This window comes from Nuphar pumila, chromosome 5 (assembly GCF_984573655.1).
Source record: "Nuphar pumila chromosome 5, dmNupPumi1.hap1.1, whole genome shotgun sequence".
In the NCBI taxonomy this organism is placed as follows: domain Eukaryota; kingdom Viridiplantae; phylum Streptophyta; class Magnoliopsida; order Nymphaeales; family Nymphaeaceae; genus Nuphar; species Nuphar pumila.
The window spans coordinates 121,084,796-121,228,974 of NC_143253.1; the positions used below are offsets into that span (position 1 = coordinate 121,084,796).

The following is a 144,179-nucleotide window of genomic DNA, read 5'->3' on the forward strand; positions in this document are numbered from 1 at the left end:
ATATAGAAACTTGAGAATATCTTTGAAAACTTGTTGTTGGCGCTCCTTTACTATGTATACTCACCACAATCAGAGAAAGGGTACAAAATACTTTATCATAATTTTAATTTTTATTATTTATTTACTTTTGGGTTTAGGGATTTTATTTTAATGATGGAAAATGACAGCAAAGGCAGGGTGTAAATGTAATGAGGTATGGTCTGGAGTGACATGTGAGGGGTTTGGATCCTCATGAGGGAGGTGGGTCCCACTGCATTTAATCATTTAACGCTGTTTCCCCCTGCACATGACTCATCATTTTGCCCCCCAAACAAATCCCATAAACAAATATCCCTTTCTTTTACTTTGGAATCTTTGCCCCTATCCTCATATGCCTTCAAATGGGCAGCTGCAACATCTAAAAGGCATCTCTTTTATGAGCATCTCTCTCTCTCTCTCCTTGGATGAATGCTTTCATTAATTTTTGTCAGTCTCAAATCTAGACCGTTGAATGTGTGAAAATGTGGCGAATCTCAGACCACAACTTGTTTTGACAGGCGATGCCCTTAAGCTACATCAGGTACATGGCTATTTTGGTAGGGCACCCATTGAAATGGAAACATGTAGGGACTTTGGTTTGACAAACAAGGATCACTTTACATAAAAATCTCAATTATGGATATGGAATTATTCTGCAGGCAAGAAACTTCACAACCCACATTATATGTTCTTCCATGGATTGTAATAATTATATATTCTTGAAGTATTTACAATGTTCAGGTATGTAAAGCCACAAACCACATTTTGGATTAAGCTAGAACTTGCAGGAATGTTAAATTAATGTTTATTTACTAAAAATCATATTTTTGATAGAATGAATTTAACCAAAATTTGATTTTTTTACATCATCAAGTTTTAAGGCAATATTGGCCATTGAATTTTTATCAATATAAAAGGTGCCTCATCTGAATCATGCACTTTACTAAATAAATTATACAGAATACATCTGTAAACTAAGAATATGCTCTGTTAAGCCTTTTAGGATGATATAAATGATAAGACGGTTCAACTACCACACATAATGGCAACAGAGGTATATGCCAAATGTCTTCCTACAGTTATTGTAAATAAAGCAAACTATAGTAGAATTTTAGATGGTTCAATGAGCATGCTTGCAACAAATATACCTAGACTTTATTATTCAATTTTCAGGATGATGTATGCCTAGTTTTATTATTTTAATTCTGAGGTCAGGAGCATCACATTGAACTAGCACAGACATGACCATGTGCAGATTCAATCTACATTATGGAATTGAAGGAACATTCCAGCAACGGTTTGTAAACCATGAATATATATTGAATGAAAGAATGAAATTCAGTGCTATGCATTCTGGCTATTTTGCAGATCAGGCCAGCCAGCCAACCCTCACACACCGTTCATCTTCAAGATGGACGACATCCGAAGTCCACTGAAAACTTCAATGCATGAAATAAATCCTGGCTGTCCACGTTGCAGCCACCGATGATGACGCTCATCTACAAGCTAATCTTTTTTTTTTTTTTTGAGAAGTAAAGAATATTATTAACCAGGAAATCAGAATAGACGATGATAAATCTGTCATATTTTCTGGTAGCTTACAAAAAATTTACAGTGAAGCGGCATCGGTGGGGATTCAAATTTTATGTCAGCCTAGAAACAAGGGGCTCTGAGATTGAAATATCTCTAGTCTGATCCCTCACCATCCGACTAGAGATCTGCGGATTTGGAGCCCAAAAAAGCCTAAAATGAGATCCATCGTTTGAGAGAGAGGCAGATTAAGGCATGGGGCCCATGCCTTGATCCCTTTTTTTTTTTATGACGATGAACCCTCGTCTAGAACTGTGTCACTTAATGGGCCTGCTCCCCTGCCAGGAGGTGGGGTCACTGACACCCAAGCCCTAATTAAAGACGTCACACCCCCCTGGTGGGAGTCGAACCTGGGACGAAGGAGTCAGTACCTTCTCCTCACTGCCGCTCAGGTGATCCGGGTGGGCAAGCCCTGAATGAGATCCAGAGCATTCAAAGACATCCACTGCAGAGCTCTTATCTCTCTCTCTCTCTCGAGTTCACATCCTATTAAAAATCATAAGATCTGGGATCTTAGGCTCATAATGACTTTGCTCGTTTGTTAGGGGTGGCTTGTACACATCACCAAGCTCAAGAGATGTCATGAATTTGAAACCGACAGAGGTGGGTTCTAAGCCGTAAAGAAGGAAATGAAAGTGAGATGTGAGACCACTCCGACGCATCGTTCTTGGGGTTCACCGTTGACTTTTTCAATTGTGCCACCCTATGCACCAGGTCGACATACACTGGGTCCCGAGGTCAAACCCAAATTACCGTGCTCAACAACTGGCTCAATGGTCGGCCAAAGAGATACTGTAAAAATGAGTGGCAGACATCCTGCAGGCGTTTCATGTACCAATTTGTAAGTTCAACGCGTATCCTTTAACCCTACTAGGTCAAACCACAACATACGCCATCTATATATATATATATATATATATATATATATATATATATATATATATATATATATATATATATAGAGAGAGAGAGAGAGAGAGAGAGAGAGAGAGAGTCAAACAAGGGGAGGAGGAGGAGGCTTCCGGGTTCGGGCCCAGCAAGGAGAAGGTGGGGTGGTCTCGTTTGGGTTTGAGGGCAGATGGAGATGCGTGTTGGGTGAGTTGTAATCTAAAACTAAAAGCCAACCCCTTCGAATTTAATAATCAAACCTACCAACCAAACGATTCCTATCCCCAGGGATCAATCAACAATCCACACACAAACTCGGTTCAGAAGAGAGGGTTGAAGAAGATACCCAAATTACCGTGCTCTCATGCTCTCTCGGGCTAAGGGAAAAAGAGAGAGAAAGAATGATTAAAGAAAGCGAACGAAAGCCAGCCTTCACTTGACATCTCGACGATGGTTTCTTTCAGTGGATGTTAACGGTAGTTTTTCTCTCTCTCTCTAAAACTAAAAGGACGGGAAGGATAGACAAACGGTCCCTATCTCGCTCGCTCGTTCTTCTTCTTCCTCGTTTAACTCCTCTCACTCTTCTTTTTTCTCTGAGCTCATGTACAAAAAGGAGGATGAAGAAGGGGTGAGAAACACCAACCAGCCATAGCCTTTGCATCTCGGCTCCTTCCCGATTCATGGAAGTCCAAGGGTGGCAGAGCCCGAGGATCTCCCTCTCCTACTCCCTCAACCCCACCACCACCAACAACAATGCCTCTTCTCCGTCCAAGACAAACCACCCTTGTGCATCGCCGGAGTTCGAGTTCTGGATGGTCAGAAACCCAGCTTTTCCCATGCCCAACCTCCTCTCCGCAGACCAATTGTTCGTGGACGGCGTCCTCCTCCCTCTCCACAACCTCCAAAACCAAGAAGAAGAAGAAGAAGCTGGTGATGATTATGAACCTGAGCCTGAACAAGAAACTGAACCAGAAGCTGGACCTTCTCCCGCAGCCGTAGCCGAACCGGCGACCGAGCCCGAACCGGAGAAGCCCACCCCATCCCCTGCTCCCGCTTCCTCATCCTCCTCTGGATCCAAGAGGTGGAAGGACATCTTCAGGATGGGTGAGAAGAAGGGGAAGCCCAAGCCCGAAGAGAGGGAGAAGGAGAAGGAGAAGGAGAAGAAGAAGGACCGGAAGAAGAGCAGCGCGGAGCTGAACATCAACATATGGCCTTTCTCCAGGAGCCGATCGGCGGGGACGAGCAGCAGCGGCGGAGGGCGGGCGAGAGCGGCTGCGGCCGGCCGAAAGGCGAGCAGCGCTCCGTGCTCGAGGAGCAATTCGACGGGGGAGTCGAAGTCGAAGCTGCAGATGGGGGTGGAGCACCAGCCATTGGGATCGCAGGAGGAAGGTGGGAGAGGTGGTGGTGCGGGCAGAGGAAGGAGGTGGGCTAGCAGCCCAGGGAGGCCCACCGGCGTCTACTTGGGCAGGAGCAGCCCCGTTAGGCCCGTCCGCCGGGCCGGATCCGTCGTGAAGAAACTGGATAAGTGCGCGCTTGGATCGGAGAAGGTGCCGCGTGCCGCCGGTGGCAGCGGCAGCAGCGGTGGTGGTGTTGAGAGATTGAGGGTTTTGAATGTGAATGTGCCACTGTGTATGGGGTATGGACAGCATTTGGGATGCAGTTCTCTGGAGCAGAGCAGTGATGGGATTGGGATTGACAACAGCAACTGCAGCAACACCACCACCACCACCAGCAACAACAACAACAACAACAATCCCCTGTTCAACCTCAAAGCCCTTTTCTCTAGGAAAGTGTATTAGCATCTGATTAACGTGTCTTACTCCCCAACGGTTTTATGTTCCTTCTTTGATTGTTGACTGTTTGTATATGCTCTCTCTCTCTCTCTCTCTCTCTAGTTAGGCAAATCACCTGAGATAGTCAGAATCAATCTCTGAATGCTGATTGTTGAAAGTGATTCTCTTCATGAAATTCTTATGTGGGTGTCTACTGGATTGCGAGTTGCTCTAGTAGCATGAATTTTTTTGCTTTAAAAAATATGGTTCATCTGCAATTGTTGGAAGGTCTGGCATTACCCGTTTCTAAGATTCTGATGCAAAATAAGGAGGTTTGGTGTTACAGAGGAAGGCATACAAGAGCATGTGAGTATGTTGCAAAACAATTACTGCAAAACTTTTTACTGAGAATTGCATTTCCTAGTGTTGAGCCTCATGAACTCTGAACCCGACTCCTCTCCAAAGTCGTCCTTTAAATATAGCTAGTTCTTTTGTCATTATGGGTTCAAGTCCACAAAACCCATTAGCCGAATAAGCGAGTTACAATTGAAAATTATCTTTCTGTTTATATTGCTATCAAACTTTTACACAACAAAAACCGCTAACCAAAAGTGACTTGACTGAAAACTGTCTTCCTGTCTACCTCGCTATTGACGCCATTAGCTACTTTTAAGAAGGGGACATTGTTCAAGTTCAAAATTTGCATCCTGAATTTCCTGACAAAGGACAGATCTTGTTGATCCTATGAAACCTGATGAGAACCCGGTTTGATTGATTACTGCTTAGGCTCAGACCCATTTTCTGATGCTTTATAAGGCTCCTTTCACACATAAGAACATGGGTTTTTACTATGCTAGTTTTAGAGCCAGTTGCACAAGGTAGTTAGGGAGGAAACCACCACCACAGTAGTTTCACCAAGGATACTTACTGTCTTTGCTTTCTTTCTCATTTTCATAAACTACATTCTGAATGTCATTCTCCCAAACAACTAACACAAATCCTCAACTTCCATTTCAGCTGCTATCTCCCCAATAAGCCTAATGCTACTACTTTGTGCCTATCAGCCAAAGTGTAAGCCTTTACGGGTATAGTTTTCATTTCTACACAATCATAGCTCTTTGGAGAGAGAGAGGATGTGACACACCCACAACCTACCCTACCTTTGGGGGTTATCCCTTCCGGTCCTCCCTCTGCTGGAGTGGGCCTCCCCTAAAGGACATCGATGGAAAGGGGAAAGACTTAAAAAAAAAGGCAGGAAGGAAACGAAGAGCGAGAGAGAAAGTCATCTTGTTTTCTTTTTGGTTTGAGCCTTCACTCTCACGTGCCCATGGTCCAATTTCTTTCAGTTTCTGTCTTCATATCACGTGCCTATGCCCCCATTAGTCAATTCCCTACACTTTTTTTTAGCTTTACGCCCTAGGGCCATCATCAGTGTTAGGTATGGTCAGTTAGTACACTTTGGGGTAATAGCCCTCCAAGGAGTGTAAAGCCAATATAGATGACACAAAGGCACAAAAATAGTTGCTACAAGGAGGATGCTGCCTTCTCGAGTTAATGATCCCTAGCAAAGTAAACATTAGAATAAGATTTTTGAGGATTGGTATGATATGATTTCAAGTGGGTCATCATGCAGCTTTGCCGTCTCTATAGTAACTATTTTAGCCTCGAGATAGTATGGTATCTTACCCACAGGGGCTATGCACACCAAGATAGGTAGGCCGGCTTAAGGTTTTCAGGTTGAAGGAAGTCGAAAGTTCAATATCATCTGCATCCTTTGGTACAAGGCCACACAACTACTGGGGGTGGGGTTTGTTGGGACTGGGGCTAAGGGATAATGAAGAGAGGAGCCAGGATCAGGTGCCATCACATGACACACTTTGAAGTGTACCGCTGCACCTGATGCCTTCCATCTTTGGCTAACAGTCCTTCAGTTGTGAGGCCTAAAAGCAAATAGAGGGCAGCCAGGTGCAGAAGCACACAAGACACAGAAAATCGCTATATGCACAGTGATTTTCTGTGTTTTGTGTGGCCCGAGTATTTTGTAAATTATTCGGGCCTGATCGCTAGATCTGCTTCGCTTGCATAGGGCTATTGGGGATGGATTCATGGGCATACCCCAACCCCTTTTGGGACCTCAACTGTCGCTTCTTTGCCAACTACTTCTCGTAGATGTAAATCATGACCCTGCCCATTAATGGCTATCAATGAACAAAAAAAACTCTATTGGCTCATTGAAAACCAATTAATGGTTCATACTGACATGAAAAACATGGAAATGTTCAGAACTACTGCTTTCCGCTTTATCCAAATTCAAGAGATGTTTCTAGTTCTACCAGTAGCAGGAAGGCCCGATACATTGTTCATGAACTTTCACTGCTCATTTGCTAGTGTAAAGTTTTGCCTAGAAGTGCATTTACAGTAAGAAACTGAAGGTGTGTCGAGGGCTGAGAAACATGACAAGCTGCTGGTGGCTTGGCTTGTATTCGGCTTGTAAAGAAACTGAAGGTGTGTCCAGGGCTGGGAACTTTCAGTAGTCATTTGAACTCATAAAATAGGCTTGACAATCCGTACACCAACAACAGGTGTTCAGCTCAGCTCAATTTGTATTAGTTAACTAGAAATAAATATATTTTACATGCACAGTGTCTCAAGCCAATCTTTTGGAACGAGGCATGTGCAGTGTGGAGCTCTAATGAGTGAAAAATACATCGAGTGTAGGAATGCACACTATGTGTTCACTTAATCAGTGATGTGCGATGATAGTATGGCATGCGATAGGCATTGGTATCGTCGTTAGTGCATCGTTGTGTGGCGGCACAGTCGTGGAGCGTTGTTCGGTTAAGTAGTGCCAGCAGATCAGAGGATGTTGCCTTTGAAGATTTGGTTAAGGACCTCTCGGTTTGCAAGATGGTCTCATGCGTAGCAATTGGATGCACGAAAGTGCGTGTGAGTTAGGGCTAATTCCTCTAAGAATCACCTTAGGTAGTTCTAACCGAGTATGGTGATTCGGGGCTAGGCGAGTGAATGCCTAGGCACCGGCGAATGAGTCTGAGTGGTGCTCTTCGCTATGGTGTCCAATCATCAACTGATCTTCGGACTGGGGGCCACAAGGTCTTGTTCCTTCGGTGGCGAGGTTTTGCTATGTCGTGCACATGAAGCTGCAATACGCTTCATGACATGCAAGACTAAGGCAAAGTTTGTGCATCTTTCGGAAGTGATAGTTGGTATGGGACGGCTATGCAATAAGCAACATGGACCGCATGAAATGCGCATTTGAAAATGTGCTTGATCAGCTTCCGCTAAGCAGCTGCCCACGGGGTGGTGCGTAGGGCCAATGAAAATGATTCAGCACATGAAAACATGTTGGTACGCGACCTTTGGTCGTTAGGCTAGCCAGCTTGGGCAGTTTGGTGCGTTGTGGGTTTACGAAGCATTCTATGCCCGTGACAGAGTGATAGAAATGCTTGTGACGATAAGGAAGGTTCGTCGTGCCATACTAACTTATGAAAAAAAGTAAGGACGTGACAAATTGGCATCAGATCTGAAAGATTCACGGAGACCTTGTTCTTCATTGTGTGCGACACTGAATAGGATAACGATGATTTATCTTAGTTACGTAATTTTGTACAGCTGAAGTGTGGTTGGCCGAGTACAGAAGTAAGATGTTGGCAGGATGGTATGTGACATCTTGTCGATGATAACTAGAAGTGTAAGGTTGTTGTTCAGTTGGCTAAGGAAACATAGATAAGCCAAATATTTCCACTAGTTGTGCGTTAGGCTCAGAGGTAGAGTGTGACGTTTGCCTTGTGCATGCAGAGAATGCACATTTGATTCGACTGGATGGATTTGCACCTTCAAGTATGGGAGACTCATTTAAACTTCTAGATACTCTTCCAAAATTGTGGGTTAGTGGAGTGCCCACATTGAGCATAATGCTCATTGTTTTGGTTCCTTGAGTTGGCAGATCTTTAATGAATTGTGTGTGTAGAAAAAGTTATTTGTAACTCATTGGTTCTTGCGAGAATGTTTTGCTGACTCTGAGAGAGAGTACAATGTACTGACTTCGATAGGGGAGTTCCAGCGTTGGGCCAAAAGTGTCCTTGTGAGGACGAGTGCCCAAGAAGACGCTTTGAAGGACCACTTTGGAGTGATACGCAAGAAGACATCCCCCACTTGAGGACTAGTTTGGACTATTGGGAAACCGCAAGTTGATGCTTAAGGGAGTTGATATCCCTGCGGCATGCATTGGTGGTCGTCTTTCTCTATAAAGACCACGAAGGGCTTGGACTTGTCGTTGCTGGAGTTGGAATGCACCTTAGCCATGAGCATGAAGATGACAAGTTTATCGTGTGGACGAGGATGACCCGTTTGTGTTTGAGACTGCACTGGAGTCTTGCGAGCAGAGAATGCTTGATGTTGATGAAGTAGAAGACCGGTGTCTAAGTAATTGAAGATGCGTTAAAGGTATGAGACTTGATGTGTTAAAGGTTGCGACGATGGTGGATATAAACGAGAACAAGTTGAGTAGGTTGAAGAAAAAGAGTAAACCAAAGATAAATACAAAGAAAAATTGGCATATCAGTGAAGACTATGTTCTTATTTGTACCAGCATTATCGAAGACGACAATGGTTTTGGGTGGGGGAGAATGTCCCAGGCCGATCTTTCGAAATGGGGCATGTGTAGTGTAAAGCTCTATTGAGTGAAAAATGCATCGAGTGTAGGAACGCATGGTATGCGTTCGCTTGATGAGTGACGTGCGGTGGTAGCATGGGTATCGTCGTTAGTGCATCGTTGTGTGGCGACACAGACATAGAGCGTTGTTCAGTTAAGCAGTGCCAGTGAATCAGAGGATGTTGCCTTTGGAGATTTGGTTAAGGACCTCTTGGCTTGCAAGATGGTCCCACGCATAGCGGTTGGATGCATAGGGGTGCGTGTAGGTTAGGGTTAATTCCTCAGGAATCACCTTAGGTGGTTTCAACCGAGTATGGTGACTCGAGGCTAGGCGAGTGAATGCCTAAGCACCAGCGAATGAGTCTGAGTGGTGCTCTTTGCTATGGTGTTCAATCATCAACTGGTCTTCGGACTGGGGGCTACAAGGTCTTGTTCCTTCGGTGATGAGGTTTTGTTATGTCGTGTGCATGGAGCTGTAATACGCTTTATGACACACAAGACTAAGGCAAAGTTTATGCCTCTTTCGGAATTGATAGCTGATATGAGACGACTATGCACTAAGAGGCATGGACTATATGGAATGTGCATTTGAAAATGCGCTTGTTCAGCTTTCGCTAGGCAGCTGTGCACGGGGTGGTGTGCAGGGGCATTGAAAATGATTTAACACATGAAAACATGTTGGTACACAGCTTTTGGCCATTAGGTTATTCAGCTTGGGCTGCTTGGCGCATTGCAGGTTTGCGAAGCATTCTATGCCTGTGACAGAGCGATAGAAAGGCTTGCGGTGGTAAGGACCGTCGCGCCGCACTGGCTTATGGAAAAAAGTAAGCCTGTGACACACAGAGTGTATATGGTTAAAGTGTTTGGCTTACAAACAATAAGTTTAGAGTTCAAATCCTATTGCTTACGGCCTTGAAACAATATATTTATCTCAAGAAATGACCGTACTATATGACACATTTTTTTTTAAATGCCCTAAAATTTTTGAAATCCACCCGCTGCCCAAAATCATAAATAAATTTTTTTGGGACATTTTTACCTTTCACACAAGCGAACTTAATAAAGCTTATGCGATATATCGTTCTGCTTGTCGGCTAAGGCAAAACCTCACTTAAATTTTATATCCGCACATATTTTTTGTTGTCCTCAAGAAGTGCACACAAATTATGTTATTTATGTAGTTTTCCTTGTTAATCATAAAATCATAAATATCTTAGTAAATTCACATTTTATACCAAAGTTGCTAAAAAACCATGTTAACCTTCTTTTTCTTTTTTTTAACCATCACTTAAATGTATGTTTACACATATTTTTTATGGTCTTTACAAAATGTGCAAAAAGAAGTTTTGCATGATGGTAACTTTACAAATACTTTAGTAAAATTACATATTTTATACCAAAGTTATTGGATACCATGCGAAACGAATCTCCCTTCTCTTTTCTTTAACCCCCACTTAAGTGTATGTTCACACTTGTTTTTTTGCGGTCTTCACGAAGCACAAAAAAAAGTTTCATGAACCTCCTTATAATCGTAACTTCACAAATATCTTAGTAAAATTGCATATTTTATACCAAAGTCGTTGGAGACCATGAGAACATTCGGTGACTTTGATATAAAATATGCGATTTTGCTAAGGTATTTGCGAAGTCACGATCATAAGAAAGTTTACAAAACTTGTTTTTGTGCACTTTATGAAAACCACAAAAAATATATGCGAACATATATTTAAGTGATGGTTAAAGAAATGAGGTTCGTAACGTTTTTCACAACTTTGATATAAAATATGTGATTTTACTATTAATAGAAAAAATGATATAAATAACATAATTTTTTAGTGCTTCTTAAGAATTGCAGAAAATATGTGTGAATATGAAATTTAAGTGAGGTTTTGCCTTAACCGATAGGCAAAAACGGTATATCACGCGAACTTTATGAAGTTCACTTGTGCAAAGGGTAGAAAGGTCCTAAAAAAAATTCTATTTGTGGTTTTAGGCAGCAAACAAATTTTAGAAAATTTAGATCATTTAAGAAAACACATCATGTTTGTCGTACAATACAATCATTTTTCATATTTATTTTGTATATGAGCCAATTTGATTTCAGTTCAATAGGTCTAGAGTCCAAATTCTATTATTTTTCCAAAAATGCGGAAATGAGTCAGCTCTAGCTCGGCTCATTTAACTCATGATTGCAATGAGCTCGAGCTCAGCTCTGCTTGCCACATTGACATTGGTATGGGCCAATTTCCCATGTAGACATAGCACTTGACATTCAAACTTACAGTCTAGACTATCAAGTGTCTCTTACATTTGTGGGGTACATATATGTCTGCCATGGTCATACAGGCGATTCAAAGCTCGAACCAATTCTGCTGGACCAGTGCAAAAGTAAAGCCAACCCGATCATGCAAGCAACCTGCCAATACATTGGTAAGCCCAAATCTGCAAGCTTGGCCCATGCAGATCCGGAATGCTTGGCCTTGCATTCAAGTTTCTGGGTTTGTACGCCATCCAAAGCAACATGTTGAACTACTTGATCATGGAAGGAATGATTGCACGCTTTTGACCATCTGCTGTCCAATTACTTTTGGCTTCTAGAGATAAAGCTTTTGACACGGTTAAATAATGTTTGGCATGAAGGTCATATACGTGCCAAGACTCATGTCCTATGTCACAATGATTCGTGGACTCAGGACGTGGGATTCGGATTTGACTGGAAAGTTCAATTTTTTTTTTCAACAATGAGACACGAGGATGAATAAAAAAACTATTTTTAATATTTTAACATTAAAATAATTTTTTTTAAAATTAAAATATAATAAAATATTATTGAACAAACCACTACCATGGTTTGGACGTTCCATTATGAGCCGAGCAATGTCACTTTGACTATGGACCGGAGTTGTGTGCCATGTAAAACTCTGCCAATACTCCCCTCTTGCTCACCAAGAATAGTTTCTCATTTGGCTTAGGCCTTCCCGAAAGGGTAGTGCACCCTAGGTATTGAACTCTCGACCCCCTGCAACTTGAAAGCCTTAAGCTCACCCACCTAGCCAGGTGTGCTGAGCCTTGTAGACTAGTTTCAACTGCCTGAATGACTAACGCTGCTTATAAAAAAAAAACACTAGAATTTGCATTTAATAAGAATTAAGGATAGGAAATGAGACAAGCCACTTGTGGTTCAGCCTAGGGATGGCAGTGGACTTGGGGAAAACGGGCCCCCGCCCCACCTCGCCCCATTTTAACCGGGGATGGAGGACATGAAACGGGGATGGAGGCGGGGATAGAGGTTAAAATAAAAATGGAGATAGAATTTTGAGACGGAGTGGGGGTGGAGACCTTATACCTGCCCCGGTCCGCTGCCATCCCTAGTTCAACACATGTGCGCGCGCCAAACTCATAAAATAGGTTCGGCAAGCTGAACATGAATAACAAATGTTCAGCTTGGGTCGGCTTGCACAAGCTTGTTAAGGGTAATAAATATATTCTAGATATATAAAGTAGTGTAAAATAAATAGTCAAGGCATTTTTCTTGCAAGCAATATGCTTAGAGTTCAATCCTATTGCTTACAGCTTTAGAACATGGCATGTGTTTTTCTGTAAATGTGTCAGCTTGAGCTTGGCTCAAAGGGCTACAGTTCAAATACGATTAATTTCAAGTTTGCAACAATTTTTTTCTCTAAGCGAGCTAGCTCAAGCTTGACTCTTTCACCAGTTCTAATAAGAATGACATTACACTAAGCAGGCTTGAGTTATTCGGGTCGGGTCGGGATCTAGTATAAAATTTTACAAACTATACCCGGGTCCATGTATTAATCAGGCCTTCGGGTTCGGACTCGGGTCTTCTTATTTGTCACCATACCTGAAGCCTATAGGGTTTGGTCCGGGTAAACCCGATAGGTTGACACCCCTAATTTTAACCCACATTTTCATGTGGTTGTTGCAAGGAAACTCCCCTTTCGTGGGAAAAAAGGAAAATTTCCTACTTCTTCCAAGCAGGAACTGTTTTATTCATGGAAATTGGATCAAGATTTACTCACCTTCATTTTTCTCCTTGTCAAAATGAGCGCCAACTAGTCCCCTTCTGCTAGATTTCCGGCATCCAAACGTGACCATGAGGTGTTTTCTAGTATTGGATCAAAGACCTCAAGGCTCCAGCTTGACCCTAGTTCAATCATCATCATCATCAAGAAGCCTTATCCCAACTACATGGAGTTGGCTTAACTCAAGTTCAAATATCAATTCAAAATTGGGTTGCTCACACTGAATTCATAAAAAAAGGATCAGGTGCAATCACATAGCACATTTCAAGTGTGCTGCTGCACTTAAACATTCATCATCAGCTGTTGGGTATCACAGCTGACAGGCTGCATGGAAAAGATGGAGGGTGGTCAGGTGCAGCGACACATAAAAAATGTTTAATATAATGACATTAAACTCTCAGTGGTTTGCCAGCTTGACCAGAGCAAAGTATTTTGTTAATGACTTACCCGGGGTTAAACAAGATATATATATATATATATATATATATATATATATATATATATATATTGGGTTAAACAAGATAGTTGAAAGTTGTTTATTGAAGTGTTGTATTTATTTTATACTTGTACGAGTTACGTCGCAATACTAACTATTGCAACATCCAGTTAGATGTGCTTCAAAAATAGATATAACACATTCGCATAGAGATGTACTTAACTAAATAGATATAACATACTTGGTTGAGAACATCTATGGTGATTCTTGAAAGAATTAGCCATAATCCACATATACTTATTAGCGATCAAACGCTACACGTGAGATATAACACATTCTCATAGAGATGTACTTAACTAAATCTTCAAAAGCAATATCCTTTGATCCACTGCTTAATCGAACAATGTTTCAAGTTTGTGCCACCAAACACGGTTGCATCAACAATAATACCATTGTCTATCGCATGTCATGCTACCATCACATGTGACCGATAACCCAACACATATCATGATTTACGACATCCGATGTATTTTCTACTCAATAAAGCTCAACACCACGCATGTCACGTTCTAACGAGCTTGGTTTAGGATAAACAAACCCTTGCCGGTTATTATTCAACCTACCACTAGAGTTTTGAACTTGCAACGTCTCACCATAAGATGTGCACTGACAACTCCTACCAACCTCGTGTTGCCCGGTTGGTATTTTTTTAAGTCACTTCGCTCATATGTTCTTTGGTTTAAATTGGCTTAAAAATGTTCCCATCAAGTTACCTAAGGACCTATTTGGATGGTCGTTCGTGGAGTTTAAGCATTTCCAGAAGTGGCAGGCAGCTCTATCAAATCCATGATTTAGTGTAAATACAAAAGAGAAAGGACCTCACCTCCCATCACAAATGCATAAAGGCCCAGCTAGGGGTGGCAATCGGGCAGGTAGGGTTGGTGGGTCAGCATACCTCAACCCGAACCCGACCCGTTTATTAAACGGGTCAACTGTGACAAACACGAACCCAACTCGTTTATTAAATGGGTAACCCGACACGACCCACCAGCCCGTTTAATAAACGAGTTGGGTCGGGTACCCAGGTTGGCGGGTTAGCTGTCGGGTTGGCAGGTTGACCCACCCACCTAACCCGTTTATTAAACGGGTCAGCCGGGTTGGCGGGTTGGCATACCCCTAACATGAACCCGGCCTGTTTAATAAACGGGTTAGGTGGATCGACCCGTTTATTAACTTAAAGTCGTTTATTTTTACAAAGAAAGGGTAAAATCATCTTTTTGATGGCGGAAACTAGGGGTGGCAATCGGGTCGGGTTGGCGGGTCGGGTTGGTGTGTCAGCATACCTCAACCCGAACCCGACCCGTTTATTAAACGGGTCGGCTGTGGCAAACATGAACCCCACCCGTTTAATAAACGGGTAACCCGACACGACCCGCCAACCCATTTAATAAATGGGTTGGGTCGGGTAACCGGGTTTTTAGGTTCGCGGGTCAGGTTGGCGGGTTGACGGATCGGGTTGGCATGTAGGCAGGTTGGCGGGTCGGGTTGACGGGTTGACCCACCCGCCTAACCCGTTTATTAAACGGGTCAGCCGGGTTGGCATACCCCCAACCCGAACCCGACCTGTTTAATAAACGGGTTACACGGGTCGACCCGTTTATTAAACGGGTTGGCTTAAGCCCAACCCGAACCCGCCTAAGAGGCGGGTTGACGGGTCGTGTCAGAAATTGCCACCCCTGGGGGAAACACGAAGTTCATCTATTAAACTAGGGCACGAGTCCTTGTCAATGAAGACGACGTTACACAGGTAGAAAAAATTGAAAGCATCAAACCGAGGAGGGCGAAATTAGGGCTCTCACCTAGCAGGGCTACGGTACGGTTCTCTTTTTCGCATTAAGATGGTTTATGCTCGTATATATTTAGAGTTAAAAACAAATCATGTTTGAGAAGAAATATTTTGGGGGCTATAGTGACTTAAATATTATTCTTTTTTTTTAAAGGGAAGTTGGGGTTAGTAAGACCCTCCACCTGTTATTATTCAATCGTACCACTGGGGTTTTTAACCTGCAACGTCCCACCACAGGGAGATGTGGACTGACAGCTCCTACCAACCACGCAGAGCTCCCACTGGTGACTTAAATAACAACTAGTTTACTAAAATTATGTAACCGGCTACCACTGTTTGTTTAATGCTAAGAGTGAAAATTTCTTGTTTAAGGTGTGTTAACAATGGCCATAAAAACCAACGGCCTGGTTGGTTGGTAGGAGCTGTCAGTGTAAGTCTTTGCGGATAGATTATTTGTCTCACAGCCTCTTGCCTTTCAGATTTTCAGTCTGCTGAGATTTTTTTTAGAATTTCTGTGCATGGCCCTGCTTGTAATCCTAAAAAGAGTCTGGATTGGGACGTTCAATGGAGAAGTGTCCCTTTTAAGTGTCATAACCCTTGATTAACTTGTATTTTGATCTTATATTATTATCTTAATTTAGGTTGTGTTAATGTATTACATAACTCATTCATGCCCCTTATGCAACCCTTAAGAGCGGCCCCTCCTCAAGGGTTGCCTTATGACCACTTACAATCCCTACAATATTTTCACAGCTTAAAGAAATGTAGGGTCCATTGTGCCCTTGTGGGTTGAACACACTTAGGGGTGGCAAAACCTGACACGACCCGCCAACCCGACCCGCCAACCTGCCTAAGAGGCGGGTTCGGATTGGGCTTAAGCCAACCCGTTTAATAAACGGGTCGACCCGCGTAACCCGTTTATTAAACAGGTCGGGTTCGGGTTGGGGGTATGCGAACCCGCCAACCCGGCTGACCCGTTTAATAAACGGGTTAGGCGGGCAGGTCAACCCGCCAACCCGACCTGTCAACCTGAGAACCCGTTTACCCGACCCAACCCATTTATTAAATGGGTTGGCCAGTCGTGTCGGGTTACCCGTTTATTAAACGGGCCGGGTTCGTGTTTGCCATAGCCTACCCGTTTAATAAACGGGTCGGTTCGGGTTGAGGTATGCTGACCCGCCAACCCGACACGATTGCCACCCCTAAGCACACTTGTCTAGTAGTGGATTAAAGATGAACCCTATGGTGAATGATATGATATTCCCATGTCATTAACAAAATGTTCCTTGCTTCATCTCTAATCTATTGTCTTGTGCAGACCATGCAAATGTCCTATCAAAAGTGTAAAGTGGAAGGTTGCTTTGCCTACAAGCAAAGATTTTTAAAATCCTGCGATATTATCGGATGACATTTACATTAAAGATTGTCAAGATTTAGTTCATATTATAAAATTTTCGAAGGCTCTTTATTTTCAAACATAACGTAATATTATTGTGATAATATCATTATTTTGTATAAATAAATTTTTTTTTTAAAAGCAATTTATTTTAGTCATGATACACCTATTTTTACCAAAACCAATGTGGTGACAAAATGCGAGAGGTGGTTTCCTAAATACAAAAGGGAAGGATCTTTTCTGTCCTACGATAGGAGACCATTCTCTTGCACAGTCTGTTAATATCCAAACATTTTGCTAAGTAATTGCTTCTAATGTTTCATATTCTTTATATGCTGATATTTTGAAATTTTTGATAAAAATAAAATTTTAGAAAAATCTCTTGTAATATTCTCTTGACAAGAAATTCTCAAGAACAACATTTGTGAATTTGCCTAATCTCTCCCTCTCTCGTTTTTCTCTTGAATAAAAAACACGAAGTATGGAGATGCCACACGATCCTTTTTTTTATCAAGTTGACACCGTGATAAAATCGTGAAGTTTTAAAAACCGGTTACGTTTTGCAAATATCTCATTTTGTTAAATTTATCGACGATTGAAAATATCGCGATATTTTGTGAGGTGGGTTCGAATTTTGAAGAGCCAAGAGGCCTTGGACTTGCACATGAGGCTTGCTTAAAGCTGTGGCCTAGAGAGAGAGAGGGAGAGAGAGAGAGAGATGGAGGGCGCAGGAGAGGCGATCGTCGAGACGTTTCGTGGGATCGCATCGTGCACGAGAGAGGAGGCCCTCTTCTTCCTGGAGAGCCACAATTGGCAGCTCGACTCTGCCCTCTCCTCATTCTACGAAGACCAGCAGCAGCACCACTCCCCTCCTCCTTCCCCACCGTCACCCTCTTCTTCCCCTCTTCCTCCTCGCGTTCCTGCAGCCCCCATGGCTTCCAAGGACGACTACGGCAAGAAGAAGGGCAAGCCCTCCGCGTCGTCGTCTTCGGGACGGATTCGCACCCTCTCCGATCTCGGCCGGGGTTCCGGCTCCACCTCCGACGACGAGAACGACGGCGACGCGCCGCAGGAGTACTATGCTGGTGGCGAGAAGAGGTATTAACCCCTCCGATTTCTTTCCCCCCTTTTGTTTGTCCGAAGAGAATTCTTCATTTCGATCGGCGTTCGTTTTCACAATGATGACTTCGTGTTTTTGTTGGAGAATTTGAGTGCGCGGATGAACGGATTTATGTCTAGGGTTTGTTTTAGTTTTGATATGGATCTGAATAACGAAGATTTGCTTAATATCGTTCGCTAAGGGCTGGAGTTTTTTCGGTTCCTTTCTTCCCTTTTGTAGCATGAAAAATGCAAACATTGTCCGAAACGCGTTCTCCATATTAATTTGTTGCACAGTTGAACATGTTCGCGCGTGTTGCTTTCTTTGTTTTTCTGATTTCAGCCTGTTAAGGTCAGGTGTTTCTATCTTCCTGAAGTCGGTGTAGAAGAAATTGATCTTGATTGAACCCATTTCTCCAACCTGATTGTCAATTCGACATCACTTGATGCTCAAGACAAGCATGTGCTTGATGGAAGTATCAAGACACGCCGATTTTCACATTGTGTTTACCTGTTCTTTGTTCTTGGAACCAAATCCTGCATGGAAATTGCTGGGCTCTTCGAGCAATCCAATAGCAAGTTCTGTATAGAATCATTGTGTTTAGCTGTTACTGATAATTTGTCTTCAAGTTGTTTTCACAAATTTAAAAAAGTTTGCTTCACCTAAAAAAATAACAAATGCAATAAACTACAAACCTAAATCTTCCGCAAGTGTCCAAATTACTAAAGCTAAGGTGGGAGAGGATAAGAGGTTTGAACATGGAGGGGAAAAGGGGAAGAAAAACCCTTATTCAATGATATATATATATATATATATATATATATATATATATATATATATATATTTCTTATTTAACTTGTATCTATCTTTGGAAATTCAGATTCTCAAGAATTGGGAATCCCATTTCCTGAAGATGGGAATCTTGGTTACCTAAAGCAGGAATTTCAGTTTCCAATTTTGGGAAGTGCAATTCCTGGTTCAAGGGATCATGGTTCTTGTAAAATACCTTGCTTCCTCTTTCGTTTTGGAAGTTCAGCACTTCTTTCCTTCAAAGCATACTTTCCACCTTATTGCAGCACCTGTAGTAGCTTTTGTCCCACCATCACTATAGTCCTCTCCTTTTTTTTGGTATACATTGCAAATTCGATCGCATATAGGTACCAGATATGGGGAGTATAGCCTTGATTGAAGTTGAAAACCTATGGCCTTGGCCCAAAGTATAACACTAGGGCTACGTGGGAACTGAACTAGTAGACACTTCTTTTCGTAGATGCATGCACATTCCTTTTTGTCTTGTAGGACAGAATTCATCACTGAAGGAATGATGATGCCCTTTACAGCCACTTCAATCTATTCTTCTCATATTAGAATTTTTTGACAATTTAAAGAAAAAAGTTAGATTTTTCCGTGTCAAAAGATTAAATAGAACATGTCATGCACAGTCACGTCATGATCTTGTGCTAAGTTAATATATTTGTCAAGAGATCTACAGGGCTGTTGGTTTGCAAAGTGAAACTAGCAAATTAGGCTTTTCCTTTTTCTCTTTTAAGTTAAGATTTGAGACATTCGCAATCCCTTGTTTAATGAGTATGTTATAAGCAGATAATTATCCTAGCATTTTTGTTGAGCAGTCCATGTTTAGCCACTTGCAGTACTGATCTGATTTGGTTCTGCTGATTTCGACCCATTTCTCATAACTTCAAGTCATAGTGCTCTAGTGAGAAGTTTAGATTTTTATGGACATTAATCACGTTTTTGGGTACAAATTTTGTTTCGTACAAGGGAGATCAGTAATAGGAATTATTTTCTTGTTAAGCATTGTCACACAGACGCTTTGCTTACCATGCATATGTTAACACAACACCCAGACACACCATGACACTTCATAGACACAGTCAACGTTGTGTCCTTAAGTTTATCTATTTTCTTTTACGGTCTTGAATGCTTATTTTGTATTCACTTGTGTTCTATTTTTTTTTCAAATTTGTCATCATTTAATTACATTGTATTTCAAATTTCAACTTAGTTTTATTATTCAATGTTGTTAATCATAATGATTTAGATTTTCTGTTCAAGAGTTTGCGCTTGGGATGATATTCATGTTTTGCTCCTTTAGATTTATTATTTTAAATGTATATAATCATACACATATATAATGTATGGTTGTGTCCCTATGTCCTAGTTTTAACAAACTCTAATGTGGTAGCTATTGTATCCCGAACCTGTGTCCTGTCTATGTGATATAGGTTAAAGAAACTCATGAACAAGTTTAGAAAGAGATCGAGATTCACACATTGTCTTAACTTGGAGAAAGTTTGTGATCAAATACCAAAGCAACTAATTTGGTCAGTGTTGAAAAAGGAAAGGATACCATATGAAATTGTTCAGGATGTGTATGCTGATGTTGTGACAAACTGTGAGAACTACATGTGTGGATTCATCTCTTTTCTTTTCTTTTTGGAATAATGAGTTATGAAGATTTGCTTGAAGCCTGTATCTATTTGCATCAGCTATAGATTAAAATGCATTTCCAAGATGATGCCATTTGTTATATGTTGTTTGTGTATAATACAGTACTTGGTCAAGATATATAAGATGCACGAAAAGCTAAAACTTTGAGGGAGTGCATTAGATGAAAATGATCTAATGCTTAGTAAAATAAAAACAGAATATACAGATGCAAGTTCAGTGAAGAAGTTAGAGAGAAAACTGTTATAATCAAGATACATGATCTTGCTAAAAATTTTGATGCTTAGGCTCTATAATACACAATATGGTGTGCTCAAGGTATGCATTGGTAAGATTTGTGTTGGTCAGATGAAGTGGTAACAAGCTGGTTTTGACATGTGATAAACGAGTGCCTTATGTTATTTATTATATAAATGAATGGAGGAGCTTTCAACTGCCGGCTTGATTCTCATGTTTTGTGTCTTATCATCATCTGAGCTTCTGGCATTATCATGTGTACCCAATAGGATTGAATTGTCTAGCATCTTTGTTCTATTGATGAGCAGTTAATCATCTGTTTTGCATTTGTGGAATTTCTTAAAAGTGACGTGAACTGTGTGTATATGCAGTGGAATGCTTATCCAAGGTCCAACAAAAGGAAATAATGACGTGGATGCAATATTTGATCAGGCTAGACAATTAGGTGCATTGGAAGGACCAGCTGATCAACTCCACCCATCTTCTAGTTCAAAAAGTTTTACTGGCACTGGAAGGCTTTTATCAGGGGAGGCAGTGCAAGCTCCTCAGACTTCTCGGGAGCCTGAATCTGTTGTCCACAATATTGTATTTTGGAGTAATGGATTCACAGTAAATGATGGTCCTTTGAGAAGGTTGGATGATCCTGAAAATGCGCCCTTTTTAGAGGTATTGTACATTTTGGATTATGCTATTTTTTTTCTTCAATCATTATGGTAAACAGCACTACTTTTTAAATATTAATTATGTTTTTTGGCATTTCCTGTTTGATGGTTGACCATGTTTTTACCAACTCTTTGTCATCAGGCCTAAATGGAACTTATGACATCTGATGATCTAAAAGGTTTCCTGTCTTCAAAATCCAAAATCAATTAAAATTTTTAGAGCAAAATTGCTCTTTCTGATGTGATATGCGTCATTTCTATTGTGTTTGTGCATCTCTCTCTCTCTCTCTCTCTCCCAAATATAATACATATCTATATATGTATAGATTGCAATAATTCCATTAGATTCAAAAACTGCTTCCAAAGATAATTTCTCATGACTTTTTGTAAATTACTAGATATTGAAAGTAGATTTTGATGTTTCTAGTGATATTTTCCTCTTTTATCTATTTTGCTGGTTAAACAGACTATTGTTTATCCTTGTTAATCTGTTGAGATTTATCAACCAACTCTTTTTTGTATGTTAGTGTAAATTGATATTTTTTTAACAAAAATGTGTTTGATTTTTTCCAAAATTTCTAAATTATTTCAAGAAAGATTATGTGCACACACACATACCCGTGCATATATGTGCACATGTATGTATGCTCCTATGTAGTAGAATCTCATGGTTGTGATGTTATGTACAAAGGATGTAGGTGATATAAGCCAAGCTTAGCATGTGCACTACTCTAAAGCAATAAGATCACAAAGATCAATTTGACTGGAATTAAATAAACAAATGACCACAAAATATTTGTTTAAAAATAAGAATGCTTTCATTGTTGCCCAAACTGTCAACAACATCTATTGGTTTAAAGTTTATATAGCAAATATCACAAACAATACTAACAAATCATCACACAATGAGGATAAATACTTAGCACAAGTCAATTTTGAACTTTGAGAACACTGCCGATATCATGTCTCTACATATTAATCATATCATGCCTAACCACTAATTTCAAAAGGGAAAGAAAGCAAAGGTGATAAAACCTTGGGGATATAAGATTTGATATACAAGAATAAATAGGAATAGGAATGGAGTAGGGATTGTTATGACTCGTGAGTTTATAGATAATGTAGTTGAGGTCCGTAGGAATGGTGATAGGATTTTACTTATTAAATTAGTATTAGGTACGGATATTATTAATATTATTAGTGTTTATGCACCTCAAGTAGGTTTAGATGATTCCACTAAGCGTCAATTTTAGAAAGATTTAGATGGAGTAGTACAAGGGATATCTTATGGAGAAAGGCTTTTCATCGGCGGTGACCTTAATGGGCATGTAGGCATTAGTAGGGATGGATTTGAGAGTATCCATGGAGGCTATGGTATAGGAGAAAGAAACGATAGTGGAGAAAGGATTTTAGATTTTGGTTTGTCCTATGATATGATCTTAGCAAACACTTGGTTTAGGAAGAGGGAGTCTCACCTAGTAACATTTAAAAGTGGGGTTAATACGAGTCAGATAGATTTTTTCCTACTTAGAAAGAGAGATAGGGGTTGTTGCATCGATTGTAAGGTTATACCGGGAGAAAGTGTAGCTACACAACATAGAGTCTTAATTTTAGATCTTAGAATTAGACAATGCCGCAAAAGGGATAGACATAGGATAGATCCTAGAATTAAGTGGTGGGCACTGAAAGGAGCTAAACAAGGAATGTTTGTAGAGCGGGTAGTTAAGGAAGTTGATTGGTGTCTCGAAGAGGATTTAGAATCTATGTGGAATAAGATAGCGGGTGGCATGAGAAAGGTGGCTAAGGAGGTATTAGGTGAGTCTAAAGGCGGTGCACCGCTAGGTAAGGATACATCGTGGTAGAACGAGGATGTCAAATTAGCTATTAAGGTTAAAAGAGAGTGTTATAGAAATCTAAGTAAAAGTCGTGATAATGAGAATTTGGAGAAGTATATGATAGCAAAGAAGGAAGCTAAAAAAGTAGTTCGGAACGCGAGGGATAAGGTATATAAGGAGGTTTATGACAAGTTGGATACCAAAGAGGGTGAGAAGGATATTTATAGGATTGCAAAAATGAGAGATAGGAAATCGAGGGATCTGGCTATGGTTAGATGTATCAAAGACGAAACGCAAAGGGTTTTAGTCAAAGATGAGGAGATTAAGGAGAGATGGAAAGATTATTTTGATAAGCTATTTAATGAAAGTCATGCTCAGGATCTTGGAGACTTTTCCATTCCTTTTCATGAGATGAATCGTGACTTCATGCGCAAGATTCAAAAGAAAGAAATTGCAGAGGCTTTGAAGAAAATGAAATCAAGAAGGGCAGTTGGCCCAGATGGTATACCTATCGAGGCTTGGAAATGCTTGGGAGAAAAAAGTTTAGAATGGTTGACAAATCTTTTTAACAAGATTTGGCGAACAAATAAGATGCCTAATGAGTGGAGGAAGAGTACTTTGGTGCCTCTATATAAGAATAAGGGTGATATACAAGATTGCACAAACTATTGTGGTATAAAACTCATGAGTCATACTATGAAACTTTGGGAGAGGGTGATTGAGTCTAGGTTGAGGAAGGTTGTCATGATATCGGAGAATCAATTTGGTTTTATGCCTGGAAGATCAACTATGGAAGCTATACATCTTCTTAGATAACTTATTGAGAGAAATAGAGAGAGGAACAAAGATTTGCATATGGTTTTTATTGATTTGGAAAAGGCATACGATAGAGTACCTAGGGACGTTCTCTGGTGGACAATGATGAAGAAAGATGTTTCTCTTAAGTACATTAGTATAATTAAAGATATGTATGAAGGAGTAGTAACCAATGTCCGCACTTGTGGAGGGGTGAGAACCAATTTTCCTATAATGGTTGGGTTACATCAAGGATCTGCTTTAAGCCCTTTCCTATTTGCTATAGTGATGGATGAGCTTACGAGATCAATTCAAGAAAATGTGTCGTGGTGTATGTTGTTTGTTGATGATATTGTTTTGATTGATGAGTTTAGAGCTGGGGTTAATGCTAAGTTAGAATTATGGAGACAGACATTGGAAGCAAGAGGTTTTAAGTTGAGTAAGAGTAAGACAAAATACATGGAATGTCGGTTTAGTAAGCAACGAAGTAGTGATGTGAGTGTAGTGAAGCTTGGTGAGCAAGAAATACTGGTGGATGATTGTTTCAAATATTTGGGATCTATCATTCAAAAGTACAGAGAAATTGATGGAGATATAAATCATAGGATAAAGGTTGGGTGGATGAAATGGAAGAGTGCAACTGGAGTGTTGTGCGATCGTAGAATGCCATTGCGGTTGAAGGGAAAGTTTTATAGGACGATGATTAGGCCCGCTTTACTATATGGTACGGAATGTTGGGCTGCCAAGAGACATCATATTCAAAAAATGAGTGTAGCTGAGATGCGTATGCTGAGATGGATGTGTGGAAATACAATAAAAGATAAGATTTGGAACGAGGAGATACGTAAGAAGGTAGGCATTGCACCCATTGAAAATAAGATGAGAGAGAATCGTTTACGGTGGTTTGGACATATTCGGCGAATGCCTAATGATGCTCCAGTTAGAAGGATGGAGAAATGGGAAAATATATTCAAAAGAAAGAAATTACAGAGGCTTTAAAGAAAATGCAATCCAGAAAGGCAGTTGGCCCGGATGATATACCTATCGAGGCTTGGAAATGCTTGGGTAAGAAAGGTTTAGTCTGGTTGGCAAATCTTTTTAACAAGATTTGGCGGACAAATAAGATGCCTAATGAGTGGAGGAAGAGTACTTTGGTGCCTCTCTATAAGAATAAGGGTGATATACAAGATTGCACAAACTATCGTGGTATAAAACTCATGAGTCATACTATGAAACTTTGGGAGAGGGTGATTGAGTATAGGTTGATGAAGGCTGCCATAATATCAGAGAATCAATTTGGTTTTATGCATGGAAGATCAACTATGGAAGCTATACATCTTCTTAGACAACTTATTGAGAGATATAGAGAGGGGAACACAGATTTGCATATGGTTTTTATTGATTTGGAGTAGGCATACGATAGAGTACCTAGGGATGTTCTCTGGTGGACAATGATGAAGAAAGGTATCTCTCTAAGTACATTAATATAATTAAAGATATGTACGAAGGAGTAGTAACCAATGTCCGCACTTGTGGAGGGGTGGCAAACAATTTTCCTATAATGGTTGGGTTACATCAAGGATCTGCATTAAGCCCTTTCCTTTTTGCTATAGTGTTAGATGAACTTACGAGATCAATTCAAAAAAATGTGCCGTGGTGTATGTTGTTTGCTGATGATATTGTTTTGATTGATGAGTCTAGAGCTGGGGTTAATGCTAAGTTAGAATTATGGAGACTGACTTTGGAAGCAAGAGGTTTTACGTTGAGTAAGAGTAAGACATAATATATGGAATGTCGGTTTAATAAGCAACGAAGTAGTGAAGCTTGGTGAGCAAGAAATAGCGGTGGATGATTGTTTTCAAATATTTGGGATCTATCATTTAAAAGAATGGAGAAATTGATGGAGATGTAAATCATAGGATTAAGGTTGGGTGGATGAAATGGAAAAGTGCAACTGGAGTGTTGTGTGATCATAGAATGCCATTGCGGTTGAAGGGGAAGTTTTATAGGACGACAATTAGACCCGCTTTACTATATGGTACGAAATGTTGGGCTGCCAAGAGACATCATTTTCAAAAAATGAGTGTAACTGAGATGCGTATGCTTCGATGGATGTGTGGAAAGACACTAAAAGATAAGATTCAGAACGAGGAAATACGTAAGAAGGTAGGCGTTGCACCCATTGAAGATAAGATGAGAGAGAATCGTTTACGGTGGTTTGGACATATTCGGCGAAGGCCTAATGATGCTACAGTTAGAAGGATGGAGAAATGGAAAAATATATTAGTTAAAAGATGTCAGGGTAGGCCTAGGAAGACATGGATGGAGGTGATAGGAAAGGATATGAATGCTTTGAACCTCACCGAGGACATGGCATTGGATAGAAATGATTGGAGGAGAAGGATTCATGTGGAAGACCCAAAATGATTTTCTTTTTTGGTTCATATCGCCGACCCCAATTGTTTTGGGATGAAGGCGTAGTTGTTGTTGTTGTTGTTTGTTGTTGGAAAGAAAGCAAAAGTATCTGTAGATTCTACACTAATAAGTGCATAAACATGTATTGAACATGCTGAAATTTTCATTAGCAATCTAAACTAGCAAGCATCTGTTAAAGAATATGAGGTACAACATACCACAAATAGAAATTTAAAAATATTGATCCATAAATGAAAGATGCAATAAAATACACATGGTTTAGAAAACATGAAAGAAAAAAAGAGACTAAAGTCACTAAACTCTAAGTCACAAACCACCGCAAAAGAATGGTTCCATGAAAACACTTCTCCAAAAGGAACTGCAACATACATGGGAAATTGTGAACTGTATTAAGAACAAAAAAGACCAGTTCATATTTACATTAAAAAAAACCTAAACCAACTTCCACGTCTACATCCTAGGGCTCAAATCAAATTGCGCATGGATGTGGTTATACTCAGTCCTATTAGCACCGGAACCTATTAACCTATATTGTCCCAGCAATTCCAAATAATTTTTAGATCCGACTCTAAAACAAGTACAAGTAAAACCTGACTCATTTATACCAACTCAATTAGTACCCAAAAACTAACGGATCCATCATATTGAGGCTTGTTGCAAGCACAAAAGATGAAGTGGATAGCGATGCATAGGCAAAGTTAATTACATGAACAAAATCACAAAATTGAAAAATGAACACAGTATATAGACAAAAAATAGAAACCACAAGATGAGTTATCAAAAAACCAAGATGATAAAATAAGAAAACGTCCAAATAATTTCAGACAAAACAGTCCACAATATGTAGATGCAGTGGCGTAATAGAAGAGAGAAAAAGGGAAAAAAATTATAAATTATTAATGCATTCAATAACAAAAAAAACATACAGAGATCTTGGCTGAACTAAACTACCTTTTGGATCTCAAAAAATCTGAGTAAAGCAATTGAGTACACAAACAATAGAAATACACAAGAGCCCTGCTCTCATAGTTAAAGAACACGTCAAACATTAACCATGGAACAGAAGGCTATCAAACAGGCATTTGACAAGCCCATACAGAGGAAAAAAAGATTTAAAACAATAAGTGAATTCATCGTCAACCGAAATAAAGAAATGACCTAAAATAACATCTAATTAAACACAAAATCAATCAAATAAAGAAAAACTGATCAACCAGATAGATGGAACACAACATGTTATTAATACAAAGCATACAAAAGATAAGAAACCCACTGTCCACATAGAAAGAGTCATTGACATGGAGAACAAACCCAAGCAGAAACCAAACCTTAAGATAGAGAGACTGAGAGATACATAGAAAGATAAAGAGAGAGAGGCAGAGGGATAGACATGTGGTTGTATTCCACAAGATGAGAAGCAAAAGCATCATGTATAAATCCAAGTGGAGAACCACCTGTCATTTTGTTGCCTGTGACCTCGAGAAGAAGCTCAAGTGAAAGACCACAAAAGCCTTTTGTTCCTCCTAGTTTCACCTTCAACCAAAGTGATACCTTACTAAATACTACTTGAATAACACCCGTGTAAGAGAAAAAAGTGGGGAAATTAGAGAGACAAACGAATAGGTCAGAGAGAGAGAGAGAGAGAGAGAGAGAGAGAGAGAGAGAGAGAGAGAGAGAGAGAGAGAGAGAGAGAGAGCTCCTTACTGAGTGAAAACATGAAAATTAGGAAAAAATCGAAAGAATCAGATCTTTTTGTGGGATTCAAGGGAGGGAAGAATAATAAATCAGCTTGAAACTTCCTAAAGAGACTTGTCAAGCTGAAATCAGAACACATGGAAAAAAATTTGATGCAGAGATGAATGGAAGGATCATGGGATAAGTAGATTAATGCTCGATAGATATAGCAAGCAGTAGAAATCCAGCAGAAAAATGAAGAAAATTCCACAAAATGAAAGAAATACCAAGCCTACATAACTAAAGGGGAAAACCTAAAGATAACCCAAAAGAAAATTCAACGCACACAAAGCGAGAAAAGGCAAGAGAGAGAGAGAGAGAGACGTGAACGCAAATGGCAGTATACGGCTATTCACAATCCAAAAAGCCTCGAAAACCCAATTTTGTCAGACTGATAGCGAGAGTAATTAAAGTATGGAAGCCTCTAGAAGGCTCCTTCTTTCATAAAACACCAAGTTCAATAAATTAATTTTAAAAAGTGTCCTTCATTAAAGCCGAATACGCAGCTAATAATTACAAGGCTACATGGTTGCATTACACCCCTATAATATGATAAAGCACACGTTTTGACAACAAATATAGGAATGACTGATTCATCCAATCTAACTGGGCTGTAATTTTTCGGAAGTTTCTGAAGTGCCAAACATTTTTTCGGTGTTGCCCTTCTTCGGTCATTAAGTAGTATAGATATAGAGGGTTGATATTTGGTCATGGAAACATGAGGTACAAACGCCTCTAGATCACCATGGTGCAGGTTTTGTTAACCCAATTGGGCCTTATAAATGGATTCAGCATGGTCCAAATGCTACGAATCAGTGTTCAGATCATTTTTTCGACCTAAAAGCACAATTTTAAGTGTCGGAAAAATTTCACACATTGTAGGCCATTGATTTTTCAAGCCTTATAAGGTCCTGCCTATCTGGACAATCCAAGAGCCAATCCCACTAAGCAATACATGTAGATCATATCTGTAAGATTAATTTCATGAAAAACAACCAAAAATTGGAAAAAAATGAGGCGCTTGTACCTTATGGCGACAGTAGCAAATATTAACCCAAATATAGATATGTGTTGTATATAGTACACGTGTACATATGAAGGCAACACCTTCCTAGTGGATGAGGCGGCTAGTGCCTAGGTTTTTGCTGCGGAACAGGGGCCCAGTCCAGAGTGGGTGCAAACCAACCCGGAGTGGTTGGACACCTTAGCAGATGTCCATCATCAAAGAAAAAAAGGGCACATGAGTGTGTATGAAATAGCCACTATTGTTATGTGTTCATGCTTGAATCTGCATATGCAAAGAGAGTGTGTGCATGTGCCTCTGCATGTATTTGTGTGCAAATGCACGTGTGTGTGATTATCTGAATTTGATGAATTTAGAACACAGATATTTCCACTAATTTGACTTTATCATTTCAAAAGCAACATCAATTTGAGACATTGTATGATTACATTCGATGTCTACCCATGAGGGCTCTGCTCATCTGGTAGGGGCAACTCCTGAATGTCACGAAGCTGATGGGGCATTGCGAATTTGAAACTGACAGGTGCACATCTTCTGCCAGAAGGCCGAAGCTGGGTGTACTCCCTGGTGGGCAGGGGGGGGGGGGCTGGGGTTTCTACACCAATGAGGTCGCAAGTGAGGTGGTTTTCCTGTATTAAAAAAAAAGATTTGACGTTTTGCTTCTTATGTAAAACAGAAAATATGAACCTGAAGAAAGCAATGATTGAGGTGTAGGTTATGAGCCAAGCACTATTGAGAAGTTAAAGCAGAAAATCTTTTTTTGTTCTGCTGTGGCCGCATGCATTATAGGAAGCAAAAATAAATGGCACACTGACGAAGCGATATGTGCTTAATGTTGTATGTATGGTAATAAATTATTTGCTTCTATGTCGAATTCTGGCAGTTGAATTATGAGCTGTGATTGGCCATGGAACTACCATAGCATTTGATTGATAGTAGAAATTCAGGATATTCCCTGGTAGATTTCTATCATGTTCTCCTTTGGGTAGCTTTTTGCCAGAAGTAGGGAATGCTAATTTTAGACAAATCGAGGGCTCATGATCATGCATAAAAAAATGTTCTAGACAGCCCAACCCTTTCTCCTTGCTTAGCCGCTACTACTTTGTAGTGTTTCTTGTGTTCCAGATTGCACATTAATGAGCGGTGTGCTGCTTAATTTCTTGTTGCCAGAGTTTCTGTCTAGGACAAATTGAAACACATCATGGATGTGGGGAAGTGGTGCCTACCTCAGTTTTGTGCACTGGTTTTATGGGGAATATTGGATGACAGCCTCTGCTATTTGTATTTTGAATTCCTTCATATGTTAATGAAGCATGCATATACTTTTTTCTTTCATTAAATTATCAAAAAAATTTAGCTTCAGCAAAGTTTAATGTAGTTTTTTTTTCTAAAACTGGTTTTGCAGAGTATACGCAAATCAGAATGTCCTAAAGAGTTGGAACCCGCTGATAGGAGAACCGCTGTCCATGTTAATCTCATCAGAAGGGATGAAGATTTCCGCGTGTGTGTTCTTTCTTGAATTCATACTTGTTTATTATGCTTTCCTCCATGCCACCTGCTCTGATGCTTTGTTGAGTACCTCCAATTTTCAGGTTCCAGAGAAGCACCATGTACCATTCCGGGGTGTGGGGAGGACACTGGGCAGTGCGTCAAGCTCTTCTGCAGTTTCTGAGCCTAGTGTGCTGTCAATTGCTGGTAGTGGCATTTCATCCTCATCTGAAGGTCTTTCTGTGGATCCGTCCCTGCCATCAATCTCAATTCAGCTGCGTCTTTCTGATGGAACTCGCATGGTTGCACGCTTCAATTATCATCATACAGTTGGGGATATCCGTGCCTTCATTGATGCAGAGAGGCCAGGCAGCTCATGTTCATATCAGCTGCAGGTGATGGGTTTCCCACCCAAGCTTTTGACTGATCCTGCACAAACGATAGAGCAGGCTGGCCTTGCCAACTCTGTTGTCGTTCAGAAGCCTTAGCTTTCCGTATAGAAAATGCCTCATCACACTACTGCTAAAATTGTTCGTCTTGCATAATGGACTTGGGATACAATGTTCGTGGTGATTTACAGCTTCCATCACCACAGTTTTTTTTTCTTATAATACCGTTTAGCAAAGGTTAAGGTTGTGCTTCTGACAAAGTTATGACCAGTGTAACTGGAAATCGAAACTGATTCAGATGTAACCTATTATGCTTGGAAGAACATTTGGTAGGATGTTAGGCAGTGGGATTGTCTTCGTAAAACTTTGTGGTGCAACTGGGATCGAAATGGCCGTGGTGGCAAATATCGGTGATATTTTGAGAATATTGAAAAAAAAATCGCTTAAACGGCCAAAGTACTGCACTGTTATCAAAATATCATAATATTTTGTTAATCTTATGATTTTATCTCAATATGTGTGTTTTTGTTGCCTTTTTGATGAAATCACATCATTTTAATTTTTTGTTTTTCTTACAAATATATTCTCTAGTTTTTATTTATTTAATGTTGGTGTTTTGCTGGGAAACATGAAAATTTTCTATTTCTCACAAGAATGTTTTTCTGCTGTTTTAAACGTTTGTCACTATGATTACAAATGTATGTCAGTTATTAGGAGATGCTGATGAAGCATATACACGTTTAACTAAGGAGAGATTTCAGGCCTATGATACAAATACTCTATTTTGCCCTCGGTACGCCTGTCCCCATGTTGACACCTGGGTACACCATTTTACCTTTGGTACTTACAAGTTTGTATTCAATTTATAATTTATGATTATATTTTAAATTTATAATTATATTTTAAATTTATAATTTTATATTTTCAGTATATAATAAATATTTTTGATATAGCATATATATTTAGATTATATTCAGTTTATTTTGTATTTATGTGATATTTAATATATATAGCCATGTTTTCGTATCTACATTTTTTGGAATTGTCATGTCGTACTCTCGATACCTATATCTGCACTCGCACCCATCCATGTGACAGTTTCCAGCATATACAATGGAAGAGTTCTGCTTCAAATATTTTGTTGAGACTTAACAAGAATATGGAAGCAGGTGTAACTTGGCTTGGTTCATTTTGGCAATGGGCTTGATGGGGGTTATGAAATAGTCTCATGTTATGTTCAACTTATTTTATGTGTTCATTGTGTTTAATTAGCCAAGTCTGAGCAGCATCTGTTCAGATTGGGTCCTCTCGTGTAGGCTTGATAAGTATCTATCCTTTTAGTATATGATATATATCACGTAAGAATATGTGGAGGCGTTGGTTGGTTGAAATTCAGTTTTTTCGTTGCCCTTTTATGGAAAACATCTTTTGAATTAATCTAGCTAAATTATGCTTGGCTTGAAGTCATGATAAGCTCATGGTTAAAACGAGCTGAGCTTGAACAAGGCAAGTTCTTCAAACTCAGATTGTCTGGCTCATTTGCATGCTTTACTATAAAGGGAAGCGTGGTCTGTTGGTTATTTTCATAGCAGAAAATATTCGTCAACTTGTGATTCTTTGTTTTCACCTGGACGTCCATGATCAATTCCTGCTGGTACTATATAGTGACTTGCCTGGTGTTTATGCCTTTGTGGGCTAGGCTGCCACCTAGGGTTTACTATCCATGGGGGGCACAGTGGCCCCTGTTCCTAGGCATGTTCCTTGCGTGCGGAAAAAAGGAAAATTGTCTACATAATGGCTGGCTATCAAGAGAAATCACACAGGGTCTTAATGACAGTGAATTATTCTTCTTCCATGGACCAACCCTCATCTCTATGAGGTTAGGATTGTGTAAGCCAAGTTGCCAAACAAAGAAACTGGATTGCTGGTACCCTAGCTTGACATGGCTCAAACCTGGGCTTGCTTATCCCAATCCTAGGCAACATTCTTGGATATAAGACACTTGTAGCAAGTTATTACCCTCCTCATGGATCCACATGTTCAGGAGAACTGCACCGAACAGACCCAGAAGAAATCTCCATGAACCATGCGGAACAGACAGCCCATGGATCCACAAGATGCACCGAGTGAACCATGCAGAGCAAGTACTCTTTTGTCTGTGCCCAAAGATCTGATTTCGGATTTGTAGACCTACTTCAGTGGGCAAGATGAGTCTTCAAGTGACAAGTAAATAAGGTTGTAAAATCGAGTGTCTGATCCATGGGTAGGTTACTATTTGCCTTGGTCAGTAGAATGGAAAACTATGGGTAAAAGTTTAGTGGTTGATAGTGAACCTCAGGCAGAGTGGCAAACAGGACTTGGGACCTGTCTACTTTTGGTGAACGATGGTCCAGCCATCACGTTCAACCATATGTGCAAGCAATTGGTTTAGAGAGAAAAATCAATGTGTATTCTCAGTTGTTGAATTGCCTACAGTTGATAAGGATAATGTGGACTGTTAAGAGCAGAAGCTATGGCCAAACATCATGATAGAGGGCTAAACGTAGTGGACAAAATGTTCTAATGCGTTTCTTGACAGAATCATTCCACGCGAGGGGTGAAGCATTCCCACTTCATGTGTAGGTGGATAGCCTAACCAATGAAAAAAAATCAGTCTAAGAGAAATAGGTAAAATAAAATTGGAGGTTTTTAGACGACTACCATGTCTAGAGGAAGGCGAGGAGAAGGAAGAAGAAGGACGTCAACAAATAAAAATTTAGGACACCAATAAAATTTTCAAATGTAAAACCAAAGGTTTTCAAATAAATAAATAACACACACACACACACACACACACACACACACACACACACACACACATATATATATATCAAACAAGCCTTATTGAGTCATTGCTTGAGCTTTGGCTTGATTTCTTATCGAACTCAAAATTAGTGAGTTGACATTGTTAGCTATCTGATGTCAACTATTTACAAGTGTTTTTAAGGAACCTCTATTAGAAACAACTCCAACAGCTTCACACACACACACACAGTTCCTTTAACAACTGTAGCCATTGTAGCCTTTTCTTCTATGCAAGCAGCACTCAATCATATTCTAACTTTGATTCATGATGTGATTCTAGTCAAATAATCATAGATGTGAAATTTTGGGCCTGAACTATTTATAATGCACAAGATAGTTGCCCAACCTATTCTAGCAACTTTAGTTCAACTTCATAATAACTGCTCTATTGACATCTTTACATGCAAATAGACAAATACCGGTATCTGTTTCCACGTAAATAGCTTCCTTAGCTTGTACATGCATTTTATTTTGTAAAGAAGAAGAAAAGATATTAGCCCATGTTGGTTTACATACAATTAAAGAAGAGAGCTGAACTTTGGGAACTACCAATGCATATGGTGCAATCCTGAACCTCAATTTCTGACTTTTGCAAATGGATTAGGCTTAGATAGAAACAAACCAGTTCTTGGAAATGCAACCTTTTAAAGTGTTAGAAGATCATACAGTTGTTAGTAGACCCCACCTGTGGAATGAGTGGCAGGTCTTTCCTCAGACATTCATCAAACCACTCCAGTAGTGAAACAATATAAGTGAAATCTGGTCGTTTTGCTGGGTCTGATGACCAGCAACGCCTTATAAGGTCAGAAATTGCAGGAGAACAGGTGTCTGGTATATGTGGTCGTTCATTCTGCACATAACAACAATTGGATTAGAGGATTAGATGTCTAAAAAATGAATTAGAAGATTACATATTTTAAAGTTTTGAAATCTGAGAGAAATAGGAAAACATTCTTTAGACTCCAAGACCAAGTCGATTGATCATTCAAACCTGTAATCTTTGCATTTTTTAAAATATTATGATCACCAACAGAAGTATATTCTCTAAAGAACAAGAACCACAAATAGGAAAATGAATATAAATGTTGAGTAGATGGAGGGTGGTCTAATGCCGATGCATTAAGAAAAATTAGGGTAATTCACATGTAGGAACCTAACATATGGCAAATCTACGTTTAGCAACCTTAATTTTCAAATATTTATGATAAGAACCCACCTTTTTAAGAAATTGTTTAGATGACTGCTTGAGTTACTTTTTATATCACTTAGCTGGCTAGCTCTAGTTAACTCTTAAAATGACACATATAATATTTTACTTTCTTTAAATTAATGAATGACACCTTTGCAGCTTCCAATTTTTGTAGCTACAATCAAGGGCCAATAAATAATTTCAGAAGGTAAAAGTAAACACAGGTGGCCAACTGAGCAATTTGTGGAAATGGTAGGCATTTATTTTAAATATATGAAAACTGAGGTGGCTAGACATAAATTTGCTATATGTTAGGTGCCTGTATGTAAATTACCCAAGATTATTTCACGAATGACTACTTGACAAAGACAATAGTTTCTAAATTTTCTAGCATCACTATTATATCCTAATGTGACCACTACTAGCTCATAGCATCACCCCACGTAACATTTAAAGCTCAAAGCATGCTTAGTAGAAGATTAATTTAGAGACCGTAAGTTCTCCAAGCAAGATTCCTGATCAGGATATATTAAACATATATTTGGTTTAACTTTGCATATCCAAAGGCCAATTATGTTACAAAACACTAGTATGCTAAATATTTATTTGGGAAAAAGATCAAGCACAATCGTTTCATTAGGTTTATCTTTTAAACTTTGACCACTTTCTATGGATTAAAGCATCAACCATGGCCATGGTTCAAGAGTTCATGCAGATTTACAGGTGAAATCCTCATTCATCAAGAAAATATGACCAATATCACCATTCTTTTCCTCCTCACTGTAACATACTTATTGCAGTTATTTATGGAGGAGATTTAACGTTTTTAATGATTCTCCTGGTTAACTCCGCCTGTGTATAACTGTTTAGTTATACACTGCCGGTCCCAAGCCCGGATAAAGGAGGAGGGTTGCGGTAGGCCTGTGACAGCCAGCATAAAAACTTAATCATACCCTATGAATATGAACCAATATGAGAATTTCATTGGGGCGTTCCCTACTGAGCGACGCGCTGTACTCTATAGGCCCGGAGGCAGTGATAAATGGGCAAGGGTTGCTAGGTCGTCGCCCGGAAGTGACGCGTCACACCGGCGCCCGGGTGTGGTGTCAAATAGGCAAGGGTTCCCTCACTTTGTTGGACGGGTGGGGGTAAAGAAGTTAGTCCAAGACCATAAAATTAGGTTAGCCACTTGGAACATAGGGTCTTTAACTGGTAAGTTGGTAGAGTTAGTAGATGTTATGTGTAGGAGAAAGATTGATATTTTATGTCTACAAGAGACCAAATGGGTAGGTGAGAAAGCAAAAGTGATAGAACCTTGGGGATATAAGATTTGGTATACAAGAATAAATAGGAATAGGAATGGAGTAGGGATTGTTATGAGTCATGAGTTTATAGAGAATGTAGTTGAGGTCCGTAGGAAGGGTGATAGGATTTTACTTATTAAATTAGTATTAGGTACGGATATTATTAATATTATTAGTGTTTATGCACCTCAAGTAGGTTTAGATGATTCCACTAAGCGTCAATTTTGGAAAGATTTAGATGGAGTAGTACAAGGGATATCTTATGGAGAAAGGCTTTTCATCGGCGGTGACCTTAATGGGCATGTAGGCATTAGTAGGGATGGATTTGAGAGTATCCATAGAGGCTATGGTATAGGAGAAAGAAACGATAGTGGAGAAAGGATTTTAGATTTTGGTTTGTCCTATGATATGATCTTAGCAAACACTTGGTTTAGGAAGAGGGAGTCTCACCTAGTAACATTTAAAAGTGGGGTTAATACGAGTCAGATAGATTTTTTCCTACTTAAAAAGAGAGATAGGGGTTGTTGCATCGATTGTAAGGTTATACCGGGAGTAAGTGTAGCTACACAACATAGAGTCTTAATTTTAGATCTTAGAATTAGACAATGCCGCAAAAGGGATAGACATAGGATAGATCTTAGAATTAAGTGGTGGGCACTGAAAGGAGCTAAACAAGGAATGTTTGTAGAGCGGGTAGTTAAGGAAGTTGATTGGTGTCTCGAAGAGGATTCAGAATCTATGTGGAATAAGATAGCGGGTGGCATGAGAAAGGTGGCTAAGGAGGTATTAGGTGAGTCTAAAGGCGGTGCACCGCTAGGTAAGGATACATCGTGGTGGAACGAGGATGTCAAATTAGCTATTAAGGTTAAAAGAGAGTGTTATAGAAATCTAAGTAAAAGTCGTGATAATGAGAATTTGGAGAAGTATATGATAGCAAAGAAGGAAGCTAAAAAAGTAGTTCGGAACGCGAGGGATAAGGTATATAAGGAGGTTTATGACAAGTTGGATACCAAAGAGGGTGAGAAGGATATTTATAGGATTGCAAAAATGAGAGATAGGAAATCGAGAGATCTGGCTATGGTTAGATGTATCAAAGACGAAACGCAAAGGGTTTTAGTCAAAGATGAGGAGATTAAGGAGAGATGGAAAGATTATTTTGATAAGCTATTTAATGAAAGTCATGCTCAGGATCTTGGAGACTTTTCCATTCCTTTTCATGAGATGAATCGTGACTTCATGCGCAAGATTCAAAAGAAAGAAATTGCAGAGGCTTTGAAGAAAATGAAATCAAGAAGGGCAGTTGGCCCAGATGGTATACCTATCGAGGCTTGGAAATGCTTGGGAGAGAAAGATTTAGAATGATTGACAAATCTTTTTAACAAGATTTGGCGGACAAATAAGATGCCTAATGAGTGGAGGAAGAGTACTTTGGTGCCTCTATATAAGAATAAGGGTGATATACAAGATTGCACAAACTATCGTGGTATAAAACTCATGAGTCATACTATGAAACTTTGGGAGAGAGTGATTGAGTCTAGGTTGAGGAAGGTTGTCATGATATCGGAGAATCAATTTGGTTTTATGCCTGGAAGATCTACTTGTTAAAAAATGATGTATATTTATATATATATCTATATACATAGATTACGACACATACACATATATATGATATATATATGTCTATGTGTCTATCTATATATATAAATATATATATATTTATTTTGTAAAACCCGATAGGGGTATTTCTGTCATTTCACCCTGTACACGCATATCATTGATATGCTTTTCTCTTTTTCTTTTTCCTTTATTCTTTTTCCTTTTTTGCTTTTTTAGTTTTTTGTTTTTATTCACTTGAGAGGGGTCCACATAGAGTCGTTGGACCCCTCCAACGGTCATAAATATGACCGTTGGAGGGGCTCCAACGACTCTATGGGAGCCCCTCCTTGGGTCCCTTGCTGTGTATAAATAAGGGGCACAACCCCATGTATTTGTTAAGCTTCTTATGAAGCATTCTATGAAGAGAAATATATTTTTTATCTTCTTTTTGTGCTTGACCACTTTTGTGGTTTATTTTGCCCTTTAGTGGCCTCTTGTGTATGTGCGTGCTTCCGTGCTTTCGCTTGGAGACGTTGCTTTTTTCATTTGGCACTTCATTACATGGTATCAGAGCCTTGGTTAAGAAGGCTTCATTGGATCCTCCCTTGACAAGTAATACCTCTCCTCTCTCTTGTCTTATAAAATTTTCTTCTAATGGCCAACAAAGATGCAAAAATCGATCTCTCATTCAAATTGGATGGGACCAATTATCGCATGTGGGCGGCCGCTATGGAGAATAATCTCAAAGGTAAAAGGCTTTGGGGTTATGTATGTGGAACCATTCCGGAACCACAACTAAAGTTAACTAAACTTGAAGGAGGTGAAGAAAAAGCTTTGAATGAAGAAGAAAAAGAAAAGGCTATTCTTGATTATTCTTCTAAAATGGAAGATTGGGAAAGTGAACATGCTAAAATCTTAGCATGGTTCATGAATAACGTCGAATTAAAGATTTGTGCAAATCTTGCAAAATTCAAGAAGGCTAATGAAGCATGGTTTTTTATGAAAGGTATGTACACTCAAAGAGACCTTGCTAGGCATTTTTTTCTACAAGAAAAGGTAAGAGCTACCAAGCAAGGTGATATGAGCATTAGGGACTACTATAGTGCCCTATCTTCTTTATGGGATGAACTTGTCCTTCTCGAACCGCAATGGGAAGGAAGTGCTATTGCTATGCGACAAGAGCAAATGGAAAAAGAGAGGTTCTTTCAATTTATTCATGGGCTTCGTCCCGAATTTGAACAACTTAGAGGATCTCTACTTCATAGAGCCTCTACTCCTCTAAGCGATATTTTGGCCGATTTATGTCAAGAAGAAACCCGTTTGGCCTTAAAAAGGGATGTTGATGAAGTACATGCCGTGTCTAGACCCGGCAACAATGTAAGATCATATAAACCACCACATTTTTGGAAGAATAATGGTGGTGGAGGAAGAAAAATCATTTGTCATAATTGTAATGAACCGGGCCATATTCGTCCCGATTGCCCTAAATTCAAGAAGAAGGTAGCTTCCGTGGGAGAGACTCCTCCAATCATCAATGAAGATACAAAAAAGGATGGTGACATAAAGGATTCCATCGCTCATCTAACCGAAACTCTCCAACAATTTATGAAGATGAACGCCTCTACATCATCATCCTCACCGTCCACTTCCGGTGCCGCCATCTCTTCATTTCCAGGTATGTCCTCTTGGATTCTTGATTCGGGTGCCTCTTTCCATATGACTCCAAATGCATCACTTTTGTCAAAACCAAGTCTCAATAAATTTAAATCATATGTATCCACCGCCGATGGAACTTCTTTAAATGTTGAGGGTATTGGAAACCTTGAGAAAATTTATGACCAAAACAAAGAATTTTTTGTTCCCAAAATCCGAATCATCCCAAAACTTAATCTAAATCTTTTTTCCGTCTCTCAAATTACCGATTTTGAATGTAATGTCTCTTTTTCACCTACCCATTGCTATGTGCAGGATCTCCGGTCCGGGAAGCGGATTGGGCAAGGCCATAGAAGAGGGGACCTTTACTATATGGATTTTTTGTCTTTGCCATCCAAATCATTTTGTAATCATGTTCAATCCAAAGATATTGAGACTTGGCATAAGAGACTTGGACACCCTAGTATTTCTAAATTGTACCTTTTTCCATTTTTGGAAAAAATTTGTAATACAAATACATTTACATGCAATGATTGTATTCTTGGGAAAATTCACTCTATTCCATATTCTCATAGCAATTTTGTGTCAAAAAGGCCTTTTTAACTTGTGCATTCCGATGTATGGGGACCGGCACCCGTTATGTCCAAAGGAGGCTTCTCTTACTATGTTTCTTTTATTGATGATTTTACTAGATACACATGGGTTTATATTATCAAGAATAAATCCGATGTCTTCACTAATTTTAAAGAGTTTCACGCTCTTGTTCAAAACCAATTCCAACACAATATAACTATTTTTAGATCCGACTCAGGAGGAGAATACATGTCTAAAGACTTCCAAAATTATTTTAAAACAAATGAAATTTTGCACCAACGATCTTGTCCTAAAACTCCGCAACAAAATGGTCTTGCGGAAAGGAAACATAGGCATTTAATTGAAACCACAAGAACTCTTCTTGTGTCTAAATGTGTTCCTAAAAATTTTTGGGCCGAAGCTCTTCTTACCGCAACATATCTTGTGAATCGTATGCCCTCTTCCTCTTTGAAAAATGTTTCGCCCTTTGAAAAATTATTTAAAATTACTCCCGATTTTAATAGACTAAGAATCTTTGGATGCAAATGTTTTGTACTTAGTCTAGGACAAGATAAGTTGTCACCTAAAGCTATTGAATGTGTGTTCATTGGCTATGGTGAGAATAAAAAAGGCTATAGATGCTATGATATTCGAAACAATAAATTATATATGTCGAGAAATGTAAACTTTATTGAAGAACAAAATGGTTTCAATATCCACACATCTAAGGAAGACATCGATTATTCTTTTCTATTTGACTTAGCTCCTAGAATTGAGTCTCCTGAGGCTATTACTTGTGATACTAGTTGTGATGGAATTTCACATTATAATATACAACAACATGATAATACCTCCCAAAATGAAAACCTTAATGATATAAATGTCTATACCCGGCGGATAGGAAATGAACATCAACCTGCTATTGACAGATACTCTCAAGACTTCTCTTTAGAAGAATCTACTGACAACAATCTACCTAGGAGATCTTCTCGTACTAGTAGGCCACCACAAAAGTTTGTGTCCTATGAATCTTTTTCTCTGAATTATAGGGCCGGTCTTATGTTAATACATTTGTATCACGAACCTACCTCTTTCAAGGAAGCTAAAGATCACCCACATTGGATTGAAGCCATGAAAATCGAATTAGAGGCTCTTAACAAAGCCCAAACCTGGAGCATTATTCCTCAACCTTTAGGGAAGAAGGCAATTGGGTGTAGATGGGTATATAAAGTCAAAACTAAATGTGATGGGTCTCTTGAAAGATACAAAGCTCGTTTGGTTGCAAAAGGCTATGCCCAAGAATATGGGATTGATTATGAAGAAACTTTTGCTCCCGTAGCCAGAATGACTAGTGTACGAACCTTAATTGCTTTAGCATCCATCAAACAATGGCCTATATACCAACTTGATGTTAAAAATGCTTTCTTAAATGGAACTTTATGTGAAGTTCTTATGGACCCTCCGCCGGGTCTTGAAATTGGGAAAGGTAATATTCTAAAATTAAACAAAGCTCTTTATGGGTTAAAACAAGCGCCAAAAGCTTGGTATGATCTTTTTAGCAAAGTAGTTCTTGATAATGGTTTCTCCTCATGTTACACTGATACTGCTTTGTTTGTTAAATCCTCTAATGAACACATAACAATTTTGTTATTATATGTTGATGATATGATTATCACAGGTAATGATAAGAAAGGTATTGATCTTATTAAAAATATTCTTAAGAAAAATTTTGATATGTCTGATCTAGGTTTTTTGAGGTATTTCTTAGGAATTGAAGTTGCATACTCCCCCAAGGGGTATGTCCTATCTCAGATGAAGCTTGCCTCTGATATTATTGCTAGGTCTGGGCTGACAGATGACAAAAGGGTGGAGACTCCAGAAGTGATCAATGCCAAGATGAGAGCCAATGATGGCACTCCTTTAGCAGATCCCACGCCTTATCGTCAATTGATTGGATCCTTAACATATTTATCTATCACCAGGCCTGACATTTCTCATGCAGTTCATAGTGCAAGCCAATTTCAGACTGCTCCTACCACCACTCACATGGCAGCAGTAATGAAGATTATCAGATACTTAAAAGATTCCATAACTAAGGGAGTATTCTTTTCCTCTTCTTCACCTCTTACTTTACTTGCGTATACTGACTCTGATTGGGGGGGTAACCCCGATGATCGTATTTCTACCACAGGTTATTGTGTGTTTCTTGGGGAGTCACTTATCTCCTGGAGGTGTAAGAAGCAGCGTAAAGTTTCTCTCTCATCTACTGAAGCAGAATATCGTGCGATGACCACTACCACAACTGAGATTATATGGTTAAGAAGCTTACTTAAAGATATGGGTGTCTTATTCTCCACTCCCTCAAAGTTGTGCTGTGACAACAAGAGCTCCATTTATATTGCTAGCAATCACACTTTTCACGAACGAACGAAGCATATTGAGATGGACTGTCATTATGTTCGAGATGAGTTTTTACGAGGCACCATTCAACTTCCATATGTTCCTACCGAATATCAGTTAGCGGACTTCTTTGTTAAAATGTAAAATGCAATATATATATATATATTTAATATTATTATATTTTCTTTTATTATTTTCTTTTTCTATTTTTTTATTTTCTTTTTTAGCATCTAGTTCAATAGAAACTAAATATTTTGATTCAGTCAAGTTCTTGTTGGAACTTGACTGTGCAAGTAGCTGTTGGACTATAGTCCAACAGCTATAATAAATGCTGTTGGACTATAGTCCAACAGCTATAATAATAAATGCTGTTGGACTGTAGTCCAACAGCTATATTAAGAGACGTTGGAATCCAACGTCTCTTTTTGGAGAGCTCAAAATGAGCTCTCCTCTCTCTCCCATTTTTTTGTATATACAGGGGTGAACCCCTTCAATGTAAATAACCATGCTTCTTAAGCATTTTGTTCATGAATAAAGTATTATTTATTTTTCAAGTGTTCTTCCCTTTATACCCTTTCAAGGGTCATGCTTGTAGTGTCTCCAATAGACACTTGTTTGTGAGTTATTTGTGCATTTGTTGAAGACCACCATTTCATTACATGGTATCAAAGCTACGAAATCCTTAGATCTTGAAGTGCTTCTGCCTCGATTTCCGTGCCACATTTACAAAAGGTGTTTCATCACCTTGTTCTTGGCTCAAGAAGATTTGTTTGAAGAAAGGCGAACTTGTGCTACAAAAAAAATTTGGTTTTGTATCCTCTCTTATTCCTTTGTCTACTCTTTTTCTTTTCTTTTTATTTTTCTCTCTCTCTCTCCTCCTATTTATTCCTCTCTTACCCTTGTAAAAGATGGATGACAATGATAAGATCACCATCATTCCTATGAAGCTAAATGATACTAACTATGTAATGTGGGCTTCGATTATGAAGCACCACATTTGGGGAAAAGGTTTATGGGGTATAGTGGATGGTTCCGATTTGGAACCTAAACTATCTCTTACCAAGAAAGAGGGTGATAAAGAGGTTCCTCTAACGGAAGAAGAGAAGAGTAAGGCGTTAGCCACTTATGAAAAGAAATGGAAAGAATGGAGGATAGGACATGCAAAAATTATGTCATGGCTCATCAATAGCATAGACATTAAAAAATGCTCTAGTCTAGCTAAGTTTGAGCATGCCGATAAGGCTTGGGAATACCTCAAAAACATGTATTCCCTTAAAGATATTGCACATGTATGCAATTTACAAGATAAAGTTCGGACAATGACTCAAAAAGATAAAACTATTCGAGAATATTATAATGAGTTGTCCGAACTTTGGGAAGAGTTGGCTCTTCTTGAGCCCAAATGGCATTGTGCCGAAGACATCGAGCTTCGCCAAAAGCAACTCGATATGGAACATTTCTATCAATTTGTGAATGGTCTAAGGCCGGAGTTTGAATCCACCAAATCGGCCCTTTTACATCGTGGAAAAATTCCTTCTATTGTTGATACTATAGAAGAGCTCACTATGGAGGAAAATAGACTTAGAAAAAGTACTCCAAAAGTTGATGATGACTCCGTTTTAGCTGTATCTAGACCGGGGAATCATACTCGTACTTACAAGCCGCCTCATTTTGGAAGACAAAACAGCGACTTTGATAAAAGAAAAGTTATTTGTCATCATTGTCATGAACCGGGGCACTATAGGCCTCAATGTCCAAAGTTAAAAAGAAGAGAAGAAAAAAGAGTTGCATCTGTTGAATCTGAGTCAAAAGATCAAGATGCACCTGTGTCTATGGCTCAACTGATGGAAATCCTTCAACCTCTTCTCAAAGGGGTATCCTCCTCAACCGAAGCCTCAACTGGAGCGGCAGTTGCATCTTTCTCCGGTCCAGGTAACTTTCCTTGGCTTTTAGATTCTGGTGCTTCTTTTCATATGACCCCAAATGTTAATAGTCTATCCGAATGTCTTAAAAATGACTCAAGTGTGTCAAAGGTTTTTACAGCCGATGGCACATCTCTCAAAGTAAAAGGAATAGGATGTTTTGAAAATCTTCAAAAATCCAAAAGATTTTTTATCCCAGAAGTTAGATATATCCCTAAACTTAATTTGAATCTTTTATCTGTCTCGCAAATATCTGATTATGGATGTAATATCTCCTTCTCTTCTCATGGTTGTTGGGTACAGGATCGCCAGTCAGGGAAGCTGATTGGGGAAGGCCACAGAGAAGGACTTTATTACATGGACTTTTTGGAATTACCCAAGAATGCATTTTGTTATAATATTCAGAAATTAGAATTGGATTTATGGCACAAAAGGCTTGGTCATCCTCATATGTCTAAAATTCAATATTTTCCAAGTTTGGAAAATTTTTGTAATTCTGAAAATTTTTCTTGTAAAGACTGCATTCTTGGCAAAATGAAAAGGTTACCATTTCTTAGTAGAACTTTTGTTTCCTCACGACCACTTGAGTTAATACATTCGGATGTTTGGGGCCCCGCACCAGTTATTTTCAAAGGTGGTTATACATATTATGTCATTTTTGTTGATGACTTTTCTAGACATACTTGGATTTATTTTCTTAAACATAAATCTGATGTCTTTGCTAACTTTCAAATATTTCATAAAATGGTTAAAAATAAGTTTCAAAATGATATTTCTGTTTTTCGCACTGATTCAGGGGGAGAATTTATGTCCAACGAATTCAAAGACTATCTCAATTTACATGGTATTACACATCAAAGATCATGTCCACACACTCCACAACAGAATGGCCTAGCCGAACACAAACATCGGCACATTATGGAAACTACTAGGACATTGCTAATTGCAAATCAAGTTCCAAAAAGTTTTTGGGCTGAAGCGGTCCTAACTGCCACCTACCTCATTAATAGGATGCCATCTTCCTCATTAAAGAATACAACTCCAATAGAAAAGCTTGTTAATTTAACTCCAGATTATTCTAGATTAAGAGTCTTTGGATGCAAATGTTTTGTTTTCACCAACAGAAATGATAAACTCTCTCCTCGTGCAATCCCATGTGCCTTTTTAGGATATGCTGATAATCAAAAAGGCTACAAGTGTTTCGATTTTCAAAATGACAAATTATATGTGTCAAGAAATGTATCATTTTTGGAAAAAGAAAGCTTCTTTGAATTTGAAAAATCCAAGGATGTCACTGAATACTCGTTTTTAATTGATCCAACTTCAAAATCCAATGAATGTGATGTTGGATGTGACCTTGACAATGATCAAAGTCCTATTGTTGTTGAAAATGATGATAATGAAGAGCAAATCCATAGGGATGTTAGTCTACAATATTCAAGACGTAGAGAGCAAAATCTTCCATGTGCATTACAAAAATACTCTGAAGTCTCACCTAAAAGAACGTCTAGAATCTCTAAACCTCCAGAAAAATTTGTGTCTTATGAATCTTTTTCACCCACGTATAGGGCCGCCATTACATTAATACAATCATATGTTGAACCATCATCCTATTCTCAAGCAAAAAATCATATAGAATGGATAGAAGCCATGAAAATAGAATTGGATGCACTAGAAAAGGCCAATACTTGGACGATACAAGATATTCCTCCGGGTAAGAAACCTATAGGTTGTAGGTGGGTATACAAAGTCAAAACCAAAAGTGATGGGACCCTGGAAAGATATAAGGCCCGTTTAGTAGCAAAAGGATATGCCCAAGAGTATGGCATCGATTATGAAGAAACATTTGCTCCTGTGGCCCGTATGACCACTGTTAGAACTTTAATAGCCTTGGCCTCTATTAGAACATGGCCTATCTTTCAATTAGATGTCAAAAATGCTTTCCTGAATGGGAATCTCGTTGAAGAAGTATACATGGAAGCCCCACCTGGTATTAGTATCCCTAAGGGTAAAGCTCTTCGTCTAGAAAAAGCTCTTTATGGTCTTAAACAGGCTCCAAAAGCCTGGTATGACCGATTTAGTCATGTTATGCTTGATATTGGTTTTCAACCTTGTTTAACTGACACTGCTTTGTTTGTTAAGAAATCTGATGCAGGCATCATTATTCTTCTTCTCTATGTGGACGATATGATCATCACCGGAGGCGACAAACAGGGAGTTGCGAATATCAAATCTCTTCTTAAAACTCACTTTGAAATGACTGACTTAGGTTTATTAAGATATTTTTTAGGCATTGAAGTTGCTTATTCCCCTCGGGGGTATTTGATATCTCAATCTAAATTTGCTCTTGATATCGTTTCCAGGTCTGGAATTACAGATGATAAGAAAGTAGACACTCCAGAAGTTGTCAATGTTAAAATGAAAATTGATGATGGAGAACTTCTTGATGATCCTACTCCTTATAGACAACTTGTTGGAGCTCTTTCTTATCTTTCCATTACTAGGCCAGATATAACTCATGCGGTTCATACAGTCAGTCAGTTTCAGCATGCTCCCACCTCCGTGCACATGGGAGCGATTTTGCGTATTATTAGATACTTAAAATCCTCTCTTTCACGAGGACTTTTCTTGTCTGCTTCATCTTCATTAAATTTAATTGCATATACTGATGCTGACTGGGGAGGTGATCCCAATAATAGACACTCAACTACTGGTTTTTGTGTGTTCCTAGGTGAAACCTTAATTTCGTGGAGATGCAAGAAGCAGCAGAAAGTCTCTCTTTCCTCCACCGAAGCTGAATACAGAGCCATGGCAACCACCACTATGGAGGTTGTTTGGCTCAGACGATTGCTAGCGGATATGGGAGCTAAAGCAACGCAAGCTTCAAAGATGTGCTGTGACAACAAAAGTGCGATCTACATTGCAAGCAACCGGACATTCCATGAGCGCACTAAACACATTGAGATGGACTGTCACTATGTCAGAGAGGAATACTTACATGGAACCATTGATCTGCCATATGTTACATCAGAATATCAATTAGCAGACTTCTTCACCAAGCCTCTCGCTGCTCCCAGATTTCACTTCCTCTTAGACAAACTTTCGCTCATTGTACCGTAAGTTTGAAGGGGAGTGTTAAAATGTAAACTGCAATATATATATATATATTATTTAATATTATTATATTTTCTTTTATTATTTTCTTTTTCTATTTTTTTATTTTCTTTTTTAGCATCTAGTTCAATAGAAAATAGATATTTTGATTCAGTCAAGTTCCTGTTGGAACTTGACTGTGCAAGTAGCTGTTGGACTGTAGTCCAACAGCTATAATAAATGCTGTTGGACTATAGTCCAACAGCTATAATAATAAATGCTGTTGGACTGTAGTCCAACAGCTATATTAAGAGACGTTGGAATCCAACGTCTCTTTTTGGAGAGCTCAAAATGAGCTCTCCTCTCTCTCCCATTTTTTTGTATATATAGGGGTGAACCCCTTCAATGTAAATAACCATGCTTCTTAAGCATTTTGTTCATGAATAAAGTATTATTTATTTTTCAAGTGTTCTTCCCTTTATACCCTTTCAAGGGTCATGCTTGTAGTGTCTCCAATAGACACTTGTTTGTGAGTTATTTGTGCATTTGTTGAAGACCACCATTTCATTACATTCTTCACCAAAGCTTTGCCTTCGCCTCGCTTCTACTTCCTCCTTAGCAAACTCTCGGTGATCTCACCATGTGTTTGAGGGGGGGTGTTAAAAAATGATGTATATTTATATATATATATATATATATATCTATATACATAGATTACGACACATACACATATATATGATATATATATGTCTATGTGTCTATCTATATATATAAATATATATATATATTTATTTTGTAAAACCCGATAGGGGTATTTCTGTCATTTCACCCTGTACACGCATATCATTGATATGCTTTTCTCTTTTTCTTTTTCCTTTATTCTTTTTCCTTTTTTGCTTTTTTAGTTTTTTGTTTTTATTCACTTGAGAGGGGTCCACATAGAGTCGTTGGACCCCTCCAACGGTCATAAATATGACCGTTGGAGGGGATCCAACGACTCTATGGGAGCCCCTCCTTGGGTCCCTTGCTGTGTATAAATAAGGGGCACAACCCCATGTATTTGTTAAGCTTCTTATGAAGCATTCTATGAAGAGAAATATATTTTTTATCTTCTTTTTGTGCTTGACCACTTTTGTGGTTTATTTTGCACTTTAGTGGCCTCTTGTGTATGTGCGTGCTTCCGTGCTTTCGCTTGGAGACGTTGCTCTTTTCATTTGGCACTTCATTACACTATTATGGAAGCTATACATCTTCTTAGACAACTTATTGAGAGAAATAGAGAGAGGAACAAAGATTTGCATATGGTTTTTATTGATTTGGAGAAGGCTTACGATAGAGTACCTAGGGACGTTCTCTGGTGGACAATGATGAAGAAAGGTGTTTCTCTCAAGTACATTAGTATAATTAAAGATATGTATGAAAGAGTAGTAACCAATGTCCGCACTTGTGGAGGGGTGACAACCAATTTTCCTATAACGGTTGGGTTACATCAAGGATCTGCTTTAAGCCCTTTCCTATTTGCTATAGTGATGGATGAGCTTACGAGATCAATTCAAGAAAATGTGCCGTGGTGTATGTTGTTTGCTGATGATATTGTTTTGATTGATGAGTCTAGAGCTGGGGTTAATGCTAAGTTAGAATTATGGAGACAGACATTGGAAGCAAGAGGTTTTAAGTTGAGTAAGAGTAAGACAGAATACATGGAATGTCGATTTAGTAAGCAACGAAATAGAGATGGGAGTGTAGTGAAGCTTGGTGAGCAAGAAATACCGGTGGATGATTCTTTCAAATATTTGGGATCTATCATTCAAAAGTATGGAGAAATTGATGGAGATGTAAATCATAGGATAAAGGTTGGGTGGATGAAATAGAAGAGTGCAACTGGAGTGTTGTGCAATCGTAGAATGCCATTGCGGTTGAAGGGAAAGTTTTATAGGACGACTATTAGGCCCGCTTTACTATATGGTACGGAATGTTGGGCTGCCAAGAGACATCATATTCAAAAAATGAGTGTAGCTGAGATGCGTATGCTGAGATGGATGTGTGGAAATACAATAAAAGATAAGATTCGGAACGAGGAGATACGTAAGAAGGTAGGCGTTGCACCCATTGAAAATAAGATGAGAGAGAATCGTTTACGGTGGTTTGGACATATTCGACGAAGGCCTAATGATGCTCCAGTTAGAAGGATGGAGAAATGGGAAAATATATTAGTTAAAAGAGGTCGGGGTAGGCCTAGGAAGACATGGATGGAGGTGATAGGAAAGGATATGGATGCTTTGAACCTCACCGAGGACATGACATTGGATAGAAATGAATGGAGGAGAAGGATTCATGTGGAAGACCCAGAATGATTTTCTTTGTTGGTTCATATCGCCGACCCCAATTGTTTTGGGATGAAGGCGTAGTTGTTGTTGTTTGTTGTTGTAATGATTCTCCTGGTTCTTGTTTTCTGAATATAGAAGATTTATGGGGGCAAGGTATCAGAAGAATTCATATCATGAACAAAGCATTTCTTAAAAAATGGTGGTGGTTGATCTGAAAAGAAGATATATGGCAGTTAAGGCTGTGCCCTACAATAGTAAGGGAAGGGGTCAGAATTGGTAATGGAAGAATGAATAGATTCTTAACTGATCCCCAGTTGGATCATATTTCTTGGCAGTCAAATTCCCAACCATATTCTCTTTGGCAAGGGAACTAGAGTTTTGGAGGCACATTGTTGGCTGGGGAATAGAATATGAGATTAAACCCCAACGAAAGCATCTTAATCAAGGGAACAGTAGTGAGTGGGAAGGACTAATGTTGATTTTGGTAAGGTAGAGTTTATCAGAGGATGATGATAATATCTATTGCAAACGTGATGGGAAAGGGGAAATTTTATGAGGATAGTATCCATTGAAAATCATTTCACCAGTCTCTTCTTCAACCAAGGTCCCTCCTTTTCCCAAAATTTTTTTTATGGGTGGGGGGGTCCTGGTAGGAGGGCAGTTATTTTCTCTTGGTTAACATTGCCTGCATAAAATAATCCAAGACATAGTGGCTTCCTAAAAAACTGCTGTCCTCTTTGCTTAGTGGAAAGCTTACCCTTTCTTTATGGAGCCATGTGATTTCTCTTGGGCAATGGGGTGAGGTGAAAACTATTGAAGCTAAGGTCCCAAGCTCTAAGAGAATAGAAGGACCTAAACACCGAGAAGATAATCCCATGCCATGTTTAAAATCTTTGACAGAAGAAAAATAAGAATAACCGGTTCCTAATAGTTGATACCTACCATTTAGCAATTATATTTGATATTTGAATCATTCATTTACCAATGGAAAATAGCTGTGTAAGCATTGATACCAGGAAAACCATGAAAAGGTTAAGACAGAAAAGAGAGAAACCTGATAGTTCAATAGTCAATACAGGTCATTGGAGGATGTGCAAGTTGCTAAACAGATAGCAAGCATAGTCCAATACTCAGTACAGGTCATTGGAGGATCTGAAAATTGCTATCTAGCCGATGATAAATATCAAATACACCAATAACAAAGGAGATACTAATTCATCATGAAAATACTTTAATAGGCACTCAAAATTCAAAAAATGGTCTCCTTAAAACCCAGATTTTTTGAAACATACAGGCAGATCGTGCCTAGGTTTGGTTATTCTTTTTTCTTGGTTACAAAAGAAATCAGGAAACTAAAATTCACCATTTTATGGTCATGGATGAATCAGGATTCTTTCATGCTTAAACCTACCTTTTGAGTTAGTACCAAAAGAATAGTTAGGCTTCACTCAGCCAATTCATAATGCTTTTTCAAACTATTTGATGGACAAATAACCAGTTTAGTAACTACCTTCTCTGATATAGCAAAAGCAGCTTGCACAGGAGTCATCCCTTGAAATGGAACAAGAGCTGTTAAGAGTTCCCAAAGGACAATGCCAAAGCTGTAAACGTCAACCTTCTTAGTGTATGGTTTCCCCTTGATCATTTCAGGAGCCATCCACCGGTATGTCCCCATGAATTCTTTTGTTGCATGGCACTGTGTATCTAGGCATGAGATACCAAAATCAACAACCTTAACCATCAATTCATCATTCAACAGTAAGTTATTGGACTTGAGATCCCTGTGTATAACCCCCTGGGAATGAAGATATTCCATTCCTCTAGAAATGTCAAGAGCGAACTTTAAAATCATTTTGGTTGACAAAGAATAAGGCTCTCTCTTGTGAAGATACATCCTTAGTGTTCCTTGAGACATATATTCAGTGATTATACAATACACGGGAGGCTTTTTGTATGCAGCAATGAACTGTACAAGTAAATCACAAATAAGAAACCATCAGAAGTGAGTTGGTGCTTGAAAGCTCACACACACAGAAATATTTCACAATTATTATATGAACATAGGAAATTATAACAAGAAATGAAGGTAGGTGCAAAGAATGCATTTTTCTAAGGTAAGATTGAATGTCACGTTTTAGAAAGATGGGAAAAGGATTAAAATTTGTTTTGTATTTGCATGAGAGCATGCAAAATGAATGGTAATACAGAAACAACTAATCAAAAATAAGAAAACATAATCAATATTCTAATAAACAGTTATTACATATCCAAACAGACTTTCTTGTCATATGGACAAATGAAAGAAGTACAAGACAGGAAACAACAAATAAATGGACATTAAAACCAACAAGGTTAATAATTAACAAACAACTAATCTACATACAAGCAGCACAAATCCTCATGTCATGCAAAATTAGCACTTAGATAATTTCCAAATTCAAATATATCATTTCTTAAAGATCAAATTTTAGAACTATCAGTTATGTCATAAAATCTATCCACACCCCTGTTTTTTATTTCCTTTTTCTTGTTTTAGCTAGCCAGGGGAGTTTTATAGGACGACTATTAGACCCGCTTTACTATATGGTACGGAATGTTGGGCTGCCAAGAGACATCATATTCAAAAAATGAGTGTAGCTGAGATGCGGATGCTTAGATGGATGTGTGGAAATACAATAAAAGATAAGATTCGGAACGAAGAGATACGTAAGAAGGTAGGTGTTGCACCCATTGAAAATAAGATGCGAGAGAATCGTTTACGGTGGTTTGGACATATTCGGCGAAGGCCTAATGATGCTCCAGTTAGAAGGTTGGAGAAATGGGAAAATATATTAGTTAAAAGAGGTCGGGGTAGGCCTAGGAAGACTTGGATGGAGATGATAGGAAAGGATATGAATGCTTTGAACCTCACCGAGGACATGGCGTTGGATAGAAATGATTGGAGGAAAAGGATTCATGTGGAAGACCCAAAATGAATTTCTTTTTTGGTTCATATCGCTGACCCCAATTGTTTTGGGATGAAGGCGTAGTTGTTGTTGTTGTTGTTGTTGTAGCTAGCCAGGGGAGGACTTGTACTGAGATATTTTAAGCCCAATCCCTGGGCTAAGACTTCTATTTTCCCCTTTACTTTCATTCTTTTTTTTGTTTTTCACTCTGCGCAAACTGGGGACAACAACTTTTATTCTGACATAGGCCTTTAGTTGAGATTGTGCACCTTTACTGATCTATCATCATGCCTGACTAAAATCAGTTGACAGTTTGTATTATATAACAAACCAAAACAACTAAAAGATAAAACTACAGTAGCTACTACCCGAAGGTAACTGCAAAATCCAAACACCTATGGAAATGATAAACTTGCGACATTATACTATGCCACATAAGTACAGACGTTGGTACATGGTACGAACATGTAAGGCTGAAATATCACAGGTGCTTTCCAAAAGAAATCTTCAAAGGTGCAGCTGGGTTGTGAGTGTTGCACATGCGTGTGCGCGCGCACACACACACACACACACACACACACACACACACACACACTAAATGAAGAGTTCTACTAAAATATAAACACTAGAAAATATAAAGTATATATAGAAAAAGGTTTACATTTGGTCCTAATAAAGGTAAGGAACTATTGAGCTAGGAATCATAGGTGAAAGCTGCATTGGCAAAATTTAACCACATAGATGTGTCTAATATGGTTTGTTTACTAAGGATTGAACATTGGATCATGTTTTTTTTTTTAATGCAAAAATATGATTTTTTAAGTTGTAAAGCCTTGGAACGTTAGCTTTGATATATTGTGGGCCATTGATTTTTTAAGCCTTTGAAAAACCTATTTACATGTCACAATCACATGATTCAAACCCATTTCCTACCAAACAAACGATTGCAGAGGCTGATGGTAATCTGTCAGAGTTGCCTCTGGTACCATTCATCTTGTGGATGAACGGCAAACCAAACACAAGGTTTTGGGTTTCTTTTTAGCCATCCATTTTGTATGCTCTAGATGTCATTCATCTAGAGCATCAATGGCTTTGAAAAATTTTGTGGGGCCCATCTATGATACAAAGAACGTAGTCATGATGCTTGGGAGGTTGTTAATCTACAAGATGAACGGTACCAGAGGGAGCCCCGACGGATTACCGTCAGAGCTGCCTCTGACCTGATCCCCTCTCTAAACAAACAAACACGGTAGATCACATCCATGAGGTAGGATCTACAAAAAACCCAAAAAAAATTAATTTAAAAAGTGATTTTTACTCAATAGTTTTGTACCTTCATCCCTACCAAATATTTACCTTATAAAAAAATGTGTTCACATTATATGCAGTGCTGCTGCACAGCTGACAGCCACCCATCTTGGCATTTCTCCAGATGGGCATGATCTCCATCTCGAGAAATGTTGAGATGGGTAGCTGTCAGTGGTGGCAGCATGCCTTCTAAAAAAATATACAATGTACCAACATTTATACAGTAAGTTCACATGTGGCAGCACCCAAAAGCACCCGATACCGAGAAGATGCAGCACTGACATGGTGCACATTTGAGCGTTTTGAAGTACCCATGTTACATAGCCTCCATACTAGGTTTTGTCTATCTGACACCTTACCGTGCCCACTGCCTATGCTCTGGGATCCAATCATGGACTGCTAAATCCAGCCTCTGGCTTGCGATCAAGTAGGTATAGTTATCATTTTTAGTGTGCTTAACTAAAGCCAGTTCCAAGTGTTAGGGTTTGGTTCAAAACTGTCCTAAGTTTCCTACACAATTTTCCTCATTTCCCTACGTTTGTGGGTTCCTAGTCTTTCCTACAAGTTTAGTCTCATATTGAAAGATGTAGGAACTTCTCTTGTCCTTATGTTGTGAAGAAGAAGAGCTCCTTTCTATTCCCTTTATAAAGACTATTATGTTGATACATTCATTGGCTTTATTTGTACATCAGCCACAAAAGCCATAAAAGATAAAAACAGATTCCTACGAAATAGGAAAGTTACAACAGAATATACAAGATAAAGATAAATCAGCCTTTGTTGCAAAAGATAGCACAAATGGTGCAACCCATGATCTTTGTTGAAGATAAGGGAAAATAGCACAAATGGTGCAACCCACGATCTTTGTTGAAGATAAGGAAAGTTAACGCAAATGGTGGGCAAAAACTATCACCCGTGAGAGGGCTGGTAACCAATATTTGTCCTGAGTTATCCGAATGATGTAAAAAAAATGGATTATCGTTCGACTCACCGATAGTTGAGTCTGATCCATGGCTGTCAGATCCACTACTTTGAATTGATCTAGCACCTTCATCTGCCATGTTGGAAAAGCCATCCTTTCTCCAGACATTACGTTAGACCATGTTCTTTATGTGTCGTCATTTAAATTCAATTTAATATCTGTTAGTAAATTCACAAAATCTTTGAATTATAACGTTCAATTCTTCCCTACTCATTGTAAAATCTAGGACCATCAATCAAAGAGGATGATTGGTATGTGTAAAGTGCGTGCAAGACTATACTATCTAGAGACAGAGCCAAGCCACACTACTGTCATCTCCATCGACCAAATATCTCCTTGCGACTTATGGCATTGGTGATTACTACATCCATCTTCTCAACGCCTAAGGCATTTATCCCAAAACAATGAGTTGATTCTCTTTAATAATTGTCGATGTGATATCTGCCCATTAGCAAAACAAACTCTTTTACCTTTCTCTGATATTGCCTCATGCTCTTCTTGTGTTTTTTATTTAATTCATGTTAATATTTGGGGAGGATATCCTATTCCATCCATTACTGACGCACATTATTTTCTTACTATTGTGGATAATTTCTCACGTGGCACTTGGTTGTTTTTTATGTATTTCAAATCTCAAACTAAGGAATCACTTCAGACCTTCATCAATATGATTAAAATGCAATTTAACTTACAAATTAAATGCATTAGGTCTGATAATGGTTCTTAATTTTTTTCTCATGATATGCGGAATTTTCTCTCCACTAATGAAATTTTGCAATAACATTCTGGTGTTTCAATACCCCAATAAAATAGAGTAGTTGAACGCAAGCACAAACACATACTAAAAATTACTAGAGCCCTAAGATTTCAAGCAAATTTACCCATCAAATTTTAGGGTGAATGTGTTCTCACGGCAGCCTATTTAATAAAAAGATTACCCACCTCAGAATTAGATAATTTTTTTGATAAAACCCCATAGTGCTGCACAAAACTAAACCATCATTTAAGAGTTTTTGGTTGCTTATATTTTGCCCACAATATCAATTACAAACACAAATTTGATGCACGTGCGCACAAGTGTGTTTTTGTTGGATATCCTCATAGACAAAAGGAATATAAAGTATTCGATCTTGAAAAACAAATTGCCTTTGTAAGACTTGATGTCATATTTCATGAGAAGGCATTTTCCTTTCATTCACATGTTGAGAAAACCCTTAGTGACTATGTCTTACCCATTCCTATTTCAAATGACCAAAACCAAGATCTAAAACCCATCTTATCCAATTCAACAAATCGGGCACACATCGAACCCAATGAAAGCTCACCTGAAACCGAATGCATTCCACTCCCTATGAAAACACCGGCTCTATGCAGGAGATCTACCAGGACCAAAACCAGACCTATGTACCTAAATGACTACCAATGTTCGTATACCGCACTCTACACACACATCAGACTCTAAGGTAAAAAAGTTCTCTTTTCCACTTTCACATTACTTGTCATTTTCCCAATTTTCTAAGGAACATGTAGCTTTCTTGATTTCCATTTCTTCTCATGATGAACCAACGGATTACCGCACTGCTATGAAAGATGAAAAATGGTGTGAGGCCATGAGAGCTGAGATCAAGGCGTTGGAAGAAAACAATACTTGGATTGTTACCGACTTGCCCCTAGGAAAGAAAAAAATTAGAAATGAATGGATTTTCAAAATCAAATATAACTCTGATGGATCCATTGAAAGGTACAAGGCACGCTTGGTGGCAAAGAAGTACACACAACAAGAAGGACTGACTATCATGATACTTTCGCCTCAGTTGCTAAACTTGTCACAATGAGGTGCTTATTATCGGTAGCAGTCATTTCTAATTGGCCCATATATCAATTAGACGCTAATAATGCATTTTTACACGAGGATCTGGAGGAAAAAATATACATGAAAATGCCACCCGAATATATCACAAAGGGAGAGAAACTGATTTGTCGCCTAAACAAATCTCCTTATGGGCTTAAACAGGCGTCCTGGCAATAGTTCGCCAAGTTTTCACAAGCTCTAAAGAAAATAGGTTTTAAGCAATCTTTGGCTGATTATTCATTATTTTTCTTGATAATGGGAACCAAGAGGGTATTCGTCCTTGTCTATGTGAATGATTTCATTATTACTGGGAATGATGATCTCCTCATATCCAAACGAAAGGCTCTACTTCATAAGCAATTTCATATTAAATACCTAGGAAAATTAAAATATTTCTTAGGCATTGAGGTTGCCCAATCCAGGCAAGGGATATTCTTGAATCAAAGAAAGTATATTTTGGATCTATTGAAAGATGTGAGATATCTTGGATCCAAACCCAGTGACATGCCGATGGAGCAACACTTAAAATTGGCTCATGCTGGAGAAACTCTTAAAGATTCAACTTCATACCGGCGACTTTATATACTTAACCATTACAAGACCCGACATCACGTATTCAGTTCACATTCTCAGCCAATTTATGCAGGAACCTCGCCGGCCTCACTGGGATGCAGCCATGAAACTGCTTAAATATTTGAAAGGAACTCCTGGAAAAAGAATTTTATTAAGTGCAAGTAGCACCATGCAACTTTCATGCTATACCAATTCAAATCGGGCTGGTTGTCCTATCACGCGTTCTACCACAGAATATTGCATTTTTTTTAGAGATAGTCATCTATCTTGGAAAACCAAGAAACAGAACACTGTGTCACAATCATCTGCAGAAGCCGAATAAGGATGTATGGCCATGGCCACCAGTGAGATCATCTGGTTAAGGTATTTACTACAAGATCTTGGTTTTCCTCATGATGCACCCGTAATTTTATATTGTGACAATCAATCAACTTTGCATATTGCGGCAAATCCGGTATTTGACGAACGTACCAAACACATCAAGCTAGATTGTCATTTTATCTGAGAAAAACTCCAGAACGCATCATTTCTACAAAATTTATCTCAAGAAAACATCAGCGTGCTGACATTTTCACCAAGGCACTCAGCCAAGATCAATTTCAATATTTACTTGGCAAGTTGGGCTCGATCCATCCTCAAGCGCCAACTTGAGGGGGAGTGTTAAACTTATCCTCAATCACAAATATCGTGGATTTGCCCACCATTTGCGTTATCTTCCCTTATCTTCAACAAAGATCGTGGGTTGCACCATTTGTGCTATTTTTCCTTATCTTCAATAAAGATCGTGGGTTGCACCATTTGTGCTATCTTTAGCAACAAAGGCTGATTTATCTTTATCTTGTATATTCAGTTGTAACCTTCCTATTTCGTAGTAATCTGTTTGTATCTTTTATGGCTTTTGTGACTGATGTACAAATAAAGCCAACAAGTTAATGTATCAACGTGATAGTCTTTACAATAAAATGGGTTTTGTTGATGGTTCAGTTATGAAATCGGACACATGTTCACCCACTTTTGATATTTGGACCAGATGTAACAATATGGTCCTTTCATGGGTCTTGAACTCATTATCAAAGGACAAAGAGAGTGACCAAAATGTGATTATTGTGGAAAGATTGCTCGAAACTAAAATTATCCCACTTGCTCTGATACCATGTGAAAAAGAACGAGCTCCTTTTTATTCCCTTTGTAAAGACTATTACGTTGATACATTAACTCGTTGGCTTTATTTATACATCAGCCACAAAAGATAAAAACAGATTCCTACGAAATAGCCACAAAAGATAAAAACAGATTCCTACGAAATAGGAAAGTTACAACCAAATATACAAGATAAAGATAAATCAGCCTTTGTTGCTAAAGATAGCACAAATGGTACAACCCACGATCTTTGTTGAAGATAAGGGAAAATAGCACAAATGGTGCAACCCACGATCTTTGTTGAAGATAAGGGAAGATAACGCAAATGGTGGGCAAAACCACGATCTTTGTGATTGAGGATAAGTTTAACATATATAGATGGGTGTTGCCTTAGAGGAAAAGGCCCTCAAGGGGCATAAGATCTTGGGCTTGTACATCATATTTATTCTTTAACTTAAGATTTGGATTTGCATTTGGATTTAGATTTAGGCTCGGTTTGGTCTTTGACCTATCTTTTTAGTACTTGGAATGGTTTTAATCCACAAGTCTAATTTTGAACTTTGACCAACCATTAAATTGACTTTGCATTAAACCTCTTTGGACCTTAGATTTGGATTTGGATTTAGATTTTGGTCCGGTCCGGTTTGGCTCGGTTTGGTCTTTGAGCTATCTTGTTAGTACTTAGGATGGTTTTAATCCTCAAGTCTAATTTTGACCTTTGACCAACCATTAAATTGACTTTGCATTAAACATTTTTGGATGCTTCCTGGACCTTGACCCGGATCCGTTTGGACCATGCCCAACGTCTTCGCATGGGAATTAGTGGTCATAACCAAGGTTGTTCGTATCGTATGATACGGTACGATAAGTATCGTTACTTTTGAGGTTTATGATACACACTCGCATCGCAATACGAGTGTGTATCATACTCGTATATGGTGTATTGTACGATATACCCTTGTATCTTGTTGTATCGTACAATACACCTTCGGTGCACTTAAAAAAGGTCAAAAATTATTATTTTTTATTTTGGGTTTTAAATACCTTTTATGGGCCAACTCCATTTGTCTAGAGGTCATTAGAAGTGCATTTCCACTGCTTTTTCACCTAAAGAAGTGGGTTAAGGTAAAAAAAAATGCATTTTCATCAATTTTTCACTCAAGAAAATGGATTAAGGCAAAAAATTGTTATTATGAGTAAAATTACAAAGTTACTCTAAAAAAAAAATTAAAGATTTATATCAAGGTAGAAATCAGGCTCCACATTTCTTCAACAAATATGACATCAGATGATCCGACATGACAATGGGGTATTCAAGTAATGAGTGAAAACTGATTGAAAATCAAGGAAAATTATTTTCATAATATTTTTGTTTATGTAGTATGAAAGTATGAGTTTTGTGGCATGTTCTTAATTGAAAGATATTTAATATTTTGCATTCTTCTTATGAGATAGTTGATGTTTAATGATGTTTTATACAGTTCATAGAGACATAAATGCTTCATATATGATTTTATGGTTGTATTTTGTGCATTTCATCACTATTTCATGTGATATTTTTTTTTTAGAATTTTTACTAATTTTTTAAAATTTTCTTGATTTTTTGGATTTTTTAAAGTTTTTATTAAAAATTTATGATACATTTACAATATGATATGATACAGTGCTATTATTGGCCCGACCAATACCGGTAATGATACACTACTTACAACCTTGGTCATAAAAGTCCATATTTAAACTTTAACCTTAGATTTGGATTTGGATTTAGATTTTGGTTCGGTCCGGTCTGGCTCGGTTTGGTCTTTGACCTATCTTTTTACTTTTTGGTACTTGAGACAGTTTTAATTCCCAAGTCTGATTTCAACCTTTGACCAACCATTAAATTGACTTTGCATTAAACCTCTTTGGATTCTTTCTGGACCTTGGGATCCGTTTGGACCATGCCCAACATCTTTGCATGGGCATTAATGGTCATAACGGTCCAATGGTTGCCCATCCATTTGACCTGCACCAAGACAATCTTGACCCTATCAAGGTCATTTTGAATCCGTTTTTTGCCCTTTCTATCTTATTTTGGTGCTCTCCTTGGACTAGCCGTTTGGGTTTTATGACTAGCTGTTTGGCCAGCTAAGGCTAGTCGTTTGGGCCTCTTAAAAGCCCTGGGCTGGGGCCTATATAAACCCCAACCCTCTCCCATTCTTCATATTACAAGCTCTCCTCTCTTGCTCTCTCTCTCACGAGTTCTCTCTCTCTCTCCCACAATCTCTCTCTCTAAGAGTTTGCTAGATCTTTCTCTCTTCAGGAATCATATCCGCTTGCATCTAGGATCCATATCTGCTTGCATCTAAGATTCATATTCATTTGCATCTAAGATCCATACCCATATCTAAACCTAGGATATATACCTAATTTGAACCTAATTGAGTCTAACCTAGTTAAGAGGTTGTTAAAGGTGGTCTATGTCGAGGTTATCGGTCTCACCCTGTGCAGGGCGTGCTTTGATCTTCAAGAGAAGGCAAAAACTCGGTTGTATCCTGGGAGCATAATTGCACAAGCATCCATTGCATCGAGAACTTGATCCTAAGTGGGACAACTATAGCTTGAAAGACAGCCTGTATAACGTGTGCTGCCAAGCGCAACTAGTTCAAACTCAGTTGCCTGACCCACTGAGTAAGGTAAATTTTTCAACACCAGCCTTGGGCAGTGAATCGCTAATGCAATCCTGTCGTGTTTTTCTTTTTGTTTGTTTCTCATGTACCAATCAACGTAATTAAAGCTAATCCCAAAGAAAAATTCAATATAACTAAAATTTAAAAGCCAAAATAAAGCCTGTACTTGTAAAAAAAAGCAAAGAATTCCATCCAAACTCAAAACAGCCTGAATCCTTATTCTATCGAGATTATTGCTTGAGACTGTTAAGAATAAATTAGAGGAAAAAAAGTAGTAGTAAGAAATTCGTCTATGGAGGAGATGGGTATTACCTCAACCACATTAGGATGGCGGAGGCTTGAAAGCAGAGCAACTTCAGAATTGAATTGGCTGTCAATGAGCGGTCCAGACCCATCGTCATTATCAGGCACCCTGACCATCTTCACTGCAACAGCCCTCTGCTTGTATATGCCTCTGTAGATTCTACTGTTGGAGCCAGAAGCAAACCTGTTGCCAATGAACAAGTCTGACATATCAGCCATCCATTCAGGTGGGACACCAATGCCTTCTTCCTCTCCACCACCACCACCACCACCACCACCAAGAAGTTGGGAATCCAATAATACGGACAAGGACTTCAGGCTGTCCAACCTCCTCGCCTGTGCAACACCACTCTTGCTTCTCTCCAAGGGCAGAGGAAGAGGAAGAGGAAGAGGAAGAGGAGACCTCTCAGTTCTTTCCTTTTTGTGTTCCAATCCCCAGAAACAAGAACCCATCTCTCTCTCTCTCTCTCTCTCTCTCTCTCTCTCTCTCTCTCTCTCTCTCTCTCTCTCTCTAGGGCTCTGCTCAAAGAGCCCAAAAACAAGGGTGCTTACATTTGGGATGAATTGTTGTTGTTGTTGCTAACAATTGAAATTCTGGAAAGATGGGTTTCTCTCCTGAGGAAGAATATGGGCTTCTTCTTCTTCTTCTTCTTCTTCTTCTCTCTCTCGTTAACTATATGCTGGGGAAGAACAATGGTGGGAAGGGATTTCACGAACTTGGTGGTGCTTTTCTTTTGAGTTTTTCTTTTTTCCTAAATCTGAAGCATCTCCCGTGACATCTTGTGATGGAAAGCAGTCCATCACAAGATGAGAAGATCCATTGCATCTCCCGCTTTTTGCCCCACTTTTCTTACTTTACGTGACTACTATAAATTCTGATGAATTATTCTGAGTTTTTTTTTTCTAAGTTTTTCCAGTAACCATTTTTGTATGAAGGGTGTTGGGAGACAAATGTCATCTGATGATAACAATTCATTCCCCACTTGCTATTTCTGCCGGCAGACCGAGAATGGTTGCTGGAGTTTTTGAGCGATTAAAGTAACGCCCGTCATCATGGTGTCTGGTATCTTCTATCTTGTTAGTTCTTCCCTTTTAATTTTTTATGTCTTATTCTCGATATATTTCTCTTAATGTTTTTTATTGTGGCAGTAACTTTGTCAAATAAGTATGCTTACAATTACGATGATTACAGGTCGCTCTTCTCTCGCTACGAGTAGAGAAAAACCTTTCCACATATTATGGCTCCGGTTGTTCTAGCCAATGGCAAAGACAAAAAGGCTCAGAGTGGTTGGTAGGAGCTGTCAGTGCACTCCTTCTTGTGGTGAGACGTTGCAGGTTCAAACCCCAGTGGTGCGTTGAATAATACCGGGCGGGGTCTGTCTAACCCCAGCTTGCCCTTTAAAAAAAAATTTGGCAAGCAACTCGTTAGGATTCTAGTGATATTTAGGGTTGTCAACTGGTCGGACTTGATTTGGATTGGAATGAATTTAAGTCTATTTAGAGGATGCATTTAACTATATTTATTGTTCCTTTTTGGGATAATCGCCTATTCATTGTTCTTTTGTAAATCATGTCATTAATACCATCCCAATTTAGCATGTCGTATGGTTTATTCTTTAGACATAGGCAGCTTTTGCAACATGTCCAAGTATATATGCCCATGAGAGCACATGGCCAGCCAGATCTGTAGATTAAGGAATATGAGATCATGATGCACAAACACACAAACATGAGGAAGCATAAGTGCAACTCAGACCAGGTCCTTGAGCAACACAAGCATTTTTCTAATGGGTTGGCTGCACACGACTGTATCGTACTCTTAAATAGAAACTAGTTGGTTTTTCATATGTTGTTGATTTTTTTTGCAAAGTAAGCCCTAAGGATATGATCTAAATGGTTTGTTTAGTTAAAGAAATGTTCAAGAATGTCCAATTGCATTCTGTAAATGGGCTTTTCAAGAGGTATAAACTGCTCAACCCAAAGAACCATGCTCACACCTATGACTTTTTAGCTAGATAGTGTGGCACGATGAAAGTAGCCAACTTGTTTCTTTTCTAATAGTAAAGCTAACGTTTCTTTCACTGACAATTACTGATTTAGGAATGGATGGACGAGTAGACGATGAATGAGACTGGACCAATCTACTACCCCACCTACTTCTCGGACCGGTGGATGGACCAGATTGGTCCAGGACAGTCTCCTACTTCTTGGAGGTTGGCAGGAACAGATTGGGTGGTTAGTAATAAGATCAATTCAGAATCAACAACGGTTTTGGATCTTCAAGGAAGGAATCACAATCCAACTCAATATATTCAAAGAAAGGAAAATCCTCCTCACACGTCTTTGGGTTTGAATCAGCATCTTCAAGGAAAGAATCACAATTCATTCCAGCAAATTGAAAGAAAGGAAGTTATTCACAGGCCTTTGGATTTGAATCAGCATCCTCAAGGAAAGAATCACAATTCAATCCAGCAACTTGGAAGAACAGAAATTATCCACACGCCTACTCTCAGTCAAGGCAAGGTTGAATCTGGAAAGAAGTTAACTCAAGGCAAGGCTGGTAAGAACGACCTCACTATGGCAAGAAATCTGACTCAAGGTAAGGGAAGCTCTTACCATGACAGTAAAGGTAAGAAGGGATTCACTATGGCAAGGTCCTACAATGACAGTCTACACAACGAAGGCAATCAGAATGGATCAGTCTCTCAGAGGAAGCATCATTCGTTCAAGGAAACAAATAAGGCTGTTATAGTGTCTAAAATAAACCACTATGAACTACACTGACACAAGCATAAACGATTTTAATGTGGTTCGGTAAACACCTACTGTAACGACCCCAACTCCCACCTTTGAAAAATGCGGAATAAATTTTTTTTTTTCTAAGAGTTGCGGAAAACTTCCCAGAGACCTGGGGTCCTTACAGTTCCAATTTCAGTTGGATAACCACACACCACAAAGCAACTTACATTTATCAATCATAACCAATCCACTGAACTCTTTTATTAATGAATCAATAAGAGTAACATGTTCAATGTCAAAAGTGAAATAACAACTTGCAGGAAATAAGAATACTGAAAGTAAATAACAGTAGAGCCACTCTGTCCGTAAGTGAAGTCGTCTGAAACAAATGTGACCCTCGTATCCCTCAGAAGCGAGTCGACTTCACTGATCACCTGTGCCTGGGAAAAACCAATAAAATAAGAGGGTCAGAAATCCGAAGAATTCTGCGTACAGGTTTCCCTAATGAATCAAATAAGAAAAAGAGCATAAATAAGATCCATGTAATATTTTGAGGAATACGATTATACTCAATTCCTAAGTCAATTAACCATTCATGTATAATTAAACATTTAACAAGAGGGAACACGAAATATGCAACATTGATCACAACTTAATCAATAAGGCAATTAAATGTAAAATAGATCAACATCATACAATGATCAACATAAACAACTAAGTGAACAGGTAAACATGCATGAACTAATGCAGAGCAAGAATATGCATGATTTATGTACAATGCATGAACCATTTATTATCTTCCATTTAAGTTTTCCTCTTTCCATATGCATGTCCTATTAAATGCACACAATCCTTAAGTTCCTCTTTTTAATTTATCATTGCCCGCGGATACACCAAACGGGTACAATCCCCGAGGTCAAGTAGGTTTCCCGGGGTAGCTTCACACACAATTTGTATTTTCTTACCGGGTTCCAAACTTAGCCCTCGACCGATATCAGGAAACAACACCATCTATCGGAACCTTGAAAAACAACATCCAAAGTCGGGGACACCAGGGAAAACAGCATCCACTGGCGCCACTTTCTTGGTATACCAAAACAAACTCGCAGCTGTGACTAACACACCACTCCCGGGTAAAGTGGCGGACTCTCCCTAAAACCGTGGCCAGGAGAAGAACCTCAATATCGGGTTCAGGGGCAACAAAATGCACACGGAGTTTTTGTATCCTCACGGTTTCCCCTAAACCGCAATATCCAAGATTCCCACGCTAAAGCAGGGACATCAAGGAGAAAGTGAATTACACTGTTCTTTACTTTCTTTTATCTGGTTATTAATTCATTTCTTTTACATTTGCAAATTTACATGCAAAAATTAATAACGTAAGCTTGCACATCAGCATGCTAAGCTTTTTCACGGGACCACAACCCGTGATCACATAGAACAGTGTGGTAAAACAATAATATCACCATTGATTTGTTGCATTGCATCAAAATAACTAAAATAGAGAACAACTGGTTTTCGAGGCTCACCCCGCCTCTGATGATCCAGTTGACCATCAATGCATTCATAAGCAAAAATCATTAATCACATGCCTCCCTGCATAATTTTCCACATGTTTTTTGATGCATATGTATGATAAAATTTAAAGATATGCATGAAACAATAATATATTTATGCATGTGCATGAGTTCACTATTCATGTGCATGTACTTTTATGAAATCATTTCATACACATGCATTCATTTATGATTTATAAGCACATGTGGACATTCAAGCACTATTGTATATGTTACACCCACATCGATTTCATGTATGTATATGCACTTAAACAAATTTTTCGATAGCACCATACTTAGGCATGTCAGATCAAATCAAAGCACATGAACAATCTCAATCATAACATGTATTAAAATTACCATACATGCATATAACTAAATCTGGAAATTTAACTTGCAAATTTAAAGATCTAGCTCTAGAATCAAAATAACACTAAGTGTTAAAGTATACACGTAATATATATATATATATATATATATATATATATATATATATATTTTCGTGTAACATTTTATTTATGCACCCAAACCAATTCCCTAATGACAGGTCATGCAAAGAATCTCAAATATCTGTAGAAGAGTTGGTGCTTGGCTGGTAGTGGATAATACCTATAAGTGAGGTTTTTCCTTTGTAAATATGATGTATGGGCCTAGCAAGTATTTGGTAAATATACATGAACACCTTTATATTTCTAGTAATATTTCCCTGAAATTTCCAGAAATAAATGAAGCACGGAAACTCTTCATGAGAACCACTTCAATCGAAGCATCATTAGGTATTTGGAAAGTTGAATGTGTCAGAGGCAGCTGCTGTTAGCCATTAGAGACAGACTTCAACAGTTTGTGAAAAGAAAATTTGTTAATAGGATAAACAAACCCACGAAAAACAAAAATTTCCAAGACACTTCTTTTAAGGTCTTCCGGTCTGGTCTTACTAGAAGGGGTGTTACATGATGTATCTGTTGTGCACCTCAAAGGAATAGTTAAATGGAGTTTCCATTGACTCATGAAGAAAAAAATGCCAAAGTCTGCTTTGTTATCCAGTATTTAGTGAATATTACAGATCATGCTGCATCATCTTTTGTCTGGGAATATTACAGACTAATTTAATCATGTTGATATGTGGCCAGAAGGTGGCAAGCAACATGCACCAAAATAGACTGGTTATTGGGTTAATGCACATTATCATCTTGAGTGTTGTCTTTTTTTTTTTTTGTTTCAATCCCAAATACATATTGGTGTCATGAAATTTTAGTTGCTATTTAACTGAGGTATATTTTCTCTGTACTGATCAAGGTATTTTGTGTACGATGGACTAAAGCACTCATGCATAGAGGACCAACATTACTTATACTGAGTTAGTGACTTGGTTTGTTTGTTCCTTAAAAAAAACAGGCCAGCAGAACATACATTTACCCCTCTTCTTCCCCTTGAATATATGCAAAAGCCAATGCCTGACATGGGTGCCACACGATCTTGCTAGGTCTGTGCACCCCCTTGCCATGCTGCCAAAGTATGGCAGTCAGCAGAGACTCACTCGGTTGGCTGCCAGCCATACCCATCACTCATATTTTAAAAGTTTCATTTTAAACTTTGTTTTAAAAAAATTGTTTATTGAGAGTAAAGGTTGTTGCCCAATAGTCTGGCAGTAACCATAGCCCTAGGGCTCAGTCTGCCCCACGTTGGCCAGACTGTTGCCTAACCCATACCTGTTTTTCTTTTCTTTATGAATTAAAATTTCTAGTTTACTATACAAATACCTTCCACAAGCATGTTATTCCATAATAACTTCCAAGAAGATGAAAAAAATACATGGATTTCATCCATGGATCTTAGAGTAAACATCTAGATTTACTCATCCCTATGCTTTTACACCAAAATACCTACATGGAAGTCGAACCCATGTTCGTTTTCCTTACTTAACCCACAGGAAAAACCCGTACCTTGTTCGCTGGTTTTCCGGCGATCTTTCCGGCGGTCGGAGGTTGGAGGCACGGTCAGCTGGGCTGCTCCTCGTTGCTGCCGTGACGGGGAGATCGCTGGAGGTCGGCAATGGTGGACGTGGGCTGCCGCAGCTCGTCGACGACCTCCTCTCACCCAACTCAACAGAGAGAGCGATAGAGGGAGAGAGAGAGAGATGAGGGAAGGGAGAAACGAGGGAGACGAGGGAAGAGGGTGAGACCCCCTCTTCCACCTCCCATTTTATTGCCGAACCCCCCCCCCTCTTCCGAGAGGCGCGGGGTTCGGTTACACCAGCCGACCCCCCCCCCCTTTCCTTGTACGCGATCGGGGTTAGGGTTCTCTCAGAACCCTAACGCCTGCTAAAGATATCGGGCTTCTGTTTCACGCCCCCCCCTTAAAAAGCGATATCGGGTCCGGGTTTGAGCCCGTGACCCGCGACGCTGGGTCCATTTTAATAATGGACCCGGTTCCACCTATGAGTGTCGGACGGATCCAACTGTGGGTCCGACCCTGTATACTAAAGTTTATTTATTTATTATTATTATTTTTTTTTCTTATAAACACTGTTAATTATTAAATATTATAAGTATAGTTTTAATACCCCATTGTGGGTTATTTACGCATTCTTTTATGGATCCGGTAACGGATCCGAGGCCCAAACTTAAAAATACTCGCTATTTTCAAATAAATTTAAACAAATAAATTACAAAAATTGAGGTTATTACACCTACATCCACGATGACTCTTCTATTTAAAACGTTGAATAGGGGCTTTCCTCTTATTGCCTTTATATAGATTACAAAAAGAGCCCAATACATTTGGAAGATCTAAATTATCTTTAAGAGTACTCATCTTGATTGGAGACCTCTCAACTCTATCATGATATTATAGATTGGGCTGATCTTTAGTAGAGATAGAATTGAGGACTCTTCTCATAACCGGTTTCTCCTCTCTAACGTGGCCCTAATCAAGAGTCTTTTCTTTCAGCTGGATAGAGTCCATTTGGAAAGTAGATGGGGGACCGATTCTTTCAGAAGCTTATCTCTAACAGCCCCCAGCAAATACAATGGGCTCTGACGTACATTGAGTTTGAACCTCAACAAGGAAAAACACTGGAAAGATAAGGGTTTGGTGAACAGGTCCGCAAGTTGATCATAAGTATGCAAATACCAAACTTATAACTCTTTCTTGGCTACCTTGTTGCCGACAAAATGCACATTAATTTCAATATGTTTAGAGTGAGATTGAAACACCAAGTGAGAAGCAAGATATGTGGCTCCAATATTGTCACACTAGATAACTGAAGGAGGACTCAAAAAACCTAGTTCTTGTAATAGATAACCAACTCAAGTAACTTCGGTAGCAGAGTTGGAGAGAGCTTGATATTCAGCTTCAGTGCTCGATCGAGAGATGGCAGTTTGCTTCTTAGAGCTCTAGGACACCAAATTAGGGCCAATGAACACTGCATAACTGCTTGTGGATTTTTTATCATCGGGGCACCCGACCTAGTCCGCATCAATGTACACACACAAATCAAAATTAGTGGAACGAATCATATGCAAACCATAGGAAATTGTAGACTTTAGATAACATAGAATACGCTTTACCACTTTCTAGTGATCATTGGTGGGTCGGTGCATGAACCGACACACTTTATTCACTGCAAAGGAAACATCCGGCCGAGTCAAGGTAATATATTGCAGGGCACCTACAATGTTGCGATATAACGTAGAGGCTTCAAAAGCATTACCACTGAAAGCAGACAAAGAAAGATTAATAGCCATAGGGGAAGTGATGGGTTTGGCTCCAAGCATATGAGTCCGATTGAGAAGGTCCAAGATATATTTGCACTGACGAAGAAGCAACCCGGTGGGAAGAGAGAGAACTTCAATACTCAGAAAGAAATGCAATCATCCCAAATTCTTGAGGGCAAATTCATGCTTCATATCAAAGATAAGAGTGTGAATTTGAGAAGGAGAGTTCCCAGTCACGGTGATGTCATTCACATAAATCAATAAAAAAAAGAAGTACAAAAGAACTTCAAAAAATAAAGAGAGAGGTATTTATCTGAGAACCAACGAAACCAATGCCCAAGAGAAAAGTACTATGCCGATGAAACCACGCACGAGGAGCCTGTTTAAGGCCATATAAAGCATGTTGAAGCTTGCACACATAATGAGGAAATTGAGGGCCTTGAAAGCCAGGAGGTTGCGCCATATATACTTGTTCTTTAAGAACACGAGAACAACGTTTTAGACATGTAGTTGCCAAATTAGCCAATTGTGTCTAGTAGCAAGAGCAAGAATAATGTGAATAGTAGTGGGTTTCATAAGGGGATTGAAAGATTTAAAATAATCAACACCTTCTTGTTGACTGAATCTCTTGATGACACAATGAGCTTTATAGCATTCGAGGAAACTGTCATATTATCGTTTAACTTTATAAATTTATTTGCATCCAATAACATGATGGTGAGCAGGAGGAACAACAACCTAAGTTCCATTGTTGATAAGGGCATTAAATTCAGTGTACATGGCTTGCCTCCACCAAGGATCTTGATTGGCTATGGTAAATGAGGTAGACTCGATACCTTGGATAAGTTCAGAGAGAAGGGCGATGGGGAGAGAATGTTTAGTGGAGAGGTAAAGTTTGAGTTTGCGGATGCCGTCCATAGTGCGAGTGATCATGAGATGTGTGTGAACTGGTGTTGGAGAAGCAGAAGAAACCAGCTCAGTAGGGACAATTGACAGGACATAATCAGTAGAAGGATCGAGGGATATAGGTGGAGGTGGGTCTATGGGAACCGGTAGGGGAAGGGAGGTTGAAGAGGAAGAGATAGAAAGGGAAGGTGGAGGATAGAGATAGCCGAATAGAGGTTAGCAGGATGGAGTATGGCAATGTGCACAAGAGAGGAAGACGAAGAGACCGAGGATGGGAAGAGTGGTAAACAACCAGTTTTGGAGAAAGGAAAATAGGTTTCATCAAAGACAACATGTCGCAAAATAATTATTTTAAAAGTAGACATGTTGAGGCATACATAGCCCTTTTGTTGAGGACTATAGCCTAAAAACCTGCATAGGGTGGATCAAGCATCGAGTTTATGACGATGATAAGGCTAGAGGCAAGATAAACAAGCACAATCGAAAACTCTCAAAAAATTGCAATCAACAGTTATTTTAAAAAAGAGTTCTAAAGGAGTTTTATGAGCAATGGTGGTCGAAGAGAGTCGGTTAATGAGATAAATCGCAGCTTGAAACGCATAAGGCCAAAATTTCAAGAGAATGCTAGCATGGGTCATAAGGGTAGGACCAACATCAACGATGTGCCGGTGTTTGCGTTCGGTACTACCGTTTTGTTCATGTGTGTGAGGACAAGAAACCCTGTGGTAAATCTTTCAAGCTTGCAAATAGGTAGACACATTACGATACTCACCGCCCCAATCAGTATGAAGGAATTTAATCTTGCCATTGCAAATATTCTCAACATGCACTTTGAACTGCTTAAAAACATCAAAAACTTGTTATTTTTGATGTAATATATAGATCCAACAATATATAGAATATGTATTAATGAAACTAATATAATAGCTCTCATTATTATCTGAAGAAATAGGAGTTGGTCCTCACACATCAGAAAAAATTAAATTCAAAGGCTTAGAAACTCTGTAAGAAGAAGAAATAAAAGGCAAGTTATGACTCTTGCCGATTTGGCATGCCTCACAAACTTGACTTTCAAACCATTTTTGAAAGAGTAAATGAAAATGATGAAGCACATGGTGAGCGATTTTAGATGAAGGATGACCAAGACATTGATGTCATTGATCTAACATAGTGCGTTCACCCACCATTGCTTATTTATTCCATCTTGCTTGAAGGGGAATACGATAAAGGCCTTTGTCACTTTTTCCGCTGGCGAGAAGTTTTTTCGAAGCCTTGTCCTTGATATAACAACAATCAAGATGAAACTCAACAAAAAGTTATTATCTCTAGTCAATTTATTGACCGACATCAAGTTTTTCGTGATATGAGGAACATGTAACACATCTTTGAGAAAAAGTAAGCATGACATTAATGAAGAAACTGTTAAAGCTCGGATACCATAAAATAAATCACTATGAAATACAGTCACATGATAAACAAATTCACACAAGCAGAAACAATTTTAAACGTGGTTCGGTAAACACCTACATCCACTGACCCTTCTATTCAAAACATTGAATAAGGGCTTTTCTTTTATCGCCTTTATATAGATTATAAGAAGCGCTTAATACATTTGTAAGATCTAGATTATCCTTAGGAGTACGTACTCATCTTGATTGGAGACCTCTCATCTCTATCACATTCTGGATTGAGTTGATCTTTAGCAGAGATAGAATTGAGGGCTCTCATCATAACCGGTTTCTCCTCTCTAACGTGAGCCTCATCAGGAGCCTTTCCTTTTAGCTGGATAGAGTCTATTTGGAAAGTAGATAGGGGACCAATTCTTCGGTAAGCTTATTTCTAACAGTGTTAACATTGCCAATGTATGGCCATCCCAAAATAAGGAAATGAAAAACACGTAGAAAGCAATCCTGGGTGTTTTCCATTCTCGCAAAGAAAATAATGAAGACCTGCCTGATTTGAAAAAACAGTAATGGAGGATTATCGTTATATGTTTTGATTTTTAGCCTGCTCAGCTCAGCTTGTATAGAACATGTGAGAGAACGAATAAAAGAATCAAGATAGAGAGAGCGTTTTGAACAGTGGACGTAGGTCACATTGACCAAACCACGTTAATTGTTTTTGTCTGTTCGTTCTTTCTCTATCGTTTTCTTTAGTTAGTCCCTTTCTCGTGATGTGGGAAGAGCAGCCTGGACCGGAGGGGGGATCAAGTGGTTCAGGACAGTTCATATTCAACGGTGCAGTGGGCCTGATCAGTTGACTTATCTAAAACCCTCGTTAAATTGCAATCCCAATTATTGGACCATTTACAGTCAATGAAAACTAAACAACATCTATGAAATATACAATTTCAATTAGATCATAAGATGGATAAAATGAGACGAACCAAGTACAAAAGCTAGATGGGTAAAACAAATGCACGATAACTTGGTAGAAGTAGACATGTTACATTTGAGAGAGAGAGAGAGAGAGAGAGATCAAAGGCACCTCTGATACCGTCCATCCCATGGATAAATGGGGCCTTCCAAACACAGGCGTTTGGGTTCATCATCAGCCGTCTATTTTGTATGCTTTAGCTGCCCTTCATCTAGAGCATCAATGGCTCTGAAAATTTTTGTGGGACCCATCTAAGATACAAACAACACAGTGATAGTGTTTGGAAGGCCGTTCATTTAGAAGATCAACGTTATCGGAGGCACCTCACTCTGACCTGATGCTGTCTCAAAAAAAAAATTAATAATAATAATAATAATAATACCTTCCTTTAGAAAACAAAAGAACTTAAAGCTCCCTTGTTGAATCAAGAGCCGTTGTGTTTGAGCCAACCATTAAAAAAGAAAAACAAAGAACGGAAAATAAATGAAGAAGACGCGTGCCCAAGCTTGGCGACTCCCTAGGGTTGAGGGGTAAGCTCTCAGAGTTTTACGCCAACATAGACAGAGACTGTAAGTACGGCAGGTTGAGCCAGCATGGCTAGGTCTTTATGCCTGGTGCAGTTTCTTTCAGTAAAAAAAAATGCACTGCATGAGACCCAAGGGGTTTAGCATAGTAGGATGGGGCCTAGGCCGTTTGTCGGGCAGCCTAGGTTCAAATCCCATGGGTGTCACCCCTTGCGTAAGCCAAAGCTTAGCAACTCCCTGGGGTCGAGGGGTAAGCCCTCAGAGTTTTACGCAGACAGAACAGTGACAGTATGGCAGGCTGAGCCAACACGGCTAGGTTACGTTGTAAAAGAAAATAGCACTGCATGGCTGAATACTTATGGTCACGCCTCCCACAAAAGGAGATAATGAAAATCAAAAGTGAAGCTAATGTGGTAAGGCATGTGGTAAGTGTGGTCCTGTGACAAGCTCAAGGCCCAGGTTCGAATCCCTCTGCCACATGGGGCTTAAGAGATATCTGGAGGGGTCTGCCTAACCCCAGCTTGCTTATCAAAGAAAGCAAAAGATTTAGGAAAAATTGATGAGAAAGTTGGAATCCAGCCATCTTTTTCTTTTCCCTGCAGAACTAGGGTCACCACATCCAACAGCATAAAACCCCGAGTCTGTCTTGCTGCATCGGCCTTGTGGCAAGTTACGCAGACCCAGGGGCATCGAACTTTTGATGTCCTTCAGCTTGAACATCTTAAGCTGACCCACGTAGCCAGGTGTGCAGAGCCCTTGTGGGCCCTGGAATCCAGCTGTTACCAAGAAAGAACTGTACATTGAACCAACTGTTAGATTGATGGGACATCAACATTCTACTCAATACAAGCTTTAGAGTTTCAAATTCAAAAAGTGAAGTTAGAATGTCATCATAACAGTACTAGGACATGGAATCAACTTCTAAGTGGAGGGGATATCAAAATTCTCCTAAATAAAGCTTTGAAATTGAAGAGTCAACATCATGAAGTAGTAATGAAACAAATTGTGAGGGAAGTCCACAGATGCAAGAAGCATAGAAGGCTGATGTATTATCGGAAGATTCAACCAGGTCACAACTCATTCTTTGGAGAAAACTGTTTGGGTCTATTAATTGCAACTAGACCATCTGCTATAACTCGTCCTTGCTCACTGTTTCTTCACCCAAGAGTTCTTCCAGAGAAAACTCATCTTCTTCAACAATCTCTCCATCCTTGCCATCCCAAGGTTCTGTCTTTACAACAACAGGAACATTTTCCATTGGTAAATTGCCTTTACCACCTCGACCAGCTTCCTTGACAAATTCTCTGGATGTTGACATTTCAAGAACTCATCAATGTGGCAGCAAGATTCAAGAAAGCCGGGAAAAAAACAAGAAAAGAAAAACCAATTGAGTAGTTCAAAAATATTAAGCTTACACAATATGTTCGGGCTCAAAAGCACTCCGTAAAGGAGTATACACAGCCTTCTTTACATTGACAGCTACTAACGCAGGATAGCCATAGCCACCAACGCCAACCAACATCTCAAGAGCAGGCTGTTTGCCCGCAGCAACCCAAAGATAACTGCAAGCATCCACCACAAAATAACATAAACACATTATTGGTGTGTCTGTGTCCTTATTCGTGATTGAAGTGTAGGTTTGCTATTCAGAAAAAAATAGACATACGAATTTCATTTTGCCAGTGTTACTTCACCAGATCTTGTGACCTTAGAGTACACACAAGCACACTTTTGGTCATAAACTGTCATATTTGTACACTCTGAAGTATCCATATCAGGATAGCAAGCTGATTTTCCAATCTGTTTTTCTTTTTATAGATTTCCAGTAATCTATGGTAGTCCTTGCCCTTAGACCCACCAAGTGGAATTGGTAAGCAAACAACAATTTATTGGTCACATTACCAGCAGAAGCATATTACCTTGATCCTAGTCAGACCAGAACTAGTGGGAAGTATTAGTATAGTGTGTAGTATTCCAACTTGCCTGTAAGCATTCCTTTTGAACTTCTCTGCGACAGAAAGCAAGAGCTCTATGTATTTATTCCTTCCCTCTGCCTTGGAATCCAAAATATCAGGGAGGAAAGCAACAAAACAGATGGCAGCAGAGGCACACTTCTCTTCCATCACCTCCTGGCAGAAGCCAATGGAATTTTTCATTGGTTGCCGGAAATGTAATGCACATGTGGTAAACTTGAAGCAGAACAAAAATAGCACTCACCGGGCCAGTCAGCTCAAGTACTTCAGGTGGCTGGATATTAGTCTCAAGTTGCTTTGTTGCAAATCTTTCTATTGCTGAAGCAGTTCTTTCACCCTCATAAGGGTAAGGGCTATCCTTGTCATCACCAAACACCAAAATGGTGGGGAACCCTTTAACATTGTACCTGCTCATGAGGGACTGATGACCAAAAGTGTAAGAGTGCAATAATTAGAAAGCTACAAGCATCAGACCAGCACACAACACGTGCACAGACACACACATGCACAAACACACGCACACAAACACATGCACAAAAATACAAATACACGGACACACTCACAAACATGATCTAATCAATCTGTCAGAATCCAACCAAAAGCAGTTGGGAAACAAAAAGCACCAGATTTGCATGCTCGCACACGCATGCAAAAAATTCCACTCCAATCAACCAGTGAGACATTTGGCATTGGTTAAATGTATACCATTTTGCAATCAAATCCATAAACTTTACATATGCATGTATGTGCATGCTTGTGGGTGTGGTGAGTTGTCAGCAAACATGGTCTCGATTATATGTACGTTTTAGCAGACTATAACTGATTATGAACAAAAGAAATGTGCCCATGATAAAACGTCGGTGTGTTGACCAGAGGTTGTTCATGGAATTTTCCATAAGCCATCATAGGGGAAGGTGTATTGGAGCTAGATCCAAGTCAACTCTGATCTTATGGATCACTTCTGGCCAAAGTATGCAAATGTATTTTTCCTAAAATTCAGCCATGCATTGGGTGTGATCAGTTGTATCTCAGCCATCCATTTCATGCAGAAAGCTTCACTTAGATAGCATGTCCATATCAATTAGATGCATGCAGCATGCCACCAACACCAGACACACCACAGCACTTCTAGGATATGGTCACTGACACTCAATACTACATCCATTTTCTTTTAATAACCTTAAGCATTTTGTTATCATTGTCACATTGTCATTTTTTTAATGATTTATTCATGTGGGGCTTGTCATGATAGTCCACATCTCTCTCTCTCTCTCTCTCTCTCTCTCTCTCTCTCTCTATATATATATATATATATATATATATATATATATAGATAGATAGATAGATAGATAGATAGATAGATTAATTTTGAGCCAAAACCATCATAAAATTACCTTATCTGCATCAAGTGTCCATGTTATATGCGATGTTTGTTTGACATGGTTATGCCTTATCCGCATGAAAGTGGAGATTTAGTTTGGACTGATAAGCCTAAACGAGGAACATATCTAGATCAAATTGACTTCTCTCACTGCATTCAACATATTTTGCGACTCTACTCAAAATCCAGATCAGAAGCTGGTCAAACCTCACTCAATAATAGCATACTATGTGTGCATTTTGCAGGCATTACTTATGGTATGATAACCTTTATCCCCATTTCATGTGATTTTGGAGATCAAAGAAGAAATCAAGAATACAAGCAGACACCAAAACACATACTTGAGCAGGACAAATGAGCCACAACCTGAAATATTAATCTACTTAATAAGTGATAAATTTTTATGCATACAAGGAGAACTAACAAATAGAAGCTACAATGCAGGGTGCATTGATTAGCCTGGTATAGTAAAGTCAACACAATGGACATATATCAAATATGCCAATAATGGTAAGTATTATGTCTACGGGTTTGCTTATAATTTCCTAAGAACTTGAGTTTAGATTTTGAAGCTAATTTTTTATCTTCATGTAATACTAGGGTCCAAAGATTTTCAGGTTTGATGTGATTTTTTAATAAATGTTAATATGGTTTCTAAAAAATGGATATGGATTTCTACGAAGTTGATATGAATTCACAAACATAATATTCCAGCATATATTTTCATAAGGATACTTATAAACTGAAATGGATGAAGTACATATTTAATCGATTACATTACATTATATTTTTTTTAATTCATAATATTAGAAAGCCTTAACGAATATAGCATGCTTGTAGCAAAGAAGTTCCTTTTATATATAAACGTTGACAAAAACAACTTTGGTACTTTTTCTAATTTTAAAGTATTAGAAACAAGTTTCTAATGGACATCAGACAAGTTTCTGTGTTCAAGCAAAGTTCCTTAAATATTTGGTACTCTGATCGGTGGTTTCTAACATGAGTTTTGCACCAATATCTAGTACAGACGTGCCTAATGTATATAGTATGTTACTGTGAGGATGTAGTGTTGTTACAGACCGACCCAGAGCTGACCCAGTCTAGGATCCAAACCCGCCCAAAAGCCTCAATCGGCCAGCCTTGGAGAACGTCTAGCCATCTTAAGTTTTCTGCCTCTTGGATTAGTTAGGATTTTTATTATTTTATGTTTTTTGGTTTCTTGGGTTTCATGGATTAAGACTCTTATCTTCTTGGTTTCTTAATTTAGTTATACTTCTTAGTAGGACACTCTATAAATAGGTATTGTATTCTTTATTTAGAATTAATGAAGATTATTGAGAGTTCCTCGTGGATTACAACTTGAAGGATTGAGAGTCTTCCTCCACACGTCCCAGCATAGCTCATAGAATAGGATAGATCAAGCTTCTCCCTCCTACTCTGCAAGCACCTTGCCATGGGAATTCATCCCCTAGGCCAATCGACCTTCCATTTTCTTTATCTATTTGTATTTTAGATGCGCATCTTGTTGTCCCCCAGCCCCTTTGTAGAATTTGTTCCTCCTAGGGTAGAGTTCTAATAGTAGTATCAGAGCGAGGCTTTCTTGCAGACCAAGATCGGCAAGATTTGTATTCGTAGTACTTCATCAAATTCTTTTCTACACCAACAAGGGCCCACACCCTTCGTGTTTCCAAACAGGGGTGTTTCAGCTCTGTTCTTGTTGATTCCCCGGTACCAATCTTGAATCTGCATGATGACGAGAGCTCAAGAACAAATTGAATAGCTTTGTGCAAAGGTTTAGGGCTGCGAAAGTCAGGTTAATGAAAGATTCAACATGATGCAGGATTAAATCATGGCCTTTAAAGAAAAGCTGAATAAAAGATTCTAATAGATACTCTGGATCTTGGATGATATACAAAATTGTGAGGCACAAGGAAACACCTCTGAATGTCCCGGAGGATCAGGTGGTAACAACACAAATGGGGGATCCACGCAGGGATCCTTTATTGCACGCCAAACCCAATTGAACTTCCCTAAGCTCGTCGAAGATGATCCTACCAGATGAGTTTTTCATGTCGGACAATACTTCAAGATTGCTAAAACACCCGAGCAAGATCGAGTCACCTTTGCCTCTATTCATCTGGAAGGCGAGGTCATATGTTAGTACCACTGGCTCAAGACCAAAATGGGTATTCTTCCTTGGGAAGCCTTTTCTAGGGCCCTGGTAATACGTTTTGGGCCCTCTATATATGCCAACCACCATATGACATTTTCCAAGATCCGCCAATAGGACATCATGGAGAAACAAGCCGAGTTTGAATGGCTAAGCAACCTGGTGACGAGATGGTCTCAAGAATTATTGATGGAAACGTTCATAGTTGGGCTCAAGCAGGACCTTCATATCGAGTTTCAAGCCGCAAGACCCGCATCCTTGATGAAAGGGTTCGAGTTATCACGTGTGGCCGAGGAGAAGCTATCTCGGTTGAGCTCACATTGGGCAAAGGACAAGGGAACGTCCAGTCAAATGTACACGTTCCAAGGGAACCAAACCCTTAGCAAAGCTGCCCCTGGGCTTGCACGGTAAACCGAGTGAGAACAACCAGTCGAGCGGGCTAAGGACCGAAAGGTTCGGAACCTCCGTTGAGGCATAAGTTTGAAGAGCACCCCACACTACAAGTGAAGCAGCTCACACGTGAACAAATGAAGGAGCGTCACCGGAAGGGCCTCTACTATAACTATGATGATGTGTGGGTGAAGGGTCACTGGTGCAAGACCCTCCACCTGTACTTATGTGACAGCGAGCTCGAGGACAATGATGCTAAGTTAGAGGATGCAAGTAAGGCCATTTAAAGACTAGACGAGGAGGATTTGTCCGAATAAAAGGGGGCCAAACAGCTTGAAGCAGCTGTTGATGCACAGACATCAGCCAAAACCGCAACTTCAGCTTGGCCAACAGAAAGAACCTGCAAAATCAAGGCATGTCAGAAAACCCCGTGACTAGTGTCTGACCACGGAGGTGACAAGGATCGATTGCTGCAGCAGTTTTTGGAGTTCTCGCCTTGAGGCCAACATGAGTTTGAGATGGGTGGATTGTTATGGACCAACCCAAACCTGACCTGGATCCAGACCCGCACAAGAGCCTTAGTCAGCCATCCCTGAAGGACGTCAAGCCCTCTTCAATTTTTTGCTTCTTGGATTAGTTACGATTCTTAGTTAGGATTCTTGTTATTTTATGCCTTTTGGTTTCTTGGATTATGACTCTTAGCTTTTTGGTTTCTTGATTTAGTTATACTTCTTAGTAGAACACTCTATAAATAGGTATTGTATTCTTTATTTGGAATTAATGAAGATTATCGAGAGTTCCTCTATTCTTCGTTCTTGACCGTGTATTATATCTTGAGGGATTGAGAGTCTCCCTCCACATATCCCAACATAGCTCGCAGAATAGGTGGGATTGAACTTCTCCCTCCTACCTTGCAGGTGTGCCCCCTACCTTGGGAATCCGACCCTGAGGCCAGTCGACACTCCATTTTCTTTATCTATTTGTGTTTTTTATGCGTCCTCTTGTTTCCTCTTGGCCCTTTTGTAGAATTTGTTCTTCCCTAGGGTTGGGTTCTAACCAGGGTTACCGGAAGCACCTAGCTAAAAGGGGAAGCGCGAAACATCGCGCTTCCGAAGCGTGGGGGGGAAGCGTCCCCCTTTTTTGGGAAGCGCGCTTCCCTTTAATGGGGGACGTGTTTCCCTTTAATGGGGGACGCGCTTCCCTTTAATGGAAAGCACGCTTCCCATCACGCTTCCCCCACGCTTCCCCTGTTTTTTTCAATTTTTTTGTATTTTTTATTTTTATTTTTTTCGCTTCCCCCTCGCTTCCGAGACACTTCCTAGGTCGCTTCCGAGACGCTTCCCGAATCGGTCCTAAGTGGTCCCACGCTTCCCCGCTTCCTAAAATTTTGAAAGTGCCTCGCTTCCCGCTCCCGCTTCCCGTATCGCTTCCCGCTCCCGCTTCCTCAACTGGCAACCATGGTTCTAACAAATGTGCACCAGGGCAACCATGCATTATAAATAATGTATATTTAGTTATTTACCAAGTCAGCTGAATGCATACATATGCCCCTAAATCCTAATATGGAACATTGTTGATGTGTCAAATCTACCCATCATACAAATGACTTTTGAAGCTGTTGGTATAAAAGTTATTTGCATACCCAGTTCAATATCAAATTTGGGACAAAATCTGCATCAAATGCATAACATACCTTTTCTGCATCACAATCAACCTGGCCAAGTTTAATCTTCCGCTTTAAATTATTTGCAGCTTTCTTCCACTCTGGTGCAAGTTTCTTACAATGTCCACACCTGGAAAAAAAAATGCTTGCTTGATTTAATCTGCAATTGCCATAGGATAACTTACCAAAAAGGACAAGTTGGCAGGAACTAAGAGTTCTGACAAACATGACAAGCCAAATATTGACCACATCATGCATGATAGATCAATAGGAAACAAACCCAAGTTTCCAAGCCAGCGTAAAGTATAAGAAAATATTTTAAAATGCAAGAGAGCTTCAGTTCTTTCTGAGACACAAACTCAGAAGTTTTTAAAATAACAGCTTCAATTTTGTCAAAGAAGCCCACAATAACTTTAGAAATTAACTTAGCCCACGTGTATGCATCTTTGTTAGATATGTGCTTTTAATCCACAGGTTTAAAATTTGCATAAGTAATACAGCTAAAAAAGAAGGATGAATTTAACATTGTATTCCTTTGTATTGAAACTTGTAATTGTACTCCATGACTAAAATGTGTACCATTCTAGAACCGATGAACAAGTCCTTAGGAACAAACATTACCGCATCTGATCCATCTGGATCTGCATCATAGAGAGGTCATTTCCACCTGAGTATACCAGTAGGCTTGTCATCATACCTGTCTCAGATAATTGTTCAATTAAGTTTTGCCACCATCTACAAGATTATCACTCTCCACCTCCTAATGACCCATCTTACCAACAGCAGTTCGCTTCAGTTTTTACATCCATTTTTTTTCCATGAGGAACAGGGAAACCACCCCCGGGATCAGAGACCTGGTCGTGCTGGCTCTTGCCTGCTGTACTTACGGTGGCTGTCCCGATGGAGTAAACCTGTGGCACACCCGTTGCCTCTAGGGAGTCGCCTTGCTTCGGCATAAGCAAGGGGCATGATTAAGCTTTCTCTTGATAAAGCAAGGGGCTGATGTCTATGAGAATGGAACCCTGACCACCCACCTAGAAGATAAGGCCCCCTCCCACTACGCCAAACCCATTGGGGTTTTTCTTCCATTTATTTTCCTTTTTCTCAGTACTCATATCACTCATGCACATTCCTTTCTTCCTTATTCAATAGCCAAGATGCAGGATAACCCCAGAAGGGATACATAAGGTGTCGTTGTTCCATAGTACAACCCAGTGTTTTAAAACTCGCCGAGTCAACTCGTTGACTCGGCTGACTCGGCTCGGCCCTCCAGCGAGTCAACCCGGCAAGGCAAACTCGGTTTGCCAAAACTCGGGCTTGACTCGGCCTGACTCGGCTTGACTCGGCCTGACTCGGGCGAGTTCTGGGATGTTTGAAATTTGTTTTTTGAGTTTCAAATTACAGTTTGGAAATATATAAGTACATATATTTTAACAAGGGTTACCCCCAGATTTTGTATAAAAAAGAAAATAAAAATCATTTAAAGATAAAAAATCATTTAAATCCATAGAATAAAATTGCCATGTTGTTCGAACTATTGTTCACCCTGTGCTATCAACTTATTCTAGCAAAATATTTTAAAGAAATGATTCTCACTATATATGGAGGGTCAAATGTGCCTATGGGAAGTCACATTTAGGTTTCATCATCCATTTGTTATGTGAACAAGCATTGTACAAATTCAAATATTAGTAGTCTTTTTATAGTTGTGCCATTAATATATTTCCTGCATAGTTTTCATACATGAGAAAATTGCCTATTTATGTTGATATTGGGCATTCTGTAAACTTTCAATATGCACATATATCCCTATTTTACATTTATGGATTTGTTAGAGAGGGAATTAAAACTTTTAAAACAAGCTAGCATATATGATTGGCCATTTTAGGAACCTTAGGTAGTAGCAGACTGAACTCATGGTGACCACATCCTCTAATTCAAGTCATGAATTAGTCAAAGTGCTTGTATAGATATCAAATTCAATTATTCAAGCAAACCTCTATAGCTCTTCGCAGTTGTTTTTATATTCTTACAGACATTTGGAGACTATGTTTACTCAAAAACATGGTTTCAGACAAATTATATATTGTTTTTCTTTTAAAATCAAAAGTTAACAAAACCCGGTCCGAGTCACCGAGTTGACCCGCCGAGTCACGAGTCAATAAAGAACGAGTCGAGTTCCGAGTCACGGGTTTTAAAACCTTGGTACAACCCCGCTTGTATTTGTATATCAGTGCAAGTGGTTCTTCATACATGGAAAAGTTCAAGCAAAAAAATTATAAAATCTCAAATTTAAGTATATTGTGCATTCTTCCAGTTCCACCAATAGATTCACACCTCCTGAATACCTTCCTCTATCAGATTGTTTTAAATCTTGGGTCAAAACTACTGCTTGAATTATGTTTACCAGCATTTGTATAAGGTAACTTCTTCATGAATCTCAATCGTTGTAGAACACTATATTGATTTCGAAAATAATGCAATCCAAATATGAGGTTCAAGATAGGTGGAATAAATACCATAAAAATGCATTGAGGGGCTTGGGTTGGGTTGGAGGTGAAGGGGCTGTGGTTATCTACCACAAACATACAAGACTTGCAGCACATATTTCAGCATCAGAATTGAGGGCAAAATGGTACTTTCAGCATACTCTGGAGTTTGTTCAATTAACCATGAACAAGTTAGATGTGTTTAAATAACTTCTAGACCTTAGTGTGTTTGTTATTATAGTTAACAATTTATGTGTGTTTCTGAAAATCTCCTAGGAAGTTAGGTGTTTTTTTTAAACCATATTTTTTAGTGTAAAATGGTAATTGCAGCACATATCCAACAGAAACTTTGATGAAAGTAAACTCTTAGTTTTTCCAATTAACCATGAGAAATTTTAGATGCGCTTTTTAACAATATCCAAAACATAGGTGTGTTTTTTATTATCACCAAAACTTTTAGGTGCTTTTCCAAAAATTTCCCTTTTTTTCAAAATTCTGATATCTTCCAATTATTTTCTTAAATCTATAGAAAATCCTGCAATATCCCAAGAAATTGCCTCACTAAGAATTGACAAGACTGGTACTGGTTACTACGATTTTATAAATAAAAAGTTGGATGTATCAAACACATGAAGTAGTAGGTTGCAAGAGGTAGATCATTATCCTCATTGATTTGGAGCCACCACTAAAGCTATCATGAATTGAAAGAACACTCATATCCACTGCTGAAACTATAGAACATTTTTCACCAACATCTACACATTCATCCATATGACACCCATTACTCACCATGGTGCGTAGAATTCAACCATCCATAATTCTTTACTTTTGAGGACAACTTCATCAAAGTTGCGAGAACTCAGCTCTACTGATGCACTTGATTCACTCTTTGTGCTGGAGCCACCAGCAGCCTTTCCATTTAAGCGATCCTTCAATAGTAGCTTAACCTGTAAGGGAATACATGTGTCATTCAACATAGAAATAAAATAAAGACTGAAAGATTAGCAGTGATTAACTAACAGAAGAAATAGGCAAAGGAAAAAGAGTACATGCAAAGAACATAAACAGAACTTTTGAGTGACATGCAAGGATGTGCAAGAACACACAAACAAATTTTTGCAGCAATTCTATACTAATTGCAAACTTTGTAAAATTATTTCAAACAAGCATTAGTTTAATTTAAAACCCCAAATAAAATAGGGAAATAAATGTCCATGAGGAATCACAATTTATTAACATCTGGAATTATAACTCCTAGAGGAAGTTTGTTTCTCATGTGAAAGATTGCCACAAAACACCTAGCTTTCATCCAGAGGCTACTCTGAAAGTAAGAATATGAAAACACCAGGCATCTCTAGTGGCCATGTCGAAAACCAACCTAGGTTTAGAACTCATCCAGACTGTTATCCAAATCATTTGGGAATTTGCACAGAGATCATGTACCCCAAGGCTGCAAAAAGATTTTCTTTGAGACAGATAGAAAGGTCTTGTTTGTTGACAGAATTTAGGTGGCAAGTTGTCACAAGATACATGGTGGTGTGCTACAGCAAATGGGCCCAAATTTTGCACAAACCACTCCAACAAATACCTGAATTTGACCACAAGGGTTTGGCGCTGAACAATACATCCATCTGAATATTCCTACGAACAAAATAAGTAATGGAATGACAAAAAATAAGCGCATATTTTGTAAAACTACAAAAGAAAGCTTAAAAAAATTTTAAAATAAAAAAAAGGATTAAAATAAAATTCTTATTAAAATATAGAAAAAAAGAAGAAAATGGAAAAACTAAAAGTACAGTGAAAGTAAAGTGATAAAAGCTACAACAATATCGTGATAGGTAGATGGACAGATAGACAAAAGGTTCAAGAATCAAATTGTCAAATAAATAGCATTTCAGAAAACCTATTAACTGCCTATCGTTGAAGCTTTGCATTTCAAACCAATTGAGATTCCAAGAAACTGAATTGGTATGGTAGTGGTTTATTTTAAATAGTCACTGTAGGATCCTATGTTTTTACCATCGTAAAAGTAGCTGTTAAGATAAGTCGACCACTTAAAAGTAAAGTTTATTTATTCTTAAAGTTATTTTTGGTATTTTATAAATAATGAGGGACTCTAATGTAAATTTACTCTCTTGGCTAATCTCTATTTAAACTAAAGGAGATTAGACCTAATTAAGTTCCTAAGGTCTTTCTTTCTCTCTCTATCTCGTTTCTGAGTTTTTTCTTCTACATGGTATCAGAGTCGTCGATTTGGGGAGCGCGATCTCGAGTTCTGCGCCAAAGTTCGAGTGAAGGGTATTAGACCACATGAAGAGGAACAAATAAAAAGGTGTGTCTGATTTTTTTTAACGAGTGGTACAGATCTGAGGTCTGACAAGAGTCATGACTCAGATCTGTAATCAGATCTAAAAGTCGCGTGGATCTATGGGTTTCTGTCGACCAAACCGAGTGGATACAAGTATGGGTATTGTTATAAAGTCGTGAAGTGGGTGACGGTCAAATTTTTTTTGGTGGAGATTAAATACAGTCTATTGTCGTGGATCTGTGTTTTTTTTAATCTGACCGTATGCTCTGGGTAGTTCAGATCTGATCACAAATCTGAATGTAGTGAAGATTAAATATATTTTTCAATCGTGGGCATACATATTTTTGGTTTGGTTCGTTCAAATCTGGTTGTCGTGAAGAAATATTTATATTAAATAGTCGTGGATCTGCAATTTTTTTCAGAGATCTGATCACAGATCTGAGTGTGGTGAAGATTAAATCTATTTTTCAGTCGTGGACCTGCATACTTCTGTTTTTGGGTCGTTCATATCTGGGTGTCGAAGAAAAAAAATACTTTATATTAAATAGTCGTGGATCTGTTTTTTTTGAGATCTGATCACAGATCGGAGTGTGGTGAAGATTGGATATACTTTTCAGTCGCGGACCTGCATACTTCTATTTTGGTTCGCTCATATCTGGTTGTCGTGAAGAACAATTTATATTAAATAGTCGTGGATCTTTTTTTGGATCAGATCATTTGTTCTGCTTGGTTCAGATCTGATCGCAGATCTGATGTCGTGGTGAAGACTCATCATCGTAGTGGATCCACATAGTGTAGAGCCGATCTCTATCAGATTTAAAAAAAAAAAAAATAAGTGAAAGTTTATTGTAGCAGCACTATTAGTGGTGACTACTATGGGAGTGTTATTCATTATGGGTGAAGTTCCGAAATCTAATTTCAAGAATGAGGCTATTGGGGAATATAAAGCCTTCGCAAATCCTTTCTCCTATGGGTCTTCTGTGAAATTAAATGAAACAAACTATACAAGGTGGTCCAGAATGTTTATGATGTCGGTGTCTTGACATCCTAAAAAACATATACTGTTAGAATCTGAACCAAATGATAAAACAAGAAAATACATTACTTGGGAAGAAGATAATGACAGTGTTATGTCATGGATCATGAATAACATTGAACCTCATATTGCAGATGGACTAATTTACTACAATACGGCTAAACAGATGTGGGACAATCTTCGAGATACGTACTCTCAAGAGACTAATGTGAGTCGTATTCTCCAAGTTGAACAAGAAATATATAATTTGCAGCAAGGTGATCAGACATTGGCTCAGTACTATGCATCCGTCAAAGCTGCTTTTGAAAGACTTAATGCTTATAGACCACTGGGTTGTTCACAACAAAAGGATCATCAAGAACAGACTATGGTTGCTCGGTTCCTCACAGGCCTATCTTCAGAGTTCTCAGTTGCTAAAGTACAAATGTTAACTGGGTCTGATGTTCCTACTCTTGTTGATGCATACAATCGGTTGAGTAGACTTGTCATCTCTCTTCCACAATCTCAACTTGCATCTCAGTCATCTGCTTTAGTTGTTCCACCTAGTTATGGACGAGGAAATACTCTGAATGTTAGAAGAAGAGGTCGTGGAAGAGGTATGGGAGGTAGAGGTAAACTCCAATGTACCATTTGTGGAAAAACAGAACATTTAGAAGATCGTTATTCGGATAAACATGGACGGTCTGCTTCTTCTCCATTGAAGCCTAATGTTCCAAAAGCTAATGTTACTAAATTAGAAGTAGCCAATGACACCACTTTCCCCAGTGATTGCATCACTCTTAGTCGTGCAGAATATGATGAATTGGTTGTTCATCGTCCTTCAAGTTCTTCTTCTCCTGTAGCTGGTGTGGCCTACTCAACAGAAGACCATCTTTCTCCCCATGATAGTAAGTGGATTATTGACTCTGGTGCATCTAGACATCTATGCAAAAATTCTCAAAAATTTTAAGATCTAAATGCTATTACTGCACATCGGGTGTCTCATTAGCTGATAAGAGTTCCTCCCCTGTTATTGGTCAGGGAAATGTTTCTATATCTTCTTCCTTACAGTTGAACAATGTCCTTCATGCTCCTTCATTTCTTCAAAGTTTACTCTCTATTAGTTGCCTTACAAAAGAGCTAAATTGTAGGGTGATATTTGATCCTGTGTGTTGTCATTTTCAGGATTTGCTGACGGGGAAGAAGATTGGTGGAGGCTATGAAGAAAATAGAGTCTACTATCTACATCACCCCGTGGAAAACATTTATGCTGTAGTCGATGATTTCTCTAGTCCTGTTCAGTGGCATCGTCGTCTCGGACATCCGTCTTTGTCGAACCTTCGTCATGTCATTCCTCAAATTTCATCGACTACATCATTCCAGTGTGAAGCATGTCAGTTGGGCAAGCATCATAGGAGTTTGTTTCCTTATAGTCAGAGTCAGTCCAGTCATAAAGTCTTTGAACTTTTTCATGCGGAGATGTATAGGGAGTAAGATTCCTACCAGGACCCAATGTCGTTATTATCTTGTTATTGTCGATGATTTTTTGAAGTTGTCTTGGGTGTTCTTAATAAAAGAAAGATCTAAAGTTCCTAGTATCCTCAAATCATTGGTTATTGAAATAAAAACTCAGTTTGAATCCATTGTCAAGATTATTCGCATTGATAATGCCCTTGAATTTAAAACAAAAGCATTGTTGCAATTTTATCGAGATCATGGCATTCAACCTCAAACCACTTGTGCCTATACTTCTCAACAAAATGGGGTGACTGAGCGAAAACACAAGCATCTCCTTGATGTAGCCCGCACCCTTATGATTCAATCAAATATTCCTGCTTCATATTGGGGTGATACGGTTACCACGACTTGTTTTTTGATCAACCGCATGCCTTTATCATCCGTGGGCGACCAAATTTCTTTGCAAATCGTGTATCCTAATGTACCTCTCTTCTCTTTTTCGCCCAAGGTATTTGGGTGTGTTTGTTTTGTGAACAGACTCGGACTTGACCATGATAAATTAGTCATTCAAGCCACTAAGTGTATGTTTATAGGCTATCCCAAAAATCAAAAAGGGTATCGATGTTATGATCCGATTTCTCGTCGGGAGTATGTCAGTACAAATGTATCTTTCTTGGAGTTTATTCCATATTATTCCAGTACTGGTGCTAGGATGCAAGTTGATCAAGATGACTCATTTCCTCTTCATGTTCCTCCTTTTCCTTTGGAATCGGTGCCCCTATTACCGAATCCAACTCCTCCTCCAACTCATTCTACCTCACGGTTTCACAATCCTCCATTGGTGTATGTGCGTAGAACTCCACATCTTCCAGTGCCTCCATCTTCTTCTTCGCTTGAGGTAAGTGCTCCTGGTAGCAATGGCATTTCTGTTAATGATAACAGGCCAATCGCTCTACGAAAGGGGACACGACAATGTACCTTATATCCTATGTCTCAGTTCGTGTCACATGTCAGAATTGGTAATCAGATGAAAGCATCTATTTCAGCTTTATCTGCTGAAACTATTCCTATGAATTATCAAAAGGCAGTACTCGATAGCAGGTGGAAGCAGGCTATGCAAGATGAAATGGATGCTTTACTGTCTCAACAGACATGGGATCTTGTTGATCCTCCATTGGATGCGGACATTGTTGGATGCAAATGGGTATATACCATTAAGTACAACGCAGATGGTTCAATTGAAAGATACAAAGCCCGGTTAGTAACAAAAGGTTATACTCAGACATATGGTGTTGATTTCTTTGAGACATTTTCTCCCGTAGCACGGATGGACATCATTCTTCTCGTTCTCTCTGTAGTCGTTCATCATGGATGGAGTTTGTGTCAACTAGATGTGAAAAATGCATTCCTATATAGGGATCTGTTTGAGACAGTCTACATGCAACAACCTCCTACGTTTGTGGTTGAGGGAGAGTGTCAGAAGGTGTGCAGATTAAGAAAGGCGATATATGGTCTAAAATAAAGTCCTCGTGCATGGTTTCAAAAGTTGTTTGAGGTGATGTCAAAATTTGGTTTTAATAAGTCAGCATCAGACCACACATTATTTATTAAGAAAACTAACTCAAGCATAGTTGTTATGGTGGTATATGTGGATGACATCAACTTTACAGGAGATAACATGAAAGATATTGCAGCTACGAAGGCTAATCTTCAAAAATATTTTATTACAAAAGACCTTGGTTCCCTTAGATACTTTCTGGGCATTGAAGTGGCGAGGAGCAGTGAGGGTGTGGTTCTGTCTCAACGGAAGTATGTTCTTGATTTATTAAAAGAGACAGGAATGTTGAGCGCTAAACCAACAAATATTCCCATGGATCACAAAGTTCATTTATTGGATAAGGGGTCAAAACCTGTTGATAGCAGGAACTATCGCTCACTGGTAGGGAAGTTATTATATGTGACAGTGACTAGACCTGATATTGCTCTGGCTGTAAGCAAGGTTAGCCAATTCATGGACAAAGTACACTGGAATGCTACAATGATGATACTCAGGTACTTAAAATCTTCTCCTGGAAAAGGGTTATTATTCAAGAAAGGGGGTACCCTTGAGGTAGTTGCTGAATTTGATATTGATTATGCTGGGTCTATAAAGGATAGAAAATCTACCACAAGATTTTGTGTATTTGTGGGAGGTAACCTAATTTCTTGGAGAAGCAAGAAGCAAACTGTGGTTGCTAGGTCGAGTGTCGAATCAGAATATAGGGCAATGGCCCAAACGGTAGTTGAATTGATGTGGGTTCGAATTGTGTTGACCGATCTTCAAGTGAAGGTTTCTTCACCTATGGTGATGATGTTTGATAACAAGGCAGCTACATATATAGCCAATAATCCGGTATTTCATGAGAGGACAAAACATATTGAAGTTGACTGTCACTATATAAGAGATATGGTTCAAGTTGGACATATCTCTACCAAGCATGTAATATCTGAGGATCAAGTTGCAAATATTTTTACAAAGCCTCTTGCCAGGTCCAATTTCTCAAAATGTTGAGCATGATTGATATCTATGCTCCAGCTTGAGGAGGAGTGTTAAGATAAGTCGAAAGTTTATTTATTCTTAAAGTTGTTTTTGGTATTTTATAAATAATGAGGGACTCTAATGTAAATTTACTCTCTTGGCTAAACTCTATTTAAACTAAACGAGATTAGACCTAATTAAGTTTCTAAGGTCTTTCTCTCTCTCTCTCTCTCTCTCTCTCGTTTCTGAGTATTCTCTAAGTTTTTTCTTCTACAGTAGCAAAATGCCAACATTGTACAGTAGCCATAACTGGTGTGTGAAATAACATAGAAGCATTAGCTAGAAGTTCCTAGCTGAAATGAAATGGGGATCTTCGAAACACGAGCTTTGATTAACAAGAGCAAGTGTCAAGAATGACACTAAAGCATAACCCTTAAAAAGGGTATAACTGGAAACAAAATAAAAATAAAAATGTATTCTTTATTGATATGAAAAACCAATTGCTTAAGAAGCATTGGAGTGAAATACAAGAGGGGCTGCACCCCTTTATATACACAGCTGAAAGAGGACTCAATAGAGCTGTTGGGCACAGTCCAACAGCTCTATTTAGAGCTGTTGGAATGTGTCAGTCCAACAGCTCTATTAAGAGCTGTTGGACTGTGTCAGTCCAACAGCTCTATTGCTAGTCAAGTCTGGACAGGACTTGACTAGCAACAGTCATTCTAGTTCAAACTAAACTAGATGACATAAAGACAAAAAATAAAAATAAAGGAAAAAAAATACAGAAAAGAAAGAAATTAAAAATGTATTTATATATATATAATAATATAATATTATTATATATACATATATGTACAGTTTTACATTTTAACACTCCCCCTCAAACTTACGGTACAATGAGCGAAAGTTTGTCTAAGAGAAAGTGAAATCGGGGAGCAGCGAGAGGCTTTGTAAAGAGGTCTGCTAACTGATATTCTGAAGTGACATATGGCAGATCAATTATCCCGTGTAGATATTCCTCTCTGACGTAGTGACAATCCATTTCGATGTGTTTGGTGCGTTCGTGGAATGTTCTGTTACTGGCAATGTAGATCGCACTTTTGTTGTCACAACACATTTGTGAAGCCTTTGTTGCTTCAACTCCCATGTCAGCAAGCAGTCGTCGGAGCCAAACTACTTCCATGGTCGTGGTTGCCATGGCTCTGTATTCAGCTTCGGTGGATGAGAGAGATACCTTCTGCTGCTTTTTACACCTCCACGAGATTAATGATTCCCCTAAAAAGACACAAAAGCCAGTGGTTGAGTGTCTGTTATTGGGATCACCTCCCCAATCAACATCAGTATATGCAATTAAATCAAGAGAAGAGGAGGAAGATAAGAAAAGTCCTCGTGAAAGAGAGGACTTGATGTATCTGATAATACGCATGACTGCTCCCATATGAACAGAAGTAGGAGCATGTTGAAATTGACTTGCTGTATGAACAGCATGTGTTATATCTGGTCTGGTAATGGATAAATAGGAAAGTGCCCCGACAAGCTGTCTGTAAGGAGTAGGGTCTGCAAGAAGTTCTCCATCATCAATCTTCATTTTAACATTAACAACTTCTGGAGTGTCAACTTTCTTATCATCAGTAATACCAGACCTGAAAACAATATCAAAAGCAAATTTAGTCTGAGATAATAAATATCCTCTAGGAGAATAAGCAACTTCAATGCCTAAAAAATATCTCAACAAGCCCAAATCAGTCATTTCAAAATGAGATTTAAGAAGTGTTTTGATTGTTTCAACTCCCTGTTTATCGCTTCCGGTGATGATCATATCATCCACATAGAGAAGAAGCACAATGATCCCTGCATCAGAATTCTTAATAAACAAAGCAGTGTCAGTTAAACAGAATTGAAAACCAATATCAATCATAACACGACTAAACCTATCATACCAAGCTTTTGGTGCTTGTTTAAGTCCATAAAGAGCTTTTTCTAAGCGAAGGACTTTACCCTTAGGAATACTTAGACCAGGAGGGGGTTCCATATATACTTCTTCAACTAGCTTTCCATTTAAAAAAGCATTTTTGACATCCATTTGAAAAATAGATCATTTTTTGATAGAAGCTAAGGCAATTAAGGTTCGGACAGTAGTCATACGAGCCACCGGAGCAAAGGTTTCTTCATAATCAATCCCATATTCTTGGGCATAACCTTTGGCTACTAAACGGGCTTTATATCTTTCAAGAGTACCATCACTCTTGGTTTTAATTTTATAAACCCATCGACATCCTATAGTTTTCTTCCCTGGAGGAAGATCTTGAATATTCCATGTAGAAGCCTTTTCAAGTGCATCTAATTCAACTTTCATGGCTTCTATCCATTTGATATCATTTTTTGCTTGAAAATATGTGGATGGTTCTTCATATGAGTGAATTAATGCAATAACTGCCCTATATGTGGGTGAGAAAGACTCGTATGATACAAACTTTTTTGGAGGCCTCGAGATTCGGGATGATTGTCTAGTTGGAATGTTAGAATATTTCTCAAGTGCACATGGAGTATTAGACTCTTGTCGCCTGGAATATTGAATACTAGTATCTCTATGAACTTCTTCATTTTCAACATTAAGATCAATAATTCTTGGATCATCATCAAAGTTACAATCAAGGTCATATTCATCAGATGTTGATGTTAGATCTAGCAAAAAGGAGTACTCAGTGACGTCTTTTAATTTTCTAAAATCAAAGAAGCTCTCCTTTTCAAGAAAGGAAACATTTCTAGACACATATAGTTTATTATTTTTGAAGTCAAAACATCTATAACCTTTCTGGTTTTCAGCATATCCTAAAAAGGCACAGGGAATCGCACGAAGGGAAAGTTTATCATTTTTGTCAGTAAATATGAAACATTTGCACCCAAATATTCTTAATCTAGAGTAGTCTGGAGAAATGTTCATAAGTTTTTCAATGGGAGTGATATTTTGTAACGAAGAAGATGGCATCCTATTAATGAGATAGGTGGCAGTTAAGGCAGCTTCTGCCCAAAAGTCTTTAGGGACTTGATTTGCTATTAATAAAGTTCTAGTGGTTTCTATAATATGGCGATGTTTTCGTTCTGCCAGTCCATTTTGTTGAGGTGTATAAGGACAAGATCTTTGATGTGTGATGCCATGCAATTTAAGATAATTTTGAAAATCTGTGGATAAAAACTCTCCCCCTGAATCTGTGCGAAAAATAGTAATATCATTTTGAAATTTGTTTTTAACCATATTATGAAAAGTTTGAAAGTATGAAAATACTTCAAACTTATGTTTGAGAAAGTACATCCACGTATGTCGGGAGAAATCATCGACAAAAATAACATAGTAAACAAATCCTCCTTTAGAAATTACTGGTGCAGGACCCCAAACATCCGAGTGTATTAATTCAAGTGGTCTTGAAGAGAAAAAGGTTCTGTTCTGAAATGGTAATCTTTTCATTTTGCCGAGAATACAATCTTTACAATCAAATGATTCAGAGTTACAAAATTTCCCTAGATTTGGAAAATGTTGGATTTTGGCTATATGTGGGTGACCAAGTCTCTTATGCCACAGTTCCAACTCTATTTTTTGAATATTATAACAAAAAGCTTTCTTCGGCATTTCCAAAAAATCCATGTAATAGAGTCCTCCTTCTCTATGGCCTTCCCCAATCAGCTTGCCTGACTGGCGATCCTGTACCCAACAACCATGAGAAGAAAAAGAAATATTACACCCATAATCAGAAATTTGAGATACAGATAAAAGATTTAAATTTAATTTGGGAACATGTCTAATTTCTGGAATAAAAAAAAAATTGTTTTATAAATTTTTTCAAAATCTCATATTCCTTCTATTTCAAGAGAAGTCCCATCAGCAGTAAAGACCTTTGACACACTTGTTTTGTTTTTAACACATTTGGATAGACTTTGATTATTTGGGGTCATATGAAAAGATGCACCAGAGTCAAGAAGCCAAGAAATTTTACCTAAATCAGAAAAAGATGAGGCTGCTGCGCCGGTTGAAGCTTCAGATGAGGAAGAGGCACCTTTGATGAGAGGCTGAAGGATCTCCATTAGTTGGGCCAGGGAAACTGGTGCATCCTGATCTTTAGGCTCCGATCCAGCAATTGCAGCTCTTTTTTCTCTCATTCCTTAAGTTTGGGACATTGTGGCCTGTAGTGTCCCGGTTCATGACAGTGATGACAAATAACTTTTTTCTTATCATAGTCACCATTTTGTCGGTTAAAGTGAGGAGGCCTATATGATCGAACATGATTCCCTGGTCTAGACACGGCTAAAACAGAATCATCTTCAATTTTTAAAGAACCTTTTCGGAGACGATTTTCTTCCATTGTTAACTCTTCAATAGTTTCAACAATAGAAGGAATTTTTCCCCGGTGAAGTAGGGCCGATTTAGTGGTTTCAAATTCCGGCCTTAATCCAGTGATAAACTGGTAAAAATGTTCAACATCGAGTTGTTTCTGACGAAGCTCGATGTCTTCGGCACAATGCCACTTTGGTTCTAAAAGGGAAAGTTCTTCCCAAAGTTCGGACAACCCATTGTAATATTCACGAATAGTTTTGTCTCCTTGTGTCATCATTCGAACTTTTTCTTGGAGGTTGCACACGTGTGCAATATCTTTAAGGGAATACATATTCTTAAGGTATTCCCATGCCTTATCGGCATGATCAAATTTGGCAAGACTTGAGCATTTTTTAATGTCAACGCTATTGATAAGCCATGACATTATCTTCGCATGAGATATTCTCCATTCTTTCCATTTCTTCTCGTATGAGGCAATAGCCTTGATTTTCTCTTCTTCCGATAGAGGGACGTCTTTATCTCCCTCCTTTTTAGTAAGAGATAGCTTAGGTTCCGAATCGGAACCATCCACAATCCCCCATAAGCCTTTTCCCCATATATGGTGCTTCATGATTGAAGCCCATGTTACATAGTTCGTATCGCTTAGTTTCATAGGCATGATGGTGACTTTATCATTGTCATCCATCGATTACAAGGAGAGAAAGAATAGGGATAGAAGAGAAACAAGAAGGAAAATGAGAAAGAAAGAAAAAAAAAACAATACAACAAGATGTGAAATCTTCTCCAATGAAGTGATAAAACACTTCTCTTCAAGTGGCGAACACTTTTGCAAACGGGCACGGAAACCGAGGCAGCTTTTCCTCAAGATTTAGTACTTCCGCGGCTCTGATACCATGAAATGAAATGGGGATCTTCGAAACACGAGCTTTGATTAACAAGAGCAAGTGTCAAGAATGACACTAAAGCATAACCCTTAAAAAGGGTATAACTGGAAACAAAATAAAAATAAAAATGTATTCTTTATTGATATGAAAAACCAATTGCTTAAGAAGCATTGGAGTGAAATACAAGAGGGGCTGCACCCCTTTATATACACAGCTGAAAGAGGACTCAATAGAGCTGTTGGGCACAGTCCAACAGCTCTATTTAGAGCTGTTGGAATGTGTCAGTCCAACAGCTCTATTAAGAGCTGTTGGACTGTGTAAGTCCAACAGCTCTATTGCTAGTCAAGTCTGGACAGGACTTGACTAGCAACAGTCATTCTAGTTCAAACTAAACTAGATGACATAAAGACAAAAAATAAAAATAAAGGAAAAAAAATACAGAAAAGAAAGAAATTAAAAATGTATTTATATATATATATAATAATAATATAATATTATTATATATACATATATGTACAGTTTTACATTTTAACAGGACGTTAGACCAAGAACAAGCTTTCACATTGTGTTAAATAATATGTTTACTACTTAAATGTGCAACAAAAGCCAGGATACTCGCCTCAATAGCTGAGCAAAATTCATTCACTCCCATAATTTTACTTTTGAGTCTGAAACATATGAATAAGAAAACGAGCAAGACATTTGTTGGTATTAAAAATCTGAATAGAAACTCTGCACATAAAACGGTAAAAATAAAATATGACTGAACTAGAAAGTGTTATAAGAGACCATAGATGAAAACACACACACATGTAAAGAGTCTTTCACACAATCAAGTCTACAAACAACTTGACAAAACATACATTCACCCAATATGGTAAACCAAAATAGCATACAAAATGCTCCACAGCACAAACATAAGAATAGTGCATAAATGCACTTGAATCTGAATATGTGAGAGGTAAAACCCTCTACCTTTGTATATAAATTACAATGGGCAGCATGCCCTTATTTATAGAGAGGTTACATGAGAGGAGCTATTAAAATAGCTCTTGGGATAGCTGTTGGGCTACTCCCAACAGCTCTAATTAGAGCCGTTGGGAGTAGCCCAACAGCTCTATTCAAACAGTCAACATTTTGACTGTTTGACAGAACCTGACAAAAAGGTTGTTGGCTGTTTTGACAGTCCAACAGCTCTAGTCAATTATGACTGTTTGACAAAAAGACAAAAAATAAGAAAGAAATAAAATTACAAAAATAAATAAATAAAAAAGTATTACAAGAATATAAGTATATACTTTAAATATATAGTTATATACATATATATATACATATACATACTCTTGTATTACGAAAAGTATGTATATATATATATATAAATATATATATATATATTCAAGTATATACATATATATGTCATTTTCTAACAGTCTCCCTCAAACTTATGGTGAAATCACCGAAAGTTTGTCAAGTAAAAAGTTGAATCTTGGTGAGCATAGTGCCTTGGTGAAGAAGTCAGCAAGTTGATATTCTGATGTCACATAGGGAAGATCAATAGTCTTCTTCAAATATTCTTCACGAACAAAATGGCAATCCATCTCTATATGCTTAGTTCTTTCATGAAATGTATGATTTCGAGCAATGTATATCAAACTCTTATTGTCACAGCATAATCTTGTAGGATTCTGAAGGTGAATCCCCATATCTGAAATCAGTTGTTTGAGCCACACGACTTCCATAGTAGTAGTTGCCATTGCTCTATATTCAGCTTCTGTAGATGATAATGACACCTTTTGTTGTTTCTTGCACCTCCATGAAATCAAAGATTCACCTAGAAATATACAAAAACCAGTTGTTGAGCGCCTGTTATTTGGATCTCCTCCCCAATCAGCATCAAAATATGCAATAAGATCTAAGGAGGAAGAAGAGGACAAAAAGACTCCCTTATTTATAGTGCCTCTGATGTATTTAATAATTCTCATGACTGCACTCATATGAGCTGATGTTGGAGCATGTTGAAATTGACTGGCTATATGTACAGCATGGGCTATGTCTGGTCTTGTAATACTTAAATACATAAGAGATCCCACTAGCTGTCTGAAGGGAGTTGGATTGTCCAAAGGAACTCCATCATCGGCTCGCATTTTCATTCCAACAATCTCTGGAGTATCAACAACTTTATCATCTGAAAGTCCTGACCTGTCAATAATATCTGAAGCAAACTTTGTTTGTGACAATATGTATCCTCGGTTAGAGTATGAAACTTCTATACCAAGAAAGTATGTTAGAAACCCAAGATCTGTCATTTCAAAAGAATTTTTCAAAAATTGTTTTACTTTCTTGATTCCCTCCTTGTCACTACCTGTAATTAACATATCATCAACATATAAAAGTAAAATTATAATACCAGCAGAAGAGTTCTTGATAAACAAAGCTGTATCAGTATAGCATGGTTTAAAACCATACCTTTTAATAACATTGTTAAAAGTATCAAACCAAGCTTTAGGTGCTTGTTTGAGGCCATATAATGCCTTTTTTAATTTAAGCACTTTACCTGAAGGAATTATTAATCCAGGTGGAATATCCATATATACTTCCTCATTGAGATTCCCATTTAAAAATGCATTTTTAACATCCATTTGAAATATATTCCAATTTTTAATAGCTGAAATAGCTACAAGCATTCGAACAGTGGTCATCCTGGCAACAGGAGCAAAAGTTTCTTCGTAATCTACTCCGTATTCTTGAGAATATCCTTTGGCAACTAATCTGGCTTTATGCCTTTCCAAGGATCCATCACTTTTGGTTTTTACTTTAAAAACCCATCTACAACCTATTGTCTTTTTTCCTATAGGTAAATCCAGAATTTCCCAAGTATTAGCATCTTTAAGAGCTTGTAATTCTATGTGCATAGCTTTTATCCATTCAGGTAAATTTTTTGCTTCATTGTAACATGAGGGTTCAAAATATGAGTGGATAGCTATAAGACATGCTCTATGTTTAGGAGAGAATGAATCATAAGACACAAATTTATTTGGGATTCTTGAGGTTCGTTCTGATCTACGAATAGTGGTTTGTTCTGAAGGAATTTCTGATGCTTCATGATTACTTTGATTTACACCTTCATTGAATGCATTTCGATTTCTTCTAGTGTATACTATTGGTTCAACTATTGTTCTATTTTCAATAAGAGGTTCTACATAAATATTTTCATCATTAGACAATAGTTTGAACATGAAAGAATAATCAGAGTTTATGTCTTCCGACATGTTTTCTTCAAATCCACTTTCATTTTCAACAAAATTAACATTCCTTGAAATGAGAAGTTTATCATTTTTTGTATCATAACATTTAAATCCTTTTTTGTGTTTCTGAATAACCAATGAACGCACATGAAATAGCTTTAGAAGATAGTTTATCTCCTTTATCATTCAAAACATAACATTTGCAACCAAAGATTCTCAGTCTTTGATAGTCAGGTTGATATTTGAATAATTTTTCAAAAGGAATTTCATTAGATAAAGTTTTGGAAGGCATCCTATTTATAAGATATACTGAGGTTAATGCAGCTTCAGCCCAAAGATTTTTTGGAACATTTTTAGCAATAAGAAGAGTTCTTGTAGTTTCCATAATATGTCTGTGTTTCCTTTCTGAAACTCCATTTTGTTGTGGGGTTCTAGGACATGATCTTTGATGTAAAATTCCTTCATTTTCTAAAAATTGTTTAAACTAATTTGACAAGTATTCTCCTCCAGAGTCACTTCTGAGAATTTTGAGTTTACTTTCAAATTGATTTTTAATCATGTTATGGAATGTTTTGAATGTTGCAAATACATCTGATTTATACTTAAGAAAGTAAATCCAACAATATCTAGTGAAGTCATCAATAAACACAACATAGTAGGATAATCCGCCTTTAGAGGCTACAGGAGCAGGACCCCATACATCCGAATGAACTAATTCAAAAGGCATTGAGGAGTAAAAAGTTCTTTGACCATAAGGCAAGACTTTCATTTTACCAAGTAAACATTCTTTGCATTCAAAATTATCTTTACAAAGATTCTTGGTAATAGGTACAAAATTTAATTTTCTTATATTTGGATGCCCAAGTCTATGATGCCAAGTCCGTATGTCTTTTGTTTGGGCAGTGTTGCAAAATGATTCCTTTGGAATACAAAGGAAATCCATATAATAGAGATATCCTTGCCTAGAACCTTCCCCAATCAATTTCCCGGACTGGCGATCCTGCACCCAACATTTACTTGATGAGAAAATGACATCACATCCATGATCCGAGATTTGAGAAACAGAAAGTAGATTAAGATGAAGTTTTGGTATAAGTCTTATTTTCGGAATATAAAAGTTGTTATGTTTTGACAAATCATTTTTAAAAATTCCAACACCCTCTATTTCCAAGGCAGTACCATCGGCAATGGAAACAAATGATGCATTTGAATTAGGTTGACATTCGGATAGTATAGATCTATGTGGGGTCATATGAAAAGAAGCTCCTGAATCAAGAAGCCAAGAGCACATACCAGGAGTAGAAGAGGTTGCAATGGCCGCTCCTAAGGCAGATCCTTTAAGCAGTGGTTGTAATGCCTCCGTCAGTTGAGATAATGATTTGGTGAGGTCTTTGAGATTCAAAGTATCTTCATCTTGTTTTGATGGTGCAGCCGCAACACGCTTTTCTTGAGGCCTATATTTGTATCTAGGACATTGAGGCCTAATATGACCGGGCTCATTACAATTATGGCAAATGATTTTTGATTCTCCTCGATTCTTATTAAAATGAGGAGGTTTATATGGCTTGATATAGTGTCCTGGTTTTGATGCGGCAAGTGCGCAATACTCTTCTTGACCATTGCTAGAAGTAGCAAGCACACTAACATTTTTACTCATGTTTAGCCTAGTCTCTTCTCCACTAAGTTTAGTGAGAATCTCATGAATAGGAGGAGGTGATGAAGATGATAGCAAGGAGGCCCTTGTTTGTTCAAACTCGGGTCTCAAACCATAGAGAAAAGCGAAAAGTCTCTCTTCTTCAACTTGAACTCTCCGCATTTCTATACACTTTCCTTCCCATTTGGGTTCAAATTGGGCAAGTTGGGTCCAAATGGAAGATAACTCCATAAAATAATCTCTTATATTCTTATCTCCTTGTTTAATGTTTCTAACTTTTTCTTGGAGATAATACTTGTGAGCCATATCTTTTTCGGTAAACATACCTCTAAGATATTCCCATGCTTCATTTGCCTTTTTGTAACACAAAAGGTTTGAAGCAATTTTTGTCTCAACTCCACTAAGCATCCATGAAAGAATTTTGGCATTTTTCATTTCCCATTCATCTAATTTTTTGTAGTATTCTTCCATGGCTTTGTTTTTTTCTTCAAGACTAGTCTCAACGTCATTTTCACCTAATGTAATTTTGGGAGTGGGTTCAAGAATAGTACCTCTTACAAATCCCCACAAACCTTGACCCTTGATGAATGTCTCCAAGTGTCCCGCCCAAATGTTATAGTTGCTTCCTTCAAGTTTGAATGGCGGAATGAAGTTGGAGTTGCTTGTATTGTGCGGAAAAAATTCACCCATGATGAATCCAAAGAAAAAAAGGAACCACCAATCACGAAAGAAAGAAGGCACGCTTTACGAGGCAGCTCACCAATGCACGGTTGATCATACACCAAGCTCTGATACCATATAAAGAGTCTTTCACACAATCAAGTCTACAAACAACTTGACAAAACATACATTCACCCAATATGGTAAACCAAAATAGCATACAAAATGCTCCACAGCACAAACATAAGAATAGTGCATAAATGCACTTGAATCTGAATATGTGAGAGGTAAAACCCTCTACCTTTGTATATAAATTACAATGGGCAGCATGCCCTTATTTATAGAGAGGTTACATGAGAGGAGCTATTAAAATAGCTGTTGGGATAGCTGTTGGGCTACTCCCAACAGCTCTAATTAGAGCCGTTGGGAGTAGCCCAACAGCTCTATTCAAACAGTCAACATTTTGACTGTTTGACAGAACCTGACAAAAAGGCTGTTGGCTGTTTTGACAGTCCAACAGCTCTAGTCAATTATGACTGTTTGACAAAAAGACAAAAAATAAGAAAGATAAAATTACAAAAATAAATAAATAAAAAAGTATTACAAGAATATAAGTATATACTTTAAATATATAGTTATATACATATATATATATATACATATACATACTCTTGTATTACAAAAAGTATGTATATATATATATATATTCAAGTATATACATATATATGTCATTTTCTAACACACACATTTACATTTACATTTTTCAAATATGTGTACTCTATTTTTTGAAAGAATGTGATTATGGTACCTTTTCCTATGTGATATGAACATGGTAAACTCATTTTAATGAATACCATGCTTTACATAAACATCAACAAGCTCACCCAGTGTTATAAGTATCGTAACTTTTGGGTTTTGCCACACCCGTATCAGGTGTATTGTACGATACACCCATGTATCGTATTGTATCGTATGATACAAGGTGTATCATACAATACAACTTCAGCACACTTTAAAAAGGCCAAAAATTACTTTTAAATACCTTTTGATAGCCGACTTCTCCATTTGTCTAGAAGCCATTAGAAGTGCATTTTCACCATTTTTTCACCCAAAGAAGTGAGTTAAGGTAAAAAAAAAATGCATTTCCACTATTTTTTCACTCAAGAAAATGGGTTAAAGTAAAAAATCTTTATTATAAGTAAAATTACAAAGCTACTCTCCAAAAAGATTAAAGATTTGTATCAAAGTAGAAATCAAACTCAACACTCCAACAAAAATGGCATAAGATGATCCGGCATGGCAATGGGGTATTCAAGTAATGAGTGAAAACCTATTGAAAATCGAGTGCAACTATTGTCATACTACTTTTGTTTATGTAATATGGAAGTATGAGTCTTGTGGCATGTTCTTAATTGCAAGATATTTAATATTTTACATTGTTCTCATGAGATAGTTGATGTTTGATGATGTCTTATGCAGCTCATAGAAACATAAAAGATTCATATGTGATAATTTTTGCTTTTTTTATTTTTCTTGATTTTTTTTTTAAAAAAATAATTAAAAATTTATGATACAATACGGTGTTACTTTGGGCCCGACCGATACGGGTAACAATACAATACTTACAACCTATATCACAAGAACTCGATTAATCGGGTGTCGCATCCGCGTCGATGCAACACGACGCGAGTCTGAGTGTGGCACCCAGTGCAGTCAACTGCACCCAAGGTTACATGTGTCCAAAATAGACTCGATCAACTCTAACCGAGTTTATTTTGGACCAACAAAAAATTAAGAGGAGGTGGGGGTGGGGGTTTAGGGCACGATTTCATCTCCCCCCTTCCCCGACCCCTCCTCTCTTCCTCCTCTTTCAATGGCCGCCCTGCCCGACCCCCCTCTCATCCTCCAAGAGTGACGGCCCTCCCCGACCCCTCCTCTCCTTTGACAAGGGTCTCTCTCTCTCTCTCTCTCTCTCTCTCTCTCTCTCTCTCTCTCTCGACTTCCTCTTCTTTTTCTTCTTCTTCCTTCCTCCTCCTCCCCTCGTTGCCGCAAGTACCGAACCCAGCCCTGCTGCTGAGCCCAGGCCAAAAATGCATTGTTTGCTTCTTTTATTAGTATAATTTACTTCCTTTTTGTTTGACTTGTTTGAATGTTTTCTTTTTTCTTAGTTCATTTAGTGTAGTCATAATATATTTAAGTTGATTTAATTGTGGTGTTATTTTCTATTGACGAGAAATAACAATTGTAGATTGTTAATTTGATTTATTTCATGAATTTATGCATGATGAATTGATGATATGATAATTATTTTTATTTCATTAGTGTTAATTGTAAACTTAAAACAGCTAAAAAAATTATATATATATATATATGTACCCTCCTGCACCCCCGCACCCAAGTTTTTTTCAAAGTGCCGCATCGCCGCACCCGCACCTATGTGACATAACTTACAACCTTGAGCTCACCACATATTTATACTCCAAACAAATGCAAATATGACATGGTGATTGAATGCATTAATTGTCACCACCGTAGGCATTTTAGCAATGTTATAAAAAACACACTAAGATACTCTCCAAAGAAAAGTTTATAAGTGTATTATTTTACTCCTAATAAAATAGCCAAATGTACACCGTGGTGGGAATAAAATCCAGAAGCCACCATGTCATTTTTAAATTTGTTGTGGGTATAAATTTGTGGAACTTGTTGACATCCATGAAAATCCATCAAAGTTAGCAGCTCTCTATTCAATCTTCAGAATATATACACATATACATGAAAAAATTGGACATATGTCCCAAGATATTCTAGCTACTCCGAAGACAAACCTGTTGAAGAGCAAATTCTGCAATGGGCTTCACATCTCTTGCACCTTGATAGTCAACTGGCGGTTTGCCAGGAGAAAACAACTTTATTGTTGGAAAACCTTTAATCCCATACTCCTACAAAGAAATAGTAATCTTTAGTCCGGAAAAGAAAAAAAACGGAACTCTCATCTCATAAAATAATATTGTACTATTAAAATAAAAAGTATATTGTTGTATCAATAATTTACTGGAGTGAGCTCTATCATGTACAAAACTTGTTTAAGAAGCCATAAACAGAAGTATCAAATGATTAAAAAACATCCGGCATACTTGGGAAACATGTACCGCCTCTAGAAGAAACTTCTTTCTATTTCAATATAAAAGGGTATTAAACTCGTTTATATCAACATTTCACATACAAATAACAATTTCATTATTACGATCACTACGTTTATCAATTCTTTTAAAAATTATGACAAATAATTATAAGAAATAATGATTGATCAAATATGCATATTTAATGTCCACAAGGGCTTCACTGATCTGAGAAGGGGCAACTTGTTAATGTCACCAAGTTGATGGGACAACACAAGTTCGAAACCCATGGGAGGCATCCCTTTACGCAAGGTCAAAGCTGGGAACACTTCCACCTAGGGAGGGGGGACCTCAAGGGTTTTACCAACCGAAGGTCTGCCAATGTACAGTCAATGAAGGTAGGTTTTCCTTTGGCATAGCAAAAAAATTTGCATATTTAACCATTTTAGTTTGTAGGTATCTTAATAAAAAATATATAATTCATATTAATTTTTAGAAACTTGCACCGATTCTTTTAGAAACAGTACTAATGTTTATTAGAAAATCGAATAAACTTTTTTTAAGTCATATAAATGTTCATTTCAATTAATAATGACCTAAAACTTTTTAACTCCTCAAGTACTAGAAGCAATATCCCATACCTTATAACCGTGCCAGTACAACTGCCTGTTTTCTAGCAATTATGCTCTAATAAACTAGCTAAGACTAATTTAACCTTGAAAGGAATCAGTGGGTTGTTTATGGTTTACATAGTCAGGAACAATGTAAATTGCATAAAAAATGTAACCTTGAGTCGAAACATGCAATTAACCAACAACTACAGAAAAATCTACACAATGCATTTATACACACCCGAAACTCTTTTTCAAAGAGACTATTTCCTGTAGAATTTCAAAGAAGAACTATGCATAAGCTTCACAAAATAGTTTATCTTCACCAATGGTTCTAGACAATTTTTAGAAGCAACAATGCATTCATGTAAGCATACAAACAACAATACAAAGCATCCTACAAAAATTGCCAGCAAAGGAACCTCCCCTACCACCGTCTAAAAAAAACATCAACTAAAATCCCACCTGTACAAAGAAATGAAAAAAAGGATCAAGATGTCCAACCTGAGCAAGAGACTGGTGAGCATCGGCATCAAGAGCTGCTACTGTTACTACACCTTTGAGAACTGTTGCTGCTTTCTCCCATATAGGAGTCAGTGCTTGACAATGACCACACCATGGAGCGAAGAATTCAACCAAAACAACTCCGTTTGAATTTAAAACCTGCAATCAAATGTTAAGGTGATCATTAATCAAACCAGAGCAAATAACACATCCAACAAACAAACGCATAATCCAAGAAAACCAAACCAATAAAGATAGCGATCAAAACCCGAACAAGTACCCACTTTCCCGTTGTGGATAGCTACCATTTCCCATCAAAATAGCAAAAAAGATTTGCACTCCCGACGGTGAAGAACATAAAGCCAGTAAAACGAAGCAAATTAAGAGAGAATGATCATGTGCGCTTAGTTTCATCACCTTAGACTTGAAATTGGAGGGATTTAAGAGAACAACGTCCGAGGAGGGCCCGTACAGAGAGGCTGCTAATGGAGAGGAGAAAATAAGGAAGAAGAAGATCGGCAGAAACGTGGTAGACATACCCATGGCTTTCTGTAGGTGGTGAGAACGCACCCATCTAGCCTCTCCAGGAAATATATATGGAAACAAGGGGGGGAGGAAAGGGACATGGAAGGAAGATGCGTGTTAGGACCAATCGGAAACCTCCACGCATGGTTGGCATTCTCGGCACTCGGTATCGGATCGGCCACATACAACTTGTTACACGGATGAGTCAACTCGGTAACTCGGGCGAGTCAATAATTTTTATTTAATTTATTAAAAAATATGTAATTTATGATAAAAAAATAAAAAAATGACATATTAGGTCTATATAGAATAATAACCATAACTTTAAAAACTATATATATATATATATATATAATTTATTTATTTATAAAAATATTAAAAAAACATTTTGACTATTTGAATTAAAAATAGTTTGTTATTCTCAAAATATCATATCACATTATAATCATGATATTTTATATTTTAAACATAATCTTTTTTAGAGAAAACGTTTTTTTAAATTTTCAAAAAATATAAATAATCGCATGAGAGTTAATTAAATGTATTAAAATAATAATTTTGGTCAAATAACTGATTACTACCAATATTTCACTATTAAATATTATCATTTAATTATCTCTCGCTCTTGCTAATAAATTATCATCCACGTAGCAACACTAAATGCAACTTTGAAACTTGAAAGTAATAATATTTTCAAAATCTAGCTTTGAAAAATTGAAAGCTTTTAATTAATGCCTTTTTAATTTTTAGAAAAAAATATTTAATGTTTTTACCAAAACACGTCTTTAGTTAATGAAATTTCAATTTTCAACGTGGGAGCTGAGACTCGGCCGAGTTTGGTCCTAACCGAGTAATATTACATTTTTAACTAGATTAGGTCCCGATTCGAGACAACTCGGGCGAGTCACGAGTTGACTCGACCAGTTTGCCAACCATGGCACGTGCCCACCAAGTTCGGATTTGGATTTACAAATTCAAATTCTTTCTAACTTGGATCAGTGTTTGGCATCGGATCTATATCCAGATTGGGATCTAACTTGATCGTGTTGCAGCGTTTCCATGTGAAAAAACCTTGATTTTGAGCTTCTTTTAATAAATGTGGTATTACCGTATAATGCTTTTGGGTAGGTCTGTCAATGGGTCGGGTCAGTGTTTAGCGGAACCCTCTCAAAGAATAACTAGTCGGGTTCAGGTTCCCAACCTGGATTATGTCTGTCAAAAAAGTGAATCCCAAACCCGACCCATATAAATTAGTGTATCTAAAACTTGTATTTACAATGAAAAATACGTATAAAATACTCAGGTCAAGCAGATCTGGTTGGATATCTAGGCAAAATTGTATCCTAAACCCAACCCACATAATGTTCTGATTGGAATTTTTTGGGTATTCAGGTTTGAGTCGAGTCAGGTATTGATGCACTTTCATTCCGAAAATGCAGAAAAAAAACTGTGGTATTCTACTCCTACGTACAAAAATCAAAGCAAGCATAAATTAATGGAAATGTGAAATAATTTAATACATAAAATTTAGAAAATTAACAAGGTTTCATCCATCAACTCCTTGCAATAATCCATATGAAGAGTATTTATAGGATAAAAGAGAGAACCTTAAATCTACTTTTGGAATACATAGAAAAGATTCAATTAAAAAAATTAAACTAAAGTTGAATCCAAATGAATCTCTTGGACCCCGTTTTCATGTGGAGCGCTCTTGTATCATTCTCCCCGAGTTGGCGGAGACCTGCCCTCGAGTTTGTGCTTCACTTGGGCTTTGTTCAGTTTCGCTCAATTTATGAGAAACATGAAAGTGATGCAATCTCCAACAGTAGGGATGGCAGTGGACCAGGGGACAATGGGGCTCCGCCCCGCCTCGCCCCGTTTGGACCGGGGATGGAGGCGGGGATCAATGAAGGTTAAAATCTATCCTCGTGCGGGGACGGAGGCGGGGATGGACTTACATTTTCCCCACCCCGTCCCAATCCCCACGTACCTAGCCCCGCCCCGTCCCCAATCCTTTAAGGGATGACTATAGACTAAGGAGAAACGGGGCCCCGCCTCACCCCCGTTTGGACCGGGGATGGAGGCGGGGGGTGGAGGTTAAAATCCATCCCTGTGTGGGGATGGAGGTTCGGATTTTGAAACAGGGTGGGGTGGAGACCTTGTCCCCCGACCAAGGTCCACTGCCATCCCAATCCAACAGGTGTGGATCTATTAAGCATTGATCTGAAGATGCTGATGGAAGGAAGATTTATTGGGCGGGTGATGTGAATATAGAAAGCATGTGGGCCAAACAGCTTCTTAGTGGTTGTCGTAAAACAATGCCAAATGGGTCTTTTTGCAATATATGGATCATGATAGAAAGATCCAATTGCAAATACTCTTGGGTTCAATTACAAGTAACCGTATCCAAGTTTACACCACCGGAGTCAAAAAAAGTACTTCAAGGGTTGTTTAGGTAGTGGATAAGTTTGCATGGGTATTATTGAGTTTAAGGCAGTGGTTGGATTAAGATAAAATGAATTAGTTGGCTCAATGATGGATTTGTATGGTGGGTCCAAGAGGGTATTTGGGCTTGAATGGATCAAATTAGGTAGGTCACATATTAGGTTTGGTTTTGGCTCTAAAGCATAAGATATTGGACTGGATTTGGTTTAATGGAATTGTATTGGAATATGGGCGTGTGAAAGGAAACAGGTCTAAACAGGGAGGATGGACTTGGTTTTATTGTTGCGGTTTAAGCAAAGCTTTTTTGTTGATGAGGTCACTTTCATATAGAACCAAAGGTCTTGCACATTTAGACTCTTTTCAAAGTTTTCATGTGGACTTTGTGAGTATTGCAAGAGACTTTTAATATTTTTACAAAATTATTGAAATGTCTATAATTGATAACAATTAATTTCTCAAATCAGTCTTAATTCCATATGGTTGTACATCCTTTGCTACCAAATGTTAGATCTATATATCCATATAGATATGTTTAACATGGTTTATTTATTTCCCTAAAAAACATGTTTTATTTATTAGTTACTATATTTAATCATATACAATACACCACAAGATTGTATTTTCAAGATGGCAAAAATCAACAGCTTATCTTTGGGGTCAACTTTTGATGCATGAAATTAATAAATAAAACATGCTAAATACAATACAATCCAATGTTTATTTTTAGCTTTAGGAGCTTAGTTCTATGTAAATCAATAAACTCGTGCCTACAAGTTCTATGTAAATCATAAACTCATATTTTTTCATATACCAACTAGTTATGGCACTACAATACTACAATAGATGTACGACAATTGCTTTGGTACTCGATGCACTAATGTATCAAGTGTATCTGTACTGTGCGTCGGTGTAGAACTCGTTTAAAAAACCATAAATAAAAAATATCGATTGTTTAAGAAACTCATCCCAATTGCTTGGGCAACACTAACCATTTCTAGTGTAAACTTGTTTATATTACATTATAAATAAGTACCAAACTAGTTGATAGTTCTTCATAAAGACAATCTTATTACTATGAAGGCAATTCATGTTATTCTAAAAAACTATAAATTAGAAAAGCTTTGGTTCCGAGTAGGGTTGGGAAACAAGCTGAGCCGCTCATGGCTTGGCTCATGTTCAGCTCACAAAGAGCTCGTTCATACTCGTAAAATAGGCTCGGCAAGCTGAATATGAACAATAGATACCCAGCTCGGCTCGGCTCATATAAGCTCGTTAGGTAGTAAGAAATCTATTTATACATCTTTTCCTTGTATTTTTTAGTAATCCTCCCTCTTCCAGCTCTAAAACAATGTATTTCCTATAAACAAGCCAGCTTGAAATCAGCTCATTTAACTCGGTCTGATTATGAGCTCGAACTCTGCCTGGCTCACCACATTAATGACCCAAGTTTGAACACTTCAAGCTCATCTCGGTCAGCTCATTTACAAACCCTACTTTCTAAGTGCCTTAGCTTCTATTCTTATATAATGTATGACATGATAGTTTATTTAGTGAAAAAACATGTTTTAGATTATAATATTTTGATATTTATGCATTTGTTTAAATAACAAAAAAAATGTCCACTGAACCAAAATGTTATGATATGAAAACAAACTTGGCATCGACGTTGATACTCGATCGAAAGTGTTTTCGAACAAAAATTTGAAACGTTTGGTATTTGTTCAAGTAGATCACACTTGCAACTATGACTTTTTACTAAATAGTAGATAATATAGTACTACACAAATATTTATTTTATTATGGAGATATTCAAATGACTGGATCTGTCTATGGAGATCATGTGGTTGCATGTGTAAACAAGTTTTTCAAGAAAAAAATGAGTAATTAACGTGTCCTCCTTGATTTCAATATGGACTGGTAAGGACTACTTAGAAAGTCATAGTTGTAGGTATTTTCTGATTAATCTGATGTTGTAGATGTGTTTTAGCATCATTAATTGGTATACAAATGCTTTGGCTTTAATTCTTTCAATGAAAAAACTAGATCTTTTCCTATTGCAACCTTCTGATGCAATATAGACCATTAACTTTTATATTCTTTTAGAAACTCTAGAAATCACATTTATAAGAGTAAATATTTGGTACTAACGAAAGGTACGGAACCATCGAAACAAAAAAATCTTGTGTGCAAGGTGTTTTAACGAAATCTGACCACATAGATGCCTTCATCATGATTGGTTTACTAAGGATCAGACGTCGGATCATGTTTCCCTGATGTACATTATGAGCCGTTGATTTTTAAAGCTCTTGAAAAACTTGTTTTCACAGCATAATCACATGATACAAAATTCATTTCGTACTAAAAAATAGCCTAGATCACATGTGCAGGCTCCGATCTACAAAATTAAAAATAATGTGAAAAAGGCGACGATCTCTGGTCAATAGTTTCAAACTCTCATTAGTACAAAATATTCGCCCCATTTATAAGTTTTTATTTAAAAAATATACAATATAAAACATAAATAAAATAAGATTTATACCGAGTTCATACTCAAATATGTGTATGACAGACCCGTTATTCACCAAACCTTAAACTAAACCTACCCAACCTTTTATTTTTGCCCTCTTTGATAGGCAAAGCTAAGGGGTAGCCCTTGTCAGATTCGAACCTGAGACCCCTTCCTTGGTTATGACAGTGTTATCTAACCATCTAGCTATGGTCAAAGCCCAACATAATCATCGTCAACTACCACCGAAGACTTCCGACCCGCAGCTTAGCATTTCTAGTGGAATATGCCTGCCTCTTCAACACCGTTCACACCTATGCACTCGCACGCGCGCACGCACACACAAGATTGTTCACAGTTCAGAGAGAGAGAGAGAAGAAGAAGAATTTCCGAACCATCAAGAAGATTACATTAAACACCCAAAAAGCAGAAACCATACTAATAGGATTCACTACACCCACAAATTATTAAGATGGTCCCAAACAAGAGAGAGAGAGAGAGAGAGAGAGATGCGGTTAGAGGCAGAGTTCGACGTTCAGATCACCAAAACCACACTCAGGAGGAGGAGGAAGGTTCAGATCGAACAGAAACCCAAACCTACCGGACAAGGCGTCGTCGTCGTTGTCGTCCACCACCACCGAATCCGACGAATCGCAGTCGCTCTGGCACCCGTCCCCGGTAGGAGACGCCAACGAACGGTTCGCACCCGTCTCGGATCTGACCCTCGTCGGCTGCCTTCCCACCGACTCAAGCGTGCTGCTGAGGCTGCTGCACGTCGGTCCCCGCTCGTCCGACGGGAAGTTGGTCTTGGCTGACGGGCCGCGGAGGGCGAGGGCGGACACGTCGTAGGCCCGGGCGGCGTCCTCCGCCGAGTCGAAGGTCCCGAGCCAAAGCCGAGTCTTTCTGATAGGGTCACGGATCTCGGCGGCGTATCGGCCCCAGGGCCTCTTCCTCACTCCAATGAACCGGCTCTCCGACCTCGCCACGGCCGCTCCTCCCCTCTTCCCCATCGTCGGAGAGACTCTCTACGCTCCGTTAAGGGCCGCCGGAAAAGTTTCCGGCCGGCGTTCCGTCCTCCCTCTCTCGCTCGCTTCGTTTCTGGTCTCCGATGGTGGATAGGTCTCGAACGTCCCCCTACCCACCACCCATTTATTAATAAGAATTTGTGGAGTAACCAAGGGTACGAACAATCTTTGAAATGACTAAAATGGTCCTGTGATGATCCACATGCTTCTAGACCCGTCAACACTTTTGTATCAGATTGGACCTGGTAATATGGATCGGACCATTGTCCTGCATCCATATCCTTATCAGATGCATTTTCTATTTTGTGGCTCAGATCCTGCATGCTAATCAATCTTGGAAATATGACAGTTTTACACATCATACAACTTCAAACTGGACCCTTGTTATGATTGATCCAGGTTAGGATATGGCCTCATCCTATACTTACTTCTGATGGTACGCTGTCACAGGGACATGCTATTTAGCTGTTGTTTGCTGGTGAATACGGGGCGTGATAACGCCATCGTGATCAAACAATGGATGTGGCGGATGCATAGAACCCACGTTTGCCGTGTCCATGGAACGCTATTTCACTGTACCCTTTGGGTATGTTTGATGGCTTGTCTAGGGTTGAACAAAATGAACGAGTTCGTTCCATAACAACTGTTTCAAGTCCACCGTTTTGTTTGGACCGTACTCAAATGCTAGCTCTAAATGTCCATTGTTTGATGATGACAACTTGGATAGTTATGGATAATGGGTCAAATTATTTATTTTGGATCGTATGACCCAATCCGTCTACCATTTTACACGTTTTAACAAGTTTATTATGGTTTTTTGTTCGGATATGAATCCAATTACAAAATTATATCTAAAAATCATGATTTTTTCCCTTAATATAGATTTAAAATTGGATTTTTGCTCTAAATATGGATTTCAAATGAGATTTTTGCTTCAAATAAGAATTTCAAATTGGATTTTTGCCCCCAATATGGATCTCAAATTAGATTTTTGTCTCAAATATGATTTTTTGCCTCGAATATGGATCACGAATTGGATATTTGCCCTAAATATATTTTTTTCTCAAATATGGATTATAGCTGCCATTCTCAAGTGCTTAACAGAATCAGTGAGGGAAAATTGTACTCACTGTTGGTAGCTTCCATATATACGTGCAAGAACCGCTCCCTCATTAATCGTATTCCTTGCACCTGATGAGTCCTCATCCACAATCTTCACATGCAATATCAAACAAATTAACATAAAATCAATAATACCCAAATTTTCTTGCACGTATATTCCTGACTCTAAAGCACAACCACAAACTCTTTTCTTCCTCTTTTTAGAGAGAGAGATCACAAAATCTATTACTTCAAAGTATGCTCATGCGATCTATATGCATCTATTTCCTAATCTCGTTAGTATCAACAACATCCACAATTCCTCTTAGCCCAACTCACGCATTCAAAACGATGGTAAGTCTTGTAATCGACTAACCTGCACAGGCCACCACATACCATCCTCAATCTCCACCCAAAGAAGATGTCCCAAAGGCATAGTTGTTGGGTTTCCCTCCTTATGGGACCCATCTATCTTGGAAATGGATCGTCTGATAACTGATCATTTATGGCATCATTAGTAGTTCGATGCATATTCATTATTGCGGCAGAATTCTCAAGCACGATGCTTGATCTTCTCGAGGACATTTTGGAGTATTCACTGGATAGCTATTTGTAGAAGTCCTCACAGCTGAATGACGATTCAGTTGTTCAGAGTTTTGAGGATCAACGATTTGTCGATGGCGATTTGTGGTTAGTGCTTTAAGCTGCATAGCAATTTGTTTCAGTACTCGCTGGATAGCGATTTGTAGTACTCGTTGAATAGCGATTTGCAGTATTCACTAGATAGCGATTTGTTTCAGTACTCGCTGGATAACGATTTGTAGTACTCGCTAAATAGCGATTTGTAATATTTGCTGGATAGCGATTTGTTTCAGTACTCGTTGGATAGTGATTTGTAGTACTCACTGGATAGCAATTTGTGATAAGGCAACTCAGGCGCATAGTAAGTTGTGCAAGACGTTTAATCTCTCGTATTAAATGTGGGTCTCGTCCTCTATTTAAGGGATGGATGAGAGAGAGAAAAGAAGAGCTGAAAAAGGCAAGAAGAAAGTGTGAGAAACACTTTTAGGGCACCGAAAGGGTGTGTTGTGAACAAAGGCAAGAAGTATTGTTATACTTCTTTCAGGACAACTTTGTAAGGCTGGTTCTTCAGAACGTTCATTCTTTATTCTTCAGTGAGGTATATTCTCTTTGTTTATTTCGTTACACCTTCGTGTGTTTGTAAGGGCTTATGTCATTTGGCCACTTTGTAAACTCTATTTGAAAATAGTGGAAGGTGTTGACCTATCAGTTGTCGTGGACGTACCTCAGTTTGAGAGGAAACCACGTAAATCTTTGTTTGCTATTTTTGTTTCCGTTGTTGGTTTACCTTTCTTCCATTGTCATCGTTGTATTGCCTCCATCGATTCACACTTGTGGGAAAGCCAGTTTTTTTTTTCAACATCTGGTATCAAAGCCTTGATTCCTCTAGTCTCAGTTCATTATATTTGTGTGTAAAGTCATAGAGAACAACGTCGGTCGTATGATCAATTTGAATGGCACAAACTGCATGACCTAAAAAACAAAAATGGAAGACCTCTTAGTTTGTAAAGATTTGGATGAACCTATAGATGGTGATAGCGGCAAACCAGAAGAGATAAAAGATGACAAATGGAGAAAGCTAGACAGAAAAGTTGTCGGTTTCATTCGCTAATGGATCGATGATAGTGTTTTTCATCATGTATCCACAAAAACTTCTGCGCGTGGTCTTTGGACCAAACTAGAAAGTCTTTATGATAGAAAAACAACAATGAATAAGGCCTTTCTATTTCAAAATCTTGTGAACCTCAAATATAAAAAGGGCAGCTCTATTGCAGAGAGTCTAAATGAGATCAAAAGCATTATAAATCAGTTGGCTATAATGAAAATCACTTTTGATGATGAGTTGCAAGCCTTGTTGCTTCTTAGTTTCCTTTCTAAGAGTTAGAAAACCTTAGTGGTCACAGTTAGTAACTCTGCACATGATGGAACAATAACGATGAGCCAAGTTATCAGCAGTCTGCTAAATGAAGAAACTAGGAGAAAATCATCAGGTTCTTCCCTCTCTAAGGCATTTATGATTAAAAATCGGAGGAGAAGAAGGAGTAAGAGCAAGACTCTGCACTATCTTGACAAATCCAGAGGTCACTCACACTCGAGATCAAAGAAAGACGTCGAGTGTTATTATTACCACAAGAAAGGGCACATGAAGCAGGAGTGTAGAAAACTCAAGTTCAAGGAGCAGAACAAAGAGAAAAGCTCAAAAGAAAAACAAAGTTCCACAACCGCAGTCACAGATGAAGAGCTCATGATTATCTGTAATGGTACTAGCATCAATTTGATCGGTCAAGAGTTTGATTGGGTAATTGATTCTGAAGCTTCATTTCATGTTACCTCGCAGGCTGATTTCTTCACTTCCTATTTATAAGGTGATTTCGAGAATGTCCGAATGGGAAATGAAGATGTGTCAAAGATTGTTGGCATATGCGATATTTGCTTGGAAACAAGTGTTGGCTGCAAATTTTTGCTCAAAGATGTTAGGCATATACCAGACATCCGACCGAATCTGATCTCTGCCAGAAAGTTGGATGACGAAAGCTACAACAACACCTTCAGTGACGAAAGGTGGAAGCTAACCAAAGGTTCCTTGGTGGTAGCAAGAGGAACGAAGACCTGCTCCCTCTACACTTTGCAAGCGAAAATCTGCAAGGGTGTTGTGAATGCTATGGAGAATGACTCGTCTATAGAGTTATGGCATAAGAGGCTACAAGTCTTGGTTAAGAAAGAGCTTCTAGCAGGGGCAAAAGGTACATCTTTGGAACCGTGTGTTCATTGCTTCCATGGTAAACAGAATAAAGTTTTTTTTCATAGAAGCATTGCATCTAGAAAATCTCATCTTCTAGATCTTGTATATTTTGATGTGTGTAGACCTTTGAAGGTCAAGACACTTGGTGGTGCATTGTATTTTGTGACTTTCATAGATGATCAATCTAGGAAAGTCTGAGCTTTTACACTGAGAACTAAAGACCAAGTTTTAGATATATTCAAGCATTTTCAGGCCATGGCTGAAAGAGAATCTGACAGACAATTGAAAAATGTTCGCTCGGATAATGGTGGTGAATACATTAGGCCATTTGATCAGTATTGCATTAATCATGGCATCAAGCATGAAAGGACTATGAGGATGACGTCTCAACAAAATGGGGTTGTTGAGAGAATGAATCACACCATTCTTGAGAGAGTCAAATGTTTGTTGTCACACTCTAAATTGCCAAGATCTTTCTGGGGTGAGGCAATGAGGACAACAGTTGATCTTATCAACTTGTCTCCTTCTATTCCCTTGAAGAGAGATGTTTCAGAGAAAGTTTGGACTAGAAAAGAAGCTTCCTATGATCACTTAAGAGTGTTCGGATGTAGAACTTTTGTTCATGTTCCAAAGGAAGAGAGGTTTAAGCTTGATCCAAAGGCCAAGCATTGTATATTTCTTGGCTATGGCCATGAAGAATTTGGCTACAGACTGTATGACCCCGTTGATAAGAAGGTGGTCAGAAGTCGAGATGTTGTCTTCTTGAAAGATCAAACCATTGAAGACATTGGTAAGTCTAAGCCATCAGAGTCCAGTAAAGGTAATCTTGTTGACTTAGATCCCCTTGATGCACCAACTGTTCATGATTTCGTGGAGGAGATGTCACCTTCTCATAATGATGCAGAGGAAAGAAGTGCTGAGATAGAAATTAAGGGGGAGCCAATACCCTAAGAGCCACTTTCTCAGACTCCAGTAAGGAGGTCCACTAGAGAAAAACAACCATCCAAAAAATACTCATCAAATGAGTATGTAATGATTATAGATCAAGGAGAGCCAGAAACTTTTGAAGAAGTTTTGAAGAATGAAAACAAGTTTGAGTGGCTCAAGGCAATGAAAGAGGAAATGAATTCATTGCATGAGAATCACACCTTTGATATAGTAAAGCCACCTAAAGGGAAGAAGGTGTTGAAGAACAAGTGGGTCTTCAGGCAAAAGACTGATGGGAATGTCTCTCAACCTAGATTTAAGGCATGGCTTGTCGTGAAAGGTTTTGGTCAGAAAAAGGGAGTTGACTTTGATGAGATCTTCTCACCAGTTGTGAAGATGTCCCCCATCCGAACTGTGCTTGGTATAGCAGCAGCAATGAACTTAGAAGTTGAGCAGCTTGATGTAAAGACTGCATTTCTGCATGGTGACATAAAAGAAGAAATTTATATGGAGCAACCTGAAGGCTTCATTGACAAGGGCAAAGAACACCTTGTTTGCAAGCTGAAAAAGAGCTTGTATAGATTGAAGCAAGCACCAAGGCAGTGGTATAAGAAGTTTGATTCATTTATGACTGAGCATGGATATTCAAGAACCTCCACAGACTATTGTGTGTTTGTGAAGAAATTTTTAGATAAAAATTTTACCATTCTCTTGCTTTATGTGGATGATATGTTGATTGTAGGCCAAGACATCAGCAGAATAAGAAAGCTAAAGTTGGAGCTGAGTAAGACCTTTGCCATGAAGGATTTAGGTCTAGCAAAGCAGATTCTTGGGATGAGATTCATTCGTGACAGATCATATGGGTTGATCTAGTTATCTCAAGAGAATTATATCAAAAAGGTTCTTGAGAGATTCAACATGGATAAAGCAAAGCCTGTTAGTTGTCCTCTTGCAGGGCATTTCAAACTTAGCCCAAGTCAATGTCCTGCAAATGATAAAGAAGAAATCGAGATGCAGAAAATTCTCCAGAGCACTTCAAAGAGGAGTCTGTGTTTTGGAAATGGTGAACCTATTCTTGATGGTTTCACAGATTCTGATATGGCTGGTGATGTCAATAGTAGAAAATCTACTTCTGGGTATTTGATTACTTTTGAAGGGAGAGCAATTGCATGACAGTCAAAATTACAGAAATGTGTAGCTCTTTCCACCACAGAAGCTAAGTTCATCACCATTACAGAAGCAAGTAAGAAATTATTGTGGTTGAAAAAATTCTTGCAAGAGTTGGGCTTGAAGCAAGAAAGGTATGTTCTTCACTGTGATAGCCAGAGTGCAATTCACTTGAGTAAGAATTCTTCATTTCATTTAAGATCAAAACATATTGATGTTCGATACCATTAGATTTAAGATGTCTTGAATGACAAATTGCTGCAACTTGAGAAAGTTTACACTGATGATAATACATCAGATATGTTGACTAAGGCATTGCCCAAGGACAAGCTTGAGAAGTGTCGATTACTGACAGGAATGGTAGAAGCCTCCTCATAAGTTGGGAAGGGGGAGAATTGTTGGGTTTTTCTTCTTATGGCATCCATCTATCTTGGAAATGGATCGTCTAATAACTGCTCATTTATGGCATCATCAGTAGTTCGATGCATATTCATTATCGTGGCAGAATTTTCAAGCACGATGCTTGATCTTCTTGAGGACGTTTTGGAGTATTCACTGGATAGCGATTTGTAGAAGTCCTCACAGCTGAATGATGATTCAGCTGTTCAGAGTTTTGAGGATCAGCGATTTGTCGATGGCGATTTGTGGTTAATGCTTTAAGCTACATAGCAATTTGTTTCAGTACTCGCTGGATAGAGATTTGTAGTACTCGCTGAATAGCGATTTGCAGTATTCGCTGGATAGTGATTTGTTTCAGTACTCATTGGATAGCGATTTGTAGTACTCGTTGGATAGCGATTTGTAGTATTCGCTGGATAGCGATTTATTTCAGTACTCGCTGGATAACGATTTGTAGTATTCGTTGGATAGCGATTTGTGATAAGGCAACTCAAATGCATAGTAAGTTATGCAAGACGTTTAGTCTTCCGCATTAAATATGGGTCTCGTCTTCTATTTAAGGGATGGATGAGAGAGAGAAAAGGATAGCTGAAAAGGCAGGAAGAAAGTGTGAGAAACACTTTTAGGGCACCGAAAGGGTGTGTTGTGAACAAAGGCAAGAAATGATGTTACACTTCTTTCAGAACAGCTTCGTGAGGCTGGTTCTTCAGAGCATTCGTTCTTTGTTCTTCAGTGAGATATATCCTCTTTGTTTATTTCGTTACACCTTCATGTGTTTGTAAGGGCTTATATCCTTTGGCCACTTTGTTAACTCTGTTTGAAAATAGTGGAAGGTGCTGACCTATCGGTCGTCGTGGACGTACCTTAGTTTGAGAGGGAACCACGTAAATCTTTGTGTGTTGTTTTTGTTTTTGCTGTTGGTTTACCTTTCTTCCACTATCATCGTTGTATTGCCTTCATCGATTCACACTTGTGGGAAAGCCAGTTTTTTTTTTTTCAACAATAGTATCATCATTTTGTCCTTTACCTATCTCAAAATCCTAGGCAATATCTCTCCTCATTGTTCCCTCCATGACTTGGGAAGTATCTCATTTCAGTGATGCTGATTAACAACACCACTCATCCATATCAATGCATGGGATTGCATGATATAAAACAAAAGCATAACAGAAACAGAGAAAAATGTCTTCATATCATAGACACTAAATTGAGACCACCAACTGAAACAAAACCAAACAAAGAAAAGAGAAAAAGAGATCTGAACATGATGAAGACATACCGTTTCCTCTGAACTCTTGGGTGGGCGCAAAGTGAGAAAAAAGAAAAAGGTGGGGGTAGAGCTATGAAGCCTTTATTGGGTATGGTGAATGAAACTGATGGTTAAATGGCAAGCAATGGGACAACTCCCTTGCTTCCGGGAGCATATGTCTGACGGTGGCTGTCACCGGAGAAGGGAGAAGGGAGAAGGGAGGTGGGAGAGGAGAGTTCGGTCGAGAGAGAGAGAATAAAAGAGGGAGTGGGCGGTGCTAAAGACCGAAGAGCATTTTGGCATGCTCATCGAGGAACTTGTGTTCCTCTCATCTCTGATGCTTTTGTAACAGGGGGGAGGGTGGAACGAAAAACCCGCTGTTATAAGGACGCAGTGGAAGAGCCGAACGTCATCCACCGCGTCCAACATTTGTTAGAAATCGCCGTTCTCAACAAAATTTTTGTCTAAATCACGTTGAGAACGACACATCAAACATACCCTTTTGTTATATTGGGAACAAGATGCGAGGAACGGTGAATCACCAAAAAAAATGAGCAAGAGTTACCGTGATGACTTTTCTTGTATTTGATTAAGGGTGTTTTTCTTTGAATTTTTTTATTATGGTTTGAATTTATGCTTTATTTTTCTTGAAATTTGGGATTTTTTGAGTTGTTTATGGCCTTTTATAGTTAACTTGATTAAGGCTTTTTTTGTATTTAATTAGGTCTATTTTTCTTTGATTTTCTTTTATTAGGGTTTGAATTAAGGTGTTTTATATTTTTATTATGAGTTATTTATGGCTTATTTATAGTTTATTTTTCTTGTAGTTTAGACTTTTTGATTTATTTATGAATTATTTTCTTATATTTTATGATTTTATAATTTATTTATGGTTTTTCTATTTATATATAAAAATTATGATTTTTTTTCTCAAATTACCCAAAATTTAAATATTTTTTTATACTTGTGTTTAGTTTGAGATCCATAATTGGGGCTAAAATCTATATTTTTTTAATAAAATTTCATAATTAGATCCAATATGACACTGATTAAAGCATTTATATATATATAAATATTAATTCTTATTTTTTCTTAAATTACCAATTTATTTTTTTAGTTTTTAGATCCAATTCAAGATCCATGTCTGGGGCTAAAATTCAAAATAAATATGTCAATGCATGGATAATGGTGGTGCAAATCGGATCGTATGATCCAAAACAAAGTTATCCAGCCAATTATCTATGTGTATCCAAGTTGTCCACACAACGTAAATCAAACAACAGATACAAGAAACACATTTTTTGTGTACGGTCGAAACAAACATTAGAGGGAGTACAAATGTTACAAAACATACAAAATGTGTGTTATGTCTGTTTTGTTTGTTCATTACATTCAATATGCCTCAAGCCATCAAACATAGTGAGCAAACAATGATATGACACTTGGACTTGTCATAAAACATATTATGACATGTGATAATCATATTTCTTTATTTTGAATAAATTTTATAGTTCTAATAATTCAACAAAAAATATATTCTTAATACGACACCAAATAGTGAAAAATATTCTTAATTAATTAAAAATTTAAAAAGTTTATGTCCTCGTGTCATGTCTTCTAATGAGCTTTGGGTGTGTTTGATATACAGGATACTCTTGGGAGGGAGCAGACCGGTACATGTCAAAGTTTATGTGGACGCTTTATAAGGTGAGCAAGTTGCATCCCTCGGGGTGTGATCTGCCCATCCAGGACAAATGCTAGAAGTCAAACACCGCCTTAAATCTCATGACTATATCGAGTCGTAGCTCATGTTTATGTCTTAGTGGCATAGCAAGAGGAATAATCAGACAAAGCACAATGATATTGTGTTCAATTCTCGATAATATTGCCTACAAGGGCTTCACTCATCTGGTAGAGGTAACTTGTTAATGTCACCAACTTGATGGAACTTTAAAAGTTCGAAACTTGTGGGTGGTGTCGCTTGTCGCAAGGTTCAAAGCTAGGTTTATTCCTCTGTGGGGAAGGGAATCTCAAGGGTTTTACCAACCAGAGGCCACCCAATATGTAGTCGATGAGGAGGGGGGCACAAAGGGGTGGGGATTTCCCTTGGATTATACAAAGAAGAAATTATTGAAATATCATTTTACATATATTTTAATAAGTGAAAGCATGTGCTTTTTTTAGTGGCATTGCCATTATCAATCCACATGAAACTCGTTAGACTTAAAGGTGAGAAAGTGTGTTTGTTTGGCCTCAAATGTGTATCAGATTCTCATAACTGTGAGAATTCGATCACACAAGGCAAATTTTTCACATGCAATTACAAATATGTGAAAATTTGCACCGTGCCTATGATGCCTCAAGTTTTTTAGCTATTTATAAAACACGTAAAAATTAAAACTTTTTCTTTTATTGAATAATCATCATCGAAAATAATTTTACCTTTGGTTCCAAACTTCAGGCGGGTTACATTTTACATAAAAATAATTATACATAATTTAAATACGGATAACATGACTCGTTTAAAATACTTTAATTTTAAAAGAATAGAGTATTACAAAACCAACACAATAGTAATATGTATATGAATTTAGTATAAAAGAAAAAATGATTGGCACATCAATATCGTCAAAAGATCTCGGATCTGCAACTAAACTTGCAATCACCTGTATGCCCATAAAACAGGTCAAACTCATGAAAGCCCAATAGGTATATATTAGAACACATGGTAAATATACAAAACTAATATAGATAGCACATTAATGATAACATAATTCCTTTAATCAGATATCCATAATATATATATCTATTACGGTACACACACGTGATATATCTCAATAAGAAAAATACAATGCATTTATTAGCAAAGTAACTAAGTTGGCGTGATGTATCATTTACCTAATAAATCAATATATTCATTTGTAGGAATGATGTGTCATTAACCTAATATATCAACATATTCATTTCAATTATATCGTGATCTATAATCAATCCGAGTTCAACATGTAATCATGTTATAATAATTGAAGTACAATTAAATCCATAGATTTATAACTGGTTATCTCAATCAATTCATTCGATCGTCAAATTCATCATAATTAATTTATTTAACATGTTTACACTCATCAAGATTTACTACATATTGAAACAAGTTTCTCGCTGGATTACCTGGTCTTGGAAACGTACCTTCTCACAGGCTCATCCTAACTGGACTATGCGGTCTTAGATATGTAAAACCTCATAGGATCATCCTTTTGAAAATAATTCCTGAACAAATTATTTTATCAAGTGAATTTTATTACCATAAATGCATAAATATAGTTGAACACTCACATAGTCGATGGCCACCAATTCGGTCATAAGCATATATACATTCAACATACATTACATTATATAACATTTCAAGTTGTACCATCATGCATTTAGCATAACCAACAGGATTCTATGAACCACAACTAAATCCTGAGCTTAGACATTTATCACATGCATTCATAACTCTATAACATATGGCATCTTCATCACAAAGAAACATCTCGTTAGATATATTAATATTATAACATAGCCACATGCACATCACATTTCATCATGCATTCATAAATTGAATCTTGAAGCATTTAATATTTCAATATGAATAATTCAAACATGAAACATATGTATAATCATTGTATGTGTATGCATAATCTCGCATATGTACGTAAATCTAAATATGCGTATATAAAACATGAAATTTCATGCATACATATTCATAATACGAGTATCTAAACCTTAACACATGCGAACATATACCTATATTCATAAAAACCATGCATGCAAACATATATACATATTTTATTTGTAAAAGGATGCATGTGAGCATCTATTTTACTTTATTTAAATCATAGATTAGAATCACACAAATATCAAAGTTAGTGTAAATTTACCCTACCTCAAAATGCATGAGTCTAATGTATGTTCATCAATGATGCGACAAGCTCGTGCACCTTGGGTCTTGTGTCAAGTATGAAAATTTGAGCAAATGCAATAATGGCGACGGCAAAGTAATGAGACATGCGTCGGGAAGCAGTAGCAGGGGAGTTGACTCCACAATAAGGAGGGTCAACCCTTCGCATATATATATATATATATATATATATATATATAAAGAGAGATAGTGAGTCATTTTATAGGCAAGAGAGAGGAAGAAAACAAAGGGTGAAAACCATGGGGTTTGAGATTTAGTTTTAGATTTGGTGAGACTTATTCGGGTCACATCAAATCCAACCCATTATATATATATATATATATATATATATATATATATATATATATATATATATATAATATGATTCTTTTGTGTCCCAATTGGACCCTAATCATTTTACTTTAGTGAGATCCATTTAGGCCTCAAGTAGATCCAAATTTGTATCTAATTTTTATGAGATCCACTTCGGTCTCAAATAGATCCAAATCATCATTTAATATTAGTGAAATCCATTTGGGTCTTGAATGGATCCAAAATCTTGTTTACCTTTGAGAGATCCATTTGGATCTCTAATGAATCTAAATCCTTAACAAGACCTATTTAGGTCTTAGATGGATCAAGAATTCTTCTATATTCAGTTTAAACCCTAATACAGATCTAAATTTTATCCAAACCCATTTAAGTTAACCCAAATTATTCAAAGATCCAAATCTGAATAACTTATGATCTAGTAGATCCAATGTGCTTATTCAGACAGTTAAAACTTGTGTCAGTGTGGGTTGATCATCTTAGATATTTACTGAGGTACAAATCCAATTACTTCATACAAAACCTCATAAATCTCAATTAAATTTGATAATTAATAATAATTTAACATAAATAAGAATAACTTGTTAAATAGTTGAAATTCATCAATGTAGACAAAACCCTCTACATTTCATTAAAATTTTTGAATATTACATAAAAAAGTTACAGTTGGGCAAGGTTCAAATAGATCTGGGTATGATCCACGAATCTACCCATGATACCGATGTGTGAAAATGGCTTGCGTGTGTGTAAACACCCCAAATTTTCCTCGTTCATTTTTAGACACCCCTCCCCTCTAGTAGATGCCAACCCCTGTAGGTCAGTAAGAGTCTAACCCTAAGTATGTCTCAGTTTAGGAGTCATTTCACCATTTTGTCAATAAAATTCTCATTCTACTCCTAGGTCACCTTAAATCCCAATCAGTTAGAGTCGACCCAACTCATTTTTAAACTCAGAACAGTTAGAATGTCTGTCATTTCTAGCTCACCTAAGCTCACGATGAGAAAACTCTGTTCATTTCTGACCATTTCGGCTAAAATTAATTCATTTCTTGAGAAATGAGCTCAATTCTAACTCGAATCCTAGTCAGTTGTTCCTGAATCAGTTAATCCCAGTCGAACCTATTCCTCTGAGTCTAACTTGAGCTCACCAGAAGTTCAATTGTCTCGGATTCAGTTAAATTCTATTTCCCACAGTCTAGGAACCCATTTAGTCCATTTCAGCTCATTTCAGCTGAAATTGAGCTAAGTCCAGTCAGTTGAGCTAGTGTTTGAGCTCTAAAATTAGTTCATCTCAGTATTACTGATCTTCATTCTAGCTCAAGCATAGTGCAATCTCGTTGTCCATTTCACTCATGTGGTCATTTCTCACCATTTCTCTGAGAATTGTACCATTTCTTAATCATTTAGTCTAAGAGATTGTTTGAGTTAGTGTCATTTTAGTTCACCGGAGTTCAGAAACCCTAGGATTCAGTTTAAACCAGTCAAGACTAGTTCAAACCTCGTTTCCAGTGTCACTCCATGCCCTACAAGGGCAAAATCATTTCTCAGTCATTTTGTCCTAAACTTCATTTTTATCACTCCCCCAACTTGTATAACCACCAATCAGAGCTCAGATCAGTTCTCTTCTTGAAAATTTTAATTATATCCGAGACTCAATTCACATTTGGATCGGATCCAACATCAGGTCTAATGTTCAATCCTCAATTTTCATCCTCAAACAGAAAAGTTCAATTCTTCATCTCTGCCAGGGGTCCGGGACTTCAAATCCCTCGCTAAGGGTTTACATTTTATAATTATTTCATATCATTTCGTATCATTCCATGTCATTTCATTGAATTTCATCGCATTGCATGCCATTCTCGAGATCCAGCACTCCGGTTTTTTGAAATCTCCAATACAGATTCAAGTTTTAAAACCTCTATTTCGAAATCAATTTCAAAAACCTGGGTTTTAAATTGACATTTGTCATTTGGTCAGCCCCCAGAGTTTTATATTCCTTTATTTCAAAACATTTTTCTTAGAAACCGATCTGGATTCAATTTAAACTCAATTTTCAATTGATCTCAATTCTCGGATGGGACCCATCTAGGTGGTGTCACTTCTGGATCACTTCTTTCAGTTAAATTTCTCAAAATTTTAGTTATTTTAGAGTTCTAGTCGGATTAGGACTCTATCTTTTACCTTTTAATCTTTCATTTTATTGGTTTTAAAACAGAGGTAGCCTTACCCCCTCGCCTATTTCTTTCATTTGGCCATTTTTTTAGAGTTTTAGTTGAATTAGGACTCTGTTCTAGAGTTTCAGTCAGTTTAGGACTCAATTTGTTATTTTTACTTTTACCTGTTTTCAAGAAAACCTTGCAAAATCCTTCAAAAGAAACCAAAATTCTAGAGTTTTAGTTGGTTTAGTACTCTATTTCAGAGTTTCAGTTGGTTTAGGACTCTAACCCTGACTTCATTTCTAAGAAAATCTTTCAAAAACTTCTTCATTTGTCTTTCAAAAAACTAAATTTCAAAGTTTTAGGATTTTGTCAAAGAGTTTCAGTTGGTTTAGGACTCTAGTCTAGAGTTTGGGTTAGTTTAGGACTCTGTTTAAACTTTTGATTTTCATCTGGTGATTTTAACCTTGTTTTGAAAACCCCTTCTAATCTTTATTTTAACCTTTTCAAAATCTAATCATGAAGCCCACACAGTTGGCACCATATTTGAGAGATTTCCAGTTCATTTAGGACTCTAGTTGATTTAGAACTTTGATTTTATTTTCAAACTTATCTTTTGTTTTAAACTCCTTTTGAAAACCTTATTTTTAACCCCTTTATTTTCAAGTTTTTAAATCATTTTCTGAAAAAACAAATGGGGCCCATAGTAGGTGGCACCACATTTGAGGGTATTTAGGTTAGTTTAGGGTTTAGTAGTGTTCAAGTTAGATTAGGAGTTTGAAAAAAATTAAAATTGATTTTAAAACTCAACCTTTATTTTCATATTTTAAAACCTTGTTTTTAAAACTTGTAATTAGAGATTTAAAAAAAACAAATATGGGCTCACATAGGTGGCGCCACATTTGGGGTCTTTCAAAGTTAATTAGGAGTCTTAATTAGGTTAATTAGGGTTGACTAATCAGAACTTTAGTTAGGTTAGAAGTCCCAAGCAAAACCACCCTCTTAATTTGATTAATTAGAAAGAATTTTGAGAAAACCAAACTCTTTAATTAAAAGTTGGAAAAAGCTATAAAAAGGGGCTATGAGGGGTCAACCAGGAATGCTCTCTCATCTTCTCCCTCTCTCAAATTTGTGTCTCTCTCTCTCCTCCAAGTTCCTCCTCCTCCATTGGTGCAAGCAAGGGAAGCATGAAAAAAAGCTTATATCCGGATAAATCTCTCAATTCTAGATATTGTTTGATAAATTCTGAAAAGCCGACATTTGTCCACTAATGAGTTTGCTAATTTTGCAGGGATACTCAAGAGTATATTTTTCTTTTCTTTATTTTTGATTTATTATTGATGTAAATTGCAAATATTGAATAAGAATTTAATTTTCTGCTTAGATTAGGGTTGCATTGCATATAGTTTATTTTAATAATATGATTTGTGTCATGAATGATGATTTATGCATATTCAAATTCACAATGGTCTACACGAATGGAACGTGCACTCGCTTTTAAGAAGTTAATAAACTTGGTTGAGTTCATATTTGTGGCCATATTCAGAATACAAACAATATCCAGATTTATCGTCTTCTTTTAAGCTACAAATTGCCTACACTCTTAGGCATTTTCAGAAATCATAGCGCATTTTCCAAACTTTTCTAAGTATTTTTCCTTTTTTAGAATCAAATGAAATATATTCAATACATATTCGTGGTCATAGTTAGGGATATATGACAAATATATTTCATCTAAATTTTATAAGGCACAAAAATTCTTTTATCAAATTTTTTCCTTAAATTCTTCAGAAAATATTTTTGCAAATTGCATTCATTCATTCATCTAGGTTAGATTATATCATGAAAAGATTTTACTGGGCCACACGCCCATCCTTTTGATCAAATCAAGAGTTCAAAACTCAGAAAAATCGATTATCTCAAAAATCTCTTAAGTTTCTTCAGAATTTGATTTTCTCAAAAAGATCTTTTTTTTCAGAAATCAATTTTCCTTTCTTCAAAAATACTCCTCAGATGTGGCTCACAATTTTCAAGGTGTCCTCTTTTACAAATATTTTAAATATTCTAAGCATACATCATGTTTTCAGTCAAAAATTTTCTAAGCCGTAGCACATGCTTGATTCTTGGTGTATTTAGGAATAGAACATTGATTTAAATAGTTGAGTAAAGAAAAACACATAATTGATCCTTGGTTCGATTACCTCTGATTATGGTGCCATGAACGGTTGAATATCGTATCGACAGACGAGTCATTTTTTCGCGAATTTTTTAAAACAGAGGCGAGTTATTTTCAAAACTTTTTCAAATGTCAGTTTGACTTGCAAAAGTAAAATTTTGCAATGATAACAGTGTGTAAATGAATCAAATCTGATTCATTGAGTTTCATGAGATTTGGGCTATCATGCAACAAATCTTATTAGAATTGGCTAAATAAACATCAAAAAATGGGTGGTGAGAAACGAATTCTCGTCTGCTTTTGCAAATGAGAGTTACATTCTCATTGATGTGAGAATCAGAATCACAGGGAGTCGCATGCCATTCTGATTCATATAACCCCAAATCAAAATTGCTTTGGAGTCACATGTGGCCCAGCAAACCAAATGATTCAAGGATGGAATCACATTCTCATTTTCAAATGTGTAAATGTGCCGTGCACATTTCATTTGCACAAGAAAATTGCAAGCAACCATGATGGACTGACATGAAAGCGCTTGTCTGATTAGTGAGTTTTGGAAGCCCAGGGACGTAATTGGGTCAATTTGGACTGGGTTTCATCAGACCCATCTTTGAAACCGGTTTAAATTTAAGCCAAACATGAGCCAATATTAATTGGGCTCGGGTTCGGGTTTCAGTTTGCTAAAATTATGAAGTCATATAGATTTCGGTTTGGATTTGGATACGACTAAGATTATGAACCCATATAGGTTAGCGGGTTTGGATATAAATCAGGTCCTATATAAATGACTCGGATTTTAATCAGATCCATAAGTTTGTCCCAAACCCAACTTAATACAAAAGAGCTTGGTAGTGTTAATGATATATATATATTTTCGAAAGGCAAGCTGGGGTTAGGCAGAACCCCTACCAGATATCATTAATTACAAAAGGCATTACAATCGCGTCCTCATGGAGGCAATCCATGGTGCTCCTCGAGATGCTTGCAGCTTTTTCAGAATTCAGCTCCCTGCGTCCTAAAAATTGCATCACAGAGATTCGTTGAGACACGATCCATCGCGTCCTCCTCCATTACCGTTTTGCAGGTTTCCTTGTCTGCCCTTGGGCTCTCCTGCTATTGAGCACTATCACTCATTGTCTACTGAGCACCTCTGTTGGGGTTCTGTTTGCTCATTGTGTTTCCTTTTGCCTGTTTCAGTATCTATATGATCTCTTTCAGACCCCGATTAGAACCGAGTGTGTCTTCCATCGCTGGAACCTCCCTCGCCTCCTGCGAGTCTGAGCCAGGGTGTCGTTCATAGTTCTTTTCTTCATGGTCCTCATATCCTTCATCTTGTAATGCTTCAAACTTGTTGTTGGGGTTAGCTTTTTTGCCCTTTAGTGTTTCTCCTTCACCATCTGTGGAGCTTAACCTGGGACCATCCATGCTGATCCTTCTCTTCCTGGTGTGTTGTTGGCACCGATGCTTGTTCACACCTCTCTGTGGTGTGAACGATTGAACCACAACGGGAGTAGTACCGTATACTCTGCTCATAAACCACCACCTCTTGGTTATAACTATCTCCTCCCTCCATTGTAATCTCCATATACGCCTACGACTTGAAGTCTAACAAAACCCTCATCTGAGACAAATTCCTTCTCTCTTTCGATCTGGTGTACAAATCCACACCGATATACTTGCCCCCTATGACTTCTGTAAGGCTTTCAAAAATGTCTTCTGGCCATAACTTAGGAGATAGGTCAGGGAGTTGTATCCAGATGGGAATAGAGACGTTAACCTCTAGCTTAAAAGGGGCACCCGGTCTCCACTTGTTGGTGATCAGGGTCTTGCCTGCTATACGCTAGGCTCCTTGTCTAGTGATGATGTGATATTGCTCCTCCGAAACTGCAAAGATGAGAAATGTTAAGTTAGATTCGTGATATGGAGTCTCCCTTCTTTTTTGGTTTTATGTTTTCTTACTTATCCTTATCATATTGTTACAGTTGGGATACTGTTGCCTTACTATCGTAATCTTTTTTTTCTCTTCTTCTATATATGCTATTCAAGAGGAATGAAAGGGATATAAGGAAAATAAAATCAATGAAGGTTGACTCCTTTCTGATCGTAGATGTAGGCTATGTCAACCGAACCACGTAAAATTTGTGTGTTCTCTTCGTAACATAGTATCAGAGCAATTTTTCTTTTAATGGATTATCCCTTCTCAATCTCATGGCCAACGACCGAGGAGCAGCTTCACAAACCACGGGCACTTCTTCAAATCCAATGGCTATAGGTATACCTCAATTTCATGACTCGTCTAGCCATACTATGAAGATTACCATTGTTTCTTTGAACAGATTAAATTATCTGTCGTGGTCAAAATCTACAATGCTATTTTTGAGTGGTAAATCGAAGTTGGGTCCTATTATTGGCAATACACCGAAACCCTCTGATGATGATCCTAAACTCAATGAATGGATCTCTGCTGATCACATGATCATGGCTTGGCTCTTGAATTCAATGGAGCCCAAAATTTATGGTGGTTTTTTGTTTCTAAACTCGGCAAAGGTTGTTTGGGATGCAGTCTGAGAGTTATATGGTGAGCAGTTCAATGTTGTTTGTCGATGTCAGTTAGCCATGCAAATAAAAGATTACAAAAAGGAAAATCAATCCTTCAGTGAATACATTGGGGCTCTCAAAGCAATGTGGGATGAGTTAGATTCTTATACTCCCACGATCACAGATATGGCTACTATGAATAAGTGGCGCGAACAAGAGAAGCTATTTCAAATGCTTGCCGGTTTGGGCAATGACTATGAGCAATTACGTAGTCAGATATTGATGATGCCAGAATTACCATCTCTAAATATCGCATGTTCTATTGTCATGCATGAAGAATGTCATACAAAGGTTATGCAGACGTCCTCCAAAGTCAACAAAAATCAATCGGCTCTATTGGTTAAAACCAATCTTGATAACTCTTGTGATCAACATAAGACCAGTCATACTAATTTGGCTACCCGGTTGTTCTGTACTTATTGCAAAAAGGAGAATCATACTAAAGACAAGTGCTGAAAGTTAAATAAGAAAAATCAATATCAAAATATGAGATTTTAGGGTGCTCACATGGCTATCAGAGGCAGAAAGTCGACATTTACAATTGACCAGTTAACCCAAATCCTGAGTGATTTCTCAAAGAAGACTATTGCTGCAACTGCTGTAAAGGATGATGATTCAGGTACTTCTTCTTTAGTCTTTCTTTCCATTACCGATCTATCAAGTTGGATAGTAGATATTGGAGTCTCTGATCATATGTCTAGTTCAAAAAATGGCATCACCAATATGCAACCCATTGCACATAAATCCGTGACCATTGCCAATAGTGAAAAAACATTTGTTGAAGGAGAAGGTTTAGTCTTTTTCTTTGATTCTGAAAATGAGAGTCAAGCTTTGTTTATGCCTCAACTTGCTTATAATCTTTTAGCAGTTAGTAAGATCACCATAACTCACAACTATGATGTTATTTTTTCTCCATCTAAGGTGATTTTTCAAGATCGAACAACTAGGAGAACGATTGGTGAAGGAGTGGAACGTAACGGGCTATATGTGTTCAATGCACATCCAATTGCTCTTAAAGCATCATCAACGACTGCTGAAGAACGATGGCATGCTCGGCTAGGACACCCGTCAAGCCAAACATTATCAAAATTGTTTTTTGATTTAAGTTTTGATTATGGTCGATGTGAAGTGTGTCATTTTTCTAAGTTTGCAAGGTTACCATTTGAATCCTCTGAAACTCAATCGCTTCATGCCTTTGATTTAGTTCACTCTGATGTGTGGGGGGCAGCACCTATGCTCTTGTATAACGGATTCAGATATTTTGTGACATTCATTGATGATTATTCTAAGGCTACTTGAGTATATCTTCTTAAGTCTAAGGATGAGGTATTTTTTCAATTTCAAAAATTCTACAATATGGTTTTAACTCATTTTGCTACCCGTATTAAAATCTTAAGGACAAATAATGGAAAAGAATATGTGAACAAAAAATTTGTTGTGTTTCGTGATGCTCATGGGCTTAAGCATAAAACAATTTGTGTTAGTACCTCACAACAAAATGGAGTAGTGAAACATTAAAATCATTATCTTCTTGACATTACTCATGCTCTTCTATTCCAGACTCATGTTCCAATTGAGTTTTGGAGTGAGGCTATTTGTACAACCAACTATCACATTAATCGGCTCCCTACTAGCACTCTAAGTTACAAGTCTCCAATAGAAGTTCTTAAATGAACCAAGCATTCTCTCCACCATCTGTGAGTTTTTGGAAGCACAACATATGTTTGGCAACATCCTCATAATCGCCACAAACTTGATCATCGAGCCATCAAGTGTGTTTTCTTTGGATATTCTCCCTTCCAAAAAAGATACAAGTGTTACGATCATATCAACAGGAGGATGTATATCTCTCGGGATGTTAAATTTATTGAGGATCGACCATACTTTGATAAGCATGATAATCATTCATCCTCTATGACAACTAACAATAATGCTTTACCTATTGCATGGTTTGATTCTCCTTCTACAGGTTCTGGACCCATCGAGGAGGATCAATCTCAGGGGGAGAATGGTAGAAATGGTGTTGCTTCACATCATAATGAGTCTGATTCTCAACTTCAGGAAGAAGATAATACTCAGGAAGTAAATGTTAGTCAGAGAAGAACAAATTGTGAAATTCATCCTCTATGTCGGCTCTAAGATTATATGTTATTTCAGGCAACTTAATATCCGATTCAGACTCATATTGCGTACACTCATCTCTCTCCGAAATACATGACGTTTCTCTCAAGTATATCCCAAGGTAAAGAACCAGAGTCATTTGAAGAAGCAAATGACTCCACTGAATGGAGAAAAGCCATGGAAGAAGAGCTTCAAGCCCTTGAAAAGAATAAAACATGGACCTTAGTGTCATTGCCACCGAGAAAAAAACCTGTAAGCTGCAAATGGGTGTATAAGTTAAAATATAATAGTGACAGATCTCTGGAGCGTTATAAAGCTAGATTGGTCACAAGGGGGTTCTCTCAAACTCAAGGGATAAATTACACAGAAACATTTGCTCCTATGGCTAATATGAATACTCTACGAATTCTCTTATCTATGGCTAGTAATTTCAATAGAGACATGTTTCAATTAGATGTGAAAAATGCTTTTTTGTAGGGTGACCTTACAGAAGAAGTATATATACAACTCCACAGGGGCTGGACAATAAAGGAGATTCAACGTTGGTATGCAAACTCAAAAAGGTGATTTATGGATTGAAGCAGTCACCACGTGCATGGTATGAGAAACTAAGTACAACTCTTTTGAGCTTTGGTTTTTGTAGAAGTCTATCCGATAATTCTTTGTTCTCATGGAAAGAAGAAGGCAAGATTGTTCTTATATTGGTCTATGTAGATGATATTATTGTTACTGGCAATGATCCACAAAAAATATTGAAACTCAAGAAATATCTTAAAACAATGTTTGACATTAAAGATTTGGGTATCCTTCAATATTTTTTAGGAATCGAAGTTGGGCACTCAGAAAAAGGTATATATCTTTCACGAAGAAAATATGCGCTTGACTTATTTCGTGAATCAGAAAAACTTGGAACAAAGCCAGTCAATTTACCGATAGAGATAAATCATAACTTAGACAAAGTTACAGACAAATTGATAGAAGACCCTAAGCAATATCAACGGCTTGTTGGAAAGTTAATTTATCTAACAGTCACTCGTCCAGATCTTACCAATGTTGTTAGTGAAGTTAGCAAGCATATGCAGACGCCACGACTGTCACATCTAAATGTGATAAATCACATACTTAAATGTGTAAAGAAATCTCTTGGGCAGAGAATTTGTATGAGAAGGAACAATCACTATGATATTGAAGCTTTTGCTAATGTTGACTGGGTAGGGGATAGTACATATCGAAGATCTACAATGGGTTTTTATGTGATTGTGGGTGGTAACTTGGTTTCTTGGCGAAGCAAGAAATAGAAGGTTGTATCTTGATCCAGTGCAGAAGCCGAGTACCGGACTATGGCTACCATTACCTCTGAGATTATATGGACTAAAGCTATTCTCAAGGATATGGGAAGGAACCAAAACAACCCATGCAACTTCATTGTGATAATCAGGTTGTGATACACACATCAGCTAATTCTGTTTTCATGAACGGACAAAACATATCGAAATTGATTGTCATTATGTTCGTGAAAAGGTGCAAAGTGGTGAAATAGTAACAATATATACTAAAAGTGAAGAGCGAGCTGCAAATATTTTTATAAAGGTCATATCTGGATCGCATCTTAAGTATATTTTAAACAAGCTGGGAGCTTTGGATATATATCGCCCCTAGCTTGAGTGGGAGTGTTAAGTTAGATTTGTGATTTGGAGTCTCCCTTCTTTTTTTAGTTTTTTGTTTCCTTACTTATCCTTATCATACTGTTACATTTGGGATATTGTTGCCTTGTTGAGATTGAGTTTGTACTATCGTAATCTTCTTTTTCTCTTTTTCTATATATGCTATTCAAGAGGAATGAAGGGGATATAAGGAAAATAAAATCAATGGAGGTTGACTCCTTTCTTATCATGGATGTAGGCTATGTCAGCCGAACCACGTAAACTTTGTGTGTTCTCTTTTTCTTTGTAACAAGAAAGCGCCCATCTATGAGAGTTGAGAGGGTCAATCATGGCATGGGAGACCACTGTGCCTATAGAGCCTCAAACATGTACATGTAAGACTGTGCCAGACGCCCAAACGTCCCAAAAATCCAGCAAAGGCCGTCCATTTAAGTGGTTCTAGCAATGCCTCATACTTGCTCCAGGGTATTTTGATGATCAATCGTTCCTTTGGGGATCCCGCTTTCGTAGCTATCACTATTTGGAGTAGAGTGTTCTTCTTCCCCTCAACAATCTTTGCCCAACTTTGATGGCTGGTTGAGAATGGTAGTTGGAACTTGGGGCCTCCTGCAATCCGCCATTAACATTGTCCCCTTTTTGTTTCACATTCTTCCATAGATGCCAGTGCTAATGATATTTTATATATAAGGACCGGTGGCAAATCCAATCCAACTAGGATTAGTTAGAATTGAGCTCGATAGGATCCAATTGGATTGGGTAGAATTAATTTAGGCCTCAACTAATTTAGATCTCTAGCGGGTTTTTGCATGGGGGCTGTCGTTGCTTTATCATGGATGGGGCATGTAAGGCTGGGCGGTCGAAGTTTTACCTCTCGCAAGAAGGCATGTCCATTAAGTGACCTAGTTATTAGTGAGGGTTTTCCTTCATCATAAAAAAAATAACAAGAAAAGAAAAAGAAAACGTTCAAGTAAGTTTTTGGTCAGCCGAACAAACTTAGGTCATGTTTGGACTCTACTCATTTACTAGTTATTTGAGCTCATGCTCGTGTTTGTGTTTAGTCGAGTTGAGCTCAAGCCCGACTTGAATGAGACAAGTTGAATCATGTAAAAATATTTCATGTTATATATATATAGTAATTAGAACATGAGAACTAAAAATGTAGGCATTTCCAATACTTTTTTGCAAATCCAACCACGTGGGTGTGCTTGGCATGGTGAATTTGCTAGGAATCAACCATTGGATAATGTATTTTCGATAAAAAAATATGATTTTTGAATGTTTGAATATTTATGAAGATTATGAGCCATTGATTTTAAAACCTTAAAAATCATGTTTATGAATCAAAATCAGATGATTCAAGGGCAGGTTTTTATAAATCTAAGCATGTAGATCACATCCCTATGGTTAGATTCAAGAGAAAAGAACAAAAAATCAATGAAAGTAGAGGTTCATACATTAGTTCTCATATTCTAGTGATTATATATATATATATATTATACTTAAGATATATATGTTTTATATATTACACTTAATAGTACATATTTATATATATATTTTATGCATCGTTCTCTTTGTATATATATATCCTATGTCTGGGTTTGACTCGTTTAAGGTAAAGCTGCTCATGGCTCATCTCACCAGCTATACGAACCAATGACGAACAAGTTCGGTTCGTTGACCAGCCCTGAGTAAGAACCAAATTGGTCGGGTCTGAGATGGCTTGGGCAAAAAGACAGGTTCGGGTTCGGGTACGCATAGTATGGGACCAATTAGATGAATTGGTAATTATTAAAGAAGGAGAAGCGTAATAAAGGGATCTCGGTGGTCAATGAACGTGCAACACGACGCGGCCACATGGGGAAGCCCAGCCCTTCTCTTTCAACTTGCTGACTGCAGCGTTTTGTGGGGTCCACGTCCACCATTTTTGTTTCTTCCACGCCAACCCACAGCCACAGATTTGATGACAAATCTCACAGTAGGACGAGGTGACACGCGTCACCATCCGGATGGTGAAGTACGACAGAATGTCCGGGGCCATGAAACAATTATTCTGATCCGGATCCAGATGAGTTACAAGGTAGGACCTCCGTCAGGTTCCGTATCCAATATACTGTATGTGGTCAGAATCCAAAGTTTGATCATGTAGACTGTATTGTTGGGGGGAAGTATTGGCTACACTCGTACTTTCAAATAGGGCTGGTAAACGAGCTAGACAAGCAGTGCTTGAAGTGTTCAAGCTTCACTCATTCTTCTGGCAAGTCAAGCCGAGTTTGAGCTCATAATGAGTCTGAGTTAAACAAGCGAAGTTAGAGCTAGATTGTTTACATAAAAAATACATTGTTTTAGAGCTGAAAATTATAGGATTACAAAAAAATGCATTGTTTAAGAGCTAAAGCTACATGAAATACAATTTTATAACTAAACTTATATTTTGCAAACCAAATAGTTGAATCTTATGTTTTACACATGTAGAGCCACTAGAATATGTTAATTGAAAATATGTGAACTGGAGTTTGAATCAAGATTTTTATGTTTTTTACTTTTTTTTTCTTAAATTTTAACTTACCGGTGTGATCTAGATATTGGTTTTATAGAAATAGACTCTTGGAACATCCTATTACAATGTACAAAGAAGGATATTTCAAGGTTTAAAAATCAATGGCACAGAATTTTTGTAAATATCCAAGCATTCAAAAATCATATTTTTTGTCGAAAATACATGATCCAACAGTCAATTCCTAACAAATGGATCACACTGAATATGCAGGGTTGGATTCACAAAAAAGTGTTCAATTCAGTTTTGTCCCATTGCTCAAGGTACACATTTTTTTGTTCTTATTTTGTGATAGTTAATACACTTTGTTGAAGTCTTTTGTGCATATGGTAATGTAGTTGTCGAGGTAGATCTTTTGGTTATACACGCATGGTTTTTTATCAATTTTCAAAAAATTGTTATTGTTTTTTGAATTGATGATCAGAGTTAATGGTATTGGACTACAAGCTCACATACCCTGGTGGGACAACCACAACCTTGTTGAAATACAAGAGCTGGACTTGCAAGGTAGCCTATGTAATTAATGGCATCATGTATATTGTCGATCATGATTATCATGATATTCTAGCTGTATATATATGTTTGGTTGTCTACTTGATAATTCAGATTCTCACTTTAATATGCTGCACACTTTTGTATTTGTCTAATTAAGACATGGGTTTTTTTCTTTTGTCCATGTCTTGCATTTTGCCCTTGTTGCTTGGCTGAAAGTCATGATGCTGTAGTGGAGATAAAATTTTGACTCCCAAGAATGTGCATTATGGGAGAGTACTTCACTTTCTTGTACAACTCAAACTTGTTTCTTTCAGGAACTACATGTAGGGTTAGGAAAATGTGTATTAAAAAAAAAAAGACACCTTTTTGTTTTGGAGCTCAAGATATGTTGGAATTGTCGGTCATGATAATCATCAAATGTGCAGGTTAACACATGCTAATCAAATTTATTTTCAAATTTTCAGTAAATTCTTCTTCTTTGTTATATTCTCCTAATAATACATACATTTGACTTTGATCCATTTGGTTGCAGGAAACAAGTTCAATGTCTTGGCAAATATCTGAGAATGAGCTAGCTTGTTCTTGAGATTGTTCAAGTGGTTCGAGTGGTATTGGAGATTTTTGTGGTTTTGATAACTTTTCAAGCCTTGGTTTGCTAGCATATAAGAACACGTAAGGGATTTGGTTGATTTCGTCTGCTTCTTATATCAACAATTTTTTTCTTTTTTTCTCCCTACATTTAAAGCTTATCATTGAATAAGTTAGCTGTGTACCAACTTGGGGCTCCGCTTGTTTGGTAGGAGTTGTTAGTGCACATTGGGCGTTGCAAGTTCAATGGTATGTTGTGTAACTGGTGGGGGTCTGCCTAACCCCAGCTTGCCTTTAAAAAAAAAGGTTAGCTGTGGGTTGTAGTATGGAACATGTGTTTCAACTTTTTGGCAGTATAACCATTTATTTGTGTATTTGCTTGGTAATTTAACCTTTTGACACTCCATCATTGAGCAGAACATATGCACAATGCATGTTGATGGGTAAGATGAAATTTGTTTTTTATGTAGTTGTTCTACAAGTTGACAAAGTGGCAGATTTTGAAAAAAATAAATCACACATTTGTGCCCTTTCTTTTTCATATAGATGTCTCAGGTATGAAAGGGGTTGCAATTGTGAGAGCGGATCCTGTAAACCCTGGGTGAGGTTAGCAATCTCACCCAGCGTTTACAACCACAAAACCCACCCCAATGTACTGTAGCTCATTACAAGTGAGACCCACAGAGGGGTGGGTTCTGTGGTTGTAAACTCTGCTCTCTGCAATTGTTTCTTTGACCTTATCAAGGACAAGGTTTTGGCCATGTTGGACACATTTTTATCTGTAATCTGTATTCATGAAGTCATGGTGTGTACTGACTCCTGTGTCATGTCATCATATGCTATTCGTGAAGTGAGGGCTCATATTTTAAATTCTTATCGCAAACGGCACTCTTTTTAACAATTTTTGTAGTCTAAAATGCATATTTTGCTAAACATCCGACTCGCTATGGATGGGAAGCTGCCGACTCTGGACATGCTAAACGTCGAGGTTTCCATCTTCCAAATAGGTGTGCCCTCTGCAAGAAGGAGAGTCCACCCCCATTTCTTTTTTGAATGCTCCCTGGTTATACCGAGTTGGAGAAGGGTAGTTAGTCTCTTCAACAGGAAATGGTACGCGAGGGGGAGTTTCAGACAAAACCTGAGAAGTTGGTCTTCCATGAGGTTCAAGAAGAAGAAAGTTCACATAGCTTGGCTGCGGGTTTTCCTAGTATTAGTTTTGAGGACCCGGTGTCTGAGGAACTCAGTTCTTTTTGAAGGCATGAATGTGAAAGCAATGAAAATAGAACTTCGGTACACAGCCAGAGAACACGTCCTATGCATGCTCCACAATTCCACTCATGGTATAGCGTGTAACTGGCGCAATCTTGAAGCTTGGAAACATCACCCAGCGGGATGGATTAAGGTTAACTTTCATGGTCATCTAAGCCACACAATTCGTGATGATAAAAGTTGGTTCATTGAGGCAGGCTGCCGGTCAGTCCCCGGGGATATGGAGGAAAAGGAATGGAAGGCTTGGATGGAAATTCTGCAACAAATGGACAAGCAGTGCAAAGTGATTATTGAGAGCAGAAGAGCCGCTCTCATCGGCAGAATGGATCGAACCATCGAGGGGAGGGGTAATAGAGAATCAGTCCCTCAATCTTTGATTTACATTTTGTATACTTTTGGTGATATCAGGGTCTCACTTGCTAAAGGTGAGTCTAATTTTTGTTCTGACAGCTTGCCATGTTGCGGGCGCAGAAATCTTGGAAGGACCACCCCCCGGACTGGCATCCCATCAGAGAATGAGATTCTTTTGTAAGTTCTTCATTAATTTACTGGTAGGGGTCCGCCTAACCCCAGTTTACCTATTGAAAAAAAAAATTAGCCCAACACAATTGAATAAGTGTAAAGATTAATCCGAGGATCGCACGTCCCTCTTGTCTCTTTCTTTTAACTATTGTTTTTTATCCAAGATGCTCTAACTTCTCTATTTCATGTCTTGGTAATCTCTACCGCCTGTTGCTCCTCCAACAGTGGGGAGAGAGCGCTGCATCCACTCTGCCCGCTGCGCCCTCTCCCCACTGTTGCTCCTCCATCGCCAGACCACCGTAATCCTTCTCAAACCCAGCTATTACCGACTTATGAGGATCACAAATAGATGTTTTCTAATATTTGTTGTGCCTCATAAGTCGCACTAATTTCCTAACCTGCAGTCTTTTGACCCTTAACTACCAAAGAGTTGTAAATATTAGGTATGTTACCCAGGCGAAAAGTTGCATCCAGTACACAAATGATTTGAATGGTACACCATCTACAAGTGTTGAAGCCCTGGCAACCCGCTTTCGTTTACTACCCAAGACTTTCATACTTAGAAATCAATAAATATTTACTGGAGCTAGCTCCATTAAATAACAATTTGCGAACTTGAATTTTTAAATCATTATAGATCATTCATTGGTAAGTTCGATTTTTATCAGTAGGCAGTTGGAGTGTTTTAGAGAACAGGAATGAAAAATGGATTGATTATTTATGCAAAAAGGATTTTCCATGAGAAGAAAAACAGAACTATTAGCCTTGCATAGTTGTTGTGAATAATTTTCTGATAATGAACACTAGACAGCAACTCTTCTCAAATCAAAATGTATGACCGTATATTTTTCACATATACGGGCTTTAACCATTGCAGAGATTCATTATTAATGGGGGCTCTCTTTTACCTTCATATGACATAAGTCTAGATTCAGGAAATAATTATATTCTTACATGCTCAACTAAATTGTTTCTTTGTTTGTCTATTCTGTGATGTCATTCCCATGATCATTTTAGTGTCATGGTGTCTATCATAGATCATTCATCTTGGTGAATTTGGTTGTATTTCATATATATCCTTGGTTGGAGAGGTGGCAAATGGTATGCAACACGTAAATTCCGTAAAGAGCAGCTGAAATCGATCAGGGTGAACAAAATTCAGTAGTGGCAATTCCTTAAAAGACCATTGTTGGTGCCACCACACTAAAAAAATATCAGGGACAATGTGATTGCACAAAAAATGGGACGCTCCCATCTTTCTGAATGACACCTGTCTGATTCAGACTGCTAATGGGTTTTTGGACTGAATAAAAAAGTGTCAGTGAATGAGATGAGGCAATCACATTGCACCTGATCCATCATTCATGACTGCACTGTTATGAAATCATTTTCCAATGAGGAATAAAAGAAAAGAGTAGGCGTGGATGAAAAGGAAGGCAAAGTTTCTCTGAAAAAAGCAAAAAAAAAACAAACATTGAGTATCGCACATATAGTTTTCGAGAAATGAGTTACTCGGTCCTTGTTAGGAGGTTTGGAGGTCATACAGCATGTCAATCAGTGATACCATTAAGGAAAGCACTCAGATGGGTGTACACCTTTTTTTTAGCATTGACAGCCATGATGTAATTTAAATGTCCATGGTCATTAATAGACTAACTGTGAGCTTGTCTTGTTGATGATGCTTGAGCTCATCAAGCAACAAGCAAACGCTTAACATACTCAACATCTATCTGTAAGTGCATCTTGATCTCCATGTTGGATTATAAATCCATCGAAAACTAAAACAGGATTGAATACACGTTCTCGCTAAACCATTGAAATAAAAAACAGAAATCAAAACCAAAAGTGGAAGCTATACCTGAATCTATAGCACTCCGGTTGATCATTGACTGGTATGATCTTTCAGAACCTGTATATTTGACGCTTTTTCTTTTTCTAAACCTGATGAGAGAGACTGAATCTCTTTATGATAATTGAGAGTCTGAAGAGGGATGACCTATATATAAGGTTTGGGGACCATAACTTAATGTATTTAAAAGTATATCTCTAACTTTACTCATTACAGAGTTGTAGACAGAGCAGGTGTAACGCCCCAAATATTTAACTTGAAAATTTTGGAATAATTTTTTTTTCTAAACATCAACGGAAAAGCTTTATTAAATCCTTCGTCAAATTATTTGGGCGGGTTACAAGTAATATCACAGACTCAAGGCATTTAAGTAAAATAAATTCTTGCATTGAAATACTACAAGTTATCATTTACAATTAATGATTTATTACAAGTCATATTACTCAGGACATCCGAAGAAGATATGGTCACATGGCACTGTCGTAGCGACGACTGCAATTGCTCGTCATACAGTTTCCTGAAAAACATTAATTCAGAAAGAGTCAGACTACCACGTCTGAGTAAGAAGCATAATATCCATATGAATGTGCACAGTGTCATGGGTACAAGTATATGTGCAACAAGTTTAGATAGAACTAATAACCATTTAACAATTGATAAATGTACAGGTCAATAAAGTCAAGCATTTCATGATATATTCCATCAACATCAAAGCACGATTCATCATATGCATAAACCATATTCATTTAAGTAATAACTTTTAAACAAATGTAGATGTACACCTGACTTAACTAAAGCATTTCATGTAAAGTGTGCATAAAGCATAAATATCACTATTCAACACATTGTTCATAAGTTATCACAGTTTTCGTGTAAAGGAAAACCAATTTGAATCATGCTCTACAGGACTTACTCCAACAATTTCAACATCAAGCAGTATGCAACTACTTGAAGATTTTTCTTAATGCACTAACTTTATGTTTCATCTTGTTAATTACCCTGTGGGTACGCACAGGCATTCAACATCGTAGCGGACCGAGACCAACACGGGGGTTTATTATTTTATAACCCGTATGACTAGCCGTACGGATATCCAAAGGGGACGGTTCACGACCGAGAGAGTACTCTCCAATGGCTAGAACTAGAATTAGGATGCATCCTGTACTTCTGCAGAAGACTTGGATCTACCACCTAGGACACATTGGTAGTCCTGGCCCCCCTAACTCCGTGGACTGGGGACCGGTGAGACGCCTAGCTCTCACAAAAATAAGAATGTCCCACGGAGGTTGTACCATCTACCCTCTCCAAGGTAGACCATGGGTCCGGTAACATACACCGTCTTCAGGTGTACCCAGAGTCCTAGGAAACCAGTAACATATACCGTTGTCGGGTATACCCAGTATCCCGAGAAACCAGTAACATATACCATTTCAAGTATACCCAGAATCCCATATATTATTTTATATGTGCATATTTTTCATTCTTGTTTGTTTGGATCCAGTAACATACACCGTCTTTCAGGTGTACCCAAAACTTTGGGGGAAATCCAGTAACATATACCCTCTTTCAGGTATACCCAGAATTCCCAATTAGAAATTGGTAACGTATACCATCTTTCAAGTATACCTAGAATCCCTCATTTAAGTTATATGTGCATATATTATAATTTGTTTATTTCTTAGTACGAGTCATTGCACCTTAAGGGATTTTCAAAATTCCCAAATCCACACTCAGGGTGATCTCAGTGTATGCACATACTAAATCAGTGCCCAATAGGCACCAACCATACTTTCTTAAAGTTTTTGGCTCAACTCTGAGTCGAGTACTAATACTTTAAGTATTTAAAATTTCAGTTTTGAGCTAGGGTGTATGTTTCATACCCCACTGATCATGCACTCACATGGCGTGTCTTAAGTATAACTTTTCACAAGTGCTTATATGGCACTACAAAGGTTCTTCAGAACCACAGGCTCATTTCTGAGCTCTAGCAAGACTCTACATTTTCATCAGAGTATAAATTATTTAGAATAAACAGTTGGCAAAAACTGTGGTC

General features: G+C 38.0%; 5 protein-coding genes across 5 annotated transcripts; 2 read left to right on the forward strand and 3 right to left on the reverse strand.

The window, feature by feature from the left end:
* Positions 1-3,012: 3,012 nt before the first annotated feature.
* LOC149838419 (uncharacterized) lies at positions 3,013-4,484 on the forward strand. Its single transcript, XM_090006561.1, has one exon. The coding sequence runs from the start codon at positions 3,177-3,179 to the stop codon at positions 4,293-4,295; it is 1,119 nt and encodes a 372-aa protein (XP_089862687.1). The 5' UTR covers positions 3,013-3,176; the 3' UTR covers positions 4,296-4,484.
* A 12,873-nt stretch (positions 4,485-17,357) lies between these two features.
* LOC149838420 (plant UBX domain-containing protein 3-like) lies at positions 17,358-31,193 on the forward strand. The gene is made up of 4 exons (XM_090006591.1): positions 17,358-17,759; positions 20,838-21,132; positions 30,358-30,453; positions 30,545-31,193. Exons 1-4 carry the CDS (start codon positions 17,380-17,382, stop codon positions 30,926-30,928), a joined length of 1,155 nt encoding a protein of 384 aa, XP_089862717.1. The 5' UTR covers positions 17,358-17,379; the 3' UTR covers positions 30,929-31,193.
* A 2,159-nt stretch (positions 31,194-33,352) lies between these two features.
* LOC149838421 (serine/threonine/tyrosine-protein kinase HT1-like) lies at positions 33,353-62,345 on the reverse strand. The gene is made up of 4 exons (XM_090006592.1): positions 61,512-62,345; positions 51,241-51,696; positions 34,359-34,523; positions 33,353-33,460 (listed from the first exon to the last, which is right to left on the reverse strand). Exons 1-4 carry the CDS (start codon positions 61,953-61,955, stop codon positions 33,410-33,412), a joined length of 1,116 nt encoding a protein of 371 aa, XP_089862718.1. The 5' UTR covers positions 61,956-62,345; the 3' UTR covers positions 33,353-33,409.
* An 11,949-nt stretch (positions 62,346-74,294) lies between these two features.
* On the reverse strand, positions 74,295-106,263 carry LOC149838422 (protein disulfide isomerase-like 2-3). The gene is made up of 9 exons (XM_090006593.1): positions 106,115-106,263; positions 105,698-105,856; positions 104,289-104,402; positions 84,175-84,332; positions 80,927-81,026; positions 75,537-75,713; positions 75,303-75,448; positions 74,735-74,881; positions 74,295-74,623 (listed from the first exon to the last, which is right to left on the reverse strand). The coding sequence occupies exons 1-9, from the start codon at positions 106,238-106,240 to the stop codon at positions 74,449-74,451; spliced, it is 1,302 nt and encodes a 433-aa protein (XP_089862719.1). The 5' UTR covers positions 106,241-106,263; the 3' UTR covers positions 74,295-74,448.
* Positions 106,264-111,565: 5,302 nt separating this feature from the next.
* On the reverse strand, positions 111,566-112,303 carry LOC149838423 (ethylene-responsive transcription factor 3-like). The gene has a single exon (XM_090006562.1). It carries the CDS (start codon positions 112,181-112,183, stop codon positions 111,689-111,691), a length of 495 nt encoding a protein of 164 aa, XP_089862688.1. The 5' UTR covers positions 112,184-112,303; the 3' UTR covers positions 111,566-111,688.
* Between the last annotated feature and the right edge of the window lie 31,876 nt (positions 112,304-144,179).

Coding starts and splice junctions, on each gene's coding strand:
- LOC149838419 (XM_090006561.1), top strand. CDS start 3,177: ATGGAAGTCCAAGGGTGGCAGAGCCCGAGGATCTCCCTCTCCTACTCC.
- LOC149838420 (XM_090006591.1), top strand. CDS start 17,380: ATGGAGGGCGCAGGAGAGGCGATCGTCGAGACGTTTCGTGGGATCGCA. Junction 17,760..20,837: donor TATGCTGGTGGCGAGAAGAG/GTATTAACCCCT, acceptor GTGTATATGCAG/TGGAATGCTTATCCAAGGTC. Junction 30,454..30,544: donor GAAGGGATGAAGATTTCCGC/GTGTGTGTTCTT, acceptor TCCAATTTTCAG/GTTCCAGAGAAGCACCATGT.
- LOC149838421 (XM_090006592.1), bottom strand. CDS start 61,955: ATGGGTTCTTGTTTCTGGGGATTGGAACACAAAAAGGAAAGAACTGAG. Junction 51,697..61,511: donor GCCATCCTAATGTGGTTGAG/GTAATACCCATC, acceptor TTACTTGTACAG/TTCATTGCTGCATACAAAAA. Junction 34,524..51,240: donor CTTTTGCTATATCAGAGAAG/GTAGTTACTAAA, acceptor TGTTATGTGCAG/AATGAACGACCACATATACC.
- LOC149838422 (XM_090006593.1), bottom strand. CDS start 106,240: ATGGGTATGTCTACCACGTTTCTGCCGATCTTCTTCTTCCTTATTTTC. Junction 81,027..84,174: donor GTTGAATTCTACGCACCATG/GTGAGTAATGGG, acceptor TTTTTTTTCCAG/GTGTGGACATTGTAAGAAAC. Junction 74,882..75,302: donor TTCAAAAGGAATGCTTACAG/GCAAGTTGGAAT, acceptor GGATGCTTGCAG/TTATCTTTGGGTTGCTGCGG.
- LOC149838423 (XM_090006562.1), bottom strand. CDS start 112,183: ATGGGGAAGAGGGGAGGAGCGGCCGTGGCGAGGTCGGAGAGCCGGTTC.